The following is a 141,836-nucleotide window of genomic DNA, read 5'->3' as shown; positions in this document are numbered from 1 at the left end:
CTTAGGAGCACACAGAGCCATTAACACCACATCTTATTCAGCTGGCATGGTGAGCACTGCACAATGGGGTAGGTGAGGCAGGAGAAGCTCAGGTTTCTAAGTCAGAGCTCTGCATGGTCAATCCCCAAGCCAAACACCATTTCCCTGTGGAGCTAGAGAACAGGATCCTACATCCCACACTTTCCTCCCACCTACTGCAGAAAACAGTAGACTTCAAATCACTCCCAGTAAGAAACCAGAAGCCTCTCACCTGCTGCCTGGTGGTGGTCTCAGACAAACTCCCACTTGGGTACTCGTATCAGACAGTCAGCAACTGCAATGAGTAAGGACTTCTGGGGCTGTGGGGAAGAGAACACTGCTGATGGATACAGCAATGTGTTCTGTGGCTGCTAGTCACCAGTCTGAGGGGATATGCTTTTCATAATCCAGGGGTGCCTGGAGTCCCTGGGGAGGGGCTTTCCAAGCTGCATGACAAGTTAACTGCCTGCCAAAGCACAGTCAAGCCTGCTCCAACAAAGTTTAGGGCAGCCTCCACCACTTAACACCTGGCTGAACTCAGGTGTCTGCTAAAGGAACGAGTCTCTGCACCACACTTGACATTCTGTCTCCACCCCCACCATCCTTCACCACCTTCTGAAGTCTTCATCTAGGGAGGAGACTATCTCCCAGGCAGGTTAGATTTAGGACTCTTCAATCCTTCAAGTGGAGCCCAAATAGCTGCAGGAGCAGGATGCAGCTTGTGCATGCCCAGGCTTACTCCTGAAAGACCCCTGGCCAAAGTTCTCTGGGAAGAGCTGTACCCAACCCCTTCTCCCTGCTGTCATCTTATTGCAGGGGTTCCATACTGTTGTGTCCTGTTGCAAAAGCATCATTCTTTCTTGGTGTTTGCTCACAGGCTGCTCCTCCAAGCACTGACTCTTTCTTCTTCACAAAACAGCCAACTGACTCCAGTTCCCTTCTCAACCAGCCACCCCACTCTTTTATAGCCCTCTTCTTCTCATTGGTTACAGCTGTGGCCTGTTAAAGTCAGGCCTGTTCCTAATCTTTGATAATTGGCCCAGCTGCAACTCCTTAGGGGTGAGATTACTTTCCACACCATCTTTATTTTCTTATATTCTATCCCCCAACATCTCCCATTGTCAGTGCAGAGCAGAAGCGAACACCAGCATGGACAGGTCCTGGCCTCAACCCCACAGGGCAGTCACTGGAGATGGCGTTGTTTTCCCTTTAGGACACCCCAAGGCTGCCAAACACCTCCCCTGGCCAGGAGGAGGGATGGGGCAAGCTTTACCAGCACCCAGTTTCTCTGTCCCCACCCCTCCCTTCAGTGGCCACGCTGTGTGACACAGAGCTGCAGTCCAGGCTGCAGAGCTCCTGCTGCCCCAGCCTGAACAAAGGCGGCCATTCAGGCCTTAATGCTACACATGAACATCGACCATTGTTGCCAGCACTGCAGCCCAGAGAAATTAAATGCAAATTCTCTTTGTTCCCGAGCACAGATTGCCATTTCTTCAGCCCTGGGAGCCAAACAAACACCTTCTGTACTCCCCATTTTTTCCCTGCACATCACCTGCTTGTCAGCTAATATGGGATTTAGCCTTGGGCACAGCCTGTCCACATGCAATAGCATACAGATAATCTTCCAGGGCTGTAGCTGCACTGGGATGTGTCTCAAAATAAAAACATCAAAGATCAGTCAGGAGGTCAACAAAAAATACATCTAAAAGGCAGTAGATTTCCTGTTTGTAAGGGCAAGCATCACTGCTTCAAAGACTGTCCATCCACAACTCCTCCACAGCAGGGGCAACAGTGGTACCATGCCTCCAAACCTCGATGCAAGAAATACTACTTCTCCTGCCATTGTTCCTTTTGTCCAGAAGTAAGAGGATAAAATTGAACCGATGGACTCAGGCTTGAGATCAAACAAAATTTCCCATGACAATAATCTTTAAAGGTAGGAAACAACTTCCTGAGGATACTGAGAAAGCCCTGGTTTTGGAATACTTAATCCTGTGACAGAAAACAAACAGCATGCAAAAACTCCCAACTTTTGACAGAATAGGTGACACACCATGTAATTTAAAGAGCTTGGTCTGCCAAGACACTTCTGATGTAACAGAGACATCCATATGTGAGACCCCTAGATACACAAATGCCTGGATTCCATTCAACTGGACTTCTGTCAAATATTCTGAACCTCTGCCTACTGCAGCTCTGTCTCCTTGTGACTGGATGTCAATTACCACCGAGACTGTTCAGTGGCACAGTAACAATGATGTGCCCTCCACTCACAGTTCTGATATTTGATTAGCTGCTGCAGCTCAGGAAGACACTGCTTATCACAAAAAGTGAGATATAAATGTATTTGCTTAAATCTTTTTCATTGTGCCTTATGAAAACATGCTTCACCTCAGGTTTGGTCACAGTGCACTCGCCTGCCTGAGCCTCCAGCTCACAGCAGGTTGTGCTTTTAGATCCACAAATCCCAAATTCAAGCCTAGATGATGGTGATGCCTAAGGCCACGATGTACTAACAGAGGGCACAGAGCTGACAGCAGGACTAAGGTTTGGATTTTATATCAGGCTTATCTCCATGGTATCTGATCAGCTCTATCCACTCCCTGCTATCACTTACCTCTGTAAAGCAACAACATTCAGCTTTACAGTTTGCCAGCAATGAGGGAGACAAATCTCTTGTTTAGAATAGACGGATCTCCAAATGGCTGATGCATAAAACAAGAAGCTTAATTTAAAACAGCCAAATATGGGCTTTTCCCCCACACTTAGAAATCTTCATCACCTGCACACTACCTCTCTACCTTCTTCAAAGACACATAGATATTCACTCTCACAATGCAATGAGGAAAAACTCCATTTCCATGAGTCAGTTCCTGGTGGAGAGCACAGAGAGCTGGATAGCCCTCTGCCAAGAGGAAATGATTAAAGCCAGAAATCAGCCAAAACCATATGGTTACAAAATGTTGGGGTTCCCCACCCTCCCAGGGCAGGGCAGAGTTCTTGCAGATGTTGAGAAGCTTTCCTTGGCTCACAAAATGCAGAGGTGCAGAGGCTCACAAAATGCAGAGGAGTGCATCTGATCAGCTCTTAGCTGTGAAAGTACCCAACACAATAGCGGAGGAGCTAAAGGATGAATGCAGTAGCATCTGGCTTGATGGAGATGGCCCATCATCAGACTGGCAAATGGCAGGGCTTATAATTTTCATACCACTGTAGAAGACCCCCAGAAGTTGTTGTCAGCAGAATTGGGGAAGGAGAAGGCATTTTGGAAGGTGCACATTGAAAATGAGTTTAAAAAATTGAAATGTTCAGAGCAGGTGAAGCTGCTCAGAAGTTTGCTATAGAGACTGGCTTCACCTCAAGTTGTCTTACACACCACATTCATTTCTCAGACCAATTTAAGCTCTCAGAAGACTGAGAGTTATGGACATAGTTACCACATCTGGCTAGGGGAGTATTTTACCCTCAGTACTGAGCTGCAGCTTCTCTTTTATTTAACAATCACAACAACAGCCCGCATTTCTGGAACCTAAGGAATGCTGTAGTGCAGGCAAAAATTACTTCTGTAAGCACTGTGCAAACAGAGGAAGTGTACCAAGGGGTGAAACACTGCAGATGCTGGGACGTGGCACTTGGGCAGGAGGACAAGCTGCCTGACAGGGTGACCCTGCCCAGGACTGAAGATTAGCACCTGGGCAGGATGAAGGCTCAGGAGTGGAGCTATCCACAGGAGCTGAGCACAGAGCCACCTCAACCTTTGCTCAGTCAGAGAACAGTGGTTTAATAAAGGCTACAGCACCAGGAGCGCACACCACGTCCCAGCTTGTGCAGCCACAACTGCGTAGGGCTCCCCTCAAGTGCTCAACACCTTGAGAGGGAAAAGTGCCTCTTTGGGAAGTGGGAATCCAAGGCAAGGAGAATGCAACCACCCATACTGTAACATATGCCACACAGTCTTCAAGAGCTGCTCTTCAAAGCTCTGGAAGGCCACCACACCAGCTATCATCTGTCAGCTGCAAGAAATTAGTCTCACTGTGGCCTTGCTCACCTGCAGCCTACATTGGCTCCAAAAGAAAGGGAAGACAGAGCTACTAGGTCAGGGCTTTTTTCTTTTAGCTTTTTAGCCTAAACTTTTCCCATTCCATACTGAAATTCTCATCCCAGCTGTCTTTGAAAAAACAAAATAAACACATTCTTGAAGTACTATGAATAGAAACAGCAGGGCAGACCTTGATCTGAACAGAGTTGCACTGGTGATTTCTTCCAGGGAGCCTTTGACTTTAATATTTCCTACTAGCTTGAAACAAAATCCTGAAACAGACCTGCATCTGAACTTGTGAATGTTTCCTTTTAAAGTTGTCCCAAAAGGATGGACTCCCAAGCTGTCTGGCTCCTAAACAACGGGGGTATTATCACTGAACCTTGAAGTAATGAAGCCTCAGTGGTTTATCTCATTCTCTGAACAAGGCTTAAAGCTCAGTTCTAGCTACAGAGGGAAACTGCATTATAAGCCCTTCACCATAAACTTTATTTTGTTTTGGTCCAGTTTCACTCCCTATTTCTCTTTTGCTATAGAACAACTCCCATGTTGCTCTGAGAAAGAGAATCCATTCCTGTGTGGAGTCCAAGGCAAGGCTTTAAAGCCAAGGCATGTCTGTTTTGCCACCAAAGGTGTAAATAACTGCAGTACATCTGGCTATCCTTTGGCCAGCTTTAAACAAAGTGTTTGTGAAGGCAACCCCCGAGGTGCCAGGGTAATGAGAGCTAGAGGGAAGACAGCACCCCCATAACCTCCAAGGCAATTAGTGGCCAGGATTGAAGCCTCACTTTTGGCCTTTGGCATCTGTGGGGAAACAGCCAAGGGCTAGTTTGCCTGCTGGTGCTGTGAGTGCCTCCATCTGCAGCACACACATAGTGTGGGGCAGAGTGGGAGGTGTGACAGGGCTGAGCTCCACCCGGAGCATGCAGGACCAGCAGTGCCCTGGGATTCCAGAGGCAACTCCTGTTGGCTCCATTGACCTCGCTGCACCTCCTTCAGGTGCTACCTTGAGTTTCACCAGCTGTGTTTGTCCTGCCTGTGTGCCAAAGACTACTGTCCCACAGCAGGGACAGAGAGAGCAGAAGTGTGTTACCTTCTCTGCAACTCAGCATTTTATTTTTAACCATCCTCTCCAGGGCTTTGGGGTAATAGATACGGCTTGGAGCTGCAGGGTCTGAGACAAGGCCACAGCTTTGCTCCACTGATGCTGCCACGGAGAAAGTAACCTCCAAGTGGGTGCAGAGAGATTGGTACAGCCCTGCACTGCTGTGGTTAAACTAGCTGAAGCTTCTCCATCCCAGGGAAGGGGTGTAGGAATTACTGTAGGAAGTGATTGCAGTGGTGGAGGGGGGCACCATTCCTGTCACAACAAATAAACTCTGGTCACTTCTCAGTGCACATGTTCATCTCACCCAGTCCCTTTGCAGCCTGCCTGCAGTTCATGGCAAATTCTAGACAGCCAAAGGCAGCAAGGGGAAGAAATGAGCTCCTCTGACAGCCAGGCAGGTGGTTAGGAAGGTTCCTTCCATTCCCATCACCCTGTCCTGTCACAAACACTTCTATTTTTAGTCAAGGTTTTATTCCTTCAAGATTTCAGACTAGGTTAGCTCTTCCAGTAAAAGAGGATGCTGACAAACATCTCCCTGGTCTGAGAGAGTCTGAGCAAAGCTGTGGGCGTGTCAAATCCACATTAGCTGAAAGAATTCTTACAAAAAAACTCCAACCTGCTCCACTTGGCCAGCTACTTTTCATCAAAATGGCACAGGCAGACTCCTTGATCCTTAAATTGGGAATTAAGAGATAGAAGAATAGGGCTGATTCTCCATGTTTATTAAAATCTACATTTGAGACTCAGAGCATTTATCCTGCATGCCATGAGCAGTAACATTTTGCTCCCTTACTGCTGTATGGAGGTCAACTTACTCACAATCTGCATTGCTGGAGAGCAGCTCCTGGCTATGCTGGTTTTGGGGTTTTTTTTACAACCTTCTCTACTCCATTAAAGAGCCCTTCCAATAACTGGTCTGCTGCTCTGCAAAAGTATTTGCATACCAGAGTTGAAAAGCCACCTCTTAGTCTCATTTCTGAAAGCTATGGTTCATATACAGTGGCTGGATTCAAAATTAAAAAGAAAATTCAAAACAACACAATCAACCTAACAAGCTTAACCAATAAAATATTAATAGATTTTATTATAATTGACATTATTGATATTAACCTTGGTGTTATTTTTCTTGGTGTTGATCCTGGTTTAATAGCACTGCTGAGAATCTCTAATTAAAGCACGGATAGAACACAACTCCTGCCCTGAAGAGCTTAATGTCAAAAATTTGGCTTCATGGAAGATATGTTGCAACCACCCACAGGTTATTGGGTTCACTACAGCAGTAACTATATCAAGCTCAATCGACTGTGATGTGATACACAAGAGGTCTGGCAAGATGATCTAGTAGTCCCTCCTGGTCTTAAGCTTGTGAATCTAAATAAACAAGACAGGAAGAAGACAGAGGTGAAATCACTTGGCAAATGGCAGAGTACTGCAAAAAAATCACTAAATCTACAGTGCAGCATCCCAGCCACTAAGTCACTGAGTCTCTGAACTTTTGCAGGAGCATGTAGTTTTTCAGAGAAAACCTTTTACATCCTTCCACCAACATTTACTGTAAGAGTATGAGCAAAACTGCATGTGTATGATAGCAACCACACATCATGCATTTGTGTGTGCTTTAAGGGCATGAGCAACAATGCTTGAAGGATAAAGATGGAGAAGGATTTCATTTACTTTAGATGACAGCTTTCAACACTTCAAACTCCCTGACACAGTCTTTTATGACCTTCCTCCACCCTTGCAGCTCACCTGCTGTGAAACACTGCTAGATTATACCAGTTCTCATAAAAACACCTAAGATACAAGCATATGTAAAGGCAAACATTCACATAGGCTTTCTTCACCTTGCAATTGCAAGCTGTTTTCATGTTCTCCTTTTCTGCAGATCTCAGTCATCCATTACCTCCTTTTTTTTTTGACATTTGCGGGTGCTAGCATAAATATTACATAGATGTGCAATTCCATGTAGGTTAGGGAAGACAGAAAGCCTGCACAGCTGTCAGCTGGGAATTGCAGGGGAGGTGGAGTTAAACCTAGAATCAAATTGTTCCTCTCCTTTCACCGCACAGCTTAATTTGCCTTGGTCTCCTGTTCTCATCTCCCTGTTCTTTTTATGTCTTTGCTCTTAAAGTTATTAGGAAAATTATTCATTCAATTGCTGGTAGAAGCTGCCCAAAGATAAATACATTCAGCTTAATAAACCCAGTTAGCAGGATGGAAGGGGAGAATGCCTAATTAATGTATTAATGATTATAATGCCCTTTGAAGATGAAAAGTGCTGGGAGCTCTAAGGGCAAATTTCTGCCCTCTGAAGTCCCTAGGAATCATGTGCAGAAGCTCTCTCTAAACATTACCACTGCTAGAGTGTGGCAGTGAAAAGGATGCATGTACCACAACTCCTCCTCAACATCCCAGACCTGGATGCAGAGGTGAGCCCATTTTCGAGATACTGCCTGCATTCAGACAACACAAACAAAAACAGGGTCAGAGGAGTGCTGCTATTGCAGGGAAAGGGCATGTGGGTCAAAGGAGGTTTCCAGCTGGTGAAGTTTCCATGGCTCAGAAACAAAACTATTTCTACTCCATAGGTTTTTCCTCATCCAGACAATACAGCACAGGCTGAGATCTGAAGAACAGATTTGCCTCTTGCTGCAGTAAGAAATCTTCCTTTACAGCAAGGGAAAATAAGTTGCTTAGAAAGCCCCTTAGATGTCACTGCACAAACAAAATACAAGCTGCTAATAACAGGTTTCTTAGTCACACTTCCTTTGCATGAAGTACCAGGAGGCACATACTCTAGACTCTCAGTATTATGGGCTTAGGTTATGAAAACTTTCATGAGCATATTTTAAATTTCAGTCCGGAGGAATCAGGTACTAGCAGCTGACATTTGCATAGCTGTCTCCTGAAAACAGTGAATAATCTCAACAAAGCCTAGAAAAGAGAGTAAAATGCACACTAAAACAACAGTAAGATTCACTTACATTTTGTAAGAGACAAAAGGGGCAGAAATTATGCAGTCAGTCAACATATTTTCTGGTCATCACTAGGGATACTGTGGATCAGCTAAATAATGCTGTATCACTCATCTCTGTAGCAGTGTGAAAAAGCATCTCAGCTCCTTAGATACCCACAGAGCATTAAAAATTCTGCAAACTTGACAAATCTCTTATGGGGAAGACTCCTGTCTGTGTCAAAGGCCAAAGAAGGCAAGGCTTCAGCAAGCAAAGCACACAGGTGACCTGCAGCAGGTGCCACACCAAAGCCACCACAAAGCTCTGAGCTTTACTCCAGCCATGGGTGCCCAAAATCAGGTGCACTCCTGAGCCTCAGAGCAGGAACAAGCAGCAGCCACTTGTATTTGGGCAGACCAGCTGTGCTCAAGTGGCTCAAGTTTTCTGCCAGGCTAAAATCAGCATCTGTTTGTTCTAGTGTCTCTCCTCAAGTGATAAACACGGATGTGAAGTTTCCCTTCAGGGGATTATGGGCTGACAATTACTGGATGAAGAGTGGTAAATCAGCCTTCCCTCCATGAGTTAATACACTGTCTGATAAAGCTGAGGCTTTGTTTGCAAAGACCACATAATTTACCAATGGCACTATTGATCAAATCGTATTTTATGGATTTGTCTCTTATGCCCCAACATGATTTTTTTTTAGGAAACATGGTCCTTTACTCTTCCTTTCTTTTCCTGGAATATTAACAATCCCCCAAACCAGAAGAATACTCTTCCCTGGGGTTACTGGAGGGAACTCCCACATGCTGCTCTAAAACTGGCATAAAAAACTAAACACAAATCAATCACTTCTTCCTACAATGTTGTTTCATCTCCCACCCACTGTCTCTCACACCTGGCAGTGTGTTGGGACAGTGAGTGCCCGCTCACAGTTCACACTACTGCACACGTGGTGGCCTGTTGCCCAGAAAGGTTTCTAGGTGCTTGGAGCAGACCAAATGAAGCAATGGATGTTTAAGATGTACTGAAAATCAGGAATAGCCTGGTTTTCAAAGCTGCTCTGCTTTCAGCTACCAGAAATCTCTTTCTGCCTTGTAAGCTGCTGATTCCTCATCAAGCCATCTCAGCAGAGTCTTGATAATAGACTGGATGCATCCTAGACCTCCATTCTTGATCTTTCCCTTCTCTCCCTTCCTACAGCAGAAGCAGCCCATGGTTGTCATGCTTAGGACAGCAATGTGTCAGCTTTGTGCACATTCCTGAGCAGCCCCAGCACAGCTCTGTGAAAGCCTGGAGAACCAATCCCTCAAGGAGAGGCTGTAAAAATAAAAGCAGGGACACCTGAACCTAACAGAAAACTTGAATGGATGAATTAACAGGGGACCTGTCCCCAGTTTTCCTCTCCTTTTATTCTTTATTTCCTTTCCAATCCCTCTCTGCCAGCTATCAGCCAAAACACCTTTCTGGTTGTGGGGAAGAATCTGAAAAAGCATTAGAGTGACCTCCCAGCTGGAAAGAGGGCCCAGGCCCTGCAGCAGCCTCCACAAGAAAACATCTAATTCAGAGCAGATCATCTATGGAACTTCTTTCAAGAAGCAATTCTGAATCCAATGTCTACAAAATGTAATTGAAATAATGACAGCTGCTTTGGGGCAGAAATTGGTCTCCACCAATCTTAAAAGAGAAGCCTCAAATGCACATGTCAAAATGAAGCTCTCCTGAAATAAACCAGTCTACACCTAGAAAGGATCAAGCAGTCACCACTTGAAAGCCATGGCAGGCCTGTACCTCTTGCTACTCTACTCTTGCATTAGAAGATTCCTACAAAAGACAAAACTGCTTTGGTCATTTTTGTTTGCTACCATCTTCAGATATAGGTACAAAAATGTGAATATCCTTCTTTGGAAGTAAAGGGATGGCAATACAGCTCAGTCACTTGGAGGGCATTTATTTATTCTTCCCAGATTCTCTTGAAGAACTGCCAACAGGTTTGCTGGAGGGCTCTCCTAGACTGAAACTTCTGAACAGGTCACAGGGACACACTTTCTTTCCCAAATTTTCCAGATTTTAAAGTCAATTAAGAAAACAAAAAAACTTCATATTTTTAAAAAAAGATACATGAATACAAATCAGTACTGCTCCATAGCAAGTCAGGTTTCACTTCCCCTTGTCTGTAACATAAATATTACTGGGTAGGTACAGTAAGAGGAGCCTTCCTTTCTGGAAATTTTGACTGCTTGCAGAATACATCACTGATCATTCAGCAGCAAATGTTAGTACTGCCTACAATGGCACTTTTGCATGTTTCTCATTGAAAAAAAAATCAAGCATTCATTTAGCTGAAAAAAAAATTGTTCCAAGTTGAGGAATCCACCATTTCCCCAGGGAGATTATTCCAATGGCCAATTGTTCTCTCTGAAAAATTTTCCTCTTGCTTCCAATTGGAATGTCCCCAGTTTTACCATTACCCTTTGTGCTCTCCATGTGATTCCTTGCAAAAAGGGAGTCTTCATCTTCTTTGTAGCCACCCTTTAAATACAGGAACACAGTGATAAGGTCTCCCTCTAAACCTTATTTTCTCAAGGCTAAACAAACCTAGTTGTCTCAGCCTTTCCTTGCAGGGAAAGCTTCCCTGTCCTTTGATCATCACTGTAGCCCTTCCTTGGACCTTCTCCAGCCTGTCCACATCTCTTTTGCATAGTAGGGAATAAAACTGATCACGTTATTCCTGGTATGGCCTGACAAGCACTGAATAGAGTGGAATAATGACTTCTTTCCTCTGCTGGTGATGCTCTTGTTGATGGGATTGATGACTTCTTCCCTCTGCTGCTCCCCACATGGGCAGATCCCAGCCTGTGCTGGACTCTTGGACTATGTTTTCCTAAGTGCAAGACCCTATGTTTGTCTTTGTTGAACTTCACAAGGTTTTGTTAGCCCAGCTTTCCTGCCAATCCAGGTCATCTGCAGCTTGGCTCTCCTGTCCCAAGTGTTCACTTCCCCACTCAGTTCAGTATCATCAGCAAACTGTGTCACTGGAGACTTTTAATGGTTCAGTAATAATGGTGTAGAAATCTCTCAAAGTGCTCCTTTATTCATATTATTATGTTTTAACCCACAAAGGTGGCTTTGGAAGGAGCCTTCTGTTATCCAGAAGCTCCAGAACTGCATTAAGTAAATAAATAGGAAGCTACTGATTCATTTCAAGCTTAAAGGAAAATACTCTGTACATTGTCTCTTCCCAAAAGGTATTATCAGGAAAAACAATTTCTGAATAAGTAACACAATTTCTAACATCTTAAACTATCATCTTTTTTGACATTTCTATCCACAATTTCAAGGTAAATCAAGTATTAAGCCCCACTGCCAGGCAGGTAGAAAAATCAGCTGATTTTCACAGCAGCTACACAAAAATAAGGGGTAAATAAACCCAGCATGATTTTTGTTGGTCTTGACTGTTCTTGCCTTTCCTGTTTCTTGCTATTTGAGCCAGTTTTGGCACAGCAGACTTGGGCACTGCCCATGCACCAGGAAAAACACCGCACACAGAGTCACAGGCTGAGCCAGTGGCACAGCCAGCAGGACCCTGAGATCCCAGCCTCCGAGTTCTGCCTACAGGAGGAATTTCTGTCCATGCTGCAGCAAGGAAAGAAGAGATGTGCTGCATCAACAATTGCAAACCTGGCCAGGAAAACGTGTTGCAGAAGCCTGTAAGGCTTGGAGATTCACGTGCACAAAGCAACACTCCAGTGAAACAGAGGCTGTGGCTCCTGGCCTTTACCCAGACGGTGTTTCTTCCACACCCTTTACCTTCCTGATCCTCAGGGCTCGTAAACTAACCCAGCCTGGGAGGAAGGGCTCCAGAACGGATTTCAGACGGTGCTTTGTATCCTTGCAGGATGGCCCCATCGTGTGACAACAGTGGAAACTGCACCCACGTGGGAATGCGCTCGGGAGCACAAAGCCTGCTTTCTCAGCAGGTGGTCCTCTGCCAGTGATTTAATTTATTCCAGCTAAAAAAAAAAATCCGGAGCAGTTCTTGGACAAAGACCTGGGATTAGCAAGTGAAAGACAGCCTTCCTTTTAACCCCTTTGCCACTTCTACACAGAAACGCTGCTTTGTGCTTCAGAACTCCACTGCTTTGCATGGAGAAGGAGGGGGGCTGTGCGAGAAGTGGCAGTTGCACGGAGTGTTTGAAATAAAGGTTTAATTGTGGCAGGATTTCAGATTTTCATTCATTCAAGCACTGTGCCCTTTTGATAGTGGGGGTTTGTTAATTAAATCACCCCTGTCCATCTAAGTCAGTTAGATATTTTTATTTCCAAGCCAAGAGGTTAAAATTGGTAACAATTTAAAAGTTAGTATTAATGAAATAAAACTGATCTCAACTAGTTTACCTCCTCTGGCTAGCGTTATTTACTGTGGTCTGCACTGAGAAGCTTTTGAGCTCTGTGTGTGGTTTGCACCATATGGCTGCATCAGGGGAGCCCTGACACTCACACGCCAGAGATGCTACCTCACTTCCTTCCTCCCTCACTTCCTTCCTCCCCCGCTCCAAACCCAGCTCTCTTTTTTTCTGCTGTTCTTTCCACATCCTCTCCCAGTGCTCAAAACCTTCCTTCGTTTTCCAGTGTATTCCAGTTCTCCACCCTCGAGACCTTTCTCCTCTTTGGTGCCCCTTTGGATGCCCCCTGCTCCTCCATGTTTCCCTTCTGGACCTATGTCACTGTCCCACCTCCTGGTGGGGCAGAAGTAATTCCCCTTCCCATCGCTGGCCCACACAAAATAAAATACAGAAGTGGTGCACAGGGTCCAGCTTGGACAGAGTTAAACTTGCTTCATGGCAGCTTATATGCCACTGTTGTTTGCATTTGGGACTGGAAAAGTGTTAATAACAGCACAATTACTTCTGAACATCGCTTCCACAGTACCAAAGCCCTTCAAGATGCTTTTCCAGGATGAGAGGAGAGTCATCCCCAGACCAGAGGATGAAGTTTAGCAAGCCCTGGTCACCTCCCTCATCTGAGCCACAGAGAGTGTTTTGGCCCAGAAAAACTTCATCCTTTGGACCTTGCTATGGAGGCAGCTGGACCCAGAAAAGTGCTAAGCCACATTCCAGTCTCCCTCTCTCCACCCCCTATTTATAGATTAAAGTAAATAATCATATGAGAGTACTGAGTTCTTTCTACTACCTACATGCACATGTGAAGACTGTTTTACCATTTACATAAAAATTAGATCTTTAGTATGTATCATTAAAAAAAATAAACTGTCATTTAGCCAATGAAAGGGAGTTATTTGATAAAACTTGATAAAGCTTCCTGTCAGAAGCTGAGCTGAGCTGCAAGAAGTTGAGGGCTTACTCTCAACCTAGAGTGAATACAAAGCAACAAGGCTCAGCTTAGACCAAGAAGAGTCTCAGATAGTAACAGTGGTCATTACTATTTGTCACAAGCTAAGCAGAGAGTGACCACAGCTCAGATGACTAAGTGTAACTCCTTAATGACAGTAAATCGAACAGAGCTCCAGGTAGTCAGTCTTTTTGATTATCACAAATCAGAGGATAATACAGTTGGGAAGGAAATTCAATAGGTCAGACCAGGTTGCCCAGGGATGGCTGGACAGCAAAACCAATCAAGCAAAGAGATACAATCTTCCAAATTTTTTACTTTTACTTCTGCAGGTTTGTACAGTAACCTACTGTACGGCTGTATAACATTAACAAAGTTCTTCAGTTACAAAATGTAAAATAACAGGGTACAAAAATAAGCACTTTAACTGCTTTAATTCTGCTTACCATGTAAGCAAAAGCAGGGGTTTTATCCCTCACTGGCTTTTAGACCAGACTATTGCTTCCATAGGAAAGCACCACGATGTGCCAAAGCCTGAAGCGTGACATCTGCTGCCAAATTGCAGTGAGCTCCCCAAGGCTCCCAGAGAGTTCACCAGGGGCCAGCAGAGGCACAGCAGTTCTGCCATTTGTGGCACAACGCAGGACCAGAACCAACAGCACAGCACATCATCCCTCCCTCCCCAGCTCCCTTTTTCCCCATTATGAAGGCTGGCTGTAGAGGGATAAATGCAACCCATGTTTAGGACCCTCCTCAAGTTCGATTTTACTCGCTATCCCAAGCCAAACAGCAACTGAGCACTGAGTTCTGAGCACTGCAAGAATCAATTCATAACTGATCACACAGTGCCAGGCAGGATTCATCATGCAGTGTACTTTTCCTCCCCCTGCTTCTTTGCTTTGTGGTAGTGGTTGTAATCATTATACAGATCCTTGAAGACCTGCCTCACGCCTGCTGGGAGAGATGCATTTAAGAACTTGATGTCCCGTTCAATGCAAAGGTCAAGGATGTGATATATTCCTTCTGTGAGATGTGTCTTCACAGCTGGATGCAAAGTCACCTGCAAGAAGAACAAAACTGCCTTAAACTTGAAGACAGAAAGGCAAGACAACACCAGTTCCACAGTCAGCATACATTAAATGCTGACAACATTATCCTTTGCAAGAGACCATCTGGAACAGCCCATTAGATAAAATCCAAGATTTTGACTTCTGCAGTATTTTCCTGAATTTTGCAAACATGTTTTGCAAAACAAGCACAGCCCTTGCAGTAAAATCCACAGGAGTACTATACACATTGCTGAGGTGGCAAAGACACTAATCATCCTGGAATCACATGGACACTCCTCAGCACAACTCTAATTAAAAAACCCTAAAATACTTGCCTTGGATTACACATTTCAGTAGATCCTCTATGTCTTGTACAGGCTGTATGCTATTATGTCAGTTTCAAATGAGCACTTCATTTACATTGGGTAGAAAACAATTTTAACTTATCATGTAACAATTTCATATTTATTTAACAATTTTTTTCTGAGTACTTCAATGTGCACGCCTTAATAGAAGAAGCCTTCAAAAATCTCAGACATGTACATTTCCTTAATCTGTTTTAACACCAAGAATCAGGTACCTTGCCTGAAGTCATGCAGAAAGTTGGAGGAATACAAGAAATGACTCAGGACTCAGCTGAGACATTACCTCTGCTCAACCCCACAACCAGTAGAACTGCCACTAACAACCAGGAACATCAGCGCTGACTCTGGAGCCCTCTGCTGCTCTAGGCTAATTGAAATTTGTCCTGTGCCCACAAATCACTTGCTAAATACTTCACTGCCCAAGACAGTGCTGGCCTCTGGCATCATTGAGTTATTTTTGCTGCAGAACCATGTCTTATCTTTGCTGAATCCCAAAATTAGCTTTATGCCTCCAGATGTGAGCCTCTGCACTCCAGGCATAATGAAAATCACATAAAAAGCAGTCATTAAAATTCAGGCCTCTTTCTTCCTTAGGCAACTAATAAACTTTCTGCTAATGAAGTGCACTCCTCATCACTGTGACAGGCTCCCGCTCTCTTTCTGCCCTAAATGTGGAACAGATAATATGTTTTGTTAGATCCACTAACATAGCAGAGAAAAACATACAGCAGGCACATAAAACTTCTTTTAGATCTGCGACCCTAAAGAGTTTGCATGTTGAAGAGGTTGGTATTTTTCCCTTCTCTGTCAGTTGATCAATTGGTTTGTTTACAACAGATGCTATTTCTCCCTACACTGTACAATACAGTTGGAGAACAGCTGAGCATCACAGCTCCCAGTGAATGCACTGGGCTGGGTTCTCCCTTCCTAGGGCAGAGGAATGACTGCAGAGAACAAGGACAGGAAAACCCACAGCTATTGGCAATATGGACCAGATGGCCCACTTGGGATAAGCAGCTATCTCAGAGCCGCAGTTAATAGAACTGCATCCCTCACATCACAAATTCATCTGGACCCAAGCCTTACTTGGGCCATTCTTGCTTTGCAGTTTCCTATAAACACCAATAACACCATGGGAAGCAGAGCCAAAGATTTAAACAGCTGCCACTACTGGCTGGCAGTTAATTATACTTGTAAGTGGTTTATGGTCTATACAGTTAGCACAACCAATTTGTCAAGCATCACAGAGCTCTTGATGTGAGACATTAAATGTGTGAAAAGGTATTCCACTATTGCTGAATTAAGCAACAGCTCATAGGCAACAAGCAGAGAGCACTGCCAACAGTATGAAAGAGATGCCACCCACTCCAGTAAGGAATCTTTCTAGATTAATACAAAATAATTCGTGGTATAAGGAGGAAGCACTGAGGGAGCTGTTACACAACCACTTTAGGGGTAAGTGACTGCTTAGGCCAGTAGCTTTCATCAGTTCTAGTTCACAGACCCCTAAAAGGGTTCCAGTAAGTGTGCAGATGCCTACAGAAAGACTTAAATCTACTAACATGCTTTTCTCAGTTATCTTTGATGGACCCACAGGGTCTTCATATCACAGGCAGAAAGCCACTGATCGTGACTCAGAAGAGATGAATGCTTAAAAGAGCTTTTCTCTCCCTCTGCAGAGCAACATGAAAGATGTGTACATGCCCCATTTAAGACAGGCATCTGAGGGCCCTCTTTCCTCTGATATCCATCAATTCTCAGCAGTCTAATGAGCAAATAAATCATCACCTACTTGTCATCTATCCATTCTGTCAGACAGAAAACACTCCTTTGCCACAGTGTCTAGAGGCTCACTACACCAATTTCCCCTTCCACACCCAAAGGTTCCATGCATACATTACTGATCTGTGGTTTCAGCTATCATCCATCACTTTCCATTTCCCAGTGAACATCTTGTACAAAACTTTCCTAGACATCTCATGAGACTGTGTACTCCTGCTAATACTGAGACAAGTGTCCTTTCAACTTAAAAAGGTCGTTTGACAATTCAAGTCAGGCTTTTATTCAGTGATGACCAGATTACAGATTCACAGATGGCTAAAGGGAACAGAAGCTGTCTTAACAGCAATTTTCCCTTTGCTGAACTACTACATTCACTATGTAAACAATGACCAACTAACCAGGAAGAGTAAATAATATGGCTAAAATCTGACATCTCCCATTGTTTTGCTCCCCCATTTCACCCCCCACCAAAAAAAAAAAAAAAAAGAAAAGAAAAAAGACAGGCAACAGAGAAGGCAGAGAAGTTTAACCTCTGTAATAACCTTCATGGTTAGTTACACTGGTTACACCATAATCCTTCAGAAACACAGCACCAATTAGGATTTTAGGATTTTCTTTTTGAAGAGGGCCTTAAAACAAAGACTACACTTCCTTTCTGTATTTCAGCCCATGCCCAGGCCAGAACCACAAATAATCAGTTTGCAGGTATTTGCACCACAAGCAGCATTCAAACCCTGGTGAAATCTACATCTATTGGGCTGAAGAAAATGACAAGCTGAAATTACCTCTGGATGAGAGAAAACACTGATCTGGCTCTGGCATCCATAAGAGTAGAAGTAGCTGCTTTCAGTAAGAATCAGAATGATATCTTTGGTACAGAAGGAGAATTACTGAAAAGCTAACAATTCTTGCCTTGGCAACATTTTTTTAATTCACTTAATCATTTACACCATATTAAAAGATTTTTTTCCAGGAGAATCTTCCACCATTATTTTGCCAGATTTAACTGCTATCAGTCCTGGACAACTGAGACTATTTGGGAGATAAACTTAACTACCAGATGTATAAGGAAGACATTTTTAACAGTGATAGTGGCAAAACTCTGGAACATGTTGTCCAGAGAGGTGGTGGATATCTCAGCCCTGGAAACATTCAAGGCCAGGTTGGATGAGGCTATGATCTATTTCAAGATGTCCCTGCTCATTGTAGAGAAGCTGGACTAGATGACCTTTCAAGGTTATCTTTCAACCTTTTAACCCAAACCATTCTATGATTCTATGAAGAAATGCAACACCCAACATGGCACTGAAGCAAAACAGCTTTGTACCTGGGCACTGTATGGTTTTACCTTAAAAGAAAAAAACCACAGCCCATACCTTTAGAAAATTTTCCAGGAGTTTGGTAAGAAAGATTCTCAAGAACTCTTGCATAATACAAAAGCCTGGATCAAACCTGCATCTCCTTGAGGTATAACAACTGTAACTTCACAAATTTTACAGAATTTAACAGAGTTGCATTTGGAACAGAAACTCCAGAGCTAGCACAATACTATGACACTTTCAAGATGGATGAGAACATACCTTCTGCAATTCAGTCACATAGTGAGCCACAATGAAGGCAGAAAACACAGTGAAGTCCTCCATTTCTGCAGCAATGTAAGTATACATCCGTTCCACCAAGTGTGCACATTTCAGTATCATTTCAAACTCATCCATGTTGCCTAAAACACAAATTGAGAAGCAGCCTGGCATTTGAGGCTTAAATACATTAGGAAAAAAACCCCAAAGAATCATTCAGTTTTCCATGATCCTTGAACAACATGAGGCCAAGGACAGCTTGCCTATTTTATCAACTTTTCTTATCAAACCACAGCTAGAGGCCCCCCACAACACACAAAATACATCTCCTAGAGTGGCTACTTTGTAAGAGCATACTGATTCCAATTTCATGTGCACTGCAAGACAAAAATTACTTGTTATAGATGTTGAAGTGCTTACAACAGCGGTTACAGTCCCTTCCACAATTCAGTCCCAACTAGCACTGTGGAGGAGAGAATGAAGAGACAAGAAAATTGTATTCCCTGCCTAGTGAAAATCAGAAGATGTTTCTTAGAAACAGCATAGTAAGAAAGCTCTTTGATGAGTTCTATTATGTGGAATATAGCAGCAAAAGCTGCATCACTGGAGGTATCTAAAGTGAGACTGGTGAGATCAGCTGAGAATTAACTCAGTAGGCAGAGAATGAAGAGAGCTAGTACAAATAAAGGAGAAGGGAAATCCAGAAATTACTTCAAAGTTATCTGTTACAAAAACAGAACAATCCTGCAAAGATAAACAACATCATTTTCAGCTTGAGGATGCCATGTATCTGTAACTTGTGATGATTACCTTATGCAAACATATTGCAGAAGCAAGAAAATTCAGTTTAACATACCTTTTCCTCTATCACTGAGCCTCAGCTAATATATTCCTCTACAATTAATACATACACCTATATTTGCCCACAGCTGTGGGCAACATGCCAGCTGAGATAAGTCTGAACATGGCACAGGCTGTAGGACATCAGCAGAAAGCTGGGATCCAATCAGTTTCAGGCCACGAAGTCAACTTGTCTCAAAACTCCACTATTAATGACAGAGTATCTGTGTCCTGACCATCTTAATCATTGTGGACATCTCTGACTTGTCTACTTTGACTATGTAAACTTTTAATGACTTCCAGTAATAAGTCTGTTTTTCCCCCTTCCTTTTAGGATATTTAGTTACCCTTATTTCAAATCCTTGGCCATACAGATATATAATCTAATCCCAATTGATGCTTCAGATACACATAGAGTTCTTACACTTAGCATAGAATGGTGACAGCTCAGCTCTGTAGTAAACGTAGTTCCAATCTCAAAAAACTCCATTTAGTAGCATCCATTTGGGATTATAACTGACACATATTAACATGAATCACTGGAGATCACCATGCTTGCAGACACAGGGGTTGATAGGAAGAGCAGAAATTGAGCACAGTAAGCCTTACTGCTTCCTGTCTACTTGCCAGCCAGTCAGTGAAGAATAACTTACTCACCAAAAGCAATGCTGCCTGCATGCAGCACTCCAGGAGCCCCAGTCATCTTCCTAAGCCCACAACCACAAAGCTCAGTTTTTCATAAAGGACAGGTAGGAATGACAGTTTCAATGCCACAGCTAGGTTTTGAGGACTTTGTCCTGCTCAGCATCTCCCCTTCTAAAGTGTGTATATATAAAGCAAAGGTGGAAAAGATAAGGTACCTCTGTCTCCTTTCTGACGCCCTTCATGCATGACAGAAACAACCAGACGATGGAAACTGCTCAGAAAGGATGGTACTGCTTTCAACAGCACCTGAAAAACACATGAAACAAAAACATGTGAGAAAACATAGTAAGGGGAGTGGAGAGGGTAGAAACTATCTTCTCATTCTGCATCCTGAGCCATTTGTGCTTCTAGAATCAATCATAGAAAAAGGAAACGTTTTCTCCTAACGTAGCATCAGATGCTCATAAGCAATCCACTGCCAAAGAACAACAGTGCAGGCACAAGCAAAGCAGGAGAGCAACTGAAATTACGTGATTTTGAGATTCCCAGCCTTTTAAATGACAAGCAGTACAATGCACTTTCATACTATCAAGACAAAATATTTCAAAATAATATTAAAAAAATCTAACACTAATATGTTTTCTCTTTCAAACCTTTTCCTCTTCTCCCACCCCATCACAGGTATACCTTTGGATGACACTGCACAATAGAGAAGAGCACTTCATGAACCCCCAGGAAGACACCATGATAGTCTTCTGTCTTCAGATGATCCAGAGGGACTGTTAGAAGAATGCTGAATGCCAACGAAACATGATGTGGATTCACGAGGATCCCTTCTCCCTGCCTCAGCAGAGCTGCTACAGTCTCTAGAATAGGTATAACTATGATGGAAATCAGTGCCTGGTCCTGACAGGCCTCTTTGGTTTGCAGCTACAAGACAAGAAACAGACTATGAGAAATGCATTAGCCACTTATCATTAGTTGGAACACCAGAAAGCCCTAACACTCTGACTGGAGTCAATGGAACGAGACCTGTGCTAGCTGGACTGGCAGGGAGACTCCTGCACCTGAACCATTTTCATGCACTTGTGCCCTGGGTGAGGATTGATGCATTTCAAACAAACACTGCTGTGAGCGTAACTGGAATGGCAAACATTCCCCAGCCTCCTGAAAACCAGCACCTCTTTGCACCTTTCACACCGATCCAATGATGCAGTTCACTCCTTTACATGCATGCAGACCTATCAGAAGGGGCAGAAACTGCAAGCTTGTGATTCCCAGGCACTGCAGAACCAGCTGCTGATAAATTCTTGCCTAGAGATATCATCCTGAGAGAAGAAAAACCTACATCACTAGCTTTATATGCTGTACAAACGAAGGGCAGGAAACTTGGGTTTGATTAGTTTCAGTTAAGTTTCTCTTTCATAATTCAGTGAATTGATATAATTACTTTTTTCTATAAGCATTTGTTTTGTTTTGCTGCTGTTGGCTTCTGCTGCAACACATGGCTGATGGTTATCTTTTCCTTTGGACAGCAGGAAAGACAGGAGACTCTCTACTCTGCAGTCTAACAAGTTTCTCCCAAGCACCATATTACAGTGTAGTTCCATAAAATTACTGTGCATAAGAAATGGATGCCCTGCACACTTCACTCACAGGAGATTTACTTGAGGAAGGAGGAGAAAGAGGATCTACACAAAAACGTTCAGATGAATCTGGCATGTGTTTAGTTTTTGTTCTTGTGTGCCTCTGTGCACGTTAGCTGTATCCACTAGAAAGTCTGAGATAGGAGGGGTAGGTAATGAAGTTACAATAAAGAGATACTTACAGCTAAAGCTGTGATTATCTGTGGGCTGGCAAACCAGAAAGCTTTCCCTTTGTCTCCACTTAATGGGCAGCTGAGCAACAATTTGGTTAGCGTAACAGCAGACAATACTTCCTGCAGAAAGCAGAAGGATCATCAGTCAGGGGTACAAGGCACACTGGCTCCTTTCAAGTACAGAAAAGCTCTTTCAAGGTCAGTGGCACTTCTGAGCATTACCAGAGCCTTGACACATGAAAGGCCTCCCACCAATACCTCTCTTTGGAAATTGTGAAGAAAGCAGCAGCTCAACAGAATTCAATGCACTGAGCACGCTGACCCAAATGTACTTTACACCACATTTGCTTCACAATCAACTTACTGTACAAAAAAGCTTACATGACTTTTAAGAAAGGAAAGTCTCCTCATAGAACTGCCACTAGGTAAGAGAGGGAAGCAGAGGCAATACAAGGATACTGGTACACCATAAATTAAGAATGCTGCTTTTGGCAGCAGGATTTTTTTAATTGCTAGTTGTTTATACAGACTGATACAAGAAGCATATTGCAAGCTACAATCAGGTGGCAGGAATTATCTGTGCAGTTCAGGAATTCCAGATACACTTTCAAAAAGATGCATCAAGAATTGACACAGCAAATCTGCCTCTCTTCTGACAAATAAGACAGGGCCAGATAATCCCACAAATTTAATCCAAGTGTCATTCTCAAATCACTGGGCTTTCTATGGAGCATACAGCAGACTTTTTTTTTTGCCAAAAGTGTTCCATACATCAGCACTGGTGCTTAAGCTTCTCTGAAGAAGGGCGCATAATTTAAAAAGATACTGAGTGCTACCTGGGTATTGTTGAGTAGCCTTTAGAGCAACAAGTACTGAAAGTGCAGGTGCAGTTTTGGTTTTACTTAAAAATGCCAGCACTTCTAAAAGTGCCTTTAACCTTGTAAAGAAGAGCCACAAACACTTACTGCTGGTATCTGCTGTGCAAGAGCTCTGAGCAGCAAGTAGGAAAGAGCTTTCAGCATGGCCTGTAACACCACAGCTGTGTGATTTCTATTGACAATATATGGACTCGAGACTGCTGAGTCCTTAAGATGGACAGAAAGTTTTTTGAGTAGGTTTCCATGATCTTTCCACCTCTCAATTTATATACAGAACATAGCACAGTCAGAAAGCCCTTATCCATGTAAAGTAATTTGACCTGATTACTGAACATAAAGCAGGAAGAACAAAAAATATTTAACAAATCTCATTCAGCCAACAACCTTTTCTTCAAGATACAGCAGACTGCAGAAGGAAGTTGACAACACATTAAGCTCATGCCTTACTTTAGCCTTCTGCTGCCAAATATTCCTCACTTCCAGTCCCTGCAGCACCAGCCTCATTATGGCATAAAACTCCTCGTCAGAGCAGTTTCCCAGCACCTGGACAAGCACCTCTGTCAGCTCCATCTCCATGCTTTGGATCACCTGGGTTGTAATTGCAGGACCTGCATATTCAAGAGACAAAAACAATCAATTCCCAAGAGAAGGACTTCCACAGGTAAGAATAGGGCAAACTGAAAATAAAACAGTTCTGGGGGTACCTTTTTAATACTCAAATACATAGAGGGCTTGATACTTTACCTTTCTCCCCACTAATGCAATAACTTGATGATCTCAAGTATATCCTACCCTCAGGTTCAGAGCAGTCATCATACCAATAAAAACTCCTCAGTAATACAGAAAGACTACACCAAAGCAGCTGCACAAGCCAAGGGAGCAGGCTAAACAAACCACAGGTCTTTTCTACAAATGGTGGCCAGAGATGCATCACAAATCATAAAAGCATAAAGCTTTTTCTATGACTACTTAATGGCAATACAAACACTGAGATCACAACTGTACTTCACTTGAACAGTACTCTCCAAAGCAGGGTGTGCACATCCCAGGGTGTGCACAAGACAATTTACTGGAGTGTGGGAATTATAAGTAAAATATCTTTAATACAAAAAGATATTTTAAATAGATTTTACTTCATCTTTATCTCACACTTTTTAAACATTTTCTGTATGTGTGCTTTATAATAGACATAGTGGAGTAGCACATGTATAATTTATAAGTAAGTTATATTCAGGCTGTGTGTTCAATTTCTTAGGTTTTTTTAATGATAGGTGTGTGCAATCAAAAATGTTTGGAGACCACTGCACCAGAGCATGCCAGTAATAAGTCTGACAAATTCCAGCATTTTGAAGAAGTCAAAGAGAACAGTTATTCCTGCCCTGTGTTCATCTCTCCTTCTGAATGAGACAATATAAAGGAGCCATTAGGTCCCACAGCTGGCAGCAGAGGGTTTTCATGTAATTTCCAGCCTTGGCTCTTTATTTGGTGAGGATAAAGGAACCAACCTGCCAATATCCCACAGAATGTATCAGAATTACCACACGGTGTTCATCATCCATAACAGTTAGGTAACTTCCACTGTTCTATAAATTCACCTACCAGATACAAAAGCAGATGAGTATTTTACTCCAAGATCTGACCTGGTGCAGATCAGCTGCTTCAGTGGTGCCTACTACACCAATTACACAAGCAGGACACTGCACTTCAGCCCTACCTCCAGTAGTATCACCATGTTCCAGTTACTTTCAAAATGTTCTACCAAGGATGAGTAACTCAGGACCTCAACTTTATTTAAAGATGTTAACATCTATCAGAATTTCATTACCAAACTAGATGGTGGCTGTGGTCCAGTAACCACAATATTGCCTCCTAGAAAATTTTCCTGTTATGCATTTAAAAAAGGATAGCCTGCTGTTTTAACACAAATAAACAAATGCAGACTTTTAAAGAAACTGTATGCTTTGCTAAATGGCTTTTAACACACAAAATTAGCAAAGGATGTGGAGAAAGAGAGTTTTCATACCAGAGAGAAGCTTTTTTATAGTAAAAACAACCATGACTGCAGTTTCCTTTTCAGGATACAGCTCTGGCACAGAGCAGAAGACAGTCAGGAACTGCAATGCAAGCTGAAGGAACTGCAGATTACTCCCTGCACAGGGCAGCTCTTTCAGTATCTGAGAGTAAAACTCTTGGTACAGTTTAACACGGGGCCGCTTCAAAAACCCACTGGGCTCCTTCTGCCAGTCCTTCTTGACAGGATGGCTCAGATCTGCTTTGAGGAGAGTAGTGACAGATGGTATGAATGCCACAGGCAAAGGCTGGTTTGGGGTGCTACTCTGAAGCCCGTGTTCAACAGTTCTGACCATCTGCAGAACCACTGGTTCCAACAGAGCACAAAACACATCCACAGAATGCAGCTTCTTTTCTGGCAGCTGCTGGAGGTGCAGTGTGACAACATGACAGAGTGTGGTGAATGCTGTGAGCAGCAACTGCTCAGCTGCTGGATTCCAGTTTTTCCAGTCTATGCTTTTGGCTGCACCTGTGTCTGGCCTGCAGCTCACCAGGAAAGACATGAACTTTTCCAAGTTGAGCTTCACACTTTGTCTTCTTTCAATAATCATCTGAAGAAAGTTTTCCAAAAACTCTTGGACTTCCTGGACATACTGTGCCCAAACAGGACCAGTCAAGACATCAGTGAAGAATTTGCAAGCTGTAAGCTGGGAGGTCATGACAGCCTCAAGAACATCGCTGGCATGTAACACCTTAAGAACAGAGTTGGAGTTCCTGCCAGCTTGCAGGCACCTCAGGAGGTGAAGGCAAGTACTTAAAACCTTCAGCAATAACAATTTGCTGCAAGAGACACTAGCCCTGGTATTAACTAGCAGGGACAGCAGCACCAGAAAACACCGAGTACAGTCAGAGGGAAGAAAACTGTCTAATTTCAGGAGAGAAACAATTTCTAGCAAATCCAGGCATCTTTGTAGTTGACGTTCTTTCAGGATGACAGGGCAGCCATTTTTTGCTAACAATACTATACACTGGGCAACTTTCTCCAGTGTTTTCCAAGAGGAGCTCAGCTCATCCTTCTGCACCTTGTTTTCTGATGGTACTTCCAATGGGTCAACAGTTTTGAAAGAAGCCAGAATTTCTTCATGCCAAGGAATATTAGTCACTGACAGCTGCTGCAGTGGCAGATCTACTGAATCCCTGGTAGCAGTGGGCAGCACCACAGCAAACTGATGAATAAGATGAGTCAGAAAAGCACAGTGCAGGACCCTCATTTCTGGTAGAAGAGAGCTGTGGATGAAACCAAGAGATATCTTTGCAATGCTGATGGAAGACTCCTGGTCCGTGGCAGCTTTCTGAGCTTCAGCCAACATCAACGTTTCTAGAAGCACCTTTGCAATGTCCTCAACATCTTTTAAGGAAATATACGGCAACAGGATGGTCAGGTTGGATATGACAAGGTGCCAGTGTGCTGTGGGGTAGCTAAGCTCAGTTATTGCACTGATATCTCCATCCCACGGTTCAGATTCTCCTCTACTCATGGTGGATCTCCCAGACTCCAGGATGAAAGCTGCAGCATGCTGCAAGGCCTGTAGGTCAGCTTCAGTCTGCATTAACATCATCTTCATTTTCTGAAGTGTGAGCAGTTCTAAGCAATATTTACTAGTGGAGGCAAAACTACTTGCAAGTTCCATAACTCTCCTCCAACTCTGGTCCTTCACACCAGGCAGAAAAGCTGAAATGCCCCAATGCCTTGCAGCAGGTTTAGTAACAGCAGTTTCAGCTATTGGAGACACATATTTACTGCAGCTAACACCAAACAGAGCATCTACCTCAACCCAAGTGTAAACAAGGAGGAGAGCAGCATCACTGGCCTTTCTTAGCCAAAGCTCTGACTTTTCTTCCTCTCTCCTAGGAGCCTGCAGCAGCTCCATCAGTGGCTGAATTATTCCCTTTTGTATGTTTGCCATCAAATGCTGAGTGCGAAGCACCACAGGGGAAGGAGTGACATCATCCAGGCTCCTCATGTTGAACAGAAAAGCATGCAGCACCGAGCACACTGACATCAGCTTCAAGGCCATGTCAACTGATCCTTCAACAGCTGGAATGATAAGGGTCTGGCATTTCTCCACAAAGAGACACAGAATGTCCAGAATCTGGTTGGGTGGCAGTTCAAGAAGGCACTCACGAAGCTTTGCTGTCAGGCCAGCAGAGAAGACAGACGGCCTCAGTTCATCCACAGCTGGCCGGCAAATGACTGTCAGCACCTCTTCAAAGAGCCGTGGGAACTGCCGCAGCTTGGAGTAGATCTGGAATATGGTGCTGATGAGGGTCTCCTGTGGCTTCTTTGTACGTGGCTCAGAGGTCTCTGCATCAATCCAAGCTGACGACACCAAGTCATCCAGGTCTGGCTCTACTATAAGGTGGTTTAATGACATCAGGAGTTTGAGACACCTGAACCAAGCAGGGATGGAAGCTTGGGAGTGTGTCAGCAGCATCTGTGCTAGCTTCCTGTAAAACCCAAATTGCACCTCCTTGTGCCGGATACGGTCACTGGCGACATTATAGATGTCATTGCTGAGCACCAAGTTCAGAAGCTGCTCCAAAGCAAGCAGTTCCATGCTCCAGTCCACAGGGAAAATGCTATCACTCTTCCCCTCCTCTTGCAGGTCAGAGAGCCTGAGACAGCCAAAAAGCCTGCTGAGCATGTGGAAACACACAAGGTGGTTTTCTGCCTTACAGTACGAGTCCAGAAAGAGCTTATACAGCAGGGACACCGAACCAGCCACAACCGCTCCGTGGAGGGCAGGTTCACACAAGTCACTGCCCAGCTTGGTCTGCACTGTGTTGACCGGTAGCAGAAGAGTTTTCCAAGCTCCTTTCTTCTTCTCCTGGGATTCCTGCTCTGACAGCAGCTCTTCTTTGTAGGATGAGAAAAGCTCAGGCTGAAATAATCCAGCCTGCAGCAAAGTCTCTATTTGGCTTCGTATTTCTCTGCTCAGGTGCTGACACACATGGTTATCATCCGCTTGTGTCCAGCTCCTCACAGTCAGCAAGTGCCTCAACAGCAAACATGGCTGGAGCAAGTGACTTGTCACTCGCCCAAACACACGGTTTGGGTTGGTTTGCTGCCTCTGGATCAGGAGGTACTGAGCAAAGGTAAGATGGAGGACATTGAACAACTGGGAGCCCACAGCATCATCAGAAGCCAGTTGCTGACATGCCAGCTTGGATAGCTTGTTGAGGAGATCAACCAAAAGTTCACACTTTGCTGTGTAAATGATGGACAGTGAAGGAGTAGAAAGGATGCCACTGGAGCAGCTCAGCACAGTGCCAATGTTCTGCTGTGTCTTCTCAGAATAGGCCTCTGATAACCTTTTGTTTATGATCTGAAAAAAGAAACAAAAACAAACCCCAAAACCAGTCAATTTAGCATACAAAGATAAAGCCCATCATAATGAAACAACACCTTCTGTGAGCTGTGGCTGCAAGCAAGGGGGACGTGCCAACAGCTGCTGCTGGGCCTCTCACATCAGAGGTTTCAAACTAGAAGCTCCACTGTCCTTGCATTTGTTTGCAGCACCAGATGAGTAAGGAAGCCCTCATGCACACTACTGGCAACAGCATAAGACAATCCATACTTGATACTAATAGTTCATCCTGCAGAAATGGAGTAGGGGTAAATTTCTTCCCTTCTTGAATGGTCCCCAAAATTACACTCCCAATAACAACAAACCTATACACAAAACACATCCCTGCTCTGATACAGGGGGGTTATTTAGTAAGAATGTCCATGCCTAAATATCATCTTTTTATTTGAAAATGAGACAGTTTCTGGTCCTGGTATCTGGAATGTGGAGCACTATTATCTTTTCTCTGTGAGGGATACACATTTCTAGAGAAATTATGCTGCATTTCTCTTCCTTTTCTCAAACTTTATGTGTATTTCCCTGCTGTTTTCTTCTTCAAACCAGAAGATTGATTTTTACTCACTCCCTTTTCTCACCTTCAGATAATGTCTGCAAACAAACTCAGTAACAATTTTAAAATCTATGTCTATTTTGTTAAAAACCATACCTTACACCTTATCGTGGATGGTTCATCTCCTCAGCTGCAACAGTGATGGACTAAAACAGACCCTTAAATTCTTCCCACTGGACCCCCTACCACCTCTGTCCTTGTTGTTCAGGGTATTATACCTCTGACCTGATCTTCATCCAGATAGGTTTTCACACATAGACCACATTTAAATTTGGCACACTTTCTGCATAACATCTCTGAAGCCCAGATTTCATCCAACCAATTCTCCATACTTCACAGTTCAATTTCTACATGTAAAAACAATCTTTTCTTGCTTCCCTTCAATCTGATCAAAATTAAAAGGATCATTTTCCCAGTCATTTTCACTGCCTTTGCAGGCACTCACTAATTCCGCCATTTTTAACCTTAGCACTGCACAAATATAAAATGTATTGCAGGACAGAAATAGAGAAACTTTCAGTACAGGTCCTGCAAACTATCAGACTAATACATATTTCATGCAACATCTGACACTGTGAGGAAGAGTCAAGTACTGTAAGAGATACATATTGCTATCCAGAATTTTACCAGATATCCACAGTCATAGTTACCTCTGCAATTGAAAAACTGAGACCAACTGTCTTCCCACTCTTTAAGAGATCCTGTAGTCTTTTACTGTGGATAACATTGTCAAGATATGCCCAAAGTTTTTCAACAACTTCATCCTCCAGTTCATGTTTCTTGTTGTAATTGGAAACCAATGCTTGGCTTACCCAATCGAGTAAAACCTGTTAACAGAAGGGAAAACAAGAAATCTTTAACAACCCCCAAGCAAAAACAGGACAAAAGCAGTACCTCCTCACAGTTAACAGCATTTGTATCTTGAGAACTGTGCTACATCCAAGCAGAACAGCCTCTGAGTGAGCAAAGAAGTCTGGTCCCAAAGGTTTCAATTCCTAAGAGCTTACACTCTATACCAAATGTTGGACCTGTGCTTGCATGTACCATCCCAAAACAGCTTTCAGGAGTGAACATCTTTACTCTCACAACATCCTAATTCTAACAGTTCATACTGGTTGCAAATGCAATTTTTTAAATCAGTGCTCAGGGAATCAGCTGGTTTTCACTTTCTGACAGTTGCTATTCCACTCACATCCTTCTCTTCATATGTTTAAATTCACTACCTAGAAATTCAAGCCTAGGAATTTAGATGAGTGCAAACTAGAAAAGATTGAAATCTACTAATTACTGTTTTTAAACTGAAGTTGTGGTGTATGGCTAAGTTTAATATTTTAAGTAACTTGTTATTTCAAAACTTCTTGTTTTGAAATAACAAGAACCTGAAACACAGATCTCAGATGTGCAAACCCTAGGCCTGAAAGTACTACCAGGGCTGGAGGAACAGGACAAGACACCCCTAACCCAGGGAAACACTGCACAGACCTTCAGCAAACAGGGTCAAACAAAAGGCTTAGGAGACAGTGTGGGTTCCATGAAGAGAAAGCCAAATCACCCTCCAAGCAGCAGTCCATGAATGGACTCATGTGTGCTCTTTGCTCATGCACAGCAAGTTCTGAGCACCAGAGAACACACACACAGCCTCAGTCAGTCCTCCCATCCTCAAGTTCTTGTTTTTAACTATGCCCAAAAGCATCTGACTTCAGAGCATCCTGTACTGGACATAAAACCAATGGAAATTACAGCTCTAAAGACGATGATTTCTCGTCTCTCCGGGAGACAGAACACAGGCACTACCCTCTCTAAAAGAAAGTTTCTTCCATCCTGCACGAATGCAGGGCTTTGGGTTGAAGCCACCTGCAACATGTTGTTATAAAAATATTTCCTGTAACGACAAAGAAATCAAGAGCTGATCACAATCCTAAACCAGTGCTATATTTACAGTGCTAACCGCTAGCTGGAAACTAGATCTGGATTTTAAGAACTGATTCATCCATAGCAGCAATCCGCCGTCGGTATTTCCTTCTTTCATCACTGTTCACCATTGAAAAGTACTCACTTGCTCCTTATTAGGCAGGACGCACTGGTGAGAAATCCACGCGAACCGGGCTAGTTTGAGTTTGTCCTCCCAAGAAGTCTTGGCGCTTTTGAGCTTCAGGTAAATCCCGGAGTAGATGGCTGCCATGGGGGCGTCCCGTGGGCACAGCGAGGAGGCAGACACGCGTCTGGAAGAAACGCAGAGCAAGGGAAAGGCGGTCGGACGGGCAGCGGCCCCGCACCCGGCACTCACCCGGCACTCACGCACGTGGCACCGCTCGGGGCCCGAGCGCCCCTCCGCCCGCCAGCCGCCCACGGCCCCGCTCCCCAGCGCCCACCTCTCCCCCACCAGCCCCCGGTCCCACTCACCTTCCCCTCCGCCCGCAGGGCCGTCACTGCCCGCTCCCCGCTCCCGGTACGGCGGGGCCCTGCCCGCCGGCCTCCGTCCCCGCCAAGCCGCGCCAGCCGAGCGCCGAGCCCGGGAGGCGGCGCGCTGGGGCGAGCCCGCGCCCATTGGCGGCCAGAGGGCGCTTGCGCGGCCCCGGCCCCGCTCCCGCCCCGGCGTGTGTCAGCCGGGCCATGGAGCGGCCGCCGCCGCCCGCCGGGCCCCGGGCAGCACCGGCCGCGCCACCGGCACCGGCCCGCAGGGGAGGCGGCAGCGGCGGCGCGCCCGCCAGCAGCGCCCGGCTCCGCTGGGTGCAGTGACAGCGCCCCCCGGCCGCGCCGGCCCCCGCCTGCCTCCCGCCGCCTCCCGCCGCCTGCGATGCTCAGTGAGTGGGGACCGGCCCGGGGCCGCGGCCCGGGGCCCGCACGGGGGGGCGCGGGGGGCGGGGCCGGCGGCGGGAGCAGGGCCCGGGCGTCCCGCGGGCCGCCTCGTGGCGGAGGCCCGCAGGCCCGGCGCGGCCGGCGGCTCCCGGCAGCTCCCGGCAGGCCGGCGGGGGCACCTCGGGCACGGGCGCGGCCCTGGGGCAGCCCCGGCTGCGGACGGGCCAGGCGCGTGCCCTGCGCCCGGAGGTCGCGGGGGGGCCTCTGGTCGTGATATCCTTCTTTCCTTTGGAAAGTGCGTGGGTTTAATAAGCGTCTTCTTATCGCGCCATCTCTCTTCCCTTTTCTTTTTTTTTTCCCTTCTTTTTCTTTTCTTTTTTTTTTTTTTAATATTGACAGGAGAAGGCTTTAACTTTGGCGTCCCTGCAGCGAGCGCCCTTCGGCCCACGGAGCAGCCCCAGGACGGGCGCGGGCCCCGCAGGGCTCCCGGCCCCGGTGACCCCGGCAGGGCCCACAGGCCGGCAGTGCCGGGTCCCGCGGCTCCGCTCGGCCCAGGAAGGGCCCGGCGGTGGCAGAGCCCGAGCCGAGGTGGTGTGAAGGGGGTTGGAGGAAAGCGTGTCCCGCTGGTCCCGCCGAGGACATCGGTGAAGCGCTGCTTGGCACCGACTTGGGGCCGCGGGGGGGTCGGGGGGAAACAATGTGGAATTGGCAAAGCGTCATTCGTGGATGGTGAGCCAGATCTCGGTCCAAATGCAAATGGATTCATGCTCTTTTAAAATCACAGCTGTTCCCTCTCTGCCTCTTCACATGAATGCCACTGCTCAGGCAAAAGCCTTCTCCGTAGTTCCTGCTATGCTGTTTTCCTATTTTGCACCACCACCATGCTCTCCAAGTCAACTTGTCATGTTTACTTGCCTGTTTTTGTGAATTGCAGCTGCTGCATGTGCGACATCCCTTGGCTCTTAGTTCATGGTTATCTACATATCAGTTTATCCTTATCTCGTTTACTCTGAAATTTTGTAAATTTCAGATTATGTCACAAAATTAAAAATTGAGACCTGTTATTGTTGGTAGGCCCCACATTTCACCTGCGGTGATAAAGGATAAAAGATTATTTTTTGCTGTCCACAACTGAGGCCTGAGACAGAATTTTTATTAGAGAATATTCAAAAAATGCTTTTGTTTTATGCTTTTATTAGTTTGGGAGTTGGGTGTTTTTTAACTTAGCTCGCAGATGCTCACAGGTCTTTCCTCAGTCTGTTGGAAGAAAGAGACTGTTTCCCAGTGTCAGGACAGGAATACAGAGTCTTTAAAAGCTGTGTTTCCAGTGCTAGTTTTTAAGTTCTTTTTAGTGTGTCTGTACTGGGATTATTTCAAGGCCGTGGAATCTGCCTAAACCTGTACCTGAAATGTAGCATAGGCGGGAAAATAATTTCCTTGGCCCAATGCTTAGTTCACAGCTAACTTCCAGCTTTTCCAGGAAGGAGGAATTTGCAATGTGTTTTGTTTTATTAGCCTCTGCTCTGGTTTTTTTTTTCAGTAGCTTTGGTTCCTCAAAAAAAATTACCTTAACCTTTTTTCAGTGCTCCAGTTTGGAACACTGCAGAAAATGCTGCATTGTAGCTCTGCATTCTCACAATGTGATCTTTCCTCTCTCTTTCCTTAAATATTTTCTTATCAGTAAAATTAGTTAGGAGCATTAGTATTTATTATTCTCTTTGGCTGTTCGAGGAAAATGAGACAGCTGGGACTTCTGAACAATTGTTTCAAGCTTTATGCATTTTGTGAACAGGGAACTCTATATGCTTTCAGTTTGTTACATATTTTGGAGATTATCCTCAGTTATGAGAGCTAGAATTTTAAAATTGATTGGAAGTTAAAAATGGCAGGCTTGTCCTTTTATGCCTTTAAATTCTGCATCATTGACCTGTTGTAAATTGGTGTGGCTTCAATCTTGGATGAGGCTGACAGCATTTTGGGAGCATATGTTTATTTTATGATACACTCTAATTTTGATAAAAGGCTCAATAAAGAATATATGTAGGAGTGTTGGTTTTGCTCTTGCACTTTTCCTGAATGCTTTTCCTGCCTTGGTGACGTTATTCTTTGTAATGCTGAGTATGAAGTATAAAAGCAAAGTGAAGGAAGAAGCAAAGAGCTGAAATTAGAGTATGGGTGACTGCTGTTTCTGATGCTAATGGTTGTTTCTTGATGAAGACACATTTCCTTAAGGAAGTTCCTGTTGTGTCACCTGGGAGTAGGGAAAAGAAATCTCCTTGAGATGCTGTTAACATTCCCTACTGTGACTGCAGGGGGGAGTACATAGAGGAGCAAGAAACTGTACAGATTGCATAAAAGCCTTGGTGTGGACCTGGGCAAATCACTTGCACGTGAGTCCGTGCAGCTGGCTGAAATGCAGAATGGTAACAGTACCCTGTGAAGCTTAGTTAAAGGGTGTTTTTAGGAGAGTGCTACGTTGCTGGTCCATCCTTGGGTCCGCTCTACTTGGTGGTCTTGATAAGAGTTCTGTCTTTCCTACAGTTTTGTGCAGCAGAAGTGTTACACTTGAGACAGTGTCTCAGATATAACTTCTTTAATTGCAGGAAGATGAAAAGGAAGTTTGCTTTTGGAGTGAAAGAAGGTGTTGAAAATTTTATTTTAATGAGTCTATCTGAAAATGCTTTGATAACTCCCACCTGTTGATGCCCCTTCCTCATGCTCAACAGTTACTTAACCTGTGGGAACAAATGGGAATCTTTTTAAGGTTTTCACCCAAGCATGTAGAATTGCAATTCCACATATCTGTTGAAGGTGAGCTATTGCTGAAACCTTGCATCCTCATCCACTTGTACCTAACTTCACAGAAGGCTTATTTTTCCAGTAAGTGGAATAAGCACTAAAATGTGCATGGGTATTAGAAAAAACTCATTTGTATTTTTAAAGCTGTCCTTTTGGTAGAAATAATGGTTCCTACAAAAGGAGGAAGGGCATCCTTGTCTCTCTCAGAGAAGTTGAGTTTCATCAGATTTAGCTGCTCAAACCAGGAAGCACTAGTACTCATGAAACATTCATGTCATTGGTAGTGGGGCTGTAAGGTGTTGAACTATCTCCAGGCAGGCTTTACCTGATGTTGTGATAGGAAGAAACCCCTGTGGCTTAGCTGTGCTTTATTTCAAGCCTTTCAGGTTATCTAAACTTGTGTGTAAAGTCAATGGCTGTTGTGAAGGATTGGTGCAGTCAGCGATTACCCAAATAGCAAGGGAGCTGTAGCATTCATCTTACTGAGGTTCCTTTATTACAAGCCAGGGGCTAAAAGGTAGCCTTGGGCTCATTTTGATTTTTGAGGTACTTCCAAGTGGTGTTTGTGAGGACGGGTTCCTAAACGTATATTTTAAAAAAACCTTCAAAAGATTATTTCTGTTTCAAATTTTTGTAAGAGGGAAGCCTGGATATGTCAAGGCAGGTGATAAAGAAGGCTCTGCTTTTAATTTCCCTCTTTTTTTTTCCTGGGGATCATCTGAGTGAAGTTCCAGAAGTCTGGCAGTAACCTTTAAGTTCCACCAACAAGCTTTTGCTTCTTGGGCTCTCCAAACAGAGAGAGAAAGCATTATGTTTCCAAAATTTCTATCTAAAGCATTATGTTTCCAAAATTTCCATCTTTGTATGTTAATTTCTCATTCCACTGAATATTCTAGAGTTTTCTTTGTTGGTTGGTCAAGCAGAGGAACCAGAAAATGATTGACAATTACTCAAACTGTTGCTGTCAAAACTCAAGGAGGAGAGATATTTGCTTTTTATGAGCTGTTTTTAACTAAAAGGCTTTAGTTCACCATTGTGGTTTTAGTCCAGAATCCTCAAAACTATTTTTTATTCCTCTGTGAAATCAGTAAAATTAGGCAGCAAAATATTTTCAGGGATCTACAAAATGTCTGGGCCATAGTACTGAGAGGCAAATCCCTGAGGGCTCTGTTTCATACCTCGGCAACAAAACTACAGAGATGTTTGTTTTCTATCAGTATCAATGCAGCTGCAGGCTAAGTTGATCTCAGGCTGCCCTGTAAGAGTCTCATCACCTCTTTCTTTCCTTTTGAGGTCATGAAACGCGTACGCACAGAGCAGATTCAGATGGCAGTGTCCTGCTACCTCAAGCGCCGTCAGTATGTGGACTCGGAAGGTCCCCTAAAACAAGGGCTGAGGCTGTGTCAGACTGCTGAAGAGATGGCAGCTAATCTCACAGGTAATCCTACCGTATTTTCCATGACTACTTCTTGGCAGAGTTGTGAGCACGTGTGCTGGCAGCTGTATGAATTTGTCTGCACATGTGGACATTTCTCCTTCTAAAATTAAGAAATTTCTCACTGTTAAGTTGGTGCGAATTATGAACTTTGGAAGAATGAAAATGTGGGTGGAAGTGTAACAAGGTGACGTTCATAGTCAGTGAAACATCAGGCTTAAATGCCATGTGAGGGTAATGGAAAATACATATGTTTTATCTCAAATAATGTGAAGTCTGGTGAGTAGTGGTGCTTTGGAATGGAAGGGAGAAGAACCTAGATGAGAAAGGAAGTAGAAGCAGGAAATTCTTTTGTACCTTTGTACTCCAGCAGAGTTATATCATGTGAAATTAAAGTGATAAGGCTGGGTCTTTTTCTGGCATGGTCAGCTTTGTAGTTATGAGAGGTCTGCTCTTGTCATTTGGGGAAAAAACCCAAAACCTTCAGTGGATGAGAAAAGGCATGGAGGGAGATAAACTTCCTTCTCTTTCTTAAAGACTTCTGAATCCTGCCACACTGCTTGCTTTCCAAATTGTGTCTGTGACAGTTGTCATTGTAATTATAATTTTTGTTTCAACAAACTCTACTGCTGCTTGAGCACATAGAAGTATTGAAAAGATGAAAGCTATGTGGACATTATAGAGATTAAATTTACTTGTGAAAGTAATAGAAAATACTGGGCTGACATTTTGGGTAAAAAAGCAAGGAGAAATTCTTTTCTCTCAATGAAACTGCCTAGATTATGACAGTATCTCAGACAAAGGAGATCAAGTGGTGGAGTTACTTGTAACGTGACTTAATTTGACAAAATATTAGTAGCTATTTAACTGTGTTTGTGGTTAGATAAGGCTGGATGCAGGAACAGATAAAATACTATGGTAACATACTCTAAAGGTATTCCTTACCTTTACATCTTAGTACTTTTTCTTACCTTTACATCTTGGTACTTTTTTTTACCTTTACATCTTAGTACTTTTCATTTCCTTGCTTTTTTCAGCCTATCAGAAGTTTATTGCAATCTCTGAAAAAGTACTGGGAAAGATGGGGAAAGAATGAAACCAAAGTAAACTGCTGAATTGTTTTTCAGTGGGAGATTTTTTTTGTGAGAACTGGGTAGAAAGGTCAGTGTCAAAACATGCTCAGAATGTGATACCAGCCATATCAGGAGGACACAGAAGTGTCTGAAGTAGTGGAGATGAACTGGATTACAAGCCCTTTGCATGGCCTCATAAAAAAAAATCAATAAAGAGTGTGAATGAGTGTGTGTTTACATTTTGCCTTTTTTACTGAAAAAATAAATATTCCACAAAATATTATTACTAAATTTCATGTTAGTCTGTATCCTCTTGCCAGTGCATGGTTTTTGTAGATGGTCATTGAGAATTTAGTCATCAGTTTTCATTAGAACTGAAAATGGGCTGCTCTCGTGTGTTCAGCTGCTTACTACTTCTTGTCAGATGTGCTTGCAGTGAGCTGTCAGTGAGCATGCTGCAGTTCCAGCAGTGACTGTTAGAAAAATGTCTGTAAAAGTATAAACCCAAGCTTGTTACTTAATCTGACAACAGATGCTGAAAATACTTTCTGCTGCAGTCATCTTAGTTTTGCAAACGGAGTAAAAACTGAGCAGATTGCAAAGCCTGCAGTGCTTTATTTTGGGGAAAGTGATCAAATGTGTTTTTCTGAAGATGTTTTTGCATTTTCCTTAGCAAAGCTCACCTTGTTTTTTACGTTCAGCTCTATTGTTTGACTTTTAAATTAACTAGCCTGTGTAATGGGAGACTTGGAGGGGACCTCGGAAGATGATCTGGTGCAACCTTTTCTGTGGGTGAGGGAGCCCAGATGAGATTATCTAGAATTCTGTCTGATTATATCTGCAGTAAAATATAGCACAGAGCTTCCTTGTGATTATCCCAATATTTCTCTAGAAAACAAGAACAATATCTGAGGACAGAGTGAGTGACCAAGGAACATAATAGTGCCCATAATAGTGCCCATAGCACTGTTAGCACATATGAGTATCTGAAATAATGTACAATTATACATCATCATACTCACCCAAAATAGGAATCAGTTGCTGTTACACAACATTTACAGTAGTCTCACATTTGTTAGCTGGAAGCAATTCTGCTGGTAGCTAACACACAAGACCAGGAGGGTACTGCCCATATCCCTGAGTTAGGAGTGAGCTCCTTTGAATTTCCTGTCCGGTTGCATAGCTGGCCGCACTTACTGGATGTGGAGGAGCAGATATTTCCAATAGATGTTCTTATGACCACTGGGGAAGGTGGAAAAGAAACTGTGGTAGGTTTATTAACGTATGAGAAAGATACAGCCAGTGTTTTATTTCTACCAGTGCATGAAATTTCACTCTTGTTTTGGAATCAGTTGATTTCTTGATCCTTTTTGCAGTTCTCATTGGTTTAAAGTTTTGGGAAGGCAAAGAATTAGAATTTGTTAGAACTTTCTGGTATGTAGGGTTCATTTAGCATTTGCTGGATGGGAATGAGCTCGAGCATTGTTTACTGAAAGAATAGGCCATGATGGTTGCCCAGTCAGACTGTTTCAGGACAGGTAGACAAAGATGATACTCCACCTTCTGAAGCATGAAGTACACCTTAATTTTGGAATTAAGTTGCTTATGCAGAGAAAGTTGTGCCCTGGAGAAAATACCTTATAAAGTCTAGGCCAATGAGTTGTGCTTGCATAGCATGAGCAAGGCCATTGCCATTCCTGCAGAAATGAGGCCATCAGATCTCTATGAAGACTTGACTGTTGCATGTAATCCTGTGATAGACAGCATAAGAGACAGGACCTCATATTTCTGTATTTCTTAGCTTTTACAAAGAGTTGTGTGGGTGACACTGGAAACTGTCACTAAGTATTGTAGAGTTACTATGTGTGCATACGTGCAGTTTACTTTCTTGTGCTGAATATTGATTATATTCAATTTTACATCCAAATAGCAGAGCTTTTTACTTTAGGTATTGAGTAGTACCAGTATGTGAACGTGGAGTTCTTACCATCTTTGAGTTTCTGAAGCACCCAGGCTGTAGAAAGCTCAGTGTAGCTATGCCTTTCAGCAAGTTATATTAGTTTATATCTGAACTGATTTAAGAGATGATATCATATGGGTGCTGGAATCTGGTTTTGTTTTGATTTTTTTTTTTTTCTCAAGAGAGGATGATGAGCTCAGCCCATCTCTCTGTTTAAAGAGCTGAATTCAGCTTGCGAAACATATCTCCTGTATTTACATAAGCTGAAGGAAGGTAAACCTGTGTCTTACCAGAGAGAAAGAGAGAGAGGAGCGGGGCAAGAATAGCGGCAGGCTGCCTGTGTACCATGTGCTGATCTCTTTCTAATAAGAGGCATTGAGATGAGCTGGAGTCTGGCCTATCTCTCTTCAGCGTGTGAACATTTGATAATGTTGTTTATAGACTTCCAAGGCTGTCAGACTTGTGCCTCTGTGCATGAGCCAAATGCTGGAACAAAAAGCCCCCCAGTCAATCAGGAGTAGAAAGGCAGAGGATGGAAAGTGGTGCAGGGCAAGGAGGACCAAAATAAGTTGAAGTGAAAGTAATAAAAATAGGGGGTTTGGAGGGGACAAGAGTTATGATTTGAAGAAAAAAAACTGAAAGGGAAATAGTGAAACTCCTTGCCCTCTTGTGCTCTATTTAGAACAGCAAAACTTGGGTTCCTAATCACCGGCATTTACATGTGCCTGGGGTTTCTTGATGCATGTCTGTAAACTTGCACAAAGTCTCCTGTGGATTCCAGGCCATTAGCAGAACAGCGGAGGTTTGGTGCCAGAGAAGGAGAAGCCAGTTCCCTTCCTAAACAGTTCAGAACTGCTTTTTCCAAAATCTTGTTCTGAAAAGGGTTTAACATGATCTGAGGAGACCGTAACAACTGAGTTTGTGGTCAGTTGTCAGCTACTCCTTAACCTAAAATCCTCAGGGAGGAAGGAAGATTTTGGTTAAAAATTACAAAGTGTTTGCTTAGACGGTCAGTGTTTTCTCCACCACCTCTGTGAGACTTAATAAATGATAATAATTTGTTGTAAATTATAGTGACCGGGACAAGAAATTTGAGAATCTGAAGTAGTGTCACTTTAGACCTGTTCATGATGGTTGGTGGGACTCACTGAAAAGAAACTATACTTCATAGAAAGTTGTATGTTGCTTTCCTCTTCTTTTCTGAGTGTAAAGTTGTAAAACCACAGTTGTAAAACTTCTAAGCGGTCTCTGATGGTTGTTACACTGAACTTCTTGGGAATTTAAGGTTATATTTGAAAACTTGAAAATGTGTTCTGGGTGGAGCAGGTGAGTTGCTGAGATTTTTAGGGTGGGTTTTAGCTTTCAGCGTATTTTCTCCTTCATTAGCTGTCTAGGTGGTTAATGCCATGTTTAGATGCTTTGGACTATGTCATACCTCAATGGTTTTAAAGATGAAATGTCATCTGAGTGGCTGGATACCTTGGATTTTATGAGAAGCTTTGTTTTCAGACACACATATGTAAAAATCCTTAAATCCTTATATATGTTTTGCTTTTTTTATTTCACAGTCCAATCTGAGTCTGGTTGTGCCAACGTCGTGTCTGCAGCTCCCTGCCTGGCAGAGCCCCAGCAATATGAAGTACAGTTTGGACGATTACGCAATTTTCTGACAGGTAAATCAAAAAACACGGACTGACTTTTTTTGTCATTGAAATGAGTAAAGGGCAATATAGTAAAATTTGAAATCATGTCTCTAACAATGTTTTTATTTCTAGTTTTGAGGTTTCTGTTGAAATAGAAATATTTCATTTTTCTTTTTTTTGTTGTTTTCTGTGTGCTGAATAGCTTTTAAGTTTTGTAGATGGCTGGCTCTTTGCCCTTTCTTCATCAAGCATTTGCCCTTTGTAGGTCTTCTAGACAACACCATACTTACATAGGACAGGAAAGAAAATCAGTGTTTTCTGTGAAAGGCAAGTAACTGAGAAAAGACTGTAGTTCTCTGTTGTATTCTCGTTTAAGGTTTTTAATTTTATCCATAATTGGCTTGTTTTTATGATGGTCTGGATTTCTAAGGGAGAATTTCTTCCCGTAAATTTAGCTGTACTTGTTGCAGGGTGATGTACTGACTTTGAGACTGGAGCAATACAGCAAAGTAAAAAAATTCTTACTCCATAATGATGCAGAAGTCAATTATTTAAAGTTTTTATAATTATTCTATAATTTTTTTTTAACAAGTACTCTTAGGAATGTCGTTATTTCTTCTATAAGCCCCCAACATGGGGAGAAGAAAGCAGACAGAATTTTTAAAGAATAGTACCAAGGATGATGTCGCACAGTATTTGTCCAGTGTAGGATTTGATCCCAGTGTGCATAACATTGAGATTATTATTTCTGATAGTTTTGGAAAGGAAGGGAGCAGGAAGGCAAAGGCAGAAAATAATGAATTATTGGAGTCTTGTAATCTACAGCAGTTCAATACCTTAGCACTTTAGTATTTGAAGTAAATCCTTATGATTTGATAGATTTTTAGAAGTATGATAGCTCTGTTCAGTGCTTGGTGAAGTGCTTGCTTAATGCTTGATGAAGTGATAGGTTTTGGTATTCAGGTTGACTGCTTTCATCTTTTTTGTCCCTCTTGCTCTAGTTTGATATCTTACACAGATGAACTACCTCTGTTTGTTCAAGGCAGTAGCTTGCCAACCAGCCACAAGGCACAGCAGGGCACTTCCCATTTCTGTGATGCCTGCCCCACTGAGGAGCGGGCAGGGGATTAGTGACACGGAGTAACTTAACTAAGTAGTCTCTAGTTCAACCACCTGTTCAAAGCAGGGCAAGATGGGTGTTTGATCAGGTTGCTCCGAGATTGCTGTGCATCTCTAGGGCCCTGCTGCAATTCAGTGAGAATTTCCCTTGCAGCAGCTTGCCTGTTTTCCTTCCATTGAGCACCTCTGAGAAGAGCTGGCTCCTTTTCCTCTATAATGTCCTGAAGGCAAGCAGTTGAATGCCCCCTTATTCTTCAGGCTACACAGACCCAGCTCCTGTAACCTCTTCATATGTTCCTAGGGAACATTTTCTTTGTTCCTCTTTCTGCCAACTTCCCATCTCTTCCCTTTTTCCCCTACTGCAAAGTGAGGTCCTTCCTCTTGTTTCATTTTTGGGCTAGTGCACCTGGAGAAAAAAGAAATGCTGACTGCTTAGAGCTTTTACTTACATGCAGACCACTGTTTTCACTGGCTTTGGCCCAGTTTCAGTGGGACAGGAAGAAGAGTGATGCTCAAGTATGCAAATATGTATGCATACACTGCACTCCATGCATACTCTGTAGTTACTCCTGTAGAAATGAGACAGAGACACAGTATGGACTAGAGAAAGTCTTGAAGAGTGCTCAACACAAAGGAAAAATTACCTAATGGAAAGGGAGAAAAGAGATCATGCGTTGGTGAGTGGCAGGAGGAAGAGCATGTTGAAAAGCAGCACTGCTTTTTGCATTTTGAGGATCAGCAAATGTTTGAGGATCAGCAGTGCCTATTTGTTTTCCAGTAATTCGGACCATTTGGTCCTGTGGTAGTAAGTCGTTGTGGCCCTGTTTGTTGCTATGGTGTTCAGCAGGCTCCGCTCGTCACAGCTCCCTGCAGCTGGCAAACAGCCCCAGAGAAGCTGGGGAAGGAGGGGTGGAGCTGTTGCACAGATCAGCCTCTGCAAGGTACAGCACAGCCTAATCGGGGTTTGTTACACTGTGTACTAGGAATTACTGCTGGGATTTGCCTTGGCACAGAGAGAAAAGCATGTAGATGAGCAGGCACAGAAATAAAACAGGAGCACAGCATATTGCAGTACATTTTGGAAACTGTAGCTTCCTTTCCCCTGAAGATAAATCAGTTCCATCCAAAGCACCACACTCACGTTTTACTGAAGCTGAGAGGGGAAAAAAAGCTCAGGCCAGACAAGCTAGGTAAATAATTTTGGCTTAAACACATAAAATACTCTTTTAAATATAATTAATACATTTTAAAGTTCATTTATCACAACCAAAAAAGGGTACAAAGAGCATACTTTTTCTTTTGAAATAAATGGGAAAATTCAACTATCATGTATTTATGAGGTGGTATATTATTAGTTGTCCCACACCTGAAAAGGGTTTTGAAATATCTGCATTTTGTTCTGACAAGGTACCTCACTGATGTGGCAATCTCTATTGTACCTCCTTTAGGTGACAGAAGTTTGCTTAGATGTGCCAACAAATGTCTCTTTCTTGCTTGCTTTCCGATGTCACTGTCAGGGCTTTCCCAGTAGTCGTCCTTGCTCTACTTTATTCCCAGTAGGAAGCGGTTTGAAAAGTCACTCAAAGTTTGTTGTTGTTTTTTTAATATAGATTCAGATTCTCAGCACAGCCATGAAGTGATGCCTCTTCTATATCCCCTCTTCGTCTACCTCCATCTGAACATGGTCCAGAATGGCCTAAAAAGCACAGTGGACAGTTTTTACAGCCGCTTCCATGGCATGTTCTTGCAGAATGCCAGCCAGAAGGATATCGTTGAACAGTTGCAGACTACCATGACTATTCAAGATATCCTGTCCAACTTGAAGCTCCGGGCTTTTCTGGACAACAAATACGTCATCCGCCTTCAAGAGGACAGCTACAACTACCTTCTTCGCTACCTCCAAAGTGACAACAACAACGCCCTGTGCAAAGTCCTGACCTTGCACATTCACCTGGATGTGCAGCCTGCCAAGAGGACTGACTACCAGCTCTATGCCGGTGGGAGCTCCTCACGCAACGAGAGCAACGGCCTGGAACCCAGCGACGTGCCAGCGTCCATTCTGCAGAATGAGGCAGCGCTGGATTTACTGCAGGACAGCATTAAACGTGTCAAGGACGGGCCCCCTTCCTTAACCACCATCTGTTTCTATGCCTTCTATAACACGGAGCAGTTGCTGAACACTGCAGAGATTTCACCAAATAGCAAGCTGCTCGCTGCTGGGTTCGATAATTCATGTGTGAAGCTGTGGAGCCTGCGCTCCAGGAAGTTGAAATCTGAGCCCCACCTTGTTGATGTGTCCCGCATCCGTTTGGCTTGTGACATCCTGGATGAGGAGGTTTGGATACCCTTTTTTCCCCCCCTTCTTCCCCTTCTACTGGCCTGCTTTGAAAATGGATTGTTGAGTATGTAGTCATGTCTTAGGGAACTCTGAGGCTATTGCACAACCTGCCTGCCTTGATGCACAGATTTGATAACCTCCTGTCATCCTTGTACTTCCCTGCAGTGGTTGTTAGTGGTAAACTGAGGTGCAATCAGTCTGTGCTTAGGTCATAGTTTGTTAGTCCTGGGTGCTGGTCCCCCTCCTCCAGCTGTTCTTGAACAGATGACAGTAGACAGGCAACCCAGAAAGGACAGGTAAAAGGAGTAGGCTCTCTTCCCTGAGAAGCATGGAGCCTTCTTTGGGATGAAAAGTAGCTCAGGAAAGCCAGGCAGAATGGTGGAGAGAAGGGGCAGATGCACAGGAAGAGGAAAATATAGACACAGTAAGGAAAAGAGCTAAAGAAGTCTGATCAGATGCCTGTGTGCAAAACTGTATTTCAGGTGTCACCTTAATTTACCAGAGGTCAAGAGTTATGGAAAAATTATGCAAAATGTCTTTGTTAAGGAATCTGAAGTGTAGAAATTTCTGAGGTTTTCTAGTCCAGAATGCTGGAGACAAGGACAGGGATGTGTGTACCGTTACTTCACACGCAGTGCTAGGTGGCATCTCCTACTTGACTTTTTTTTTTTCTTTTTCCCTTTCTAGTCACACCTTTCCTCCCCTCTCCACATGACTGCCCAAGTAGCAACTTATATCTGGTTAGAGATCAAAATTTTGATTCTTCTGTTATTTAATCACCCTTCTCCTTAAAAAAAAACTAACTCATTTGTTCTTACGTTGAGTGTTTAGCAGGAGAGACACCCTTTTTTCCACGGTTTTTTCTTCTAAAAAATACTTAATGGCAGGGTTCTATTTATTTTGGAAGAGTGCTGAGAGCTTGATGTATTTAGGGATCTGTGATTAGGGATTGCTTTGTTAAACAGCTTGAGAAAAGAGTCAAGCATCAAGGTGAGACATCACAGCAGCATGTTCACTGTTTCCCAGGTTAACCCTTTTTGCAGAGTGAACAGGTAAGTGGGTCAGACTAGCCCAAAATAGAATTATGGACTCGTTTTCCTTGTAAACTGCAAGAGTTCATAGGGCATGTGACTGTGTATTGCCCATCATAGAAGCCAAATGTCAGCACCTGCAACAGAGGAAAATTTGGTAAATCAGCAGGTCACCTTCTTTGGCTCTAGACTGTGGAAAAGTGAGATATTGTCAGGTTATCAGGAGTGTGTGTATTAGCTTTTTTTGGCATGTAGTCACAGACTTGCTTATTGTACATGTACTAGGAGAGAGCCATGGTATCCTGGAATTCATGGAATCCTGAATGCAAATAGCTTTGGGTGACTATTTGATGTTTTTTGCACAGGTCTGAAGCAAAAAAACTGGTCAAAAACCAGCACAGATCAAAGTCATCATTGCCCTGAATAATTTTCACCACTGACAAAACAAATAGTCACCTGAGCAGGAATTCAGAGAGGATACCAATACCAGCCTCAACACAAATTTGGTTACCAAATGCAAATGAAAGCCCCTTGACTACAAGGAAATAAATTCAGTTATCTAGGAGCCCTAAGTGGAAATACACAGGCACCCACAGCATTGCAGGTGGGAACAGGCCAGCAATTGCCTTGATGCCATGGGAGAGGAAGCCAAAGATACCAAGACCAACCAGACTACCTTGACTGGGCTGCAGCTCAGTGTGAGCAGGGGCTGTATTTCAGATTGTCACTGCAGTCTGATCAGTAGCAATTCACAGGGATAAAGCTGATTCAGACTTTGACAAAGAACAAAAATTCTGAATGCTCTTTGACATTACTTCTGTGAGTTCTATGGAATAACTTGCGAGGATGTTAAAATTTGGTTTGGTTGATTTCTGTGTTGTATAATTAGCTTTGGATAATGTATTTAAATAGTAATGCATTAAATAAGTAGTCTTCAGCCTAGTTTTTTATTTTCTGCAAGGAAACAGATCCTTCCTTTTATGCAGTCACAAAGGTCTAAAATCATGCTAGGTTCAGTGGATGTTGTTCAGGGTAGCACTAAAGCTACTCTGTTGGGTTTATTAATTCTACTTGTGAAGGAGTGTGTGTGTGTATATATATAAATATATATATGTAAACCAAGGTGAGACTTAGCAAGTCACCAAGGTCAAAATCATCTTCTAGGTGTAGTTTTACTAAATTTTGCTCAGTGTCGTGCTGCGGTGTACTTCACTAGTGTAGTCTTGCTTCTTGCAAATAAGAGAGGCTTATTATTTTGGAATACAGTAATTCTGTTTTCTTTATAGTAGCATTTCAAAAATGCCACTTTATAGTCTCTCTTACTTTGGGTCCTGTTTAAAAATTGAGTTTTGTAGCTGTACAAATGAAAGTATTGTTTGTCTCTTTGCAATTTTACCATGCTCATTGCTGGTACTCCATAAATCAACATTGGAAAATAATGCTCTGTTCCAAGCCACAACAGTGCCAGCCTTTAAATCCTGTGAAGACTAAGGCTTGACCCCATTTAGCTCTGCTTCTAAGGTTCTGCTTTTAAGTGGCAGTGGTCCTTCAAGTGATAATGAGTGGGGATGATGCTTGCTTGATGGCAGATAGGAGGGAATTCTGGAAGTAGCAGTAAAAAATGTCCTGCAAAGTGTGCCATCCTTCTTCATCATTCCCTGCTAGGGCATCTCTGCTATAGGCAGATATGAGGTCTTCCTTTTGGCATCTTTAGAGCACTGCAGGATGAGAGAGATTGACACCCAGGAAAACCTGTTACTGGTTAGAAAAAAAAAGGGGAGGAATGTGAGCTTATGGTTTGTTTCTCTTTGAGGCTATCATTGTTGCTTTTTGAGGCTTGGTGGCTGCACTTGCAGCTGCCTTGCTAATCTGGTCAGCAGACTAACTTGGATAGGGAGGAAGCTGAAAAATGTGGTGACTCAGAAGCATTATAGATGTACTGTTTTCAGTGAGCTGTGACAGGAGTGTGCAGTTGTGCTAAGTGGGTGTCAAACAGAAAGATAAGATTTGCTACCTGTGACCATATAGGAGTATGAGTTTCAATGCTGCAGAAGGTGTTGTCAAGTCTCCTGGTACAGTAATACAAGGAGGGAAGAGGAGGTGCTTGCAGACAGCCCATGTAGCCTTGTATTTGAATGCACAGAATTAAGTACCTGGACTTGCAAAATTTGCAGAAACTGTAGTACAATACAGGCAGCTTGAACGGGCTTCCACTGGTAACTCGTCAGGAATCTCATGGTCATAATTAAATAGTACAAAATGCTGCAGGTATCAGCCATTCTCCTTTAATGTGGCAATACAGCCTAGAGATGCTGTAGATTCCAGTAAGCCATGCTCTATCTGAGGTAGAAAAGCAATTTGAATAAGAATGGTGCTTTGCATGCCAGAGCCTGCAGTTTCTCTCTGCCTCACCTCCATAGCAGAGAGGAAGTTGGCTTCCAGCCCCATCATAACGCTCCCATGGGCACTGACTATGAGGAGAAGCAGCATTGCTAAAGATGGCTTGCTGCCTACTACATACCACTGTTGAGATGGAGAAAGGCAAGGAGATGGCCAAGTCAGAGTTTGCTCACCTACAGCATGAAATTTTCTGGGCTATTGCTAAGTCTGAAGCCAAACTGTCTGTGGGTCCTGAGGTCTGGGGTGGGGGTGTGGGAGATACAGAGCTGCTTACAACACACTGACTTCTGCTGCTCTGACTTCTGCTGGTTGTCAACAGGCCAGCAGCCCTGGGGAATTGGGTTTCCTCTCAGGGCAGGAAGTGCTCCTTCTGCAGGAAATGGGCCAGTTCAAGATGATAAATGATAAACGGGCTGCTCACAAACAAAAGGATGTTGTGTTGAATTTGATGTGCAGAGATTGTCTGTGAATGAGTGTTACTGATTCAGTACTGAGGAAAAGTGTCTTCCTGACAGCCCTGAGGAAGGCTAGTCTCAGGCTACTACGCAGCTGTACCCCAAGCAAGGGTTATCTTGTACTGTCAGTGAGACCCCTGCTTGTCAGGCAAGGACACTTCTGAGATCTGTTGAAACCTGTGTAGTGTCTGTAGTCTTAGAGTGTCAAGAGGTGCTACCTGAGTAGGCTTTTAGAGACTCTTACCATCCATGAGGAGATTCCTTTAGCTCAGCTCGCTGAATAGTCTTTAAACACAAAAGTCTTTACTGGTTGACTGTCTGCCCTGGTACTTGAATTGGAGAATAACAGAATAGAAAGGTTTCCAGTGCCATCATTTTTGTGATTGTTCATCTTCTACACCAAAATAGATACATTGGCCTAAATAAGCTGCATACATTTGCTATTCTCGAAGGTGGTTCTTGGAGGGTGAGGATGTGAAAGCATCCTGATGGAGCTTGGAGGTAGAAATAGATGTTAGAGCCTTGCTGCATTTCTGTTCACTTGCGGGATTGAGAAAGAAGGTTAAGCAGACAGCTTGTCAAATATGCTTTGTCTTTCCATCTCCTGCCTTTTGTTTAAGATGTCTGTGATTGTTTCCCTCTACTGGGAGATTCACTTCCAACAATAACCACACAAAAAGAGTAGATGCCAAGATCTGCTTTCAACATCTTAGCCAAATGTTTCTGTAGTAGAGTGGATAGAGACTATGCATATGTTTTGCTAAAAACATATTTTAGCAAAAGGAAAAATGTTATTAAATATTTTTCCCCTCTGTGCCTGCAGTCTCAGGTTCAGATGCCTTCTGGACTGAGCATAAGGCTACCAAAATTAAAGTCTTATCTCACCATCTCTTTCAGTATTCACTTGTAGCAAATGTACCAGCAATGTTCGTGTCTCAGAGTTGCACAAACTGTGCCACATCTAAAGTAAATAAAGTAAATAATCTAACTCCTTCTGTATTAACACCCTCCTGGTTTCCTCGTGGAGGTTTTTATATTTATTGAACAGATAAACATGCTTTCCTTCCTTGTTTCTTCTTCATGACCAGGAGGAAGAGGATGACAACGCAGGCACAGAAATGAAGATCCTGAGAGGACACTGTGGACCTGTGTATAGTACGAGGTTCCTTTCAGACAGTTCAGGACTCTTATCTTGTTCTGAGGACATGTCCATCAGGTACTGGGACCTCGGAAGCTTTACAAACACTGTGTTGTACCAAGGACATGCCTATCCTGTCTGGGATTTGGATATTAGCCCCTGCAGCCTGTACTTTGCCAGCGGTTCCCACGATCGCACCGCCCGGCTCTGGTCGTTTGATCGGACGTACCCGCTGCGAATATATGCCGGCCATTTGGCGGACGTGGACTGCATCAAGTTCCACCCCAATTCCAACTACTTAGCCACGGGCTCCACGGACAAAACCGTGCGCCTGTGGAGCACCCAGCAGGGCAACTCGGTGCGGCTTTTCACCGGGCACCGGGGCCCCGTGCTGGCACTCGCCTTTTCCCCCAACGGTAAGTACCTGGCATCGGCAGGTGAAGACCAGAGGCTGAAGCTGTGGGACTTGGCATCAGGAACTCTTTACAAAGAACTGAGAGGGCACACAGACAATATAACCAGCCTTACTTTTAGCCCTGACAGTAGTTTAATTGCTTCGGCGTCGATGGACAATTCGGTTCGGGTCTGGGACATTCGGAACACGTACTGCAACGCCCCTGCGGATGGGTCTTCCAGTGAACTGGTTGGTGTATATACCGGACAGATGAATAATGTACTGAGCGTACAGTTTATGGCCTGTAATCTTCTTCTAGTGACTGGAATTGCACAAGAAAATCAGGAACATTAATTTTGCTTTTTGTCTTAGGGAAGTGGGTGGGTGTCTTGTATGCCAGAGTCCATTGCAAACTGAGATTACTGACTGTGAAACACTTCTCTTCCTCTGCCCCCTTGAAAGGCATGTTCAGAGTGATGCAAATGCTTTAAGATGTCACAAAAACGCCTGTGCTGTTGAACAAAATAAGGAAAAAAAGGAGGATTGATGAAAATACATACACATTCTAATTTTGTACTTTTAGGAATGGGAAAAAGGGGAGTGAATCCAGTAACTTGAGGAAACTGAAAGCCTGGCCCAGACAAGTGAAACTGCCAACCAGATAAGCTGGTGACCTGCACTTAAATATCCTTCATTGATTGATGGGCACATCTTATCTACTGTTAATTCGGCTTGAGTGTGTGGAGAACTACTGGCCCAGTGGTTTTTGTTTTGTTTTGCTTTTGCTTTCCTGGTATTGCAGAGGACCAGCATTTTTAAGACCCTTCTATTAAAAGGACATTATGTATTTTCTACAGTGATAGTAGTCCTAAATATTTCAGCTCCCTATAGCACTTCCAGCATATTTTGGACTAAATAAGTAGAAAATACCCTTGTTCTTTTTCAGTAAGGGCAAGGAAATCTGACCTCAGTTGGGGCCCATCTCTGCATTGTTGTTTGGATTTGGTTCCTGGTACTAGCTGTGATTATGTGTATTTATGTTCCATTAATTAGGAAATTTTCTGACTCTGGTTGCACTGTGTTTTGAGGATGGGAGGACAGTGGGGACAGAGTGGTGGCTTTAAGAATAACGAACAACTTGCCTTGTCTGGAGGGAGGGCACCATAGAATGGAAACAGCCAAGTTTGGACTCCTAATGGAAACAGGGCATGGCAACCCACCACTGCACCTCACAGAAAGATTTCCTTAAATGGAAGTTGGCAGTCTAGGGAGAGGGGGATGAGGAGAAACACACAAAGTGACATGGGAAAAAATAGTATTACTAAATTATTGTGTGTACACAGAGGCAGCTCTGCCAGTGTTGGATTTTTCTCAAATGTTGCAATACCGGTTTCATGAACATTTTGTGAGATAAATCATCAGCATTTACAAGGATCTGCAGAAAAAGCACGTTCTAGTTTGTCATTTGGAGAGATTAAATATTTCTGCTTTCTGGAAAGAGTTATTTTGTATTTTGTTTTCTATTAAAAGCATTTAGTTTAAAAAGAAAAATAAAAATTGTTTGGTCCCTTTCTGGGAAGTTCACTCTGACTTGTATGAGAAGAGGAGGGCAGCTTTCCCTACACTGCATGAGACAAACTCACCTGGAGGCTGAATCTGGTGGTCTCGCTCACTTGGTGCTGTTTTGATGTCACCCTGCTTGCTTTCCACAGAGCTGATGGGACACATCATGGAATGGGATATTGATACAGCTTGTAGGCCAGCTGATATGTATGGGGAGGATCTAGGTACCCCCTGAGGTTAACACTGCACCTGAAGGCCTCATTCTGTAGTACTACATGACCTTTACTTTGTGGTTTAATGTGTCAAAATGCCTCTTTCAAGCAGATGTCTTTTAGACAGGCTGTGGGTATTAAATGATAATTCCCATCAGCTTCCCTTAGCCCTGCTGGATTTTCATGAGAAAATTCTCTTGAATGTCTAAACAATCTTAAGAGTTTAGACAACAACTCACAGTTGCCATTTTATTTTATTGTGTATTTACAAAACAGTAAACTACAAAAATTTTTTACCAGAAAAGTGTTTGACCTTTCTGACATTAACACCAGCATGTGCTGCAGCTCAATGCTGGGAGTAGCAGAAACCCCTCTGTACACCTGCATTTGAATGGCACTGCTGATCTGATCGCTGCATATCAGAAGTGTAAAGTAGCTTAATCCCAGACCAGAATTGGGCATGTTGAGGAAAAATGTATGGAAGACAGTTGTGCTTTGTGCTATGCAGGTCTCCAGAGAGACTTCCTTCAGTTCTGTTGAGTCAATACTGCTCACCAGACCAAACACATGGTATTTTTCAACCTGCAGTAATCCCTTTAATTGTTTTGAGTGGTTTTGCTGGATTCTGTAGATTCCAGCCCAAAGATTTTATTGTGAAATGACTGTTTTGGCTGAAGGCCTGTGTGAATACCCAGGAAGGATATGGGCCACCAGTGCTCACTGGAACTCATTTTGCTGTTGGTTGCCATATGTCCTGAGCAGTGTTTAGATTTACAGCAGCTGGAGTTTTGGTCCTGAAGGAGAGCAAACAACCAAAAGGGGAGGGGAGGAAGGGAAGGGGAGGAGGGAGGGGGAAAGAGTAGGGGGTGGAAGTAAGAGTGAGATGGGCTGAGAACAAAGTTTCCCTTTAACATCTTTCTTCTACAGCAGAATTTGACTTATTACTACTTGGGTTGGTCTAAAGTATTACATGTAGAAGTGACAAGGGTAAAGAGACTTCAGAAGCAAATCCTGTTATATGCACATAGGCTAAAAGATGTGAAAGTGATTCCTGAATTGTTGGGAAAATGATCATTAGTTATGTTCTTCAAACATATAAGCAGCAATGTACTGTGTGGAGAGTTTTTGGTGCTCTTTGAAGGAAGCTAGGAAATAATCTAAACTAAAAAATGTCTGCAGTTGATTGACAGGCTGAATTTTAAGGCAGAATTGGGTGGAAAGTATGAGTGGAAGGAAGGAATACCATAAAGTGTAGCAAAATTTGGACTGTAGTCTCTATTGTTATCTAGTTCAGAAATAAGTATACTTGCATGGACCACTTATATTCTAAATATATACCAAAAACCACAAAAGCACTTAAGTTGACCTAGTTAAGCACTCAAATGTAAAGAAACATCATAGCAGTATCCTGCAGTTTGTGTGTCCATGTGTAACATAATTCTCACTTGGGTAACTGGGTTCTCCTTCCCCTGCAAAACGTTTTTCTTCGTGTGCCTCCTGGATGATGCACAGGGCATGAGGCACTGCATGGTCCCAGCCAGTGGCTGTCAGGAGACACTCAGAGGACAAACAGATAGCGGTCCTTTCCTGGTCTACAGAATCCTGTCTTCTCACAGCTAGGTGTGCTGGGGTTTGGGGTTTGTTATAGTAGACCCCTGGCACTGTATGCTATGTAGCTGCTGATGCACTTAGTTTCATCTAAAATGGATTCATCTCTTTTATTAATCATCTATATACTTCCACATAGTTTGCTGCAGCAAGAGGTTCTACACCTTGATTTTATGAGGGGGGAAAATATTTCCTTGGTTTTGACATTTGCTATCTGATAATTTTGTTCTGTTCCATAACCTCTTGAATTGAAAAAGACAGTGAAGAGTAAAATGCCTTTCCAGGGTGTAATGTAGTCCAGGCCACAGCAGGTATAGACAAAGCTAAGGTAAAAGTCCATGCTTAGTCACTGAATACTGAGGAAAGGAAAGGGTATGTGCTCTAATAAATTGCTACACCTATTCACACGTCTATACTGAAGTTTTCCTTCTCACTTTCAACACAGGCATCTCCCAAGCAGTGTGCTGCCACACTGTTTGGTCTAAATGTCTTAATTCCTGAAATGGTAAAGTTCATCCTACTCCTCCCCATTCTTATCACTTTGTGAAAAGATTGTCTCTTAAAAGTGTTTTTAGGTCTAAAAACATTTTACAAAAATGGTATTTCCATTAACAGGTCCTTCGGGTTCGCCAAGAAAAATAAAAAGGACTTCAGGCCATGTTGTCAACATTGTTTCAACAGTTGCTCCTTTTGTTAGACCTCTGGGCTCTGTGGGTTCTTAGAAAAAGTCCTGGAATGGCCTTTCTTCTGAGTGGTGTCTAGTTGCTTATGGTGAGCCAGGCTCTAAAACTGTACCACTACAAGGCACCACTGTGACAGTAAAATTAAGTGCCTGGATGTCCCTTGCCAAAGACTATCCTGGTATGTTGCACATCAGCTATGGGTTTGGTTTTTTTTTTAAAGTACTGGATAGGAGCCCAAACTGACTGGAATAACAACGTTCACCTTGCTCAGTGTACCTCAAGTACAAAATACTAATAAAACTTTTCCTCTGGACTGGTAATTTTTTGCAACAATTTCAAACCTCTGTCGGGCTTTCTATTTCATGGACCCTGCCATACAACAGCACTGAGCAGCAGGTGAACAGAGAAGGTGATACATTCTAAGTGCATGGTTTAAGGCAAAGTGTTACCTACTGTGTGCTATCCTGAAGAAGCAGTCTCGAGACAAGTAGCTGTACAAGTTATTTCTATAACTTGCTATTACAAGCTTTACTCTTGCATTAAGCTGAGGGTTAGGGGAGGAAAGAGACAAATTTCAGAAGCCTACTTTAACAGTAGCCCTGATTTCCTGCCTAGTCCAGGTGTTTGCCTTCTCTTTGCACAGGTTTGTGATCTTCATTGAAGTTGTGGTCTTCTGTTTATGACAAGCCTGGTAACAACAATATTTTAGCATATACAGATGGGAGATCAGCTAACAGCAGGGCTTTATAGTGTTTGGTGCTGTACATTACATGGGCAGTGCTCCTCTGACACTTTGCCTGAGAACAGGAGGAGGTAACTCCATTCTAATCCCTCTACTGGGCTGCCAAAGGGAGGAGGTATGCTGGAATTGCTATCCCAGCTCTGGAGAATGGGACGGGAAGTAGTTCACGAGCCATGAGTGTCAGGGCACAAGACAAGGATCATGATGGTATCCAGTTCTATTTCTTTGCTATCAGTCCTTTCCCCAACGGAGTAGTGATGCTCCTGTTCGCTGCCGCGCATCAAACATCAGCACTTACTCCAGCAGCCCTGGTAGGGCAGCAGTGGGGCTGGTCAGGCAGCTAATTGAAATGATCACCCTGCATTCCTTGTAAATGGCCTGTAAATATCAAGCCTGGGGTTTGGGTTGGGGTGTTTCTTGTTTGTTGTTCTTTTGTTTGTTTTTCCTGTGGCTTAAAATTATTTAATGGAGGTAGGCTGTAGGAGACTGAATTGCCTGTTTCCTGAATTGCCTGTTTTTGAAAGAAATCTTTGATTTTGGGATATTCTTTGGGATATTCAGAAATATCTTGAACCCCCTTCCCCTAATTTGGAAGCTGCCAGATCGGGCTCCATTTTTACACTTAGACAAGCGGGCTACCTAGACAGCAGTGAGTGCCGTAGCTCTATTCGTAGATACAGCAATACCCCACTGAAATATCCAAAGGCTGGATTGCACCTGAATCTTGGGAAGTTCCTGGAAGGAACTGAGGTAGGTGGACACTAAGGGGAGAAAGGCTGCTAGATAACAAACCATTCCTGCCAGAAGGTGTTTCTTGTTCTCTGGACAGCAGTGATATTACCTGTGCTCTCTGATGTCTGCTTAGGCCAGCCCTTCGCCTGGCTTTGCAACAGCCACTGGTGCTTTGTAGTTCACGGAGAGGGACAGGGCAAATAAGGGCAGAAGCTGCTGTGTGCTGCTGCAGTGATAAACTGGGGTCATGCTGTAAGACAACTCGAGACAAACTAGTGCCAACTGCATGTGGAGAATGGCCATTTGTCTGGCATCCAGAAAAGCACAACAAAACTCATGTACTGACAAGCTGCCCTTTAGAACTAGCACAGATCCTTCCGGAGCTGCATGTACTTCAACAGCAGGAATCCGCCAAGCCCTAAACATTCGCTCCCAGGGACTGGAGTCGTGAGTGCACGTGTCGCTTTGGAGTATTTTAGGTTAACACGTCACAACTTCAGCCCATTACTGCAGTTGAAACAAGGCATGTTTGCACAGCTTTTTTTTTTTTTTCTTTTTTTAATTGGTGACCAGCTTAGCTGGAGACATGTGCGGGACTGCTGCTGCTTTTTGCCATTTTTGCTTAAGGCAATAGCAGAGCAATCTGCATGCGGTTAACAGACTGGAAAAGAATAGCCAGAATTTTAGGCACTCTCTTCCCCCCTGGCAACTCCACTAGTGCAAATATTTCATGACCATTTAGGATGACTGTGGAACCATCTGTGAGTTTGGAGGTGGTTGTGTTTTTATATATTATTTTTTAACCCAGAAATAAAGCCTAAACCAAACAGGAGTATAAAGCTGTGCTGCACCTAAACTTTCTGATGCCTTTGCTAGGCAGATCTCCTTGACGTGCAGGAGGTAGGAAGTGCTTGGCTTTCTCTTTTCTTTTTAAAATTATTCATCCATAAGTCTTACTTCCCCAAAGTCTCTCAAGAGAAAACATCCTGGGTTCTCCAACAGCCCTCATCCTGCAACCAGCACAGGATAAACACAAATGCTGAGAACCTGCCTTTCTGTGGCACTGTTTGTTTCTCCGTGGATAGTTTTATTGCACAGAGAGATCACACACCTCAGTGACATCTACATGCAGAGATGCCAGAGCCCCACCCTGCACACCTCACTGCTCGGGTACACTGGGAACTGCATGCTTCATTCAGGTTTAATTTCACAATGGAAATGTTTCATTTTCCTTTAAACGGCACTTTGAAACAACATGTATTATGGGATTTCAATGCTCTGTTGCTTTTGTATTGCTTGCTTCGCTCAATGCAAAAACTTTTGTCCTGAAGTGCCTGTTTTTCTCTCCCTGAAGATGCAGAGGCTACAAAACTGTTTCAGTAACATGCAATAACTAAATAGAAATTTAATGTTTGCAGTTTAATCTACAACATCCAACCCCATCAGCTTTCGTACACCCAGTCAGATAACCGGGGGACAGTACAGGTTTAACAGCACCTGAAGCTTCACTGCAAGACACAAACAAGAAGGGTGTGCCCATCTTGTGGTGCTTTCACCTGTATCCTTCCTGCATTCACTAGGTTTCCCCTATGCACCTTCCAGCACCCCATACAGGCCAGTGCTGCAGCAGGTCTGGAAAGGCCCTGGCCCTTGGCATCACACCCAGGTTTGAAGTTTGCTCTGTCCTGTGTCCCAGACCCATTTAATCCCCAGCCCTCCGAGATGGGGGCAGCCACCCTGGGGAAGGTGTGGGGGACGCAGTGCTGGGGGACACCATGGCACACAGCCTGCAGTGGCGTGAGGCTCCTCAGGCCACAGCAGGGTCAGTTCACCAACTTTCTCACTAAAATGCACTATTTGAGTGTTTCTCCCTTTAACAGCCATGTGTAGTGTTGCCCCAAAACTACACCAGTAGTTTTCCAAAACTAGGTTGTTTAGCCTACGGGAGGCTCAGGGGTGACCTTATCGCTCTCTACAACCACCTGCAAGGAAGGTGTAGCCAGGTGAGAGATTGCCTCTTCTCCCAGGAAGTCAGCGACAGGACAAGAGGACACAGTCTTCAGCTGTGCCACGGGAGGTTCAAAGTTGGACACTAGGAGGAATTTCTTCACTGAAAGGGTGGTTAGACACTGGAATGGGCTGCCCAGGGAGGTGGTGGAGTCACTGTGCCTGGAAGTGTTTAAGGAACGACTGCACGTGGCACTGGGTGCCATGGTCTAATTGACAGAGTGATGTTTGGTCGTAGGTTGGACCTGATGATCGCAGAGGTCAAACCGATTGATTCCGCCCCTCTGTTTGGTAAACGCGGGTTCGATCGGGACGGTCCCGCCAAAAGGCGCCGCCCGGGCCCTCTCCTGGCCCGCGGGAAGCGGCCACGCGCTGCACTGCCTTTTCCAACGGGAGAGAATTACTACAAAAAAAAAAAACAAACCGCCCTAAACCTGGGCATGGGGCGAGCGCAGCCCAGGCTCCACGCACTTCCCCACCTCCCCTCACAAGCAGGACAGCCCGCCCGGCTCGGCCAGCCCCCGGGAGCTCGGCGCGGGGAAGTGGCGCCCACAGCCGCCCACAGCCGGCCCGCGCAGGCCGGGCCCTGCCCCCTGGCGGCCTCCGCGCCCGGCGCGCGGCAGTAACACCGGCCGGGCTGCTGTGAGGGCCCCCGAGCGCCGGGAAATGGCTACGGGATTTAGGCTCAAAGCACCACTGAGAGGGGGCCTCATTAACGTGTGTGAAAATAGCTAAAGGGGGGTGTGAAGAGGATTCAGCCAGGCTCTTCTCGGTGGTGCCAAGCAATAGGGCGTGAGGCAGTGGGCAGATACTGATACACGGGAAATTCCACCTGGAACAGATTGTCCAGAGAGGTTGTGGAGTCTCCCTCTCTGGAGATGTTAAAGAATCATCTGGACACAATCCTGTGCCAGGTGCTCTAGGATGATCCTACTTGAGCAGGGAGATTGGACCAGATGACTGACTGCCCGTGGTCCTTTTCAGCCTGAGCCATTGTGTGATTTAATATACAGTACAGACACCATGCCCTCCTAGCAGTGCCTAAGAGCAGCATTATGGAGGGCAGGAAGGCTGGGTGTGGGAAAGGAGGAAACCCAGGTACAGGGGTGAGGCTGTGGAGCTACTGCCCTTGCACTGCACGCCTCCTGCGAGGAAGGTTTGTGGGAATTCACTCAAGTATTGAGGAAGGTTTATGGGAATTCACTCAAGTATCAAGGGAGGTTTATGCTAATTCACTCAAATATCAAGGGAAACTGCTACAGTGGTTTTCCCAGGATGAGGCTCCATTCTTCAGCATTGTCGCTGGGTGTGCTAACCCCTTGATTTCCCTAAATACTGGGAATTTGGCTATGTCGTGCAGTAGTAAAAGCCTGCTTATGTTTTCTTGTTATCTTTTAATACAATTTTACTCATTTGTAGACTTGAAAGTGTGATTGTTCAAACCACTGTGGCAAACTTAGTCTCACAAACAGATGTTAACTAATTTATACAGAAGTTTGACCCAAAAATTTAAAATTAAAGTACAGGTATCCCTATACTGGGCACTCTGGTGGGTAAAACAGGACAGTCAGTTCCCTGCTCTGACTGCTGGTACTGTGTGGCCACAGGAAAGTTATGACTTGGTTTCTTTTTCCTAAATCAGGTTTGGGGCAGGAGATTGTTTGGTAAATGGTTCGCACCTTGAGCAGTGATATGTGAAAAAAATAGTAACGTTAACAGGTAGGAAGGGACCTTAAAGACCATCTAGTCCCAACTCCCTGCAACAGGCAGAAACACCTCCCACTGGATCAGAGCTCCATCCCAACTGGCCTTAAACATTTCCAGGGATACAGCATCCAGAACTTCTCTGAGTAACCTGTTGCAGTATCTCGCCACCCTCAGAGTAAACAATTTCTTCCTAATATCTATCCTAAATTTCCTCTCTTTCCATTTGAACCCTTTAGTCCTTCTAATCCTGTGGGCTGTAGCCCAAGCATGGGCACATAAGGCCAGTTTATATCGATCCTTTAGACACTAGCCTGAGCATGGGATCAGGCACATGGTGTCCCCAAAAGGCAGCTCTCCTCTGGAAGGACTTTTTCCCTTGTTTGGACCAAGACCAAACCCATGGACACAGGCTAGCAAGGTTCAGTGGCCAGCCTGAGATGGCTGGAGATACTGCTACCCATGCAGGCACGGAAGGGAGAAACAAGGGAGGGGGCCAAGTCCCTGCTTTCTTCTCCTGGGATCGGCTGCCTCAGCTTCCCTTCCCTTTCAGGTGGGTCTCTGCCATCACTGGGCAGGGCAGGGCAGGCTCAAACAATCATAGACTTGTTAGGGTTAGAAGGGACCGCTGGAGATTTTCGAGTCCAACCCCATGGCAAGGCAGGGTCACCTCGAGCAGATGACACAAGAACATGTCTAGGTGGGTTTTTAATGTCTCCAAACAGCAAAAATCCACGACCTCCTCGGGCAGTCTAATCCAGTGCTCTGCTACCCTCAACGTAAAGTTCTTCCTCACATTGAGACAGAACTTCTTATGCTTTCACTTACAGACACTGCTCATCGCTGTCTCACAGGGCACCACTGAAAAAAGTCTGGCACCATCCTCTTGGCACCTGCCTTTGAGATATTTATACGCACTAGCGAGGACCCCCCTGTCTTCTCGGGCGCCATTTCGGCAGGCCCGGGCCCGCTCCCGTCGCTTCCCGGGCCGGGCGGCGGCAGAGGGCGCTGGCCGGGACGGCCGGGAGGAGGCCGCCAGCCGCAGCCTTATCAGCGCGCCGCAGGCCGGGCCGGGCCCGCGCGGCCGCGGGTTCCCGGCCGCCGGCCCATGGGCGGCGGCGGCGGCTCGGAGGCGCCTCCTCCTCCTCCTCCCGCCGCAGACCCGCGCGGCGGGGACCTGCGACCGCAGCAGCAGCTCGGGTGCCGCGCCGGCCGCATGGCGGGCTACGCGCCGCGCCTGCCCTGGCTGCTGCCGCTGCTGCGCCGGGCGGCGCCGCCCCCCTGGGCTCGGGCGGCCGCCGCGGCCGCCGGGCTCCGCGCCCCGCCGCGCCCGCCCGGCAGGTGCGGGGCGCACCCCGCGCCGCCGTCGCTGCTGCTGCTGCCGCCGAGATCCCCGTCCTACCACCGCCGCCGCCTCCTCCCAGCGGCGGCGGCGGCGAGCGGCGCCCCGCGCTTCCTGAGCAGCGCGGCGGGCGCGGAGCCGCCGCGGGGGGCTGCGGACGCTCCGCCGCGCTTCGAGGTTCGCAGGCTGCTGGCCCTGGCGCACCCCGAGCGCCGGAGACTGACAGGTACCGGGGCCGCCCCGGGGCTTTGCCCGAGCGGGAGGGGGCGGCGGGCGCCCCGCCCGGAGGGGCTGCCGGGGCCGGGGTGCGCGGCCGGGATGCGCCCCCGGAGCGGACGCCGCCGGGGCGAAGGAGAAGGTCGTGCTTCCCTGGAGAACCGGCCCTGCTGGCAGCATCCCAGCACAGCGCGGGGTCTCGGAGCGAGCCTTCAATACGTGTGAAAAGCTAAAAACATACATTCTCTCCCCTCTTCTCACTTTGCCATCTCTTAATATGTTGGTTTTTGAAGGGAAGGCAAAAGTTTTGGAAGTTAACAGAACTCGGTTCCGTTTGTTTAATGCCCCTGTGCATGTTCAGCACTGGCTTTACAATCTACGTGCAATAAATTTGGGCCCAAGGCTGCATGAAATTAAGTAAAAAGGGGAACCTGATGAGTTTAATTTTTAAAAATAAATTGGAATTCTCTCTCTCAAGAAATTTTTGCTTAAAACTTTTGTAAGGTGTTTTGATGTTTTCGCAAGATGTCTAGTGCCTGTGCAGTGAAACCAAAACACAGTGGCTGCATAAATTACACCCTTAACACTGATATTTTCAACATAGTATAAACGAACTTTTCTTGACATTTTTTCTCATAGGTTAATATGATAAAAGCTGTTGGTAAGAAAACAACGTCAAATTATTATGTGCTTTGGGTTTTTTAAGGTATCTCTGTTGGCAGACAGCATGTGCACTGTCTCATGAGTGAGAGGCCTGTAGTCCTCTGTAAAAATATAGGTAGTTCCCATGGACTGAGTAAATGGTGTTTGAGAGGAGAGGTCAGGTAGTTAGACATATAAAGAGGTAGTTTGTGGAATAAAAAATACTTTGCACAAAATTTTATTCACACTGGATATTTACAGAGTTTCATTACATGTTGGTGCTATATAGCCAACATAATTTGGATCCAAATGAATGTTTATAGATTTTGGGCTACCTGCTGGTTTTACAATGAAGTTTTAAAAGACTGTGGTTTTCCCATTTAAATTTAATCAAGTAAATAAATCAGTTATTTTAAGGCTGGCTTTTAGGACCCTAGGCTTCTCTATAACTGAAAATTTAATTTAGTTCACTCTACTGGGCACTCACTGCCAGCTTGTTTATCACAAGCAGGGTTATGGTATGCTTGTTTGTAATTATGTTTTGAAATAGAGAAAAGTATCCTTAGTCTGTGCAGTCTGCTGATGGTTTTATCTAAGTAATCAGCTATCACAGTTGCTAAAAACCAGCTACATGCAGTTTTGTCTTTTAAGATAACAAAATGGGCTGAATTAAAGTTTAAAAAAACCCTAACACAACAACTTGATCATATCAAGTCATGACGATGGAAAAAATATGGAAATGTAATAACTGCTTTTCAGTGTTTGGTTGATCTTCATTCTGGGAGAGGAGTGAATTTATGTAGCATTCTTTACTGACACCCTGCTTAAGGGAAAATTTGTAGTTAAGTTGTAATTAGGTGGGGAGATGGAAAAGCTAACAGGGAAAATGCTTTTGGTCATTATAGAGTGCAGGGATAACAAATATGGGTAAAATGCATTGTAGGTGGTTGTAGGGCAATTGCAGGTACCCATTGTATCTAAAATATGTTAAAATAGTTGCATTTTGCTCCTGTTGCAGCTCTGTACAGAGAAACAAGTCCTTAAAAACCTAGTATGTCTGGGTTTGCTCCATTCAAAAAAAGGAAGGTTAACAGTTTCACTATATGAAGCAATGAACCAAGGGTAAAACATTTGATTTCCTCTTCAAGTCCATATAACTGTTAAGCAAATGCTGTGAGATCTCTTCAGAGGTGTTGAGATCTCTACAGGTGCTGTTCAGTTCTGCAGGAAGGCCGAGTTCTTCCAGGTTTTCTGTATTGTATAGAAGGGGTGGCTGGTAACGTAGGGGTGTAGCAGTACCAGTGAGGAGTGCCGTGTGCCTTTCCTGGCACCCCACATGGCAGGAGTCGTGATACTCTGCCTGCTCCTTGCAGCTGTGAGTTGAAATTCACAGTCACAGAAGGTGAGGTGGTTGCCATGAGGACAGTGGAAGAGACTGGGAGCAGAGGATGATTTACGAGGAAGTTGGGCAAGCCTAGCTTCACCCATCTTGGTGCGCTGGGGAACTGGTGTCAGCTGATGAGGTGCAGGCCCAGAGGTGAAGGTGACCTGCTCCCCTTGTGATTGGCAGCAGAGGAGAAGGTCCCATGTTGCTCTGTGCAGGGCCTCTTCCCTGTCCAATGGCTCAGGAAGAAGTGGTGTGCTCTGGCCCAGACTTCCCATGCACTGGCACACAGCACCTCTTGCAGCAGGAGCTTCTGACCCTCTGGAGGCTCCTAGGAATGAAAATAAATGTATCAAATGTCATAATGTCCAAAAAAAAGTATCGTTGTAATATGTTCCATGTCCAGTTACTCCTACAGTGGGGTAGAGCTATGAATGTATTTTAAATGGGACGCGTGTGTTAAATTTTGTTGTTTGCATTTAAAGTGGTAAAAAGAAGCCCATATACTATGGTGGGAATTCACTCTGTTAGTGACCACAGTTTTGTGTAGTGATTAGGAGTTTGTAAATCCCGTAATACCTCCCAAGTTTACCAAAGGAGAGAAGTAGTTGTAGGAATTCCTTGGCCGATCTGGTGTAGTCAGGTAAGGTAAACCTGCATCTTCGGTTAAATTCAGTTCCTGGGGAAGAGGACAGGGCCATTGTTTGAATTATTGAATCCTGCTGTGTGTGTGTGAGACCACAAAAATGCTTTTTCAAAATGATCCCTTTTATATCTTCCCGCCTCCTTGTTTCTCCCCGTGAGAATCTGTCTGTTGCACTTCATCCAAACCACACTCGAAGGAAACAATAGTTGTATTGAATTGTAAAGTAAGCACAAGGAACTCTGAGATTTTTAATCCCATAGCAAAGTGTGCGCTTTCTCTCTATCAAACTTTATGTGCACTGAGTAAGAAGGCTTGTTTTGTACACAGGTCTTCTTTAGAGGCATTCAAGAAATGCCCCTAAAGAAGGCATTATTATCTCAGATATTTTATTTGGTAATTTTTGACAAGTTTGTAATAGCTGCTTTCCTACAGATTGAAATTTCAATTAAGTTAGGAGAGCACTGCTTTATTCATAATCGGATTTTATTTTACTTTAAAATTACACCAGGTGATGCACTTTGATTTTTTTGGAAGGCAATTCTTGTGGTTTTAAAATCGTGATTCCTATATGTATATATATATATGTAGAGGTAACTTGCTGAGTGTTTTCTTATGTGCAGTGCACCAATAAAATATAGGCTAGGTGCTTTTTGTTGCTTCTCCCCCTAGTTTTTCTTCTGATTTTGTCAATGTTTGGTATGAAATTCACAAAAGGTCCAAGCAGCCTTGCAGCTTTATCACATAAAGTTTGTTTTTCTGTGTAATTGGTTGTTTATTTTAAACTGGGGGTGAACTGTTAGCAAAGCTATTTAAGTAAGATATTGCAGAAACAGTAGCTGCTTATCACTGTGATCAGTTTGGTGCTTAGACCTTAATTTCCTTGGGAATGTTGTTGCTGCATTATCTGTGTGAACTGTGGATATAGAAGGAGTAATAGCTAGGTTGGTCTGACATAAAGACTGTCTTCTATACAGGATAAATGTGAACAAGTTAAATGCTTTACTGTTAAATGCACGATAAAAAAAAGAAGCCATACTTTCTCCTCTAAACCTAGAGTTATACTGTTACTTTCTAGCATTTTGCAAACTGTATTTTTCTGAGCACAGTAACACCGTTGTTCTTAACAATGTAAGGAGTATGGTTCTAAAAAGTTAATGCATAATAATAGATGCAGTGCAGATGTCATGTATGAATTTACTTTAACAGAAAGTAAAACACACCACTCATACCTAACCTAGAATACAGAACATCGTTAAATGCTCACAATGTACTCTGGAAGATTTTTATCTTGTAGTAAGCATTTGCAGAGCTGACTCTTTGCAGGTTTGATACCTTTGCAGGGTTGATACCCAAAAATATTGTGGTTCAGGATCCACCAAAAGGAAATTAACTTTATTTGACCAACAAATATAAAATTTACCAGTGCATCTTTCTCCTGTAAAAGAGCAATTGAGGAGCCCGATCGTCCTGAATGCACATTATAATGTGGTAGGTTTTATTCAACACTCCAAATGCCCTTGTGGAAGGCCAGTCAGTGTTCAGCTTAAAAATTCCCCACATATTAAGTAAAACTGCACAGATAACTGATAAAGGATAGACATTCATTGTTACTGGTAGAAAGATATTCCTCACAAATCCAAAGCTTTTTTCTGACCCACCAGCCCTCCATATTTAAATGAAACCAGTACAGTAGCTAAAAGATTTCAGGAAGTAATACTCATAGCTTATGGAATAGTAAAATCTAACTCCTGTGACCTGTTGCCTGGTTACTATGCCCTGCCAGATCTCATCAATACCTCATTTTTCTGTCTTTCATCCCTGAATGGCTTGGATGATCTTAATTCATCTGTGGTAAAATCCTTATGTATTTGTCTTCAAAACAGCCCCTCAGCAAACAGGCTTGCAAGTATTTTCTCTTCATACACTTCCAGATACTATAGTGGGTGAGAAGGGTGCTCTGGTAAAAACTAGCAAAATTAGAAACATTCACTGTCTTGGTGTTGTTTTTGTGTGTAGAAAATTACTTTATGATTCTTTGGAGTCAGTCTAGGTTCTGAAGAGAGGTTTCTGATAGCTCTGCCTAGTTATTGCTTATAAATATTGTGGCTTATCAGTTGGCAACCTCATTCTCTTAGGAAGTTGCAGGTTTGCTGTCAAGAAGTAAGCCATGTTGGCTTTAACAGAGAGTGTGTTGATCTTAGTAGTGATAAAGGCATCACTTTGTGCAGTAATCTGGATTTCTGTGCAAGTAGACAAGCAAAATGTTTGCCTAATGTTTCCAAGAGAGTTGCTCAGCTGCTGCTGCAGCCAGCTTTCTTTGTCATTGCTCCTGTTGCCACTTTGAAGTCCTGGTTTTATAAGTTCCACTGATCTGCCTCACATTTTCTTTACTGTCATGTCAGAGCCTACCAAAAAATTACTTTAAAAAATAGAAGGGTGTGTTGTGGGTCTTTGTTTGATGTCATTTTCTGCGTAACAGAATAAGTCATGTGAAACTAATACTATAGAGTTTACTCTGACCTTTTTTTCTATCAGCAGCAACCTTCAGTGTCACTTGCTTGTCTTCATATCTGGTTGCTGAACACATTGAACTCCTCCCTTTAGTCAGTTATCACCATGACAGCTCCTTTGAAGGAGGCTATGCAATGAGTGTTCGCTGGTTCCTATTTTTTCAACTAGTCAACATTTCAAAAGAAACAAAAAGAGCAGCCACTTGGCAACTGTGCTATTTTCTACTTGGTCTGCTGGCATAATCAATGTGAGAGTTTCAGTTAGGGAACCTTATTGTACATGTGATTTGTGATTAAATTAATGAAGACATGTATGTTGCTTAGTTCAATAGTTTTCAGTTTGCTTTAGATAGTAGTATTTGCTTTTCATTCAACAGTTAAGGCTGTTGGAAGTAATTACAGTGAAACCTGTGCTAGTTTGAATGAAGAAGAACTGAAGATAAATTCAAGCCACCAGACAGAAACATATTAGGAGTTTAGCTGTACAGTCCTCTTCCTTCTGTGAATGTTTATATCTGCAGTTCATATGTACTGTTCCATCCATAACTGAGAAATTGTCTGGACTCATGGAGACTGAGCTGGCATGCAGTACTGTGCTTATAATCAATGCTTTTGTCCATCTCCAGCTGCCTTGGAGACCAACCAGCTTTTCCTGACAGGAAATAACCTGGGTTTTATTGGATTTTTCCCTGCTGCTTCACAGCTTGAATCACCAGTGCTGCCAGGCTGTTAATAATGTCATTCATTTTTAGCTAATAAGTAATATCCTTATGAGATGTGCCTATGGCATAGATCAATAATTTTGCACCAGAAAGTTTTTCACTTTCTCCTCTGGTTTCTTATAGTTTCTGTAGCTTCAAATTAAAGATCCAAATCCTGTATCTTTCACACACTTGCTGGCTGGACTGTAACACAAGGGAAAGATTACAAATAAATCTTGGCTAAGAGGGACAGGCTTCAGCTATGCATTTTTTGTACACTGAATTCTTCCTTATAAGTACACAATTGTATTTACACCTCAAGAACAAACTGAAACAAAGCTTTCCATGTGTGTGAAGGTGGTAAGAGGCATCAAACCACCTGTCAGGTGTTAGAAATACTGCTTACAGCAGTGTGCAATAGGGAGGCTGGCTGCTGTCTTCATCACAGAAGTGATACAAGAAGCTCAGTAGAATGGATCTAAACTTCAGGACTTTTTCAGCACAGTATGCTTTTTTGTCTTCAGAGACATTATTTGCTAGTAGTTTTGCAGCAATCCTATGAATGGTTGCTGTAAGTGTGTGGTTGGTTCTTGGAAAATGATGCTATATAAATGTCATTGTTTGTTGTGGTTTTCATATCAAGTTTGTTCAGTTTTCAATTAAGATGTGGTTTTTTCTAGCTCTCAGTCTTCCAAGCTTGGCTTGACTTTTTAAAATTAAACTTTGTTCTTGGCTCAAGAAATTTCTTTGCAGATTTAAGTTCAACAGGCTAAGTTGTGGTCCAGTGTAATTTTCATACTTTGTGATACACCTTCAAAAAGCTATACAGGCTGTTCCATGGCTGATCCTGCACCTGGGATTCAAGAGCTCTGCTCATCAGCAAATATACTTCTAATTAAGACTTACACTATTTTTCTTTTAGACCAACAATAGTAAAGAGTAAAACTAAGTGAATGTTTATAAAATTTAATTTAATTTTAATTTAAAATTAAAATAAATTCTAAAATTTCTCAGTTAAGAAGAAATCAAATTTGGGGGTTATTTTGGTTTCTGCTTTGTTTGGGTTTTTTTTCCCCAATAAAATTGCATAGTTCTCAGATCAGATCTTTACTTCAGTCCATTGCTACCTCAAAAACAGACAACTGGAAGCTTCCATACAGTGACAAGCATGAATAATAAAACCCAAACCAAACAGGAGTTGAAGGACTGTGTGTAAGAATTAGGTAACTGTCAATGTTCTCTAAGGGTGACACCTGTGGAAAGTTAACCTTTTTGTATGGTTCTGTTGAAGATTAGACAAGAAAAGCAATTCCAGGACTGTGATTGTATACAGAGGCTTTTCAGAGTCTTAAAATATGCCTTGCCTAAGTTAATTTATACAGTGGCTTAAAATACCCCTTTCACTGGGTGTCAAAGACTGCTGATTATTTCAATTGGCACTTGCAAGCTTAATAGAAATTTCAAGTGAAAAATCATTTCATTTGTACTATTAACGATCTTGTAAGTTCAGAATAACTTTCCTTTTTCTTGTTGATTTGCAGCTGCTGTTGGCTTTCTGGCAGTTTCCAGTGTCATTACCATGTCAGCTCCTTTCTTTATGGGGAAAGTTATCGACATTATTTATACAAATCCCAGTGAGAATTTCACTGACAGCCTGACCAGCCTGTGTGCCTTGCTGAGTGGAATCTTTTTATGTGGTGCTGCTGCTAATGCTACACGTGTCTACCTCATGCAGACTGCAGGTAAAAACAGAAGCAGAAGTGGTACTGAGAGTCATCTTGTTTCTTGCAGTCAGGGTATCTAATGATCTTAAACAAATTTTTGGCCATGGCCAAGAGATGATTTTGGAATCAGTACCTTTTTTTAACCAGAGCAAAGGTAAACTAATAGTGCAAAGATAAGTATGCTGGAATGATTGCTCATTTTTATTTGCTGTTAGGTGAGATCTTAAAGATCTCATCTAACACATCTTACCAGACTCTACTCTCTGTAACGTGCCTTGTTCGGTGCTGTGCAGTCCTGTGATTTTTATATTGTTGGTGTCTATGTAAAGTCTCTTGTGTCATGCTTGACTGACTTATGCTTTTGACAGGACAAAGAATTGTGAAACGTTTGAGAGCAAACATGTTCTCCTCTATTGTGAAGCAAGAAACGGCTTTCTTTGACAAGACCAGAACAGGAGAGCTGATAAACCGCTTATCTTCAGATACAGCCCTTTTGGGCCGCTCAGTGACTGAAAACCTTTCTGATGGGCTCAGGGCAGGAGCACAAGCATCTGTGGGGGTTGGAATGATGGTATGGTGGTCTCTTACTTCCTTGACACTACATGTAGTTTCACATTTGTTTCAGTTCTATTAGGTGAGTGTGAGTCAGACCAGTAACAATTGTGTGCTCTTGGGTATGAGTGTATTTCACTGGTTATCTACAACAGATGCAGAGATTATTGCAGTAGGTGATGTGCCTGTAGCCAGCCACTTGATGTTTACTCAGAAGCAAAATTTGGATGATGATGGATTGATATTAGCTACTGTTTCTACCCAAAGTTACCAAGCGAAATGTAGTAGGCAAATTGCTGAATTCCATTCTTACTGAAGATACTAAAATCAGTGATAACATTCCCATGGTTGCAGGTAAAATATGGTGTAATGGGCCTGATAGGAAATCATTTAAGTTGGTTGATTCTGGTTAAGCAAAAGCAGCACTGCATATCTAATTAATGCCAAGGATTTTTACAAGTATTAGTCTTTCTGCTTGAGTCTGTCAGTAAAGAATATGTTTATGTAGGAGCCTTGTTAATGGAGGCTTCCATTAACAGGGCAGGGCATCAGTCAATATTCCTTGGTGGTCAGTTGGATTACATGAACATCTGACTTCTCTTGAGGGGTTTTTTTTTTTGTGGCCTTAGTTTTTTTTAAGCTTATGCATTGGTGTGGTAATTTCTGCTGTCTGTGTGGAGTTAAAAACAGACAGCAAATAGTCTCCTCATAAAAATAAGCATCCAATATTGTCATTATTAGAAACTGTTAAGAGTTTCCACTATGAAACTTCAAAGCTTTAATATTTAGTCACTGATAAGAATGGCTTTCTGTGCTGTCTTACAAAGGGACTCTAAGGCTTTATCTTACCATAGATAAAATGAGATAACTTTATATAACGCATCCTGCTCCAAAATACTGCCATTACATGGTTGTAAGAGGAGTACTATATAAGTTTGCCAAGGAAAGGAAGAAGATATTATTATTAAATAATTATAAAGCCTATTAATTATGTTGATTTTGAATCTTTCTGGAGATTTTTGTTTTCAATAGAGAAAGCAAGCTGAAATTAAAACACATTAGATCTAAAGTCAGTAAATCTTATGAAGAGAACCTCTTTAGGTTCATTAGAAGCAATGATCATTACAAGTGATAAGTTTTGCAGCAATAAATTAAATACCCTGTTCCACCCATTTGTGGGTGCTAGGGAGTAATGGTGACTCTATCTGTTTGTTCCTCAGTTACCCAGAAGTGCTGTATGATATTTCTCTACTCAGAGCTTCTGTATTACACCATCTATTTAATAGTTGTGAAAGCACTTTAGAAACTGTGTAATAGCTTATGTCTTTCAGCATCCCCAAGAGATTTCCTGTAGGCCTGTTTAGTGGCAGGTTAAGGTGCTTGACTAAGACCACACAGAGAACCAGTGAGAAAGCTAGAAATTAAATCCAGATGGCTTTGTCTATAGTCCTTTGTTCTAACTTCCCAAATGCTGTGAAAGAATGGATATTTTGCCTGGAAAAAAATTAAAACATGATAAATGAAAGCATGGCAGCACTAAATCCCTACTAGTTTTAGAAATGTAGCAAGCAAAATTGCACTTCAGTACTCCAGGGATTATTTTTAATCTGAATGCTAAACTCTCACAATACCTTTTTCTTCTAGTTTTTTATTTCCCCTAGCCTTGCTGCATTTGTTCTGAGCATTGTGCCACCCTTGGCTGTCCTGGCTGTGATTTATGGCAGATACTTGCGAAAGCTTACTAAAGTTACTCAAGATTCTCTTGCAGAAGCAACACAGGTAACCTTTCCAGTTAACTTTAAAGTTGCTCTAATGTATTTAAGTTAATATCTCAAAAGTTACAGATCTTCTGAAGACAGTTGTACTGTTAGTTCTGACACTGTAGTTTAGCACCTGAGTAGTAAGACAGGTAAATGTCAGTAACACTTATTCAGAGACCTCAAAAACAATCATGCTTCCTTTGTAGCAATATAACACTGAGATACTAGGCCTTGAGAATTTGGAAATGTAAGAAATTACAAGAAGCTTAGGCTTTAGCTTTGTGAGAGAAAAAAAAAAAATCAGCCTATGAAGTCCTGTGGAAGTTGGTACCTGGATTTGGAAACCACTTGGATTATGGTTTTGAGTTTGAAGCTATCTGGAGCATACTAGATGAATGCTTCCTTTGCTAGCAAGTCCATCTCTGAAGTGCATCCCTGATGCTTGATCTTACTGTCAGCTCTTAAATGTTTATGGGGCCTATTTCTTAAACATTTTCCTCAAAGGCTTAGCATGGGGAAACATTATTATAAAGCATGGAAATATAATTAGGAAAGCTGTAGTTAAAATAGTCACAGTTGCCAGGTGTCATAAACTTGGGATGTCCTTTGTAGAACTGCGTGAAAGGAAGATTAGCCCTCTTCTGTTTGTCTTCTTCAGACTATGTTGGTGGGAAGCTCGTGCCTTTGTAAACCAGGTCTGGGACTTCAAATGAACAAGCAATTGTTGTGTTCCATTCAAATTTTCAGGTTGAATGGAGATGAAAGAAGGAGAATTATTTGTTTGTATCATACTTTTACTTACAAAAGGGGAACTTGTTTTTTCTAAGACCATCACAATGTCCATTAACAACTTAGTGTAATTGGTTACAATTGAGGTATTTTAGAATTAATACTTTGCTGTTTAGAAGTTAAAATACTAAGTTGAAACGAGACATTCACAGTTGGGCTAAATTAATTCCCAGCATTGCTTTGATCAAATGAGTGGAATTGTTTTAGGAAATAACTGCAGGCTTTTTTCATGACTTGGTATGGAACAGATAATCTTTATTTTTTCCCTTCCCACATTTTTATTACATATTGTGAATAGTAACTTCCCTATGGGTGTTGTTCACACCAAATTTTTTAACCCTACTGCTATATTTTTCTGTCTCTGCTAGCACTTAAGACAGTCTTGAGGTTTTTTTTTTTAACTGCCTGGGCATGCAGTTTGCTTTTAACTTAATAGAATTTAAAAAATGGGGTTTGGGGTGGGGAGAGGAAGGCATGAGAAATTTTCCAGTGCTATCCAAAGATATGTAGATTAGTGAAGTGATATTGGTTTAACTTTCAGGTGATCTGTAATGTGAGCATTTCAAATTGTGTGTCCCTGTGGATCTGTTTTGTGCTTTGCTTCAATGCAGTTAGCTGAAGAGCGTATTGGAAACATCAGAACAGTTAGAGCTTTTGGGCAAGAAATGGCTGAAATGGAGAAGTATACAAATAAAGTTGATTATGTGCTACAGCTGGCTAGAAAAGAGGCACTAGCTCGGGCAGGCTTCTTTGGAGCAGTAAGTATATTTAATGAAAGTAAGCCAACCATGTTATGCAAAGTGTCAATTATTTTAAAACTCCCTATGATACTTAAAAATCTGCAAGTAAATGATTGAGAATAAATTGAACGTGTAAAACTGTGGGAAGACTGGACTTAAATAAGCCTAAATTGCTGTGAAACTGCATCTCAAGATAAAACAGTATGATAAAGTCACTATAAGCCTCAATTTCTGCACCACACCCCATAGCAGGGGACTACTTATCTGAGGCCACACCTTCTATTCAAGGAATGAAACCAGTGGAGACCTTCCCCTACCCTTAGCATTTAGAGGTTTGGCTCCCCAGTGAGAGGAGCATCAATCATAGGAAGGTGGGGAGTGCACAGGTAGGGGAGGAAGGCTTGGATTTTTCCATAACTGTTTGTCTAATTGAACTCTAAAACTGGAACATAACTGCAGACTATCAATTCTTCCTTGGTAATGATGGTTGAGAATAATGTTTAGTGTTCCTTTCCACCATGGGAAAAAAAAAAGCCAAAAAAGAGCTGCTTGCTTTTTGAACACTTGTTGGATAGCACAGTGCCATGGATGTCTGGCTGGCTGTTGGCTGGCTTTACATTAGAATTGTTGAATTTACCTCAGTCCTCCAAAAGTCTAGATACCTATAGTGTGAGAGTTCTTTTCATTACAAGGAAAGTTCTGAAACAACATTTTAGAAGATGAAATTTAAGATGTATGTGACAAAATCTGCCTTTTCCTTTTTCCTTAGACTGGCCTTTCTGGAAACTTAATTGTCCTCTCAGTGTTATACAAAGGAGGATTACTAATGGGCAGTGCCTACATGACAGTTGGTGAACTCTCCTCTTTCCTAATGTATGCTTTCTGGGTTGGCATAAGCATTGGAGGTATGGAATGGGAAAATACATTTTCTTCACTTCAAAGCATTACAGTCATTATAGGAGTGGGAAGGAAGAAGCTCTTTAAAAATCTGACTTTCTTAAAAAGTCTTCCAAATGAACTTCTCAAGAAATTACTCTTTTTCTGAAGAGTTAATGAAAATAATAATCTGTAACTTAATATAAGCCTTCTTTTTCCCCAGAAGAAAGGTCATTTTTTTCAATGTGTGCATGTGACAGTATATATTACTTTAATTTTATTAAGGTCTAAATTAAGATACCTGCTGTATTGTGTAAAGCAATAAAATATTTGGGTCTATGTTAAGCATACTCAATTTAGAAAGGCATGTAACATTTAGCTGTAATTCAGTATAGAGTGTCCTCAACTGGAAGAGTAAACAAAGTGCCAGCAGAATACTGCACTGAGTGCTAACTTTCTGGTTTTCCTTACTCACTGACTCCCCCCGGAAGCCCACACACTAATCTACTGGCCCAGCAACAAGCTGTTCATCTTTTTGTCAGAGCTGTCTTCATGGCTGCATACAGGCAAAAATGAAGATAAGTTGCTCAGAAGCTCTACAATTTACTGGAAGCATTCTTCTTTAAAATGAGCCTGTTCATTCTGATAGACTAGGAGGGCAATGCAGCTTTTTCTTTTTTAAGACTAGGCCTGATATCACAGGGAGCACAGAGATGTGCTTGAAGGCAAAATTTAACAAACCTGCTTCTTTGTATATCAAAATTCCAATGGCACCCATTCCAACTATCAGCCTCATTTCTTCTCTGCTTAAATCATTGAAGTTTGGTCAATGAAAAGATACCTGACACTTTGAAAACATAGGGCAAGCTAATATTAAATAAATGAAGATTAGAAGCACTGCTAAAAATATCATTGAATTAACTTTCATTTGCTATAAAAACATATTTTTAAATTCTAGGTTAGATTATTGTAGAATGTAGTTCTGCACAGAGCTCATTCTCATGGGGGCTCTAAAGCAGAGGTGTCTTGCCACAAGAGGCCTGCCTTCCCAGATGCCTACAAGGCATAAAAATCTTCCAAGGGCTAAGTCTGCTCTGTATATGTCATCAATATATATAGGAGTCGATGCAACAGCTGTGAAGTTCACTGCATAATCTGTGACTTTGCCCCTCTTTGTTGTAAGTTTGCTGTGTTTTCTTCCAAACACAGGACATGGGTTATGAAAAACAGAAATGTTTTCTAATTTGTGTTTGCTGTCCATATTATATAATGATTTATTTATGAGTGGTTGTGGATTTGCAAACCTCAGTGTTTGAGTTCAAAGTTGCTCTGTGAGGCTTATGCTCTAGGATGTGATTCTTTGGCTCTTTTTTCCAAGCAGACAGCTTCTCACCATGGCTCTAGAGTTGCAAACTTTCAGATAGTCCTCAGCAGGACCATGATGAAGCACCCTGCTTTCACTTACAGACTTGAGCTGAGCTTCTTGCTCTGCAAAAGTAAACCAGTAAATCCATTATATATATATTTAAATATACATATTTCTATATGCACCTTTGTTTTTCTGCCCTCCTGAAATAACTCTTAAGCACTTTCCAGGAATTCAAAGATCATGAAATTGGTGTCTTTCTTTTTAAAGGCACACAAAAATTTAAGAAACTGGACATCTTATATCTATGTACTACTCAATTTTTGGTTCTGTGTTAGTTTCTGTGTTTATGTCAGCTGGAAAGCCCTTCAACCAAGCTACTTTCAAGATGATCACACATCTGCTAAGAGCTGGGACCCAGAACTATGTGCAGGCCTCATCCTTAGCTTTTGCTTTCTTCAGTACTGTTTGAAGTATTCTGGCATGGGAGACACATTTCTTTCCATTGTCCACTCTCCACACACCTTCTCAAGCATCACTTCAGCCCTGGGGTTTGTGCCCCCTCTCTGCTGTGGCTGACTCAGCCAGGCTCCCCTGTATTAGTGTAAACCTATCTGACAAAGAAGAGCATTCAGAATGCTCTGTCCTACTGAATGATCTGGGAATATAGCTGGTTGAATGCAAAGCCATTTTCCTAAAGTTGGATGCTGTTCTTCCTGACAGGTGAATGGAAAAGGCTGTAGTGTATACACATAAGCTGGAGTGTATTAACATTTTCTTTTCTTCAGAGTGATTTGTTTTACAGATATAAAGAAGAATGGTGAATAAGGGTTATTGGCAGCTCTCAAATGAGACTAGATAGGATTTAACACTTTTAACAGTTTGTTGGAATAAAAGATTCTCTACACATCTGATCCTTCAATGCTGCTGCTGAAAAGTATAATGCTAATTTTATCTCTTCTATGTCTTCCATTGCATATGGATGCATAATACTGTTCTGCTTTTTGTTTAGGTCTAAGTTCCTTTTATTCTGAGCTTATGAAAGGACTAGGTGCTGGTGGACGTCTTTGGGAACTTATTGAAAGGAAGCCCCAACTTCCATTTAATGGTAGGTTCTTGGTTTGTTACTGTTTAAATGTTGATTTTGTCTTATAGGTCAGCAATACTTTAGAATGGTGTGTGTAACACTTAAAGGTAGTACTGACTTAGATAATTTTCAAAGAAACTAAATATAGTAAAAAAAAATCATAATCCTTCTGATTTTACCTAAGTATGAAACAGATGATGAAAATTTTCTTTAATAAAAAATTTTAGAGCCAAAAGCTTATTTAATTAATTACTTTTGATTTAATTATTTTTTATTTATTTAATTCAGAATATGATTTTGAATCATATTACTTTCTAATTTATGTGACTGAGGACATGGTCATTTCTAGCTTTTTGGAATTTCTTGTTGATGTCATCACTACTTCCTCTTGATTCAGCTTTAGAGTGAAAAGAGTGGAAAGAAGAAAAAGGAGAGGAGGGAGGAGCTCTTTGAGATGGCTGTATCTCATATTTCCACTGAACAGTTTACCATGCTCATCTCTAATGGCTCAGAAATGATCAGAGAAGCTTTCAAAACCAGGTGGTTTTCATTAAGAGTATTGCAAGCTTAAACATTTCATACTGATCCAGTGAAAATCAGCCCATAGTAAGACATGTTGGTATGAATCCTAACTTGCAAACACGCAATTTGAGGCCTTTCAACAACACATACTAAACTGAGTTTTTGGGTTGTTCTGCCATAGGAATCAGGGACTGAAGCATGACTAGGGAATAAAAGGAAGTAAAGGGTACAGCTGATAGAGGGAGTTCTGCTTCTTGGAATAGTATGGATGTGCAACTACAGCAGGTGTTGCTTTTGGAGTGATTTGCACATTTCTCCTTGCAGTAATGCTACCCACATTTCTTCTTTATTTGAGGGGGCAAGATTTTATTTTTGCAGAACTCTGGTTGTTGCTGGTGACAGCAGATATCTTGGGAAACAATAATAGTGTCTTTTTTCTTGTGTCTACAATCCAAACAAGAGACAGGTACATAGCTTTCAGATATTTTTACAATGATATATAGAGGAAGGAGTTGTGGTAGCAGACTACCTGTATTGCAGTAGATTCAGTGTTTCAGGCCATGGACAGACTGTGCAATAACTGCAGCTGAGACTTAAGTGATTACTTGCTGCTGTGGTAATAATAAGGATTATGCTGCTAACACGGGATTTAGCAAACACATTTCTTTTCTGAAAAGGAGGTTTACAGGCTATTGTGGAAACATTACAGTGTGTATGTCCATTGGTTAAAGTCAAAGAAGTAATCTGGAATTGTATGCTCTTGCCTTTTCCATTCCAAGGCTACTATGATTAAACTGAAAGCCTGGAGAAGAAATAGAAACCTGGAAAAAAAGAGCAGAACTAGTGAAATCTTGATTGCTACTGATGGGTGTCTTTGTTTCCTATCCACAGTCACTGTTTAACCAAACATTGGCATGTGCTACCCTATGCTATGGCTGGTTGGGAGTTACTTGTGTGCTGCATCTGAAAAGAATTAAGGGTTTGAGCTGTGCTTCTCCAGCACAAACAAGCATGACTCGGGTATTGCTCTAGTACTGCCAGTTTTTACAAAGTTGGTGGGAACTTCATCTTTTGAGAATGCAGCCCCACTGTCCAGTTAATTTGCTTTGTATGGATATGTGCCGCTGGGTTTTAACAGGGCTTGAAAAAATGTCTTTGTCTTAACTGTTTATCAGCTTTTTCTAGTAATGATATTAAGATACTTGTTTAAGTCAAATGCTGTGTTCCAGAAAGAAGCTGGTTTTATTTAACTTTGGTAGTTGTTAATTCATGGTGGTTTCATTGATGGAAAATTTCACAAAGTGAAATTTTCATTTCAGTGAACTGTTGCCCAAGAGTTAGGCCTCTGATTGGTATTTGAATTTATTAAATATGCTTTCCACTGAAAGGAGAAAATAAAACTAAAAACTGTCTGTTAGTGCAACAAACCTAGCAGCAGCTTTATTCCAGTGACAGGAACTCTTCTTGTTCAGAGGAGGGTGCTTCAGGTGACTTTGGCTCGGTGAAAGGGCAGTAAATGATTTGCAATGTTTATCTTTTTGTGTTCTGTGGCAACGGGACTTTGGCCTTCACCAATTGCCTTTTTATTTCATTGCTCCTAATTGACAAAGCTTTAATTGTTTACAGTATGTTCACTAATTCAGATAATTCTATGAGAAGTGATTGTTGTTAGTGGTTAGGTATTAGCAAGATGCAAAATCTCCCTCTTGCTGTAGGTAGCCTGCAGGTTCCGTGCTGGTGACCAACCTGAAATTGCATTTAGGAATGATTGGTATACCACACTGATTCACTCATGGCTGAAATATAACCACTGTGGTCCTGAATTGTGGCTTGCAGTTATCCATAGATTGAATGTGGAGATAGATACTTCTATTGAGTGTCTGTAAAGCAAGTTCTAGGAGGGGTGAGCTAATTTTTGTTTCTATTCACATTTTTGTATTTTATTCTTTGTTTTATAGAGGGAATCACATTAGGCAAAGATGTATTCAGAGGTGCTTTGGAATTCAAGAATGTTGAATTTGCATATCCAACACGTCCAGAAGTATCAATTTTCAAAGATTTCAGCCTTTCCATTCCAGCTGGCTCTGTTATGGCTCTCGTTGGCCCAAGTGGTACAGGGAAATCAACGATTGTATCCCTTCTGCTGCGGCTGTATGATCCTATCTCAGGTATGGTTTGTGTGTTGCTCTCATTTTCAATAATTAATGCTTTGCATCTCAGATAAGCCTTATAAACAGTTGGGGTTCTTGTGCTTGAGGTCCATGTCTCCTTCTGGGGTGTATTGTTACCTTGTGGTGGTGCCTGCATAGCTTTGCATTTCTGATTCACCATAGAGTGTGTGATTCCCCAGGGGTTGTCATTCTCAGCTGTTCCTTCAGACTCTTTCAGTACGTGTCAAACACACTTGACTTCACTGTTTCCTAACTTAAGGTACTATCACCGTTGATGGCTTTGATATCCGTCAGTTAAATCCACTGTGGTTCAGGACAAAGATTGGAACAGTAAGTCAGGTAAGCAAGAAAAAAAAATCCAAGTGGATGAAATGTTGTGATCAACTAGCTTTTCCTCACTTTCTTTCTTTTTAAAAAAGCCAATATCTTGTTTCTCAGTGAAATCCCTCCATCTCACCATAACTGCTGTTGCACATGCTTTGTCCTAAAAATAAGTATTTAGAGCTAGTTCCAGTATTCTATAGTCTGGTTTTACATAATCACAGAGATCCAAAATGTTAGTTTAGATGAAAAGTGTGCAGGTGGAGACTGGAAGGTAAATTACTGTAAATTGTGTAGGTATGACCAACCTAATGCTTGCTGCAATTTGTTGAAGAAAGTAACAAAAATCTTAACACTTAATTACCTTTTGTATTCATAAAAGTCATACAACCATATTTTACACAGCCATTTAAAAAACTGACCTTCTGTGCTCTGAGTAGTTTCCAGGAAACCATAATCTCCATTAGGAAAGCATGAAAATACAGCACAGGTAGCACACACTTATTTTATAGTGCCACCTTCTTAGCAACCTCCAGACTCTGGAAGTCAATGGCATCTTAAAAATAAGCTATTTCATCAATTAAAATGTTCATTCTCTCGTCTCCCCAGATACTTCACAATGCAATTAACTGTTAGGCTGATGTTCTGGTTAAAAGTATAAGAGTAACTGGGTATTTGTTGCATTTCAAAACAACTTCTTTATGTAATAATGCCACCAAAAGCTTTTCTGCAAAAATTATTTTCTTATTGGCATATTAGCATTTTTCTTTTTGAAAGAATCTATTCCATTTAAATTACCAGTAGGAGGTCAATACTAGTATTGAAATAACATGACTCTACTTTTTAAACAGAGCTCACTTACCTTGTTTCAGACATTTTCCCATTGTACATCACTTGTCCTATCTCACAGTTCTCTGTTGCAAGCTTGAATACAAATTAAATGCACATAATGCCATAAAATCTGTGTAGAGATTAAGAAAAGAATCATCATTGTTGCAAATCACAGAATAATTTGGGTTGGAAGGTACCTTTAAATCTCATCTAATCCAATCCCCCTGCATTGAGGAGGGACAACTAGATGTGGTTGGTCAGAGCCCCATGCTTGAATGAACCTGACTTAGAATGTTTCTGAGGATGGGGCATCCACCACCTCTCTGGGAAACCTCTTCCATTGTTTCACCACCTGCATTGTAAAAAAGTCTTCCTTGTATCTAATCTAAACCAACTCTCCTTTAGTTGAAAACCATCACCCCTTGTCCCATGACAACAGGCCTTGCTAAAAAGTGTTTCCATCTTAGAGCCCCCACTTTAAGTCCTGTAACACAACCATCAGGTCCCTCTGGAGCCTTTTCTTCTCCAGCCTGAACAGCCCCATCTCTCTCAGCCTTCCCTCACAGGATAGGTGCTCCATCCCTTCCATTGTGATTGTATGAGGCAAAATACAAAGGAAGGGCTTTTGATGTTTGAATGTATAGCTCTTCTTAAACTCTTCCTAAAATATTAGGAATTGAGAGTTATGTTTTGTCAGTTAAAAAAGCAACTTAATTTTTAATTGGTTTTCACTGTCCACGGTGGTGTTAGGGGAGGAGGTTTTTTATTAGTCTTTTATTCAATTAACTCTAGCTTATGTATTATTTTTATGGATATTGTAGGTGGGGTCATGTAAGTGGGATTTATGTTATCTGACATACTAGATAACACATGCACGCAATTACAGATCTACCATATCAGTTATGTGTTTGCATTTGTCAGGAACCAATTCTCTTCTCCTGTTCTATTGCTGAAAATATTGCCTATGGTGCAGAGGATCCTTCTACTGTGACTGCAGAGGAGATTCAGAAAGTTGCTGAAATAGCTAATGCTGCTAGTTTTATCAGAGATTTTCCAAAAGGGTATGACACTGTAGTTGGAGAAAAAGGAATTTTGCTTTCAGGTACGTCTTTATCTTGCTTATTTTAAAAATCTTTATGCTATTGAGTGATGTAAAAATGCCATCATTTTTTGTTACCACTTTTTTCTCCAAGCTGTAGCCTGCCATAAGTATTAAGAGAATCCACCCCTTACCTCCATTCTCCACTAAGTTACATGGACCTAATTTTGCTCAGCCCAGACATTCAGTTAAAATTACCTGACATCTGTTTTCCTGTTTCAGTTTACTGATTATTTTTCCCCAGGTGGACAGAAGCAACGAATTGCAATTGCTCGAGCTCTGCTCAAAGTAAGCCAGCACCCAACTATTTAATTACTTCTTGGGGGGAAGCAGGAGGTTAAAAAGGAGGAGGTATTTCAATGAGAGAGGTAGGAAGATATTTTGAAAAGGGAAAACTGTATCTTTTATGTTAATGAAGGGCTGAGTGACTTAATGACAACTTTTTTAATGTCAGTGCTTCTCCCTATATTTTAGCCATGTTTTTTGATAGTTCTTGCCAAGACTGATGTTAAATCATTGTAAAATGGCCCATTTCCATAAGATGAGGTCAAGGATGAAGGAAGACTTTAAGAATGTGATGCTATTAAACACATATATGACATGTCTTGTTCAGATCTCTATCATTCATGGGTTAATTTTTCTGGGTTGCAGTTTACTAGGACTTCAGATGCCTTGTCTTAGCTTTGAGGGGAGGTGGCCTGGATTTGGACCAAGGTGATATTTCAGGCACAATGTAGTGTCATATTTTTCTTTGAAGATTGGTGTGGGTCTAGCTTCAGGGCAAGCTCTGTGCTGCACAAATTTGAGGGGGCTTCTGAGGATCAGAACAACAGACAGTTTGGTTCAGGGACAGCCACGGGGCCTTGCAAGGAGGCAGTTTGGTGCTGATGCTCAGCTGGAAGTTTTGATCCTTGCTGAACACAGTTTACATTCATGTTGAGCCACACAGGTGTCTGTAGCATCCTGGCATGCCCAGTTCTGCTAGATTAATAGGAATTTCATTACACCTGTTCTCTTTTACCACTAATGCTGAAAAGCGGATTGTATTTCAAGCCATGCATTTTATATGGTTCATGGGATTAAAGACTTAATGTTGTGGAAGTAAAAAGGTTATAAAAAATAAATGAGTAGTTGATATACTGGGATATTTGAGGGTGCAGTGAAGTCCTGTCTGTCCCAGATAAAGAGTAAAGCTTTTACTCTCAACTTTATCAAGGAAGTTTGGTTATTTTCTGTAATTTAGTAGTGAATTCTTCTAAGGGATTTGAGTGCTGGCAATTTTTTTTTTTTTTATAATCTAACTGAGAGAAGTTCTTAAATGCTAGTTCTTAAGTACTGTGTGTTTTACCTGTGAGTGAAATACTGCTTGTTGGTAGGGCTTTGTTACTTTCAGTTACTAAGACAGTTTTATATAGCAGACTGACTGCAAGCAGAGGGTAGCTGAGCCTCTGTGAAAGAGCCACATAAGAATGTAGAACTTTTGACCACAGTGCTGCCAAGAATGCCTTAAAAATCATCTCCCCTCTTTAGTTTGTATCTTTCAAATGGTTGTCCAGGAATAGTATTCTGCTGTTTTAGTTTGGAAAATGTGGAAAATGGAGGAGTGTTGATTCTGTTTTGTCCTCTTAGCATTTAGATTTCTTAGAAGTAATGCTTTGAATGATACTTTTGATGAAGTAGGTACTCTTACTTGGAGTTTTAAGCTATATGAATCCTCTTCTCTATTGACATAAATATTCAGATCTTGTTTAATTGTTATTATAACCAATTTTACTTTCTTTTTCAGAATCCTAAAATTCTTCTGTTAGATGAAGCAACAAGGTAAGAAGAAAAAGAAACTTAGAAATTATGTACCTGTAAAACTCAGATTTGGGAATTGTTCCTTCTCTTCTCTTCTCTTCTCTTCTCTTCTCTTCTCTTCTCTTCTCTTCTCTTCTCTTCTCTTCTCTTCTCTTCTCTTCTCTTCTCTTCTCTTCTCGTTATACATTATCTAGCCCCTTATTGCTCTCTAGTCACAAAAAAGAATGTGCCTTCTAGAATGTGTGACTTATTTAGGAAACTATAATAAAAGGTGTTTATGCAAAGCAGAAAGGATAGCTGGTACATTGTGATTTTTCATGGAGTTACATTCATAATATGTAACATGATTTTGAAACATCTGCTTAAGGCTTCTTTGGATCTTTAGTTTAAATTAGATCCTCGTGTAAAATAAATAGGATTATTGTGCAGTGTAAATGATTTTTTTTCCACCTACCGACTTTGGTGTTATTTCTCAATGCTTATTTTTGCATATGAGAATATGTCATGCCTATAACTTGGAAGTGAGCACTGAGCATGTTCATTAAACTTTCCTGCAGTTCCAGTGGTTCATCTTCACCACAAATAGAGAGGGATTGCAGTTTTGGCAAAATAAGCTTCATGCATACAAAATCAACCTGCCTTACAATAACAAATCTCCTCCTCTCTCCCATCCCCACCCCATTTGTTACTAGTGCTTTGGATGCTGAAAATGAGTATCTAGTGCAAGAAGCTCTGGACCGGCTGATGGAAGGGAGGACAGTCCTCATCATTGCTCATCGTCTGTCTACTATTCAAAATGCTGATTCCGTTGCAGTCCTTGGCCAGGGTAAAATTCTTGAATGTGGGAAACATGAGGAACTACTTGCAAATCCAAATGGACTTTTCAGGAAACTAATGCAGAAACAAGCTGTTCTTCAGAATAATGATACTTTTGCATTGGATTTACAATCCAGAGAAAAGGATATATTAAAAGAAAATGTATGAGACAATGTATGAATAATTACAAACTTCAAAGACTATAACTTATGTTTCAGTTATGTAAATGTTATATTTTTCCAAAATGTACAAAATATTCTTTTGAAACTTAAATGTGTTTAAACTTTTTATTGAAAGCTTTTTAATAACTATTGTAACTTTTAAAAATATCTGTCACACTGAGATAATTTCAGGGCATAGACTTTTCTGCTTGTGTTACTTTGAGGCTCTCTAGAATCCTGTTTCCTGTAATGCACTGTATGAAGATGTGCTCCATTCTTGAGTAAGTTTAGTATTTTAAAGGTAATTAAATGACAATCTTATCATTTTCATATCATTGTCTCTCTCTTTCCAAGGAACTTTCATGTTTTGTGCTTGTCAGTAGTCTTAAAATGCTGGAATTCAAAAATGTATGACACTAACACACTTTGAAAGTTCTGTCTGACTTCCACTGCACTGTGCTTCCAGCTGCTCTTTGTTCTGAAATGTGATTATGTGTTCTGAACTTGACTATGATCCCCATCTACAGTTCCTGTGGAGAATTACATATTAAAACACATTTTAGAGAGTATGAAAGCACAAGTTGGAGGAAAGTTCTTTAATAAAACAAACAACCCAATGGAAAAAAAGGCAACCAAACAAAAAAACTGACTTTACAAAAGGACAAAGGAAGTGTATTACTATATGGAGTCCCACAGGAAAATCTAAAATTTGCATGTGTTTTCTTCCCTTTTCTATTTTCCCATTTCTTTAGTTTCACTTCCTTTCTAAGATGACATCTGAAAGAACATGCCCTCCCACATATGTTTTTGTCCTTTTAAAAGGCATATGTAAGTTTTGTATTGTTAATTAAAATTTCAGTGATACAAATAATGAGTTTTGCCTAACTATTTTATTAGAAACAACCAGTAAACAACCTTCTCAAGGACAACTAGTAAAATAGCAGCATTACATGAATTTGAATAACTGCAGGGGAATATGTTTGGCAGTGAATAGTTTGCCTCATATTTCTGATTTAAGAGCCTCTTTCAGCAGAATCTCTGAAGATGCAAAACCCCACAAGGAGATTTTACAAAGCTAGAAACTTCCCAGGTCACATTAAAACTCATCCATGCTCGGAGAACTTGTTGCTGGAAGACCTTATTGGCAATAGCTGAAATAACTAGTGCTGGGCAAGCTTAAGATGTTAGTGCCATTAATGGCACCTTGTGGAATATTGTGAAAATATTAGAGAATAAAAATAAAATTACATCCAGATGTGATTGTATCTTCAGATAAAATTTTCCTAGAAGCATACGTTGTACTAAAGATAGGCAAAAAATAGTCCTGACCCAATATTTAATTTCAGTGTTGACTATTAGTTAATGTATGGCGAAGGGTTTGCATCTGTAATCCTCACTCATGTAATTTCCCCTTATGTGAGATCCAATGAGCCCCTTTATCCCTGTATTTACACGGGTTACAGGAATTACTTGCAGCTGAACTGAATGAGTGTTTCATGTCTTTTGTTCATTAGTTCTCCTGGCAGCTATTGCAGCCGACAGAGAGTGGAAAAGCTACACAAAAGTTCTAGTCCACTGAAATGCAAATGTTTGTCATAGCAGGTACATTGCTTAGCAGACTTTATTCAAGTTAGAACCACTCAAAAAACTCCTTGGGATATTTATGGGACAGTCAAGAACTGGTTAAGTCTCTAATTGGTATCAGTACAAACTATTTCTGTGTAGAAAATGAGATTTGAATGTTGAATTGTATCTCTCTCCTGAAGATGGAGCTCTTACAGGGCTGGGAGAGCCAAAGGAAGCCGACTGATTCCCTGAGGAAGTGTAGCTGCATATAGATAGGGTTCAATCAGCAAAACACAACTGCTCATGCCTGCATCGTTTTAAATATTTTAGGAACAAGCTGTGAAGAAGAGCTTTCAGTTTTTCAAATAATTTGAATGTCAGCAATCATGAATGTTGGGAAATGTGGATGTCATCCTGAATTTTATTCCAGATTTTTCTGTATTTGCGTGTTTGTGTGTGCATTTCCTGGTTTGGTTTAGTTTGTTTTTCTTGATGAAGTGACAGTAACCTGATGATTTAGCATCATATGTATACTGAAGGCTATATAGAAGGATACTATATTAATGTAGCAATATAGTGATGCTCCACTAAATTTTAGTATTTCACTTTTTGCATAAAATCAGAGTCAAAGGAGCTTATTTGAATGAAAAAAACAAAGCACTGACAGGTGCTTCATACGTCAGTCCTGCCAGATGAACCATCTGAAGTTTCTCATCTGCATTTGGGTTCAGTCATAGGAGACCACAATCCACATAGAAAGCCTAACAGCCCTGAATCTGTTATCAAAGAACACAGTTGGAAAAGTGATGAGATTTTTTTTAATATTCTCTTTTTAGTTAATTTTATCTTAACTGATTTGCTCTGTTGATAATATACATTCAACTCAACTTCTTCCCCAAGAGGGTGGTACGTAATTTCTGAGCTTTTTCATGCCAAATGATTCCATTGAGCATTTAGTTCCCCTTGAAGGCTAAAATCTATTTTTATACCATAGAATAGCTGTAGTGCATGGTTGTTATTTACCATAGATGTGAAACATACCAAGGTCTGCACGAAATATGGATTTGTATATTTATTTATTTAATTGGAAACTTGGAAACAAACACAGCTATACACAGGCTATTTTAAAGATAAGGCAACTCCTACTGAAAAATGCGTCCTTCCAAATGGTCTTTGAACAGCTGCTTTTTGATCACATCCAGCTGCTTAGTGCCAGCTAATGGCAGGAACTCAGCAAGGCATGGTACCCAAAGGGAAGGGAAGGCCCCGAAGGAGGGAGCATAGTTTCACGAAGGTCTGAGCGAGAGGACCGTGTTTCAGTTTGGCGCTGAGTGCCAGCAGCACTGAAGAGCAGCGCGAGTCGCCATTCGCCCCCTCAGGGCCAGGCCGGTTGTCCTGCACCAGCGGCCGCCGCGGGCTTTCCGCCGCTCCCCGGCAGGGGCCGCGCCGCACTCGGATTCTGTTCGGCTCCTCCCGGTCGCGCTCGGCTTCGCTCGGCTCCGCTCGGCTCCCGCGTGGTTCCCGCGCGGCCCCGCCCCGCGGTGACGCGCTCAGCTTCTGTTCGGCTCCTCTCGGTTCCTCCCGGTCGCGCTCGGCTCCGCTCGGCTCCCGGCGGTTCCCGCGCGGCCCCGCCCCGCGGTGACGCGCTCAGCGGGCGCCCGGCGGGAGCGCGGTGCCGGTGCCGCTCCTGCATCCACAGCCATGTTCCCGTCGACTCCCGCCTCCCCGCGGACCCCGGGCGGGTCGGCCCGTAGGCCCCTGGGCAGCGCCGCGCCCAGCCCTCTCTCCCGGCCGGCCGGCAAGAAGGGCCTGCCCGTCGTTTCGGCAGCCGCCTCCCCGGTGCTGTTCTCGCCGGCGGCGCGGAGGAGCTCCCTCTCGGCGCGGTGAGTCCCGCCCCGGCCCGCTGTTAGGTGCCCGAGCCAGTGTGGGGTACATTATAGTTCTGTACGTTAAAGCCGTACACATACGGCACCACGTGTTCGGCGTTATGGGTACCCCTTATTAGTCTTTGAATTCGCAGGTTCCTCAGAAATGTCCCTGTGTGATACAAGTATGATATATGAAAATTATAAGAACTTCCGTATTTATAAGGAAGATAAAATAGTCTAAGTTCAGGCATTTCACACCCACCCCTCTCCCCAGCTTCTTCCCCTGTCTTCTCCCTTCCATAGGGATCAAAACTGAGATACTGCAGGAGCCAGTTTGATCCCCCTTCCATAGGGATCAACACTGAGATACTGCATGAGTCAGTACTGATCAGTTTCAGGCTTCATAATCTCTTTTCTTGGGACCAGCTATTTGTTGTGTAGTTGAGATAAAGAGGATTGCCCATGTTCAGTTTTGGAGAACTTTTACTTCAAGCCTGCTTAATAATTTTTGCTAACTGGGTGCAAGGATTGTCCACTAGCTATGAATCAACTTTTGCCATTTTACGCAGGGAGGTCTGAGACATCATTGTGAGGAGAAATAAAAAGACGACATTAACTTGTAAAAGCAGAGAAATTTGCTCACCTCATTGTGTTCAGAAGACAACATAGACATTGTTAATGTCTTTATTCTGTAGATAACCAGTGTAGAGAAGTTGAACAGTGAGTTTGTTGCTGGTGGAGTAATGCATATTCAAAGTCAGTTCTAGCTCTTTAAAAATAAAGAATTTGATGACAGCTAGCGACTTGTAAGAAAGCCACCAAGTTATTGCTCTAGGTGGTGTTCCCAGAGAAAGCATGTTTATTTTATATAACTCTGTTTCTGAAGAGATACTCATGAAGTAAATGTCAGCTGAAACTGATGAATAAGCAATAAAAAGTTAGCTGTAACTTTCTGTTTTGTTTAAGAGCGACTCCTACCAGAGTTATCCAGCTTCCTACAGCAACTGAGACTATTAACTATGATGTTAAGGCTTTTGGATCCTCTCTGCCTGTTAAGGTTATGGAAGCCCTGAAGAAGGCTGATGGTAAGAACTGATGTTATTTTTCTCCATGAAAATTGACAGGTGAGAGAATTTTTAATGTGTCATTGATGCCATTGAAATGCTGACTTTACAGGGGAAGATAAAGGTCTGTGCTTTGCTTTGAATCCAACCTGGTTATCTATGTAACAATAATTATAATAATGCCCATGTGGATGTGAATGCATCAGGTGCTGTTCATGCAATTTATTGTGAAAAAACAAGGGTATAAGGGAAGCTAATAGTAAGTTTTTAGTAGCTTTTACTTATTGGTTCTTCCTTACCTTTTTTACTTGTTTTGATTTTGCTGTGTCCTAGAGTGGATGTTTAATATTTTTCTTTATTTCAATTCCCATTTGTTATCTCTTCCAAAGGTTTGTATCTCTAGTGATACAGACCTTTCCCTGAGTTCAAGAAATTGGTCTCCTGAACAATTTTTTCTCTGTGGATAAGTTTTTCCTTTATAGTAGATACAAGAGGAACCAAATATGTATCATAAAAATTGTGTTAAAATTGTTGAGTGATTTACAAAGCTATTATAATCTACTCTAAATACATGGAAATGGGTTTTGGCGTTTTTTCATTCTCTAAGGTTGAGGGTTTATCAAATGGATTTTTAAACTAGATGTAGGAATTAGATATGTTAATCAGATAGATGGAAATTCTAACATGAAAACTAGTTTAATAGAAAATATTTCTTATTTTCATATAAGAATGAAAGTTTATTGGTTTAAACGTTACTCTGCAGTATTTTAAAAATCTGAATGCTTTAAAGAAGTTACTTTTTTATGTAGCTGATGACCAGCTGAGCGTTCAAGTGGATGAAAGTGGATGGGCCTGGCTAGTTCATAAGGAGAGGCTGATTATTTGGAAGATCGGTCAGTCTGCAGTAGCTAAGGTAACTAAAAGGTCAAGATGGAAAGTCTGTACTTTAAAACTATTTCAACTATAGTTATGCAGTTATGGGGTTGGGGTTTTTTTCAGATGGAGTTTGTCTGTTTTCCCCCAAAAGCAGCAGGATTGATATGAAGTTATGCTAACAGCAGTAACTGAAACTCAAGCTTTTGAGAGAGCTTATAATTTTTATATTCCTCTCTTCAGTTTTAATTGTCACCTTGGCACTAAGGTTAATTCTTTATATTTTAATAGGTGTGGCTCTGAGGTTATATAGACTTGGTAAAGCTTATTTTGATAATTAAAATCTAGTTGATATGTTATGGATTGGTTTAGATTATTCTGGGACCAATTTTCAATTTGCAACAAGCCCCAAAAACACGGCTCATTTCAGAGGTACTGAACATATGTTTCACCTAGATTTCTTAGGTTGAGAATTTTTGTATCCACTCTGGACAGTATTTCAGCATCGTTTCAGTGATGGTCAGAGAAAAACAAAATCAAACTTAGAAAATCAATTTCTTTCAATCAGGACAGTGTATGTTCATTATGCAGGTCCTGCACTTACAGGGGAGTGTCAGGTGTACACATTCTGGCACCTGAAGAGATTTTTCAAGGGATTAAAATTTTTCTGGTTGTTTAACTTCAAGGGCATAGGGGAGTGAATGTTTCCTCTCTCTCCCCTGTTAGTACCTAATAAATTCTCTCAAGCATTTCTAGTTTAATATTTTTTTAATGTCATGTTAAGGAATAGTCAAATAATCCATTATTGCGGTGAGAAACACTCATTATTGTGAGAAACACTCAGAAATTACTAAAGAAAACCAGTGATATTTGAAAATTTGAAGATGTTTTTTAGCTGTTTGCTGGTTGTGACAATCTTGTTGAAATTGTTTCATGACTTTTTTTTGGTTCTCACACAGTATCTGGGTTAGTTGAAATGTAGTTTTTAGCAGGCTCAAAAAGTCCAAAGACTTTGAGGAATAAGTTCTTCCAGTCTCATATTTATTATGACATCTCTTTCTTTCTTCCAGTTATCTCTGTGCAAGGAATTGCAGCTGCCACCCAGTGACTTCCAATGGAGTTCTAGTTTAGCAGCTATATCTTGTCTCAGTTCTTCAGGTGAAGCACCTTCTCTTCAGGTGACCAAATTTTACATTTTGGTGTGTTTAAAAGTGGCTTAGGAATAACTTTGAATATATTCTTTTTTGTGAAAAGGATATATTCAAAGTATTTGAAAACATTTAATGGTATGCTGTCTATTCAAAAGGTCAGGATTGATAGTTGGCAGTAAATATCTTTGAAGTAAACAAACTTCTGCAAGTCCCTTTAAATTGCACCTTGTGCATCCTATAGGATCAGATTAAATAATAGTTTTTCTAAGGATTACTTAAAAATGCAGTAAACTCAGAGGTGTTGGTCAACAAACACCAGGGCAATCAAAAATGGGGTCTGACCAAATGCAGTTTAAGTGCTGGCTGCAAACATTGTTCAGTGAATCAATTCCCAGTATCCATAGATGAGAGGCAAACCCCAGCACCCTCCTTTGGCTGGTCTCTGTAAGGAATTTGACACAGGAAGGACAGACTTAATCTGTCTTGACTGATTGGTTTCCCAAGTGGTGTTTTTCCTGATTAACTGTATTAGAGGGTGAGGTTTGGAGATCAGTTGTGTTCTGAAAGTGTGTTAATGCATCTATTACTATCATTCATGAAAAGAACCTCTCATTTTCAGCTTAGATTTCAGTTAATATATGTCATGCTCTGATAAAAGTGGCTAAGAAGCTGTGCTTGGAAGTAAGCAGCAGCACAGAATATGTAATACGATCTTTTCTCTTGATTTGTTGTTGTGTTACTCTTCCAGATGATAAAATGCAATCTTAGAATTTTGGGATTATTTTATAAAACCTGAAATGTTCTGACTTAGTTTAAGAGGAAGTAATACACCTAACCCTAAAGCTTTATTATAGTTTTTGGTTTCATCATTCTTTAACTTGTGAACTGAAAGTCAATGTCTAGTAAAAAAATGGTTAGAAAACTCCAAGGAGCTCTATAACAATTCCCCTACAGTTCTTCTACTGTTCTGTGATTTTTACTTTTTTTTAACAACCAGTTGATTAAGTACAATGCTTTCTCTAAATCTCTACCTGAACAGTCTCTTGCTTCACACTTTTAATTTGGTATCTGTGATTTCCTGCGTTATATTGTAGGCCTATGCCTTTGAAAAGAAGAGCTGCCATGTGGTTTGATATTTCTCTTAAAGACACTAGAGCAGTTTCTTTGCTAAATTATAATCTGCATTTGAAGCCTTCCATAGTAGCTTTTAACTCTTGGCATCTGAAATTCTCCATAGGCCCTTTCCTGTTTTACAACTGTAAGTTTTGTTTGCATTTCAGCAGCAGACCCTGAATTATCAGGAATAAGAACCAGCAGAAAGCGTTCAGTAGGAAAATAAATGTGTATAACATTCCTTGCACGAATTAAGTTGTGCTGCAGAATATTTTTGTGATTCAGTTCCAGGTCTATCAGTGTGCATCCATGTGTATTTGCTACTTTGTCATGTCTTTGTCACCCACAGCCTTGATGTGTAAAATAAGTTAGAGCTGCAGTCTGATTTAATATTATTATTATTATTATCATCATCATCTTGCCTGTTCTCTTAATTGCTTTTTCACTTCAAGTCTCTGGCAATAATGGTTGCTACCAGTGAAGGTTCTGTGCGCTACTGGCCCAATCTTGCACATGAAGGATCCTATACAGACACTTTCACAGACTTCGGAGGCTCTCTGTGCAGTTTCCTCACAGCAGTAAAGGTAAAACAGCATGATTTATATTAAAATACCAGTTTTATTCCTAATCTAAATGTGGAAAAGTATGCTCTACTTTATTAGTCTTAAATCTGCAATAAATGTGGGGGAGATAACACTATTTTTTGTCGTTAGATTCCAATGATTATGTGAGAGTTTAGTTCTGTTGTTTACCTGTAATTGAGTTCCATAGATAAAAATGTTACATAAAACTAAGAAAACGAGTCTCTGCCAGTGCCAAGTACCCGTGAGATGTTTGTCTTTTTCTAAGGATGCCTTGTGTCTTGTTCAGCATTTACCCATATGAGCTGTCATAAGGCATTTTAGCTGACAGTAGAGTTTTCTAGAACGTGACTTTAATTTTTTTAAATGTAATTGCTTTCTCTTTTTGTTAGGGGGGAAGCTTTATTTTATCATCTTCCAGAGGACAACTAGTCCGGTTGATACCTGATAGTTCTGGCAAGATTCATCAACATGCCCTGCCACAGGGGCAAGGCATGTTTTCTGGAATTGGTAGAAAGGTTTCTTCTTTCCTGGGCATATTATCTCCTGGAAGTGATGCAGTGGTAAGCTTGAGAAACATTAATCTTCTTCAATTTCTCTTTGTAATTTCTAGCCTGTCTTTAAGAAAGGAAAAAGAAAAGATTATATAAACATGTATGATGACAAAAAACACATGACTCACTGAGCTTATTTATGTTACTTATATTTCTTTGAAATTTGAAATAAAAACAGAAACCAAATAAATATGTATGTTTTGTGAAGGCAAAGGCTGGCTTACTCTTTAGCTCTGAATAAAAGGTGACTTTGGAACAGTAGTCCTTTCTGGGGATTATGTAGTGGTTGCATGTCCTGCCCCTTTCTAGTGATAGCCTCATTACTAATTGAAGAAACCACCCTGTAATTCTTCTTTTCTGATTTAGCACTGCCGAGGGTTGGTAATTGGCTTGAGTTTTGTCAGTGAACTCCACAGAAGTTGGCAGGAAGTACAAGAAATGTATTTAGTGTGGATGTTCTTTTATCTATAAAATAAGACTTTTCTTGGAAGTTACCAAAATGCTCATCTTGAGTGCAACTTTTGTAGATTGCCCAAGAAGTGACTCCTTGTGGACTGAGGGTGGTTTAGATTATTCTGTCCAAATAGTCAGGCTTTTCTTTAACCTTTTTAGCTTTTTCATTTTCTTAAATGCAGATTTCTAGTGTTCTTTGGAATAGAGAGAGATCAAGCTTTTACATGCTGACAAGTTCAAATCTAAACAAATGGGAGATTGATGATTCATCAGAACGTTACATTCTCAGCTGGGACATCAACAGGATCCTGAAAGAACATATTACAGATGCAATTTGGGTAAGAGCCAGCCCAGCTGGAAAGAGTTATTGTGTTTGTTTTAATTGATAGCCTGTTTATATTCAGTTACACAGCAGATGTATTTCTTTTTTTAGGGATCTGAAAGTAACTATGAAGATATTAAAGGAGGAGTAAATATACAATACATGGATTTGCAAGAGAATCGGTAAGGAAGTACACTTGCATCTGGTAAGACCTTCATTAATGAGATAAATCTGTTCTGTTTTCCTGCAAAAACTTCATGTAAGGAATTGCAATTTAATTTTACTGGAGTGGAACTGTTGATAAAATAAGCACCTTATATCAGGTAATTAGGTTATCCTATATTTCATGCTATCATCTTTTTAGCTTTACAAATCCTTTACCTGATAATAATTCCCTTTACGTTTTTAGTGTCGTTTTATCAGGATTGTGTATTTGTTTTGTCTTGATTTTACAAAGACAAAAAATAAGCAACTATAACTTGTTCCAGCAGATGCAGAGAATTTAGTATCTCTTGCATTTGATTTAATTGCATGAAATTGCAACTGTCTTGGTTCAGTTTTGTACTGCAATATAAATACTGTCAACAAAGTAACTTGGAAGAACAGAAAGTATAGTCTTTCTTTCCAGAAGAATAAAAGATTGAACAATATCTAGTTGAGATTGTAGTTAGAAAACCCTTTTTTTTTGAGTGATAATTTTTGAGGAAGTAAAATATGTAATAATCATCTCTCAATGGTGTGGTATCTGTTGTTGAATAGTGATGGGCTGGTCATACTTGCTGCAGCATGGCATCCTGGAGATCGTCCATGTCTTGTCTACTACACTCTGATAACAGTAGAAGATAAAGGCTGTCAGATGTCTGATGATGTTGTTGTGGAGGTCACACAGTATAATCCAACTTTTCAGGTATGCTAATACAGGTTGTGATACCAATTTAAGGTTAAGTTCAGAGTCAGGCTTTTGTCTAAAGGAAAATCGGTTTCCATTGGAAGTATGTATTTGTAATACTCAGAGAAAAGTATGTACCATCATCTCTTAATGTTTAATACTAACTGTATGTGAAGTTTATGTTTTGCATTTTAAGTTATAAGATAAAACCCTCAAAAATAAGTGTAATCTGATTTATTTAAATTTTTGTGCTGTCTTTGAAAGTTTCTACAGTGTGATTTTATCCTATACTCTTGTAATTAATTTAGAACAGATCTCAAACTCTGAGACTTTTGTTGTTGGACACAGAATTATGAGATCTCTTTTTTGGTCCTTGCTGGGCAGCTGGCTTGCTCAGAGGGGAGGACATTGGTTGTCTGTGGAGTACATTGTCTGTGCTGTGTCTTCTGGAAGCATAAATCTGAGGATTAGATTGCTTTGGTAAATTTTTTCCACTCTTCCCTTTCTCCCCACTGCCTGTAATGGCATCTTAAAGCTCAAAGGTGGAAGAAGAGTGTGAAAACTGTTGAATAATTGATCTGTTTACTTATCTCTCCTTGTGAAATTAGCAAGAATATAATGCATACGAAAGGTGGAAAACCCCGGGGATCTAAAATTTTAGGGCAAATTGAAAGTGATTTTGTTTGGTTTTTTAGATTGTAAGTTATGTCCATACCTCATTGTTAAAAACTAAAACAAGTTCAGGAGCATGGATTAGCATTTAAAATTTTTAACATTTAAGGGATTGATTACATATGTGATACTGTCTGTATTCATCACTTTCAGTCAGAAGATGAAGTGTTGTGCTGCCTGGTAGTCCCAGATTACTTCAGCCATGCTGCTTACCTTTACAAGGAAGATGAAGTGTTTGCTTGTTCCACTGGAACTGGCAGAATTTCCTTACCACAGGAAAAAATCATATTTGGCATACAAGGTAACTTGCTGTGGAGGGAAACCACATTTTGTTGGTACCTCTCAATTCAATATTTTTACAGCATTTAGATATCTCAGAGAGCAGTGTCATACTTTTATTAAACATTTATTAAATGTTTCAAGGTGAGAATGTCTCTTGAGTGTATGGAGAAGTACTGATGTGACAGCCAGTCACGTTGTTACTCTACAGTGTTGCAAATGAAAATGAAGCAGATCCCATTCTTGGTATATGAAGGGATGGAAGGTTTTGCTTGTGGGGCTTTTTCCTTGGTTTTTCTCTTTCCTAACATTCACTGTGGGTTGATATTTTTCCTTGAAATTAACTCAGTGCCAGATGTCTCTAGGTATGTCATTCATGACCTTCAAAGGTGTTTTCAAGTACAGCAGGAGCATCAGTCCTTAGGTGGAATTTGAATTAACTGAATCTTGAAGTTTTTCTTTTCTTTCTTCTTTTTTTAACAGTTGCAGTATCTGGAAGTCTACATCTAGAGTAGCAAATAGTTCCATAATTTTTCTAAGTCAGGTGCAGTTATCAATTACTGTTGGTTTATTAATGACAAAAGTCAATAATTGTTTATGAAACTCTTGGTGTTGGCCTTTAAATAAAGTGGTAATTATGTACTTGCTTTTTTTTTCCTTCTCCTTAATTTAGGAGATAGTATTTTAGGAGCAGGTTCCTGTAATAGCCTTCCCATCTTCTTTGCCAAAAAAAGTGGACTTGTCACTATCTTGTCCAGGGAAAATATTTCTGTGCTTCCTGAAGACCTTGAAGATGCCCTGTCCTCTTCTATTGCTGGACCAAGAAGTGAGGTAATGGTTATTTGGTTGCCTGCTGAAAACAGGGTACAAATAAAGTGGTTTTTTATTTTTGAATTTTCACTGTGGAAATCTTTGCTTGTTTGTGTTTAAAACTTTTTTTTAAATAGAAATTCAAACACTAGTAATGAAGGCAGTAAAAAACAAAATTTTTTACATCTGCCAGTTTGAGTAGCTTTTTTTGTTTTCATTTGTTTCACAGTTGAGGTTTCCATGAAATTTGCATTTTTTCCTTATAGGTGTGTTGCTGTCAATCACTAAGCCTAATATAACACTATAATCAGTTGTTATTATTAACTGGTATTTTAGTGGAAGTCCTTTGTGATTGGGCTGACGAAACTGGGTTTTTTTTAACAAACTATTTCTAGTGTAGTACATCTGCAGTTAAACTGTTTTTGTGGGTGATAGTACTCAGGAATACCTTTTGAATCCTGTCAAAAATGGTGTGTTTGAATCTTCAAATAATTATCATTAAAAATCAGATGGGCAGAGTAAGTTGGTGTAAGTTGCTTTGCAGATGGTGTGAATTTTGGTCCAACCTCTGTGTCACTTTCATTATAACGTAACTTAGAGGTTTATGTTTGGCATACTAAACACAACTACTTCCAGGTGGTAATTTTATTTTAAATCTGTGGCATTACTACTTTAAAAAATTGTTTTCATTTCATAATAAAGATTATTATTTGTCTTGCAGCTGAAGTTTTTATTTTGTATTTTCAGAGTCCTGCATTTGATGCGACTGGTAGGCTAGAAGTTATAGCTCAAGAAGATAAAACCAAATTATTGAAAGCTGCTTTTCTACAGTACTGCAGGTAGAAATTGCACTTCATTTTTGAGACTTTGTTTGCTGTTTTTGAAGGCACTCTGGTATTTGAGTAAGAGATTGTCTTGGTTAGGATATTTCTGTGCTATTTTAGTTGTAGCTTTTTTAATGACACACATCTTTATTAGGAAAGCATTAAATGCACCTTGGGCTAGTGTAGAAGAGATATGTGCTAGAAAGGAGCAGACTTTTGTGATTTCCATCACTTGTCACTTACTCTGTGTAAATTCTGTTTGTGCCAGAAACAACTTTCAGCTTTGCATTTTGACATACTTATTCTTTAGTAAGTAGTGTTTTGTTGTTGAAAAAACTTTTTTGTCCTCATTTTTATTTGCCTAGCTGTTTTCAGTAATACTTTTGAGGGTACTTATGGCTATGAAGGTTAAGTGGTATGGCAGACTTTGGGCAGGATGATGGGTTTTTTTCAGATTGGCTGATATGGAAGAATTAGTGGAACAAAATTCACTGTTTGTCAAACTATCCTGATTAAATCAGTTGGAGTGTGGGGAGGCATGTGATGCTCCTGAAAGGTTTGATGTTGAGATGAGTGATGTAAACAAAGAAGGAAAAGGAGAAAGCCTAATCTGTAGGCTTAGATTAATTATATTTAGAGGGGATTGTTGTCACTATTTATGTATTTAAAAAGCAAAGTGAACAACCCACACACCCTCTTAGGACTAATCTCCTTAAAGAGTCTTAAAACTTGGAAAGAAGAGGTTCAAGATAACAAGTGGGTAGGAGTGCTTTTGCTATAGAACTTCATGTGAGGTAAAAGATAAGGAAGGGGATTAGGCACAGAGAATAAAATATACCAATACAAGAGGTGTAAACAGGCACAAAATTTAGACAAATTCTGCATGTGTTCAGAAGTGTCATTAAACAGAAGCTGCTGAACATGGCTGGTATAGCTGTGGTCTGAGAGCACAGTTAACAAACAGTGTTATTGAGGTTGTGTACAAGGGAGTTAGAAACAGAAGGAAGTGGGAGGTAGTAAGGAAAACAGTGAAACAGTGTGAAACAGTATGAAAGTTGGAAGATATTTCAATAAAAATCTGGATTATATTTATGGAACTAGACAAAAATAATAACTTTATGTATATAGTAGTTATTCTGATTTTTTTTCCAGAAAAAATTGTTCTGGTAAAATGAATGGAGCAGTATTCCACAGAACAGATATAGCAATTGGCTTGTCCAGATGGCCAGTGAGTTGATGCAGACCAAATAATGGAAGGTTGTGCAGCCACTGGAAGTGTAAAGTGTACCAGCTGTACAGTGAGCTCTGGCAGCTTTGTAGACCTAGTGATCTTTAGAGGAGATAGGAAGTTCTGTGGAAAGATCAAGTTGACCCTTTTTGAGGGCACTTCATGATTGGAAGGAGCTAATAAAGTCCCATGTAATTTCCTTAGAAACACATCCTGCTGGGTAGTAAAGATGGGACTTTCTTTTTTAATAGAAGATTCAGTTTATTCCAGTTTTTCAAAAGTATCCTTTGTTTTAGTTTCCCTTTGTGCAGTTTCTGGGTTGTTTTTTGTTGTTTTTTTTTTTTTTTTAATTCATAGACGTCGAGGTCATTTAAATGTTCAAACTGAAAGTTTGATGAAAAATACAAATACTTCCAGTGTTGGACTGACAGTATCCCCTCTCAGTCAGAAGACTATAATTTTTTAGTATATACACAAAATCAAATATACAAAAATCAAATCCCTGGGTTTTGTGTATATTGTATAATTCCTACACAGAGGTACAACTTCATACTTTGAAGATCTGTGTTTGGTTGCTTCTTGCTCTTTTACTTACTGATATGAATAAGAGGGGATTCTTTGAAATGATAGGCAATAAAAATAATGCATTATATTTGCTGAAGCATTTTCCTGAGAGCCTTTATGAGCTTCCCCTCCATTGCCATTAGGGAGTGATTGAGAAAATGAGAAAATTTTAAAGCAAGCAATAGAAATTTAGTGACTTTAAGTACTAGATACATCCAGGCTTAGCTCTGTATGATAAGTCTTTTTTCTAAAAAAAATAATAATAGAGGTAATAAAAAAAAGTGTGCCTTTACTCTTGGCTTGTGCCTTTTTGATTTATAAGTTGTGCAGCCTTCCTGCTTTTAAAGAATTGGAGTACCTTTTATCCACAGTTAGTTTAGAGAGTTCAAAAAATGCTTGATGTATATAATCTAAAGAACTTCATAAAAAGTGTATCAGAAAATCCTGTTAACTGAGGGTTTTTTTTTTTTTATGATCCTGTTGGTTGATTTTATTTAGCATACTTTATTTCATTTATTTCAGGAAAGATATAGTCAATGCACAAAGCATGGTAATGGAGCTCTTTCCAAGTAATGCAGACCTGGAGCCTGATGCTGAACTGGATAGAGCAGTGACTCAGATCAGTGGGGACTTAATGGATGATTACCCTGCCTCTGATCCAAGATGGGCTGAATCTGTACCTGAAGGTAAATATAACATGTTTAGTTTTTGAGCTTTTTGGTTTGTGGTTTTGTTTGGTTGGTTTTGGGTTTTTTGGATTTTTTTTATTGTTGTTTGTTTTGGTTTTGTTTGTTGTTGTTTTTTCTGAAGTAGTCTCTATAACATTCTAGATAACACGAGGTACTTTAAGCTTTGCAAAGAAGGCATAAGTGTCCCTTGCCCTCTATCACCACTAGACACATTGCCACAAAGACTTAAAGATGCATCTTTTGATATTACCAGATAAGCTTGCAGTCTGCTGTGATTAGTTCTTGACTTCATGCAGTAAACACAAACAGCAAGGAAAAAATATTTCTGAGAAGGGTACTTTGTGCAAGGATCAGGTGGTGTTACTGTAGTATTTCCATGATTCCTTGTGTAGTTTTGAATTATTTTCCAAAAAATGGATGTGTTAAGAGAAAGAGCTTATTTGTTCATTGTTAGCCTCTTTGTCAGTGTGACTGCACAGCTTCTGTTCACCTTGGATCCTGGGTAGAGTGAACTGGTATTTCTCTGGGGCTTTGGTATTTATATCTGCCTGAAAGAGGACTAGAGAAGTTGGTTTATGGGTATTTGTTGTACATAAAGCATTAAAGCAGACATGTTTTCAGCAAGAAACTTCTTTGTTCATGTTTTGGTGTCTCTTACAAGTTTTAATTTGAAAGTGGCCTCGAACCTCTAGGCAGTAGCTGCCAGTTACAGAGTAGAGGCTTAATTTGAAAGTTCATGTAAATAGTTACAGTTGGATGATGTTTTGTTGTTTGTGTGGGGCAGCCAGTTGGAAATTGTTAGGCATCACATCCTCACTATTTTCTGAATCAACTTTATTTTTAATTTGGCAGCCTGTCTGTGCTTATTCCTGACTAAAGCCAGAAATGAAAATTGATAGCTTCTTGGAAATCGTCTTGCTAAGTTTGCTCAGTGATAGCTCTTCCAAGATTTTTGTCTTGATATTATAAGCACACTTAGTTTATACAAAAAATCTGGATGCAGAGTCAATTAGATCTATCAAATATATTAGAACCTGCTAACACTGTAGTTTCTAGTAGCTGTGGTCTAATGCATAATAAATTTAGCAACAGCTAGTCCACCACAAGGATAAAAATATGAGTCTGGATCCTACTAAAACTAGAATATGCTTGTGAGCTGCTATTTTAGCAGCATAATGAATTGAATATTTCAGAATAGTTACTGATCTAAAGATACTTTATTTCTTCTAAAAGCTTTTCTTCAGCCATGATAGAGTTGAAAAAGACAGACTAAAAATAGCATGGTAAGCAGTATATAAATGTGTGTGCATATACTGTAAAAAGTACCAGTGTGGTACTACTATAAAAATTGACAGATTAGTTTGACTCAGAGGCACAAAACATCCAGAAATTAAATATCAAGTCCTCTGACCTAAGATTTTACTTTTTTTAGAAGCAGCTGGTTTCAGCAACACATCTCTCATTCTTCTTCATCAGCTAGAGGATAAGACAAAAGCACACTCATTCTTCATTGAGTTTCTTCATCAGGTAAGTCCTACTGTTCTTTTGCTATCAGCAGACACAGTTTATTACTTTGTCTTGATTCCTCTAGAACACTGTTTAAAGTGCATGGGGTGTTTTGTTTTGATTTTTATAATAAAAGGTTGGTGTGTTTGAGCGTCTGGGCAGTTTTCCAGTGCGAGGGATGCCGATGGCCACCCGACTGCTGCTCTGTGAGCACGCAGAGAAACTGGCAGCAGCAATTGTTCTCAAGAATCACCACTCCAGGCTGCCTGAGCTGGTGAATGCTGCTATACTGATTGCATTGAACAAAAGGGAATGTGATGTTCCACCAAGCCTTACCCCTGCTGATGTGTTCTTCAGGGAGGTAAGAAACCTGTCCTTCCTGAATTACTGTATGGCCTTGCACGTAGTAAATGGTACAGTGCTTTGAAATGCACTTTGAAACTTTTCCCTGTAAAACTGTAAAGATCAATTCAACTTTGCACAACTACCCTTTAAATAGGGATAATGTGGTAGTATTTTCCTCACTTTGGTGTATGTACTTTTTTGTGTCTGCAGCTGAAACATAATTTCTGACAAATTTTATGTAGCAAAAGTTACAATTTCCAACATGGATAAGCAATGAAAAGGACAACTGAAATTCTCTGACACATAAGAAGATGCATGCTAAATTATAATTTTTAAGGGATGAGCTGAAGATTATAAAGCTTTCCAGACAGGAGAGCTGCTTTGATAAGCTGTCCTGGATGAAATTATATTAGTTCAGTCACTTAAAACTTTTGTCCTCTCTAACATTAGTCAAGCTAAGTTAGGTCTCCGTTTATGCTGCGTTCCGGTCAAGTGCTCTGTCTTTATTTCTTTCTTCCTTCTTAAGAAGAACTATGCACAAAACATTTATTTTTAGGAAGTTTTTTACTGCGGAGAACAATAGTTGCTAAGGGAGAAAAATAAATATAAAAGAAAACAGAAATAATAGTCTGCTATTTTAAAGCAGATATGTTATCCAGTATACTTTATGTAACAAAGATTCTGCTGCCAAATATTCCAGAAGATGATGGAGGAAAATGCTTAATGGAAGTGTATGGAGTTGTCTTTAGAAATGAGGATTTTTTTTTCCTTTTCCTTTCAGATTTAAGTCCAGAAAGAAGGTATTTTTTGTAGTTTTAAGTATTGGATGAACCATAAGCTGGTTATCATTATGCATTAGGTTAGTTGATACCTTTTAATATTTTTGGCTATTTATGTGGTTTATACTAATATACTTATTTTTCTATATAGCTCTTGGCTTTCAGGTGTCAGCTGATAGTGGACATGTTACTGTTTAATGTAACTTTTCTTTCTGTCTTCAAGGTATCCCAGATTGATTCCATCTTTGAATGCTTATTAGAAGAGGAGGAGCAAATCCTGAAAGACATGCCTATTGAATCAATTGAGTGGGCCCAGATAGTTGTCAATGTGAACAACATCATTAAGGTACAGAACTGCCTTAACCAAGATGTTTGTGGGAGGGGAAGATAAGCATCAAAGGGCACAGAACAAGTTGAGTGTAGCACATCCGAGTTACTGACACGGGAAGGAAAATGAATATGCTTTTCACGTGTCCAAATACAGCAGGAAGGAAATTACAACCTTGGGCGGAATTAGGGACATTCCTTTTCATTCTGAGCCACTGTTAAGGATAATTTGAGAAGTTGCAGCAGCTTTGTTGGAAGTTGTGAAGTCATGAATATGTAGCAAAGAGTGAAGCGCTTGTGTTTGAGCTCTGAGGTTTCTTGCTCAGTCAATATGTCCCCTTCTGTCCAGCTGAGAAAGTGGTGTAGAAAGAATGTGGGTATTGAAGGAACATTTCGGAATTACAAAAGACAGCATCTTTTGTGGTCTGTGTCTACTGAGGTAGACTTTAAAATACTGATATCCTTACCTTTCAATAGGATATGCTACAAGCTGCCTGTCAGTATCGTCAGTCTAGAGCCTCTTTATATAAAACAGGAGAACTTCCAGAAAGAGAACCTGAATATATTCCATGGACAGGTGAGAAAATACTATTACAAATTCATAAGTTTCAGAACACATTAATTTCAGTCTGAATTTTAAACTTTCTGTTAAAAGCTGCTACAGGGTTGTCAGTGAGAGTAAATGAAAATGAAGTTTTCATTTGGGGAATTAAATGGGATGAATCAACGAACTCTTAGTTTGTCTCATACTGATGATGCTTTTTTAAAAATTGCATTTCAAATTTGGCTATAAAACCACAAATTTGGGAAAGAAAACTAGTTTTAGAATTTTTATAGATTTTTTTAATGCATTGGTTCTGGTTGGCAGATCTGTGGGATACATAACATTAAAATAAATAATAAAATGTGATCCACAGCTGTTTTAAAAGGACTGATGATTCTCTACTTGCAAAAATGTTGTTTTGTTTTGATGGTTTAATAGTGTAAAAAACTATCAGAACAAATGTTCTCAGAAGCAGGCCCTTTGCAATTGATGCTTAAGCTTCCTTGTAGCCTCTGCATGTAAAACACTTTCATTTAGTGCTTCTAAGACAGAAGTTTTGCAATCCATATTCCTCCTCACAAAAGCAGGACCTATGCAAACTCATTTGATCTTGTGTTTTGATGACTATATCAAAGTATTTAAATCAGGTTAACAGAAGTTGCCTTTTTCTTGTGTGTATTCTCTTACTTTGTAATTCTCTCTGTGTATTTTCTTACTTTTTAATGTACCTTAGAAATAGTGCAAGTAATTCTTTTCTTCTGAAAAAAGAGCTGATGTGGGTAGTTGGCAACATAGATCTGCATAGTTCAGGCTTTTAGTTGGGCTCAGTTTAATATGTAAAACTAGATGGGAGCAGTTGTTTATTGCTGGGGGTGGAATGATGACAGCATTACTTTGATTTTCAAAACAAAAACATTTATTGGCTTTTTTCCCTTGTATTTTTTTTATTATACATAGTAATGTTTTTCTTTGCTTTGCCACAGATTGCTGTGGCGATTGGATTATTGCTTTAACGTTCCCTGCATTGTTTTCCCCAGCCTGCAGCAGCGTCCGTGCGGCGATAGCGCGGCAGCACGGCACCATCCTGAAGGTGGTGTACCCCCAGGTGGACAGCAACCTGCGCAGTGTGCTGGCCGAGCAGCTGGTGGCACTGCTGGATTGCCTCCTGGATGGCTACGTCGCTCAGCTCAAGTCTGTGGATCGCCTGGCTGACCAGGAGCGCTACAGCAGCGTGGAAATGGAATATGTCCAGAGAAGATCCGAGCTCTTGTCCCCTCTCCGTGAGTGCTCTCCGTGATCTTTAATGCAAAGATGAAGTGGTCCGTTCGATGAGGAAATGACACCAATTTGGAGTAAATGGCATCTGTGTATGAATTCTGTTTGCTTTACACAGTTGCTTCCAGAGTACAAATGGCTAGTCTATGATTTAATGAGATCATTACAAAATAAAAGCAGATTATAAGTTAGCATCCAGGACCGCACTCCATGTGTGCACCTCTTGTTAGACACCTGGGTGATTGAATTTTTGTCTTCTACTAACTTGTTGCATTTTTCTGGCAGTTTTTTATCTTGTGCTGCGGGGCTGAAAGTAGCCTGTAAATGGATTCTAAATGTTTATATTGTCACAAGCTGAGATAAACCTAAATGCCTGTAAACTTGTTTGGTGTTTATCAATGAATAGTTACTTTTTGAAGCCAAATTATTTAATAATCTCACCCATTGTTGCCGGTGATCAAGTCCTGAATGAGTAAGCCATAGAAAAGTTCCCTTTTAAAATGGAAATAAATTAGTGTAAATGCATTTTAGTAACTTCGAAAAGTTTAATTTTTTTTTGACTTTTATTATACATAGTAGTAAATTATTTACATAGAAATTAAATTAAATAGTAAATTAAATTTACATAGAAGTAAATTATATAAGTAGAACAATCTAATGATAATTTTTGAGCATTCTTAAAAAAATTTCATAAAACTGTCATTGCTCATGTTCATGGGTTCTGTTAGCTTATAATTACATTTTATATTATGTTCAATATAAGGTTCATATTTCCTTGCAAACAGAACTAATTCTTCTGCTGACTTACATATTTAACAGAACAAAAAGGAAGATTCTAAGTAGTTTCTCTTCAATGCAAGCCCAATTATCCTTATTTATTCTGTTCCTTTTCAAAAGTTGACGGCTGCTGCTTTTTTTGCTTTGTGCATTTAAGTGGCTGTTATTGTAGAGGTTAAGTCATGGGTGGAATTGCCTCCTCCAGTGCAAATAGCAGGTGATGCTAACTTTCAGAGGAAGTAGAGGACATGATGCCATTTAGTATTCCCTTTTTCCCTCTTGTGCTGTGGGACAGAGGTGGTAGGTCTGTGAGTGTGCATGTGCATAGGAGATTTATGCAGGAGGGGAATGTTCCTTTGGGAATGTGTGAGTATCTCTTCAATGGCAAAACTTGAAACTTGTTTTCATTTTTCTGGTCTCAAACAAAGGTGAGCTCCTTTGATAAAACTTTTTCTTGGTTACTTAGTTTCGCTGGGACAGTACCAGTTGGCAGCTGCTTTAGCAGAGAAGTACTGCGACTTTGATATCCTGGTGCAAATGTGTGAGCAGACTGACAACCAGGCCAGATTACAACGCTACATGACTCAGTTTGCAGATCAGGCAAGTCTCTTCTGTTTCCTTTAGGTAGTGTTTTATAATAAGTTTGTACCTGAAATGTTGCAAAATTTATTATTTCTTTCTGGGGTTTCTTTTCCTGTTTTGTTTTTTTTTTTATTCTTATGTAATTATGTATACATACAGGGGTAATGTGGAAAATTGAAGTCAATATTTACTGTAAAATATTCAATGGAGTATTTTACATTGGGAAGGCAAAGCTAGCCAGCAGAAATAAAGGTACTGCCTGTATGGGCAGTGCCTTTTCATGAGGCCTTTTTGTGCCCCAGACATGTTTTCTCACTCTTAGCATTTTGTGATTTCTTCACTCAGACGCTCTTGTCATTACACTGTTGTTTTATTAAACTAACATAACAAAAAATGGAGGATAATTTCCAAAAGAGATGAAATTGTTAAATGTATAAATAGAAAAGTAATTAATGTTAATATAAAAGTAGTTAGGAAGAGTAGGAAGGAAGAGCTGTTGCTTTGGGGTTTTTTGCATTGTCCTGCTACATATTTGTTAAATGATTTTTCCACTGTCTGTTAAAACCTAGTGAAAAAATTAAGTGTTCTGAAATATTAGAAAGCTTAAGGAAAAGGTGGTAGAGATTGCTTGAAATGTGTGGGACTGGAACAAAAAGGTGTTAATTTGAGAATTAGTGAGATGAATTTGTTTAGCTTTCCACAACTATTGGGGAAAGAGAAAACCTGCAATATACATGTTTCCTAGTAAAGAGAGTACATAAAGGTTGTTTAAATAACAAAAACCAGAAGTATCAGTAATAGAGAGAAATTACAGCAAACTTTTTAAATAGTGCATCTTAAGATACTCAGCCTGACTGGTAAAGGGGATAAATTACCTTTTTACTCCCCTCTTCATATGCTTTATTTTAAAGGGGAAATGTAAAACTTGCAGAAAAGAAGTTACTGTTGCAAATGTAGAGATGAATAGATAAATCTAATGGATGAACTATCAGACTGATGGCCTCTTCAGACTTGAATTTTAAATTGTTAATGCAATTAAAATTTAGCATTACTCTAATATTGTCCTGAAAAGACTAAATTAAATCTTGAACAGAAACCCTGATTAGTAATTTCATATTCAAGTTTTTGAGGATAAAATGGGATGGTTTTTCCTTAAAAAAAAAGAGAGGTATTTTTAAACAATGCTTGAGAGAAGGAAGGTTGCAGGTTAACTTCTAGGTAGGAGGGAATGTTTCAAAAACACTGACAGCTGAAGTAAACTTGTTTATGAAAGGAAATAGTACCCATGGAGTTTTGAAGGGGACAAAGAAACAGGTCTGAAATGAGACAAGAAGAATTGTGATTGATGTGATTCCTGTTCTTGTGTATTAACATGAAGAATTTACTTTTGGCACTTCCATCACTTTAATTGAAGGATTCTGTGTTTAGCAGCATCTGTTGCAGAGAGCTCATGAATGCTTTAAACACCTTCTATCAGGACTCTTAGGGGGATTCTTATCAACACTGTAATTTCTGTCCTGTGTCTGTGTGTCTGGCTTTATCAAGCAGGTTCTTACTATTTTCTTAGCAATTGTATTTTATAAAGCACTTAGAAGGCAAGCCAGATGCTGAAATGTAACTTCTAAAATCTGTTCGTATTTCTGTTGTGTTCAGAACTTCTCAGATTTCCTGTTCCGCTGGTATCTGGAAAAAGGAAAGCGAGGAAAGCTGTTATCCCAGCCTATTGCTCAGCACGGACAGCTGGCCAGTTTCTTGCAGGCACATGAACATCTGAGCTGGTTACATGACATCAATAGCCAGGATTTGCAAAAGGTGGGGTTTCTTAAATACAGCTGAATGAAAATAGCACATGTTGAACAGGTCAGGTAGGTAATTTACTGAGTTATGACTCTTCCCCATCAGAAGGAAGCTTGTCCAGGTGAGTTAGGGGAAAGATTGCAGATAATTAATTTGGTACTTTTGGAGTACCAAAAGCTTCCCTTCAGGCACCATCTGGTATCTCATGTAAGCCACTGCACCATGTAATGGAAATTAGGGCTGCTTTTCATCCCTGGCTGGTGGCTAGTACTTTTTACTGAGGAAGTTTGGTTTGGCTACACGATCACGACTTTGATGGAATTGAGGATTTATAGTGAAGATCAATAGCATTATAATATTATCCAGCCAGGGAGAAACTGAAACTTCTCTTTCAAGACTAGCGTCTTAAAGCTAAGGAATTTGGAGGTATCATGAAAGTAAAAAAGCTATTGGTAACTTTATTCACTTATATATACTTAAAGTATTTTGAATAGCAAATGTGCATGTGGATAGATTAATGTGACAATGTTTTTAAACATGGTAATTTGTTGCCTTCTGGGCTTTCAATTTACATCACCTCTTCTTGCTGGTCAGTCTTTCCATCATTCTGCTAGGCTTAAAAATGCATTTCATTTAACAGTTAAAAGTATTTCAAATCAAAAATGGCTTCTTTCAATCCACATGCATGTTTGTTAAGCATGAAAACCATTTATCCTACTGCAGATTCTAGGTTCATAATGCTGTATCCCTCTTAAACAAACAAAAAAGTCCCACCCACCAACCCCAACCAAAACAAATAAAAACCACTCTGAGAAATATTGTAATATTCCATTTGTGTCAATTGAAGTTTTCTATGTCATGGCAAAGCACTTTGAAGAGGGGGTAAGGATTCTAAAATACGCATTTAATTCTGTGTAGGTAGTTTATTTCTGAGTAAGTGCTCAGAAACTGTTCCTTTGTCTGATAAATGAATTCTTGCCTCTGTATTTGGTTACTGCAGAAGTTATACACAATTCTGGTTTTCAAATTCTCAAATTAACAGGTAAAACAATCTGCATGAAATAGTGCTCTGTCAAAACATATTTGTTTGGCTTTTATTGCAAAGAATTGAATTAGATCCTAAAGATACAAGGTGTGAAGTTGCAATTGATCCTTTGAGAATGTGGTAGGTTTTTTTTATTTTTGTTGAAAGAGAGAGCATCTTATTGAAGAGTGTAATGCAGAGTTTCACTGTGCAAATTGTACAACTTTTGAAACTAAGGGTTATAGTATTACGAACAATAAATAGCTGTGAAATTTCTGTTCAAATTAATTTCTTTCTTTTATTTTTCTTCTGATCCTAATTTACAAAACTGATTTCTAACATCTTTATTAATTTTAGGCTCACAGAACATTGCAGACTTTAGCAAATATGGAGACACGATATTTTGCAAAGAAGAAAACACTTCTTGGCTTGAGCAAATTAGCCGCACTGGCATCAGACTTCTCGGAAGACATACTACAAGAGAAAATAGAAGGTAAGAAATAAAAGCAGGGCAAAGTGAAGGAAAGACTTACTAAATCACTGAATTAGAATCCCATTAATTTTGGAGATTGTTGACTTTTTTATGTTGAGGGCGCTGACCTAGGTAAGGATAAATGGGCTGATGATTTTGCTCATTTTAGAAAGCACAAGGAAGAGCGTGAGGCACTAACCTCAGTGTTCACTTTCATCTGTGAGTTAGGAGCATGGCAAATCTGTACCTTTACACTTTTTCTACTAAAATGTATAATATTGGCAAAAATAACAAGCTGCACCTGTACTTTGAGAAGTGGCTGAAAGTTGTCAGCCATTTACACTGAATGTGTTTTAATGAATCTGCATTTTATATTTCAGATGCAAGGTAAAAAATAATTAATTTCTTAGAGCCCATTTATAGAATGGCTTTCACTGTTGAATTCTTCTCAAGTCTGAGGCTGTTAGGCTATACAAGGAAACCCCGTAACTGTGCTGTAGTGCACTAATGCAGTTGCAAATATATACAGTTGTGATCAAGTGCTTTCTCGGGGTTTTGCTCTCTATCTAGGAAGGTTACCATGACAGTGTTTTGCTGTACTGTATCTGAAATTATGTGAATGGGAGAAGTACAAATATCTATTCTGCTTCATTACCAAATGCAATGGTTCCACTGCTCTGCCATTCCTACCCCTTTGGAAAATACTGTTTGTGCAGCACATGTGCTGTGAGTTTGAGAAAAAGCAATTTTGCACTACTGGTTGAAGGATTCTGGCCACCAGGGGGAAGCTTTGGAATATGACTCAGGGTTGCTGCTCAAGCTTACTTCTGTTTATCTGCGTATTTATGTAATGAATAGTTCTTAAATCCTGTAAAAAAAGCCTGGTAGTAATTAGGTTAACTAAGTAGGCTTTAAAAATTATTTTTAGCTCATAATAATAATAATGTATTATCTGCCTTTTAAGTTGTATAGCATTGCATGAAATCTTGAAGTTTAAATCTGTTTTTTATCACCGTGAAAATGCCTATGCTGATGTGAAGAATCTCACCTTTAAATAGAAAAGTTTGAAAATGACAAATGACATAATCAAAGCTTTATTTCAGTGGACTGGAGCACTCTCAAAATTTGTTCTGGACTGCATTCTGCTGCACATTTCTGTGTGGCACATGATGTAGTTATTAAAACTTAAACTCTTCATGTATCACTTTCCTGTTGATAAAGAAAGACTAATTATTTCTGCCACATTTTGCTTATTCCTCTAAACAGATGAAATGCTTCACAGAATTATTTTCGCTATTCTAACATGCAGTGAAAGTTAGTGGGAAGGAGAGGGTTCATACAGTGTGGTAGATATTATTCCATTTTGGATGTCTTAGACTAGCAAGTTTTTCATCCTAAAGCAGCACATACTGTCAAATATAAAACAGCCAAAAATTGAACAGTTCATGAGATGGGACTTGTCCATGGCACAGCTCCTTCAAGTTGCAACCAGCTCATTTTCCTGTGCAGTGCAACAGCTTCCATCCAATCTTCTGTATTAATTTTGAAGTTTTGGGGCAAAATTAGAGTTATGCATTTTCATTACACTGGGAACATGAGTGGAAAGTAAGAACTGGTTCCCTGGGAAGGCAGTATTGAAGTGGAAGTATTTCTGTGCTTTGAGAACATGGATGAGAGTCCAAAGGGAATGCTTCAGAACAAACGCTTGTAGGCTTGAATAATATTGTGGCTTGACAGTTGCTGTTGTGCCACAAAATTTATTATTACATTTTAGTAACATGAAACATTCATTTCCTTAAATGACTACAAGAAATATCAGAGCAGGAGCGCTTTTTGTTACATCAGGAGACGCTTCCCGAACAACTCCTGGCAGAGAAGCAGTTGAACCTCAACGATATGCCAGTGCTGTCTGCATCTCAGCTCATTGATGTACGTGTCCCATGTTGTCTTCATTACAACTTCCAGTATGCTTTCTGCCCCTTTGTGATGAAATAAATGGGAAGGTCACAGCTGGCTTTATCCCTTACATAACTTGCTAAGATGTATGAATTAGTTTGACTTCACCTAGTTTCTACCAGCAAACATCAAAATGATGGGTTTGGTCCTAGTTTTTTCTGTTGAATGTGTGCTTTGGAGTGTTGCTGCAAGAAAAAGCAAATGACATCAGTCCCAGAAGTTGATTTACTGGTCTAAACCAGTTTTTGGATGTGAGACAGTTTTTACCTTCCTTTACATTCTTGACAGAGCAGAACTTGGTAGGGCAGAATGAACAAACAATTCTACCTTAGTGGAGAAGGATGCTGCAAGATAGAAAAGGGAAGTACTAGAAGCAGGAAGAGGCTTTTGGTCATCTGTTGCATAGAGGCACCGGAAGTCTTTCTACTTTTGTTTTCTTTTACAAAAATCCAACCCATCATGAAACAAAAATTAGAACTGTTCCAGTACCGGGATGAGTAATAGTGCTGATTCCTTTTTCACACTCCTTTCTGGGATCAGCCAGGAACCGGTAGCCTTACTGATTCTGCCTTGTTTGCCACATTTTTTTACCATCCAGTGATGCACACAGAAAATACTCCATGAATAACAGCAATACATTGTAAAAGAAGCCACTTATATCTGGCTGTCAATATTTCTGTCTTTTTCTGTAATCCTGTGGAAAATCAAAAGCTAGCATGTAAACAAGCTGCTTGTTTACATTCTGGTCATTTTCTTAAAACTGTGCTAATAGCAGATTGTGAAGTCCTTACCTGTGTATTTAAGTGAGGCTATCTGTGGGATTAGGGAAGGGTAGGAAGTGTCAGTCAGGACTTGGCAAGTGCTGGCACCACAATAGTTTTCCTTATGAATTCTCTCTTATTGTCAAACTAGTGTTAATACTTGCTACTTGCAATGCAAAAATGAAACTCAGCAAGTGTAAATTAAAAGAGTGTTAATGTTAATTTTTCTTTGAAGCACTAATTTATAGTTGGGTGATATGAAATACTGAGGGGAGCTTGTTGTTTTTAAGGGGTGAAAGGCAGCACATGTGCTGAAGTTCTGCTTTGAGCTTAATTACCGAAATAATTCGGAGAGCTTATTTGTGGAGCTGAGCTCTGCCTACAGTAGTCCAGGAATGTTACAGCCTTAAATGGCACTTAAATTTGAAACCCAGCAGCCTTGTATCCAGTATCATTTGTCCACAGGCCATTGTCACGTAGGTGGAATGCTGCCCTAAAACCTTAAGTATATTCCTTACTATAAAAATACTAGCGGTTGAATCAAGACATATTTTCATGAGAAGGTCATGTAAGTAGAAAATATGTGGTGGTCTTCCCACAGTGGGTTGTCCCTGATACCAGTTACATTAGTTTGTAGGCTAAAAATAATTCTCCATGTTAATCTCTGATTTCATAGTTGTTCATATGTGATGAGAACAGAAGAGCCAATGAATATGACTTCAAGAAAGCACTTGATCTGCTGGAATATATTGATGAGGTAGGAGAACTTTTCAAAGGATTTCTAACCTAGAGACTTTTTTATTATTATTTAAGCTAGGGTGGTGCATCTGTAGTTAATTAACATATTAGCTTAGTGTATGGTAATTAAAGCAACCCCTGATGTCTTTTTTCAGTTTGTTTTTAAGTCACTGGAGACATAATGCCAAATGTCGTTTAGATAATTTAAGAAAAATTACACTCTTCATCTTCACTTCCCATTTATAGTCTATAGTTTCTTTTTGGAGCCTTGCTTCCCTACAGGCTGTCTCCAAACAGGACAAAGATCAACTTGTTTTCATAGTTTAGTTCTTGTGTCTTCCCTCTTGACTGTTTCACTGATTGTCATGAGGTAATGTGGGATAGTCACCACTTTCTAACATGTAAATAGCTTTGAACCACAGATTTGCCATCTGCTTTTTTCCAACTGTATTTTTTTCCTTCTCAATAAAATAAATGTTACTTTAAACCCACGCAATTTCAATTTTTTTTTTCCCACAGATACTAAAATTCCTAACAACTTGTATAGAACCATTCAGCACAAATCAGAGGTGGTGGTTTCTGTGCAACGAAGAAACTGCCCTTTTCAAATCAAATGTATATATTTGAAAGCATTTACTAATGTTTTTATATAACATATATCCTAATGTGGATACTAGTGCATGTTAGTTAGCTTGGCCATACCAAAAAAAGAGCTTTGACTCCACTCATCTTTTATCATGTGGTAAAATAAAATTTGCCTAGAATACAATGTTTTACAAATTGATATTTTTGTGCCTTTTACAAGCTGTGTTAGTTGGTTGTCAGCAGTCAAGTGATGCTGTAGAAAGTCTGAATCCAAGATTTCAAATGGAAACAAACAGTGTTTGGTGTTTCAAAAGTCCAATCAGATCATCTGTTAAAACATCATATGTTAAAAAGAGCGTTTGGTGATTGAAGAATCTAATTCCTTGGTGCAATCTGCATGATAGTGTGATTATTTCTTTGTAAAAAACCCTAGAATTTTAATATGTCTGTCTTTTCTCCTTATATGAATTGAAGGAAGAAGAAGTGGATGTAAATGATCTTAAACTTAAAATTCTCTGTAAGGCTCTCCAAAGGGATGGGTAAGTATCAATATAAGTTCCTGAGACACAACTTTTCCAGAATTATATTTTAGTGTTCTATTCTCTAATTCACAAAAAAACTTAATTTCACAGGATAAGGTTAGTAAAGTGTAATGTGTCTGATCAGAACATGTATTCTTATTTATAAAGTGAAACCACAGTAAAAAAAATCACCTGATGTAGAAATGAGCCCATGCAGCTTTTGTTCTTGAACCCTTTCCTGAAGTAAAAGAAGCGACCAGTGCTGAATTTTTTTAACCTTTTTCTTTTCCTATGAAGCATCTCAAGTAGAAGCTTTTTAATAAGATAACACAGGCAGAGGTCACTCCTGCAAGCTTATATTTCACTTGGGTTTTGCCATTGAACCACACTGGCAATTTCATGAGCTTTTTGAGTTAAAGCTGCATTTTTGGTTGTAAGAGATCAAAGCCTAACCAGTGCTTAGAAAAGCCACTCTTGTGGGTGTTTAAAACTAAATACAGGCAGAATCCAGTTGGTCACAGGGGTCTTCTCATAAAACAGTGGTACTGTTCTTTCCCAGGTTAAATAACACAAATGGCATTTCCTCCCTTTCCTTTCCAACTCTCAGAAGTCTTCTGACTTTCCTAACTCCCACCTATGTTGCAAGAGGAAGCTAAGGAAGAAAAGATGAGGAGAGAATACATTCCAAATGCACTGTGCCATTTGTGATTAAAATGGAAATAAGCAGCATTTAGATTCACACTTATGGATAGGACAGATTCCAAATGGCAGTGGTGTCTAGGAAATAATTCCTAATTGCATGGCTAAGTTATGTCCATATATAACACAAATCATAAGCAGAGAGAGGTTCACACTATTCCAAGTGTTTTCCATTCCTGTAATTTTAAAGACAGAAAAATTCAGAGCTCCTGCATGGCACCAATCCAGTTATTGGTTTATGATCTATCTACCCTGGACAAGCACAGGGTTTTCAATGAGGTGTTTTAACTGTTCAAGTATGTACAATGGTGACAAGATTTTGGCCACTCTGGCAGCTAAGCAGAGGCAATTTGAGATGCAGACTCTACACTGAATAGTGGGCAGAAAACTTGATGTCTCAGCTGAATTTCCAGTCCAGCAAGTCTCACAAAGGCTTACAGAGAGGTGGTGTTAACTTTCATCTCTGTGCAAAAGTAAACATTAGAGATGTAACAGTTCCTACTTTTCAGGATGGCCTGTGGTTTCTAACTTGAGGGCTACAGATGGTGAGAAGGTTCTTGGGTAGGATGGAGAGCCTTACTGAGTCAGCTCCTGATGCTCTGCTTGTGTCCTCACTGTCCTCCTCTGTGCCCAAGGGGAGAAAATCCCCCTTCCCTCCCTCCTTTCCTCACATTCTTCCCAGTGGAATTAAAGATGTAATCCTAGACATTTAGGAGCTGAAGAGACATCCAGGGTAAAACCAATGAAGTACAGAGGATTTGTCAATAATAGCTGCTGGATCCAGGTTCAGATCTGTTACAAGCACGTCCCACAGGCCTGTGGTAGTTTAGGGAGTGATATGAGAACCAGTTTTGTCTGACAGCTTAGCACATGGAACAGGAAATTGTAACAACTGAAAGGTTAGAATCACAGCAAAACAAGTTAGGTTGGTGTTGAATTTAAACTGGAGCATATAAAGCTCTGCAAGGATGAAAAATTGTCATTTAAAACAATCTTCCTCTTAGAAAAATCTTTTTGGGATTTTTTTTTATCACAAATGAGACTGGTATTCATGAGTCTTTACGTTTAATCACAGAGTAGATAAACTGTTTGTTTTGTGATTGTGTGTGTTGTTCACAGGCCTGCAACTTAGATCTTGCAATTTTTTCCCCATTTCTTTTCTCAGTGTTTGATATTTGTTTTGTTTTGATTTTTTTCATGTTAGAGAATTGCTTCTTTTGTTTTATTCTACCAAAAGAAAAAATCTACACTTTCATCACCTCAGTTGTAAAATATAATTGCTCACAATAGGTAGTTCTTATCTCAATGGATAATACTTTTATATTATCAAAGAAATAATGTCGTTTGGTTGGGATTTTTAATGGTTTAAAAATGGGAAACATCTCTGTTGGCTGGGATTTTTAATGGTTTAAAAATAGGAAATATCTCTGTTGGTTGGGATTTTTAATGGTTTAAAAATAGGAAACATTTCTGTTCTTTTCCTAACTAGACTACATTAAAGTAGAGCAGTTTTGTTCCAGTTTTACTGGAATAATGACTAATTGACACAAGGTAAAAAAAACCCTCTTGCTTTGAGCTATAACCAAGCACATAATGCTTCCAAATGGACATGTATTAATCACCTTTGATAATTTATCTAATTTTCCTGTGGTTTGAGGGTTTTTTTTTCTTGTTAGTGTTCCTATTATTTTGTCTGTGTAATTCTTTCCCAAAATTATTCTTTGACTTGCAGATGGTCTTGTTCGGATGGTAGAGATGATCCAATTGAAGCATCTAAAGATAGTATATTTGTGAAAATACTACAAAAGCTGTTGAAAGAAGGTAAAGTGTACTTAAATATAATTGAATAAAATTGTTGTTTCAAAAGCTGCTTAAGATCAATATGTAAAAAGTAGCATAAATAAATTCTCAGAGTAATAAAAAAAATTCATTCCACTAGGCAGTTAAAATCATTTGGAGCTAATTCTATCTCTGTAAACTGTTCAGGGAGATAAGAGATGAGCACATTTCTTGGTTGTAATCTTAGTATCTTAAAGTTATTTGCTCAGTAGAGCACTGAACACATTTTTAGCAGTTGCTTACTGTACAGTAAAGGAGGTCTTTTGGGGGTAAATATGTCTCTTCTGTAAGATACAGGATAGTAACTAATTGACTGTTATTCAGTAGGACTTAATCTATTTTAGCCATTTTTTTTTGCTTTTGTTTTTTCTCTCCAAAAGCCAAAACAAAAAAAATACACCTCCCATTCTCCACTTAAAACTGACTATAGGAGGTTATGGCCATGGAATTTACAGCTGAAGGAGGGAGGGAGAGAAGGGAAACAACTGGGAGTCAAAGCCTGTTTCAAATTTTACTGCATAGAAACATTTTGCAGAACACATAAGGCTTCATGTGAAAAGCACAAAACTTAAGTACTTCAGAAAAGTTCCAGTTTTGTGTGTTCAATCCTGTCAATTCCCTTACATTTTTAAGACTTGCACACCCTACGCTGGAACTGTTGCAACTGATATATAGTTATTGTATGACTGAGCTTCCTTTTCTCTTGCCTTTCTTTTATTTTTTATTTATTTTTATTTTGATGAAGTGCTATGTAAAGGCTTGGATTTATGGTTTAATCATTGAATTACTGAACTCTAGATAAAAAAAAAAAATTAACTCTGTTTTATAGGCTACTTAAGCTTTATTGTATTTCTTGACGTGTATAATAGAGTCAGAGCTTCCCAATTCCAAAAGAGTAATTTAGCTGTAATGCAGGCAGGCTGTTTACTTAAAAATGATACTAACTGCTAATGCAAAGTACTTTAATCAGAGATGTAATAAATGATTTTGTTTTGTAGGAGTTCAGTTAAGTGAGTATTTACCAGAGGTGAAGGACTTGCTTCAAGCAAATGAACTCGGCAACTTGAAATACAACTCTTACTTCGAATTTGTGTTAAAAGCAAACTATGAACTTTATGTTCAGGGACAAGCATGAGTCACACTGGGACTTTAAAATATTTTTTCTAAAGAACTCTTGAATTGACATTTACTTTTTTATATTCTGTTTGGTTTTTTGCTAAAGCTTTGTGATAAAGTCTGTATGGGTAATAATACCTTAAATGTATAGACATTGATGCTTTAGTCAAGGGACACAGAGTTGTGTTTTCAGGTGACATAAAAATAAAGTTTTCATTTTCTGTGCCTTTCATAAACTTAACTGGTTTGTTTTGTATCTTGATTAGAATGTGTTCTGTCTGAGACCCAAGGATACATACAGGGTGAAAATGGGGGATCTACTGCAGAGGGTGGGAAACTTGTGTTGTCACTGCTGGGGCTGTGATTTCAGTTCAGAAAAAATACTGAACACATTGATGCTGGGTGACTGCATACATTACTTAAGAAGCAACAGGTTATTCTGTCCAATAACTCCACTCTTTACAGCACTTCTTGCCTAGTAGAAACTAGGTAATTTCAGTTTTGCATTTTTGTTATTTGCACAAGAAGGATAAGTGGCTTGTCACTGATGACTCAGCTTGTCTGTGACAGAAAGGAATAAAGTGCAGCTCTCATTCAAAGCATCTGGTCCAGCAAAGACTCCATTCTTTCAGTTCATATCTGTTAAATTAAACTTTTCCAGATATTTTAGTATTGTATCCATTTAACTTCCCTTCAAGCTATTTCTAGCATACATGTAAAATGGGATTAGCAGCTCACCATGCAGTCATTCACAGCAACTGCTTGTGCCTAAGGTCAGAAGAAACCTCGAAAGCATTTATGAAAGTGTGGGAGTACAGCATGATCTTCCTTACTCCCATGCCTTGGTCTCTATTGGTAAGCACTACTGATTTCCTTTTTTCCTTTTTAACCCCAGTGCCCCAGTTAGTTATCTCTGACATGGGAATAATTTTAAAAAGAAACAATTTCTCAATTATTCTCATTAACAGCAAGATTTAGTCTTTCAATAAAAGTTACTGCAGTCTGATGTGTTGCACCTTTCTTTTGCATGTAGCTCGAGAGCCAGAAACTGACTGCAGAGCAACTTGCACGCCCTTATGTTTCACTTGTCTGGCTCCATGCCTGCTGCAACAACTTGATCTAACAGCTGAGAAGGTCAGAAGTTAAATTGGTTGAAGGGAATCCAGTTTCTAGTTTTAAAAGCACAGCTCCCCTTCCGTGGCTTTCCCTCCTCCCTGTACTAATACAGTAAGCTGGGCTGAGAGTCTGAACATGTTTGGAAGAATAGATTTATGTAGAGAGGTTCAAACTAATATGGGAAAGAAATGCACTAGCAGTCATCTTCTAAGATTGTTCTGAGCAGCGAACTTTGCTCTTCGGCAGTGTTGCATGGCTGGGAAGTGTGAGTGTAACTCCCAGCTCTGGCTTCAAAGGCGTCGCTCGTTGAAAGGAGGAATTCCACGTGTTCGCCTGAATGTCACTTTGAGGGCGGTTTCACATCGATAAACTTAGCAGGCTTTTGGGAGAAAGGGACTAATGGAAGAAGCGTTTGCTTGCCCTGCCAAAATATGTTCTGCCTTAACTTTTCCTAGACTCCTGAATTTTGCTTGAAGAGCAATCTCTTTGACTGTCCACCATATATCACTCTGGGGATATCTCATCTTCCTAGACTGTTGGCCAGTTCTCTGTGATCTGTCAGGACTGGCAGGGCAAGCCCTGGAAAGCTTGCTCCAGGTGCAAGCGGTTCTGATCACCTCTTATCCATCGTTTCCAAGTGCCTGGGTTCCCTGCTGGACCATGTTTATCATGGCTGGTGTAAAATTATTATCCAGGTTTTTGGGGAAGGATGAGCTGTGTAGGGTTTGCAACTGTTTTACTCTACTGCTGGGTTGGGAGGCACTTGGCGTTTATACAGCAGCTTTCCATCTGACTATTGCCAAAACAGAAGGCTACTTACAATGAGTTTACTTAAACAAAGCCTCATTAAAATAACTTCCATGTCTAAACAGATGTTTAATGTTCTTGTACTAGTAATGTTGAACTGGTTCTCTATTCTGTTGGAAAGTTTGAAGAGTCTGGGACTCAGGGTTATTCCTCCTCTCTGTCCTCTGCTTCATTATGTAATAAACTGTGCTGGTGCAGAACTCCTGTCTCAGATTACTGCTCCAGGAGGATGCCTTCATTTACCACTGCATATGGAAGGTGGCAAATGCCACAGCTCTAGCTTGTTTCTAAGTGTAACAAAAACAAACTTGTGACAAAAAGATGAGGGTTAAAACTGCCTGAGGGGGATGGATAGATCCTCTTGAATGAGGATATACCTTGTTTCTTAAATAGTTATTTTCTCAGTAACAGAGAGCACGCAAGGTACGGGAGGTACAAATTTGCATCCTTTGTTGTCGCCAGAGCAGCAGGAAAGCTTTTCAGTTGTCATTTGTGATCAGTTTCAGAAGCTATGCATGGTGGATAGTGAGTTCTTTGTGCCCTGTACTGGAAACTAACTCCAACTTGAGACAAAAACCACATTCATTTAGTGAATCCAGATAAACATCAGATCTACCTGCAGAAAATGATATTTTACTTAGAAGTGGGAGAATTTAACATTGCCATTTGGGTACTTTGCTGTACACTAGATTGGGGTAGAGAGAAAATAAAAGGGACCAGAAGGGATAGAGTGGGTTTATGCTTGCATCATGTTTCATTGCAGGATTAAGGATGTTTATCTTTCAGCGGCGTTCGAGTTTCTGTTACTTGATTTCTGATTCAACACAACCAGCCGTATTTTGGAAACCACAATGAAGCACTACAGTTCTGTAAATAGATTTGGTGGTTGTGATGCCTTTAAGTGCTCTCAGGCTTCTGATTTTTGTACTGCCAGTTGTTGATGACAGAACTGAAGAATAATACAAGTTGAGGAACAGGGTGAGAGAAGAGCACGTTTTAATAACAACTTGACAGGAATTCAAAATCTATAGCAGAAGCAATTAAATGGCTGCCAGAGGTAAAGAAGAATGCTGCCAACCTGGAGGATGCACAAGTTAAACAGAGGAGAAGAAAAGTTGTCTGCTTCTCTGTTGAGCTGTCTACTCTGCCTTGCAGTGGAGGAAATCACCTGCAGAAATACCTTCACTCACAGGCGACTCCTCACAGAACAGTGCTTCTGGCCTACTATTCCTCTTCCTTCTTGCCTGACTCCCTAAATTTTCAAAGGATTTACACTTGACTGTGTCTTCTGAGAGGATCATGAAGGTTGATTTGCATCAACATGGTGTCAGGGCTGCAAATCTGCTTGCATTACTGCCTCTTCTCTCCATTGGAAACCAAATATCTGTAAAATCTTCCAAGTGTCCCAGATGGAATCCCTGCCTAAATACCCATAGCTGAAGGAGATGAACTGTTCCTTTTCACTTGCATAGTACCTTCAGCTCGTCAGGGATGACTTGCCTGTGAGACCACACTCCTTTTGGAAAGGGTGAGCCACAGGGATGGCTGAAGGGCTCCCGTGTTGCCTGGCTGAGCGCAGAGGCCAGCAATGGGCACTCGTAATGGCACCAGCATTCACCACTACGTCAGGCTTCTGGGATCAGCCCAGGATTAATCCTTTACCGGGCTTCTCTTCAGGCATTTGTCTGACAGATGTTATCCCGCGCATTTGTTTTCCATTTTTAAATCACAGCAAGGAAACGATGCACAGCTTTAACTTCATGGGTAAAGGTGTGGGTGTTGCATGGGCTGCCACCGTGTGCCCTGCAAACCAGGGATCCACCTCGTCACTTCACTTCTCTCCCAGTTCCCTTTCTGCCCCTGGGCTCACCTACAGCTATGGGAAAGACCCGGGAGGGACGCGTTTCCCTTCGCAGCCCCAAGCCTGGGCACGTGGTGGCCGCGGAGCCGATGCCCGCTCGCTTCCTGCCCCGCTGAGCCCCGCGGCGCTCCCGGCCGCCCCCACCTGCTTTGCCCTTAACGGGGCCGGTGCTGCCGGGGGATTATTTCGGCCCCGGCCGCGGGCGGTGGCGGGGGGGGCTCGGCAGACGCGCCTTATACGGCCGGGCCCGGCTCACCTGGGCCGGGGCCAGGAGCGCCTTCTTTGGGCACCGCCGGGCCGGGGCCGCGCCGGGCCCGACACCAAATATGGGGACGGCCGGGGCCGCATTCCTGGGGGCCGGTCGCTGCCGCCGCCCGCCGTGATAAAAGGCTCGGCGGCGGCCGCGGCGGCCACGAGTGACCCGGCGAGAAGCGGGAGCCTCTCTCTCTGCCCGACGCGCGGAGCCCGCAGCCAGCCCAGGTAAGCCCCGGCCCCGCCGCCACCGCCCGCGGCTGCCGAGCGGCCGTGAGGCTCAGCCCCGCTGCCCTGTGCCCCCGCAGACACAGCCGAGACCATGTGTGACGAGGACGAGACCACCGCGCTCGTGTGCGACAACGGCTCCGGCCTGGTGAAGGCTGGCTTCGCCGGGGACGATGCCCCCAGGGCCGTGTTCCCCTCCATCGTTGGCCGCCCCCGCCACCAGGTACGGCGCACTCCCCCTCCGAGCCTCCTCGCACGCCCTGCCACAGCCGTGGCTGCGGATCCCTGCTGCCTTCCAGCCCTCGGCATCCTCCTGTCCTGCCGGGGAGCCCCGTGCTGCTGCCCGTGGAGAGGTTGCTGAGCTCCCACTTTCCTCCCCTGCAGGGCGTCATGGTGGGTATGGGTCAGAAGGACTCCTACGTAGGAGATGAAGCCCAGAGCAAGAGAGGTATCCTGACCCTGAAGTACCCCATTGAACATGGCATCATCACAAACTGGGACGACATGGAGAAGATCTGGCACCACACCTTCTACAATGAGCTGCGTGTCGCCCCAGAGGAGCACCCCACTCTGCTCACTGAGGCCCCCCTTAACCCCAAAGCCAACCGTGAAAAGATGACCCAAATCATGTTTGAGACCTTCAACGTCCCTGCCATGTATGTGGCCATCCAGGCTGTGCTGTCCCTGTACGCCTCTGGCCGTACCACTGGTGAGTGCAAATTCCTCCTGGCTCCTATTCCCCGAGCAAGGAGGCCCAGGACTGGTCCCCTACCTCTGACAAGCACTCTGCCCCCAGGGCAGGACCCTCTGTGGCCACATCTCTCACAGGGCTGCTTCTTGTCTCCACAGGTATCGTGCTGGACTCTGGTGATGGTGTGACACACAATGTCCCCATCTATGAAGGGTATGCCCTGCCCCACGCCATCATGCGCTTGGATCTGGCCGGCCGGGACCTCACGGATTACCTGATGAAGATCCTGACTGAGCGTGGCTATTCCTTTGTCACCACAGGTAAGCACCATTCCTTCCTCCAAAAAGTTCCCTCTCGCTTCCAGCCCTCACACTTCTAGAGATGCTCTCACCCCGTTGCGAGCCCCAAAAACAGTTCCTGGGGGGAGCTTGTGTGTGCTTGGGGGTCTGGAGTGCCAGCAGAGCTATGGAGGCAGCGCAAGTGCTCCCTGTTCCTCCTCTGCAAACACTGATGCCTTTTCTCCCCCCGCCAGCTGAACGTGAGATTGTCCGTGACATCAAGGAGAAGCTGTGCTATGTGGCTCTGGACTTTGAGAACGAGATGGCCACCGCTGCCTCTTCCTCCTCCCTCGAGAAGAGCTACGAGCTGCCTGATGGGCAGGTCATCACCATCGGCAATGAGCGTTTCCGCTGCCCAGAAACCCTCTTCCAGCCTTCCTTCATTGGTGCGTGCCCCCTCCCTCTCTCTTCCCTTGGCAGCTCTCCCCTCTCTCCAGAGTCACCCCACAGAGCTCTCGCTTCGCACTTAACCTGTGTCTGCCTGTTTCCCCCTGCTGCCCCCAGGTATGGAGTCTGCAGGTATCCATGAGACCACCTACAACAGCATCATGAAGTGCGACATTGACATCAGGAAGGACCTGTATGCCAACAACGTCATGTCTGGGGGTACCACCATGTACCCAGGTATTGCTGACCGCATGCAGAAGGAGATCACAGCCCTGGCCCCCAGCACAATGAAGATCAAGGTAAGGCTGGAGCATGCAGCTCCTGGGAGCAGCTGGAAGGGGCTGTGCCCAGCCCCGTGCCTGCGCCCCGCAGCAGAGTCCTGTGTGCTGATCCCAGCTCTCTTGGTGTTTTCCAGATCATTGCCCCGCCTGAGCGTAAGTACTCTGTCTGGATCGGTGGCTCCATCCTGGCCTCCCTGTCCACCTTCCAGCAGATGTGGATCACAAAGCAGGAATACGATGAAGCTGGCCCATCCATTGTCCACCGTAAATGCTTCTAAACATGTTTACATGATCACTTTGCCAACCACGCTCAGGATGACAACCTTCAAGGTTGCAGGCAGCTGAGGGCCTGCAACAGCCATGTAACTTTCTATTTTGTAACAATTTCTGGTTACTGTTGCTGCAAAGCTCCATGTGACACAGTGTATGTAAAGTGTACATAAATTAATTTATTTTATCTCGTTTTGTTTGTTTTTAAAACCAATGCCCTGTGGAAGGAAACAAAAAACTTCAAGAAGCATTAAATCATCAGTCATTCTGTCACACCCCTAACGCTGTCGTTTGTCGTCATTTGCTCGGGTTCTTCCATCGCTTGTGGACTTGGCGTGGGGGTGGTCGGGCTGAAGTCCCCAGACAGGAGGGGGACTGGGGAGGGGACAGGACCCCAGCCAGAGCAGCCAGCTCTGTGCTCCTTGTGCTGCAGGCTGCTTGGTGGCACTGGGGGCAGTGCAAGGTGGCTGCTGTTGCATCACGCTGCTGCAAGGAGGGTGCCCTGACGCTCTGCAGTGTGCCGGTCCCAGGTGGGAAAGGGTTACCTGGAGCCTTTGCTTGCAAAACATTTCTTTTGGCTCAGCCTGCCAAAAAAGTAGCCCTGGCATGCTCCCGAGGAAGGCAAGGCTGGTGCTGAGGGCAGGTGGCGGGTGCAGGTTAAATAAAGAGCTTTCCACTCCACTTATGGGAAACCCACCTGCCACGGTGCTGTCCCGGGGGGCTGAGGGCAGCCAGGGCCACTTCCTCACCCTGCCTGACACGCCTGCCCTTGCCAGTGGTCACGCACGGGGAGCTGCCTGCTGAGGAACCACCCCCTCGTCTGCCCCCTCGAACCACCCCTTCCCTTCCCTTCCCGGGATCACGTCCTGTGCTCAGGAACTCCCCAGGAGCCCGAAGGAAAATCCCAGGGGCTTCCCTTTGCCACCGCTGTTTGCCTGCCCTGTTTGTCAGTGAGGAGGCAGAGCAGAATGGGAGGAGGGAAAGATGCTCCTGCCTGTCTCATTTCTCTCTTACTGGGCCAAGGGGGCTCCGGGATCCCCCTTTATTTCCAGCATTCACACACACACACACACACACACACACACCCCCAGGTGTTCCCTCTGGGAGCTCCTCTCCCTCTGGGAGCCATCCTAAAGCCCTGCCAGGCTTGGCACATGTTCCCAGGTCAGGACACACGTGCAGGAGCCACCAGCCTTTGAAGGGGGAGGAATCCTGGAGCACAGGACCCTGTCATGAAAGCAGTGCCTGAGTTTTGGGGTGTTCTTTTGCTGTGGGAGACAGCAGCACTTGGGAAAGAAGAGATGATTTTCAGATGAACCTCCATCCCAGGAAGGTTTTTTTGCTCTGCTGTGGCTATGCTAAGGGTGCATTTGTTTTGTATTTTGGCTGGTTTTACTTGCATTTAAGTGGGACCCATACAGGAGTTCACTTTTTTGTTTAGCACTATCCCAAAGCAAAAGCCTGTGGGAGGAGCTGCCCTGGTCCTTCCCTGGCACCTGAGAGCAGGGAAACCTGAGAGCAGGGTCACAGGGCAGCCCTAAGGGCTCTGAGTGACTGGGGAAGGACTGGAAACTAGTTGCTTCTCAAAAAACAGTTGCTTCTCAAAAAGCAAACACGAACTTTTGCTGCCATTAGTGTAGCAGCACGTACTCCATCTGTCAGCTCCTGTTGGGACTTTGGGAGGCACTCAGCCCTAAGTCCTCAGTACTTGACCCCAATCTCAGGTTCAGTTGTGGCTTAGGTGGTGTTATGAGATGGATTTTAGGACCTGCTTCTGCTATTTAACTAAAAGACTGTTTTAAAAGCACAGATAAAAGTTAGCTTAGAATAGTAGCCTCATGAGTTAGACTGCATTCTCAGACTCCACTTTTTCACCTATAATATTAACTTATGGCCCTAAACCCACAATGAAACAGACTGATTTTTGAAAGCAGGAGTGGTGCTCAGCTCTCTCTCATCTCAAGCCTGATCAAAATCAAAGGGATCAGGAGATCCTTACTCCTTCTGAATGAAGACCAATATTTTGCAGTGCCAAACTTCACTTTAGGACCCCTCATGAGCACGGCTGTGGACAGAGGTGAGTCCTTCTGCTTTGCACTGAGACTGCCTTGCACTGAGAGCCTGATGCTGCCACTGCCATGTCATTGTCTGCTAACAGCAGCATTTGGTCTCACTCTAACCTACAGCATCAGGTATTCTCCACAGCCCCTGTGCCAGTTTCATCCAGTTGAAGATAAGTGACCTAAAGTACATTCTTACAGCTGAAAAGAAATGACTGGTTTGTTGTTTTTGTAGCTTAATCAGTGAACAGGGATGCCATGAGTCTTCAGCCTATGAAACCACCCTGCTCAGGTTTTAATTTCAAACTTAAACACTATCCTGAAACCAGCCTTTATTTGGCCTTGGGGTTTTCCTTAATATTTTTAGCAATTGAAGACACAGATTGTTTGGAAACAGATGAGTTGGATTCTCATATGGCTCACAAGCCCCATTGTTGGGAAGGTGGTTTGGAGGATTTTGCTTGTGCCCAGTGGTCTGGGTCGGTCCTTATTGTGCAGTTCTCAGTAATTTCATTGCCCTCCCTGTGTCTCTGACAGTGCTGTTGGCAGCAGGCAAAGGATCCCCAGGACCCAAAGGATCCCCAAGATCAGCATCCTCTGTTTTGAGAAAGGCAAAGGGATAAATGGGGCATCAGAGGAGTAAAAGGGGATAAAGGAAGGATGCAGGACACTCACATACTGTGGGAGGGAGGGTGACAAAAGGGAATGGCTCTTCCCTGCACCAAAAACATCTCTGGGGCTGCAGCTCACTGCTGGCTCCACTGCCATCTGCATCCAGGGCTGGACCAGTGCTGGACAACCCTCCATAACCTCACTCTACATCCAGTGGGCAATGCAAGAAGCTGCCCTTGGTCCAAATATCACCAAGGGATGGAAAATCTCAAGAGAGGAAGAGTCCTTGAAAGGACAGAAATGATGTGGTGCTGTTTAAATGAGCTTGGGAGGCACAGTCATGACTGGGTTTTGATGTAAGCTTCCCCCAGATCTGCAGATGCCTGGGCCATTACTCAATTATATAAGAAGCTGAGGGAAAGCCTGGGTTCTAAGGGAAAGTCTTGAGGGAGCCTGTGAACAAAAGAGAAAAGGAAATCCTGGAGAAGATGAGCACACTGGAGGAATTAGGAGGGGTTTCCTAATTTTATTTTGATACAGATTTTGCTGAACTGGAAATGTGCATTTGCACAGAGAGCAGAATGTGGCCCAGGATGGGCTACCCTCCCACAAAGGTGATGGCTTTGTGCAAAGGGAACTGGCACCCCAACATGTTTTTCTCCTTGGGTACCAAAACTGCAGAAATAAAAAGCACTCTGACCACAGCATTTACTGGGCTTGGCTTTGCTGGGAGGACCTGAACACCCCCTCAGAGCTGGCATCAGTGCAGCCTCACTGTGTACTCTGCTGACTGTGTGCCTCCCATGGAGGTTTGGCCAGAAATATTTATTAAAAGAATTTTACCAAAGGGACAAAATAGAGGCCACTTGAAAATTAGCATCACTTTTCACAGGAAACTTCTAAAGTGAGGCATTAAATGAAGACCTTCAAAAATTCAAACAATTTTATTTTATAGGAAAATTTTGTGCTGTTTCTATTTCATTAATCCACAGGGAAAAATAATTGAATTGAACATTTCTTGTTAGGGTTTACTTATTTAATTATTTTTGAACCAAACAGGCATTTTTTCTTCTTAAAAAAAAAAAAAAAAAAAAAAAAAAAAGAGCTATGCAGTTGTATAGATTTTCATGGCTCATCTCCTGGTGCTGGAAAATGGAGTGCACAAGGGTGACTGTAACCTATTGATCAGCCAGTGGATAACTGCAGGCAGTGCTGGTGTGCAGGGCTCCCACGTGGGACAGATGCCAGTCAGTGTGGGCTGCTTTAACAGGACCATTGGAAATATCCCCCAGCCTTGAGTGCTTTCCTGGGATCTGCTGGTGGCTTTGGGGATCCTCTTCAGGCTCTCATGGCCAGAACATATTTTGGAGGGACCAAAATGTTCTGGCTGCAGGCTTGGGGAAGTAGTTGTATTTGCAGCTTGCTAAGACTCTGTTTTCATTTGTCCTGGATCTGAAATATGAAGCAGCTGCTGATTGCTCTGCGGCAGGGAAAGCTGGAGCGTCGCTGGCTCCCCCTTGGGCTGTGGGGTGTGTGTGATGGGGATGGGCAGATGTTGGAGAAATCTTTCATTTCCCCCTTCCAGGACACCCTGTCAGCCTTAAACTACACTGCCCAGCGCAGAGCTGGGGCCAGCAGTGAGCAGACCCCCTCTCTGTGGTGACTCTGGCAGCTCACCCTGTGTGCTTGCAGGGAGCACGGCCAAACCCCGTCGATGTCTCGGCTGCTCAAGGCCACGCTCTGAAAATAAAGCTGCAGCTTGGAGGCAGCTCTGGCTGTTGATGTTCAGGGAGTGCCACAGGCAGCCCGGGAATGAGCCTCTCTGTAACCCCACCTCAGGGAGCTGCATATATATAGATCCCTGGAAGCAGTTTTCTTCCTTGGCACATCACTCCCACCCATAACTCGCTCCAAACAAACACTCCCCGCTCCCCTGTGCCCTCACTCCTTGGCTTCCAGCAGCTTCTCTCTCTTCCAGGGTAAACAAGGCTTTAAAGTTGAGAAATCTGCTGCTGGAGGGAGGAGGGAAAAGGGGGAAGATGGCCTTGTAAGAAGACTCTGGCAGCCCAGAGTCAGCACCAGCAGCACCAATCAGCCCTTGAGCCTGGCTCACAGGCACGGGAGCTGGGCTGTGCTTGCAGGGGAGCTCACGCCCTGCCACACTCCTGCTGGGCTGTCCCCTCTCCAGAACAGCTGCAAGGCTTCAGGTGTGTGAGGACATCTCTGTATGGGTGTAGCTCTGTTCTTTGCCCAGGGGAAGAGCTGCCCTGGAGCAGGCAGGCAGGGACAAGGGAGCTCCCATGGGCAGAGTGATGGTGGTCACAGGAGTCACCCTTCCCCTCACACCACTGCTTCTCAAACCCCCAGACACAGACACTATCTAATCTATTTGAGTGCAGAATAAAGGGAATTTTCACTGCTGCTTGGGGTGGCCAGTGCTGAGCTGCTGGTGCTGCATTGGGTAGGTCAGAGCTGGGAAGGGAGAAGGGCCAGGGGCTGGAGCAATGCAAGAATCTCTGGGAGCAGACAATGGCAGAACAGTCCTGCTCTTCCCAAACCTCCCTGTGCCTGCCTGCAGAGGGAAGGAAGGAGATCTGAAACAGATCAACACAAAAGAAGCTCACAAGGTTTCCCAGGGCAACTGTACCTGCTTCTGTAAGACTTTTTAATTCCCTTTAGCAAGGATAATCACAAAAAATAGTTACAATAACAGAGGCATAAGAGTCTAAAAGGGTTTGAGTTTGCTAGCATTGAACAATGCTGTCACTATGCCTGCAGAGCACCACCGAAGGGCACCGTGGGGAGCTCTGCCTGCCCTGCACTACATTCTGCACTGAAAATTAGGAGGTCCAGGTGCTAAAGCTGCCTCCTTTCTCACCACAAGTTTTTCAGAGTGGTCTGGGGGACTGAGGCAGGTTTCCAAAGGCAGGGTATTTTCTCTTCAGGGATTTCTTGTCCTGGAAGCCCTTATCCTCAACACTAGAAAAAAAAAAAAAAAAAAAAATCTACAAAGAGCTACCAGAAATTCCTTATCCCAATCATTTTGAAGTAGTGATGGTGTTATTCCCAGCAACACTGCAGCAGGTGGCAGGCCATGTTTCTGTGACTGCAGGAACCAAGCAGTTCACACTGGAAAGTTGATTTTCTCCCTCCTTTCTCCTTTCCCATACCAAGCCTCCATCACAGTTTTCCTCTGTGACCATGAGCAAGTCAACATTCACAGCCCTGTTTATTGCCAGTGAAGTGGCTTTCCTATTTTGCATCTCAAAGGAAGATAAAGAAGAATAGCTAATGCCCATAAAGGATTTTGAGATGTTGTCATAGAAGGTGTTTAGGGAATATGAAATACTTGTGATCCTAAATTTAGCTCTGAAGGTCATACAGACCAATTTCCTGGCACAAATACCAGAGGAAGTCTTGAAATCTGAACGTTTTCCAGTTGCAGCCACAAGCTGGAGGCTGCAGTAGCCACAGGTGGCTCTGGGGATCTCTGGCTGTGCCTCCTGCAGGTCCCTTGCCCTGCTGAGAGCCCAGACCTCCCACTTCCTCCCAAGCTGCTCCCACCAGCAACCCAGAACACCAGCGGTGTCTGTCCTTGTTCTGGGAGTGGTGCTTCTATAGTGGGCCTCCAACAGCCCTTTGTGATAAGATTATTATTCAAATCTAATAGAAGTGACAAATTTAGGAGAATTACAGTGTTCAAACCAGTCTACTCAGGGACTATAGGCAAAATCTTTCTTGGGATAAATCTTTCAGGAGAAACATGGTGATTGATTTTAGATGTTCTACTGTGAGATGTATTCTTTCTTTCCTTAATTTTTGTTGGTCCACTGAAGACAGCCCATCCTGGCCAAGACTGCATGGCCAAGGTGTTATGATTCCTCTGTTTACATTTGATGGGTTAAATGCCAGACAGGTTAATAAAGAAGATTGGTTCTGCTTAGACAGCAAAATGTGGTATTAAGTGGAACTTGGAGCTAAATTCCAGAGTCAATTTAAAAAGGGTGTAATTAAATCCTTGAGCTACTTAGCTTCTGCTGACACATTACTTTATCTTTTTTAGTGCCTGCTGCACAAGTGCCTGAGTGGAGAAGCAATTGTTTGACAGAAAGTTGATGTAACTCCTGTCACAAAACCTTGATCAGAATCCAGAAACCACGTGTGGCTCTGCCCAAACTGGAGGTGCTTGGTTTCTTCAGCAGTTGCAGCCTCCTGTGGCAAAGGCTGCAGCAGGACATGGGCAGCCCAGGGAGTGCACCTGCTGAATGTGCATCACTGTTTAAAAATAAAAAGGGGAGAGAAAAGAATAACATGGAAAATATTGCAAGGTCAGCAGATGGCAGGGGAAGGGCTCATGCCTGGGCAGGGGAGTTTGGGCAAGGACAGGACAAATCCTGGGATGGAGGCATAGCCACGTAAAGGGGAGGTGTCTGGGATGTTCTGCAGCACAGAAGTAATGGAGAAGGCTCTGGGAGCTGCAGTGACATTACACTCAGTATTCATTTCTGTTTGTGTGTGTTAGCTTGGCTCCATTTCAGCACTGCAGCAGAGTTTCAGCCCGTGTACCCAGTCTCAGACACCCTCTGCTGCCATGCAAACGTCCTGGACTTGATTCAGCCCCACTGAAGGTGAGGGGGACCTGCAGATTTGGGTAATTTTTAAGTGCTTGAAAGGTCAGGTCCCAGATCAAGTAAAAAAGCCATAGCAATAAAAGAAATCACAAGAGGAAGCAGAAAGGAAAAAGAAGGAATAATAAATTTTGCAGCTGTTGGTCCAGAACCTGGCATGGCTTGAGGCATGGAATGTATAAGATGCATGCATTGAATCAGTTGCCTGTTCTGTAGAGATTTTATTGCTCATTTCATAATTCACATTAATTTTTCTCCATTTTTTTTGTGGAAGAATCTGTCTGAATTAAGGATCAGTTGAGCAAATGAGAAGAACACTGAAGAGCAGGAAGACCCAAGTCTGGACCACAGGTGTTCTGTAGGAGTTGTAGTTTTGACAAATAAGATACATGGGTGGAAAAAAAAAAAAAGCATTAAGAGAGAAAATGTTTTATGACATAGTTGTTGTGCCATTGACTTTGTGCTGGGAAAGATGCTGAGCTGCAGTGCTGGAAGCAAAGGCAGGCTCAGACTCCAAGGAGGTGTTTTCCTTTCTGACCCTGGTTTATCTCTGACCAGCACAATGGTGAGTGGCTTTGGAATAGTTTTGGAGAGAGCAGCATGAATACACTGACTGCACATGGGAAGGGTGTTTTTATATGGGAGGTGTAACTGTAAGGAGGGTTTGGTATTGCTAAATGAATATTTAAAGCAAGTGTCTGATAAGTTCTTCACAGGCAGTTTGACTTGTGAGTCATGTTGCACAGTCCCCAACCATGCCCCTCTCTATTTATAAAGTCATGCCTTGCTATATCTGACTCTCTAAATAAGCCTTTCAAGTTGTGGGGGAGATTCTAGTGGCACAGTGTGGGAACCAGGGAACAATTTGGAGGGGTAAGGGAAGATAGAAAGGACACCACAAGTCACTGCATGCTGACAGCCCTCTGAAGACCAGATCAAATGGGCTGCTAGGCTTTTTCACCATGAAAAAGTCCAGGAGGCAGGGGTGGGTGGCTTCAGTCTGCTGGGCACAAGGTGGAGGAAGAAGAGCAGAGTGAAGGCTTGTCTGGGCCGAGCCCCCGCAGGTGTTCCAGGATGTGTGGAGGAGCAGGGGGAGGTCACTCCAGGGAAGCATGCCAACCAAGCCATCCCAACAGGCAGTGCTTTTCTCCCTGTGCACCGTGCCTGGAGCTGCTGGAGCTGCTCCCTGCCCAGCTATGGAGTGGAGTGCAGCCTCAGGGGGTCCCTGCTGGCATCTGCCCTGGCCCCTGCACACTCGGGAGCCCTTTCCAGGTCACTGCCCCCAGCTGGCTGTGGCTGTGGGGTGCCTCGGTGCTGACAGGGCTGAGATGTGCAGGACAGGAGGGACACATCTCCAGAGCTGCATCCTCCTCCCCAGCTGGCTGGAGCTGCAATAAAGCATGTTTCCAAATGCTGACCACATACTGGTTATCAAGTAGGTGCAGGACAGGAGAGATGAGGCAAAAGGACATGAGGAATGCATGGAAATTGTACTGGAAATTGTTCTGGAAATGTACCAGGGCATGGGGTGCCAATAAAAGTAGAAGGAAGAGTCCTGGCCTGCTTTGTCTATATCTTCACAGACAACAGGCAAGGAGGGACAAACACACAAAAATTGCTTTTAAAGAGTGGTTTGGATGAATGCATGATTTTATTTTTTCCCTGCCAGTCCTTTTTCCATAGTGATCATCTGCAAAGGACTGGGTAAATGAGAGATGAGGGCTGAATGTGGGACACACAGTACATCCTGAGCCTGCCTTTGCAGAAGTGGGGCCCCATCACATGTAAGGGTTACCTGGGGAGACAAATGCCATCACTCCCAACGTCCCCCCCTTCCTCCTCCCACTTTCTATACTGACATGATGTCATATGGTCTGGAATATCCCTTTGGTCAGCTGGGGTCACCTGTTCCAGCTGTGTCCCCTCCCAGACTCCCACTCTCCCCCAGCTTCCTCGCCATTGTGGCAATAGAAACATCAGAAAAGGCCTTGGCTCTGTGTATGCCCCGCTCAGCAATAACAAAAACATCTCCACATTATCAACCCTGTGTTCTGCACACATCCAAAACACAGCCCCACACCAGCCACTGTGAAGAAAATTACCTCCACCTCAGCCAAAACCAGCACCTTGGGAAGCAGATCAGTGGGGTTACAGCATCCCCTGTTCCTGAGACTTCAGTGACTGAAGGAACTGGTTTTATTCCTGCTCCCACCTTTCTGTGTGCAGGACCTAACTGCTTTCTGCTGGATGTGGTTTGGCTCTGCAGGACTTCACAGGAAGCCAGTTTCTTTCTGTCCAGCTCAGCAAGGCAGCACTGCCATAGTGTTCTTTCTCCTATCCTGAGTGCCCTCCTCCAAAGAGGTTTTGGAGCAGACAATGGGGCTGAGCACCACAGGACAGCATTTGGAAGCAGTCACACAGGGCTCTACAGCTACAAATGAATGAGTGTTTCACCCATTTGAGCCAGAGGAATATGTTTCTCTGGCCTTTCAGGGCATGGGGAGCAGGATTGTGGGGTTGACAAGGGTGCTCACACAGCTGTGGGAGTGCCAGGAGAGCCCCAGACTCCCATTCTCCTCTCTCAGGGGTGAAGCCAGCCACCCCAGCAGCCACTGCTAGCAAAATGCCCTGCTCAGTAAGCTTCTCCTATGGGCTTGGCTCACTGAAGCTTTTTTAGTTCTGTATGCCCCAATCTTCTCACAGTGTCCATCATCTCTGACCCAGGGCAGTGGGGCAGCAGGTGAGTGTTGGTGCTGGGGCAGGATGTGGCTGGCTCCACAACCAGCTCCTTTTCTACACCACCCTTGGCCCCTTCAGTGGCAAAATCAGCACATAACTTTCCAGAAGCAGCCTGGCTGATGCTTACAGTGATGTTCCTGGACATGGATGGCTCACTTTGTGCGGGGTGGCAGGGACAAGGGGGTCAGGGCACCAGGGTGGATTTTTGCAAGGAGAAGTCTTGCCAAGGAGTTCACAGGAGGCTCAGGCTGGATTCCCACCAGCAGGCTGGGCAGATGAAAGCCAGCCTAACACTGCTCTCCAGAGCCAACAGGTTCCCTGTGCTGAGTGGATAATTCATTGTAAACAATACATGCAGATGTCAGCACTCTCTGGAGGAGCAGCTCACAAGTGGTGCACAGGTTCTCCTCAAGAGCATCCATTTGTCAAAACCATTCTCAAGATAATTTCTGGTGCCTCAGAGGGATGCTGGGTTTCAAGCTGGGGCTTTTTCCACTGGGCACAGGTTTTGCTTGCTCCCCATCCTCTGAGAATTGAAATCTGAGAGCCAAGCCATGTGACAGCAGAACTGAGGTACCCTTCTTGTAGGAATGCTGCAGGATCCACAGCTGCTTTTTGATTGCAGCTGGCCTTTCTGGTGACTGTCCTTGTGAGGAGGCTGCTTTGCTGGAGGATGGAGAGCACTAGACGGGACAAACAGGTGCCCGGAGACAAATGTATTAAAATTTTAATCTGGGGAAATGGCTGTAGTTTAATTTTAAACTGTAGCGTTTGCTTTTCTGTATTTTAAATCATTACTGGGTTTGCTGAACAGCTGGATTACCTCCCAGGACGTGATGAGGGAACCCTTAAGACATGATGGGCGATTTTACAGAATGCTGTGTGAAATGAGGGGCTGCAGATGCACACCCTGCTGCCCGCCAAGGGACGCTTGAACTACACGGCTGGAGGAGGCTTGGGCTGGCGGGTGTCGGGGGGTGCGGGACAATGCCAGACAGGCCAGGATGGCTGACACGCAGCTCTGGTGGCTTCGCAGCGGTGCTGACAGGGCCGAGCCCCTGCCGCAGGGCTGTCCCGCCACCAGGGCGTGCGCCTCGCCCTCCCCGGGGTGTCCTGCTGTTCCTGGCCTTGCCGCAGCATTTCCTGCAGCCGAGGTTATTTAGGCAGGCCCAGAAGGTCCTTTTCCAAAAGGAAAACTGCAAAGCTGGTGAGCGGTTGGCAGCGCTTAGCGGGTATGTGTGCGCTCAGGCTGCTGGCCGGGGCTGCTACCGAGGCAAAGGAAGGGGCACGATAAGACTTTAATCTCCCTCCTCACTGGGGGATAAACCAACCCTGGCTGCGCGGCATTTCCCAGCCCGGTAGCCAAAAGGCCGATCCCCACAGCTCTCAGGGGGTTTGCACATCTGCAGGCTCCAAGGGGTTAAAAATAGATCCCACCCTGCCGATGGCACATTTCATGTCCATTTAAAGGTGTGCCATGCATTTCCATCCTCCCTGAGACCTGAGCAAATGCCTTCATGGTGCTGACATTTTGCTCAAGGCTCTTTCTCTTCGCTAAGCCCACGGCTGCCCGGGCTGGCTCCCCGCTCTGAGCGCTATTTCGGGGGGCTGCCTGTGCCCCCGGCTGCCCTGCTCTGAACGAGCAGCTGCAGTGTGACCGCTGGCATGGCTGTGGTGCTCCTGCCCCGACTCACAGCCAGCAGATAATGGGTTTGTGTTTCTGAGCAAGGCAGGGAGCTGCCCTCTAAAGGAGTAAAATGTTTATAATTTTTTTAATAAATCAGAGAATAGCTGTTAGAAAAGCACCATCCTTTCTGCTACTTGTTGGTGCTGGCCGTGTGGAGATGGTTGCGCTGCCTTTCGGGGTGCACATCCCAGCAGCGTTCCTCCGGCACACGTGGTCCTCCAAGCGTCCTCCACCTGTGCTGCAGGAAACATCTGGGGCTGGACCTCTGTGCTCCAGCCCTCGCAGCTCCAGTGAGCCCCAGCCTTGGCCCGGCCCCTTTGGAGCTGCGGGGGTCGGTTCCCGCAGTGCCCCCCTGCCCACGGGTGGCAGGGTCTGTCTGACCCCAGGTGTGTCGGGCGTGCTGCCGCCTCCCACACACGGCTCCTGGGGCCAAGGAGGCTGCTTAGGGTGTGGATGGGGTGATTACAGCACACAGCCGGGCACCTGAGCACCTTTGGAAGAAGCAAAAGCAAAGAGGAGCTGCTGCCGGTTCTGCTGTGGAGAAGAGCAGTGAGTGGGGGCTGGCAGTGATGCGGTGGCACTGGTCTGCACCCTCTGAGGCATGTGCTGCTGCTGCTTTGGCAGGGAGAGGGGAGCAGGGAGCAAGGCAGGGGGGTACCAGCAGGTTTCCTTCCCAGAGTGATGCTGGCAGGAGCCGTGTGCTGCTTGAAAAGGGGATTTCTCTGCTGGCATCCGCCAGCTCACGCACAGACCAGGCCACCACCTCATGCCATATGAAACCCAAGAAAGCTTGGATAATCTCCAAAGGGTGGATGAAATTCCCATATCAAGCAAGCTTCACTGTAGCTCTGCTGAAGTCCAGGGAGGTTTGCCTTTGTGGGAGGACCTGGGTACTTTTATAAGGGGCTCCATTCCTCCCCCAGGAGCCCTCAGCCAGTCAGCGTGGCTGAGACCATATTAGGGAAGCCTCTCCCCGAGCCTGAACTCCTTGTTTCCACCAGGTTCCCCACAGGAAGGCTCCCTGCAAGGTTCCCCTCTTCACTGTCTTAAAGAGGCAATGAAGGCAGCATCTTTGGGGTGAGGCAGGGACAATGGGACCCCACTGCTCATCCTCCAAGCCAGCACTTATCCCAAAAGGGTACAAGTGAGGCCAAGCCAAGGGGGAGCTGTCAGAGCCTGTGCCCAGCCTACTGCTTGTGATTTTCCAGCTCGCCTTTGCCTTCCTCACCACCATTTCCCGTTTATTTCTGCTGCCCCTGTGCAATTTTGGAAGCAGTTTAGAAACTCAGCTCAGCAGCTGAGCCTTACCCCTGCTCAGAGCTGAACCCTTGATGTGACTGGCTTTATTTGGGATGAAATTTTGCACCAAGAGGCTGGAATTCCTGCTCACCTGCAGAGTGCTGCCAAGGGCAGCTAAAACCCCTCTCAGGAGCTCCCTGCAGTTTTCCTCTTGTCCCCATTGTGGCATCCTCCTCCACCCCATGTGCAGATCAGGAGCTGGGGGGTCCTTTGAGACTGCTTTTCTAGGTGCTCTGGGAAAGAACTTCAAAAACATTAGTTTTTCTGAACTGGTGCTGGAGGTGTTTCAGAAAAAAATGAGGTAGCTGTGGCAACCTTCAGTGACCGATCTCAAAGCTCATGGACATGGCACTGAGATCCATAGAAGGAGTTTATGTTTGGATGAGGGTTTTTTGTGTTGAAGACCCACTTGTTTCCAGGGGGAGGAACAATGAGATTAGGTTGCAGAGATTTCACCAACTGACAGTGAAATCAGCCCAGAGCCAGCACTGAGCTGCCCATAATTTCTGGTGTTTAAAAGTAGATTTGGTAATATGAACTTGAGCCAGTCTTGTTCCCAAGCCTTCTCATTGCAAATTCTGTGAAGCTTTTTCAAGCATTTAATTATTCTCTACAGATCATTTGTTATTACCCATCAATTTACTGCTTGGGAAACTGATCCATCACTGTGCAGGCTGCTGGACTGGCACTGGGCCACCATATGGGGAATTGTGAGGCATGGCTTCCTATGCTGGAAGAAACATCCCAAAGCCATAGGAACAGCTTCTGTCCCCATCACCCAGAGACTGCCTTTAGCCCAGCAGTGATGGTCTGAAGGACAGATCTTTCAGAACTCATCATTTCAGCAGCACTCCCTTGCTGCTGTGAGACAGGGAGCAGGTTGCAGCACAGGTGTCTCTGTTTTGCCCCCAAAATTTATGTTCTCTCAGTGACAGATGGGCTCTCAGACACAGCCTTTAAATGGTGGAGATTTTGAATTCCTTGCTGTACCAGCCTCTTGGGTGTTGTCCAGGACCAAAAGAAGGAGAGGAAGATGTGCTGGGATTGAAAAAGGAATATGAGCAGAAACAACAACTAGAGTAATCCTGTCCAGCAGCCAGATGGCTGCCCCAGAGCTCCAGAGGGAGGGGAGTATGAGCCAAGAGCAGCTTTGGGCAGCCACATGAGCTTGAGATGAGACTGAAGGAAAGTGTGTGGGCACAGATACTTCTCCATCACTGTCTCTGCCTGAGTGGGTGCACTTGGGCTGTCTCCTGCCCTGACTCGTGGAGGTGGCATCCTGCAGGTGCTGCTGAGACCACGAACTCTGCAATGCCTTGCGTGCTGCAAGTGACTGTGCTGGACTCTGCCACTTGGAGCATGATGCAGGTCTGCCTTGATGACTTTCTTGGGAGCAAGATCCCACCACAGGGTGAACTGCCTCAATCCCTGTTTACCCTTTCTTTCAGGGGAACTTCATAAATGACATGAGTTATTCCTGACAGACATTCAAAACCCAGGCATTTTCAGACTGGTTTGTTTTGAACCACCCCTTTAAGCACGTTGAAGAAGAGGTGAATGCAGGTGCCCACAGTGGCCCCAAGCCTTTAGCAGAGCCTTTAGGCTGGACGGAATACATATGGATTTTTAGAGAGCGGCCAACTTGGATTTACTCCCCATTCACTAGGGAAAAAAAGATGTGGTGAGCAATCACCTCCACATGTGCCCACACCCCACTGCTTGTAAGGAGCTGTGGGAAACCCACACCCATAATGAAAAACACTCAGGCTGTAGCTGAGAGTGGGGTGTCCTGCACTGCCCTGGGGCTGCACACCTGGGAGCCAGCTCCCTGCCTTGGCCATGGGACAGCAGCTGCTGAGCAGAGACCCAGGGGTCACCAGCGAGCCTGCTGCTCACTGGGGCTGCTCAGGCAGGACATAAAAAGGGACAGGTGGGAAATGTCTCCCAATTCTCCTGCCTCTTACTCAGCTGGCATGTAAACTTGGGTTTTTCTCAGACTGAGTGGGCAGCCTGCAAATGTGTGGCTGGGGGCGGTGCCTTGACAAACACTCTGTGAGTGCAGGCTGTAAGATCTGCTCCCTTGCTAGGAACTGTCCACTTGACCAGCCAACAGTGGTGTGCAACCTTGCAAACTTCAGGGGCCAGGGAAAAAACGGGGAAAAAAAGAGCTGATACCAGTATGGACTTTGTTCTTTGCCAGTGTGACAGTTTAGAACTGGGAGCTGAGGTGCGTGAGCAGCCAGCCTCACTGGGTGCCCAGTCCGAGATTCAGGACTGCAGAAGCCAGAAGGCACTCAGGGGTGGGAAATGCCTCTCCCTGCTCCCGGCCACACTCCTAGCACACAACCCAAGAAGATACATCTCTCTTTTCATCTTTTAGCAAGGTGGATGGAAAGCATGGACCTTTGACAAGGTTCAGAGGGGCTGCTAAGGTTGCTATGAGCTCTACTGCTGTGGGTGCTTGAGGCACAGCCACTAAGGTGTAACAGCAAAAAGATTCAAGCTGCTCCAAGAAAAAATACGAGACTTGCACAAATAACAGGATTTGTGATCAGAGCTGCCAGAGAAAGGTTGCAGGGCTTCCCCAGCAGGTTGCAACTCACAACAACTGTGGTCAAATTTCCCAGATCTCTGGATACCAGGATCAGGCAGTTCTGGGAGACTTGTGCAGCCATGTGCACTACTGCTGACTAACCTGTCCCTAAGAGCATTTGAACCAACTCTTCTGATCCTTCTCCCCTGACAGCATTACCCTGTGGGCAGCTGGTGTAGGCCAAAAAGGGGTAAAAGCCCATGAAACCAAAGCACCTGCAGGATTAACCAGGCTACTATGAGCAGCATGATGGTTTGTTTTGTGAAGTGACTGGGACAGCTACCCCCAGTATTTGGCAAAGATACACTGATCTAGGTGAAAGCAGTGTTTATATGTCTAAAAACATTGTGGTTTTCCCTATCTGGCAAAATTTTCTTGCTGATTTGGAGTTTATGCTGTTAAATACTTTAAAAATGCATTTCTCTTTAAGAAGCAACTTATTTGTTTTCCCTGGTTTCCTTCTCCTCCAGACTTTACCCAAGCAAACTCAGCAGCCTGGTTTCAGACTCTGACAGCTCCTGATTTGGCTGGAAGCCAGTCTGTGGATCTGAAAGATGTGTTGACATGTAATTTTCCCACTCCTACTGCATATGAACTGTCCACTATTCCCCTTATTGCCTGGAGCTAGGAGAGGTGACACAGCAAAAGACTGCAAGTCAAAACCATGTGGAAATGACCTATGTGATTACCCATTGTTTTTCTGGACCATACTCTGCAAAATAACATCCATGCTCATTTTTCATTACCTCTTACATTTGCATAAAACTCAGGCTATCTCTTTGATCTTGACTTCTCTGTGGTTATTTCAGACAGAAATAAAGCTGTTTCCCAGCCCTGGCTGCTGTCCTCCCTGGTGGGAATGGTGCTCCCATTCAAATGGGGGTAGTGGAGGAAACTGGGACTCCTGGGGTTTGGCATCCACCAGTCATGTGTCACAGATCTGGTCAGAAACTCTTGACCTACCTGGCCACCTGGTTTTGCTATGTGTGGAAGAGCAGTAATAGGGATTAAGAGGCATAAATAAGATCCTCAGGGAAAAAGTGCTTTAAAAGGAAAAAAGTGAGTTTAGAATTTCAGTGTTATGAGTCAAATGGTGTCTTTATTTCATTTTTTAATGAAGGCAAAAGTGCAGCAAAGTATGCAAGGGAGGAAACTCTAATGTTAGTATCAGCCTCATAAATGTTGTACTTCCTCATTTAGGAATCATTTAATAACTGGCTTTTCTCAGTACATGGAAGTCTCTGCCATGAGGTATTGAAGCCAAAACTCATTAGGATTAAATTAATAATAATGTTTATACAGCTACACTGAGAATATCCAGAGCTGCAGTGTCGAGGACGGGAAATGATTCTTGTCTGGCACATACAGAGCTGCTTGGCTGTAGCTGGAGGGGTGAGGGAGGAGCTGCTCTTTGCCCAGGATGGTCTCAGCATCCTGCCCTGCAGCTGCAGAATGTCTCTGGAGCTGGTTTGGGATGCTGGGCCCTGGGGTTGTGGTTCTTTATTCCGTATTCCATAAAGGCCCATATCCATATTCCATTCCAGGGCCCAGCCTGGCGGTTGCTGCATTGTATGTGTCGAGATTAGATTGTGGCATGGGGAAGGTGCCTGGCAGCCACATCCAGGCTTTTGCTTGCATCAGCCTCAGGTAATGTGTGAAGTACAATATCAGCTCTGCTGGGGGTCTCTGCACACTTCTGTCACAAGTCTTCTCACACAAGTGGTCCCCAGTCGGTTTCCAAGCCTTGCAGCTGCCCCCTCCCCAGGCACGGGGGGATGTACAGGCAAACTGTTGGATTGGGAGGGGTGCACTGTGAAGGAGAAACCTCAGCAGGAGTGTGAAGGTGCAGCTTACCCCATGCCACACGGAGCTGGGTGCTCATTGTCATGTCAGCAAGAGTGCTAACATTGTACCTGTGCTGTACAATGGAGAGGATGGGTGGAGGCAGCTGCTAACAACACACAACCTCACATGTTAATCAAGAAATATTGACACCTTGCATGCTGTTGTGAGGATTTGGTGCTTCCTCTGAAGAGTGCAGAGTTTAGGGAAAAAAATTGCAGAAAATGGGAACCCACAGACTGTGTGCCAGGATCTGGAAGCTGTCATACCGGTATTTCCTGTGTGATGGATGAGACATGGATTAATGACTGGGCAGTAGGTTTATGAGCAGCCCAGGAGAAGTTTGGTTCTGCAAAAGGCAATCCCTTCCTGACAGAGAAGCCATCAAAGAGCATCCATATATCTCTGATATAAATGTGTCTTTTTAAACTGTGTGTCATGGCTCAACCCCAGCTGGCAACTCAGTACTGTGCAGTCCTTGCTCAATCCTCTCACTCCTTGGGAGGATGGGAGGAGAAACAGGAGAAAAGAACAGGTAAAACGAACAGGTAAAACTCGTGGGTAGAGACAAGAACAGCTCAATGACTGAAATAAAGTGAAATATAATAATACTAATTATAATAATAACAATAATAACATATAATGATAGCAATAAAAATGAGAGGAAGAGAGAGCTAGAACCCAAGAGAAACCAGTGCTGCACAGTACGATTCCTCACCATGCACTGACTGATGCTCAGCCTACCCATGAGCAGTGACCAGTGGCCCTGGGGCAACTCCCCCCAGTTTATACACTAGGCATAATGTTTTATGGTGTGGAATATCCCTTTGGCCAGTTTGGGTCAGTTGTCCTGGCCATGCTGCCTCCCAGCTTCTGGTGCACCTGCTCCCTGGCAGAGCATAGGAAACTGAAAAGAACTTGATTTGGAGTAATCAGTGTATTACCATCATTATTGTCATACTGAATCCAACACACAGCACTGTACCAGTTACTAAGAAGAAAATTATCTCAGCTGAAACCAGGACAACAGGGAACAGAAGTCCTTTGGGAAAGGAAAGATTGATACTATAAAATATGTGGAAAGAACAGCAGCGTTTTCACAACCACAAATGACCAGCTGAAACTGTGCAGGTTGGTTCAAAATGACACTTTGTACAAAATAACATTTTATAAAAGGAAAGCAAATTCTGCAACCCCCAGACCTTGCCTGCTTATGTGAAATCCACTTACGTCATCTGCTTGCATAGATTGAGTGCAGTGTCAGAGTAAGAAACCGGAGTCCAGGTTAACTGGGGAGCAATCTGCTCTCTCTAGACAGCACTGCCACAGCTGCTTTCTCTAGTGCTGTCTCCAGTTACAGGTGTTTATAAACCTGTTGTTCCCTGTTGTTTTCCAAGAAATACCCTCTGTTACAGCAGGTGGTACTGAGGACATGGCTGGATCCCAGTGGGACCACTAAGGGCAAAAGGAGAAGGCACCAGGGACAACCCAGATGCCACTGGAGCCCTCAGTGGGGAAAATAAATGAGCGAGGCAGCTCCCAAATATAATCCTCAGGACAGCAGCACTGGGTGGGGGGAGAAAACTGCTGCATCTGCCTGGTTTTATTCCAGGGAAGTATGCAGACAAGGCTCCTGCATGTCTGCCTTGGGCAGGGCACCGCGAGTGTCACAGCACGGAGAGGAGAGCTCTCTGAAGGAGCTCCTCTCTTGTTTTTGGGGCTGTTGGGCAGGGGTAGGTGCCCTGCTATTTCTGTGCCTCTCTTCCCAGTAAATACAGGGCCCAGACTCTCCTCTCTGGCAGCCCTATCACCACCCACCCCTGAGAGCAGCAGGCAGAGCTGAAGGAAGTTAGGACAGGTTTTAAAATTGAACTTAACAGGTTTATGGATGCAGATCTGCAATGTATGTGCCTGCAACACCAGGCACTGGGTGTCACTGCAATTGGCCTCTCCTGACTGCATTTTCCTGAATTGCAGCTGGACACACTGGATTTCTCCAACATCTTGCTGTCACAGGGCTGTTGACATAACTGCAAGGGCTGGGGGGCTGGAGGAGATATCCAGGACCTTCTGCAAAGGTCAGACAACATCTCTGTCCCACTCAGTCATGCCTGGTCACCAGGGGTTGGAAAGCCTGAGCCAGTACATGCAAAACCAGAGCTAAATACCCCATCGAATAAAGTAAGTCAATTTGGTTATGCTAGCTGTATCGACGATTGCATCAGTGCCGCGCAGGCAGAGGTGCTGTGTGTAACACCCGCCCCCTCACTTAAAGCCACCAACACTTTTGTTTCACTGGAAGAGTCTGGGCCATCGTTTACCATCCCGGGAATCCGGGAATCCGTGCCAGCTTGTGGTTTTTTTTTGTTTGTTTTTTTTTTTTTTTTTTTTTTTGTTTTTTGTTTTTTTTTTTTTTTTTTTTTTGTTATTTGTGTCAGTCAAGGGACGCACAGGGCAAGGCAAGGAAAAATACTGTTTCTGAAAATCCGTCAGTGCCCCCGTGTGTCGGAGCGGGGCTGGCGAGGAGCGGCTCTGTGCAGAGCCTGCGCAAGGCAAGCGCACTCAGGTTTGCAGGTGTCCAAAACAGGACAGCGGGTGGGGCTGGCCGGGGGGATCGCGCTGTCCCCTCCCAGAGGGGGGCTGTGAAGTGAGCGAGCCGTGGCAAAGGCTCTGCGGCAAAACATTTTCAAGGATAAT

General features: G+C 42.6%; 5 protein-coding genes across 7 annotated transcripts; 4 read left to right on the top strand and 1 right to left on the bottom strand.

Moving 5' to 3' along the window:
- Window positions 1-13,774: 13,774 nt before the first annotated feature.
- On the bottom strand, window positions 13,775-30,952 carry URB2 (URB2 ribosome biogenesis homolog). The gene is made up of 10 exons (XM_054629468.2): window positions 30,818-30,952; window positions 30,471-30,636; window positions 29,065-29,241; window positions 24,450-27,822; window positions 22,874-23,034; window positions 21,558-21,668; window positions 20,417-20,659; window positions 19,945-20,035; window positions 18,248-18,387; window positions 13,775-14,531 (listed from the first exon to the last, which is right to left on the bottom strand). The coding sequence occupies exons 2-10, from the start codon at window positions 30,594-30,596 to the stop codon at window positions 14,334-14,336; spliced, it is 4,620 nt and encodes a 1,539-aa protein (XP_054485443.2). The 5' UTR covers window positions 30,597-30,636; window positions 30,818-30,952; the 3' UTR covers window positions 13,775-14,333.
- Window positions 30,953-31,083: 131 nt separating this feature from the next.
- Window positions 31,084-50,569, top strand: TAF5L (TATA-box binding protein associated factor 5 like). 3 transcript variants are annotated; one of them, XM_054629067.2, is made up of 6 exons: window positions 31,084-31,218; window positions 31,613-31,942; window positions 35,306-35,450; window positions 40,049-40,153; window positions 42,853-43,577; window positions 48,555-50,569. In XM_054629067.2, exons 2-6 carry the CDS (start codon window positions 31,940-31,942, stop codon window positions 49,350-49,352), a joined length of 1,776 nt encoding a protein of 591 aa, XP_054485042.2. In that variant the 5' UTR covers window positions 31,084-31,218; window positions 31,613-31,939; the 3' UTR covers window positions 49,353-50,569. The 3 variants fall into 3 exon arrangements, with proteins under 3 accessions (XP_054485042.2, XP_054485044.2, XP_054485045.2); XM_054629069.2 differs by lacking the exon at window positions 31,613-31,942 and having other exon boundaries at window positions 31,086-31,218; XM_054629070.2 differs by lacking the exons at window positions 31,084-31,218; window positions 31,613-31,942 and adding an exon at window positions 31,376-31,508.
- Window positions 50,570-59,263: 8,694 nt separating this feature from the next.
- Window positions 59,264-83,174, top strand: ABCB10 (ATP binding cassette subfamily B member 10). Its single transcript, XM_054628678.2, has 13 exons — window positions 59,264-59,817; window positions 67,232-67,432; window positions 67,783-67,985; window positions 69,611-69,745; window positions 71,127-71,273; window positions 72,025-72,160; window positions 74,510-74,605; window positions 77,065-77,274; window positions 77,537-77,616; window positions 79,351-79,531; window positions 79,773-79,816; window positions 81,315-81,349; window positions 82,021-83,174. The coding sequence occupies exons 1-13, from the start codon at window positions 59,358-59,360 to the stop codon at window positions 82,310-82,312; spliced, it is 2,220 nt and encodes a 739-aa protein (XP_054484653.2). The 5' UTR covers window positions 59,264-59,357; the 3' UTR covers window positions 82,313-83,174.
- A 2,285-nt stretch (window positions 83,175-85,459) lies between these two features.
- NUP133 (nucleoporin 133) lies at window positions 85,460-115,689 on the top strand. The gene is made up of 26 exons (XM_054629964.2): window positions 85,460-85,754; window positions 86,706-86,824; window positions 87,613-87,716; window positions 88,747-88,854; window positions 90,393-90,524; window positions 90,914-91,084; window positions 91,711-91,866; window positions 91,962-92,032; window positions 92,610-92,757; window positions 93,565-93,712; window positions 94,364-94,521; window positions 95,248-95,339; window positions 97,639-97,802; window positions 99,238-99,332; window positions 99,448-99,672; window positions 100,659-100,781; window positions 101,240-101,339; window positions 102,344-102,586; window positions 103,825-103,958; window positions 105,594-105,752; window positions 107,119-107,254; window positions 109,044-109,162; window positions 110,627-110,707; window positions 111,748-111,812; window positions 114,226-114,314; window positions 115,331-115,689. Exons 1-26 carry the CDS (start codon window positions 85,573-85,575, stop codon window positions 115,465-115,467), a joined length of 3,459 nt encoding a protein of 1,152 aa, XP_054485939.2. The 5' UTR covers window positions 85,460-85,572; the 3' UTR covers window positions 115,468-115,689.
- A 3,853-nt stretch (window positions 115,690-119,542) lies between these two features.
- On the top strand, window positions 119,543-121,961 carry ACTA1 (actin alpha 1, skeletal muscle). Its single transcript, XM_054628823.2, has 7 exons — window positions 119,543-119,712; window positions 119,793-119,935; window positions 120,097-120,421; window positions 120,562-120,723; window positions 120,936-121,127; window positions 121,246-121,427; window positions 121,544-121,961. Exons 2-7 carry the CDS (start codon window positions 119,807-119,809, stop codon window positions 121,685-121,687), a joined length of 1,134 nt encoding a protein of 377 aa, XP_054484798.1. The 5' UTR covers window positions 119,543-119,712; window positions 119,793-119,806; the 3' UTR covers window positions 121,688-121,961.
- The last annotated feature ends 19,875 nt before the right edge of the window (window positions 121,962-141,836 follow it).

Source organism: Agelaius phoeniceus, chromosome 3 (assembly GCF_051311805.1).
Source record: "Agelaius phoeniceus isolate bAgePho1 chromosome 3, bAgePho1.hap1, whole genome shotgun sequence".
Classification (NCBI taxonomy): Eukaryota; Metazoa; Chordata; class Aves; order Passeriformes; family Icteridae; genus Agelaius; species Agelaius phoeniceus.
This window is presented reverse-complemented; position numbering and strand designations above follow the sequence as displayed.

What these genes read in the sequence shown, in the direction of transcription:
- TAF5L (XM_054629067.2), top strand. An exon ending in GATGGCAGCTAATCTCACAG is followed by an intron (nt 35,451 to 40,048) that starts GTAATCCTACCG and finishes TTTATTTCACAG; the next exon opens with TCCAATCTGAGTCTGGTTGT. An exon ending in GTGACATCCTGGATGAGGAG is followed by an intron (nt 43,578 to 48,554) that starts GTTTGGATACCC and finishes CTTCATGACCAG; the next exon opens with GAGGAAGAGGATGACAACGC.
- NUP133 (XM_054629964.2), top strand. Translation starts at nt 85,573, where the DNA reads ATGTTCCCGTCGACTCCCGCCTCCCCGCGGACCCCGGGCGGGTCGGCC. An exon ending in AGCCCTGAAGAAGGCTGATG is followed by an intron (nt 86,825 to 87,612) that starts GTAAGAACTGAT and finishes TTTTTTATGTAG; the next exon opens with CTGATGACCAGCTGAGCGTT. An exon ending in TTGCTGGACCAAGAAGTGAG is followed by an intron (nt 94,522 to 95,247) that starts GTAATGGTTATT and finishes TTGTATTTTCAG; the next exon opens with AGTCCTGCATTTGATGCGAC.
- ABCB10 (XM_054628678.2), top strand. Translation starts at nt 59,358, where the DNA reads ATGGGCGGCGGCGGCGGCTCGGAGGCGCCTCCTCCTCCTCCTCCCGCC. An exon ending in CTACCTCATGCAGACTGCAG is followed by an intron (nt 67,433 to 67,782) that starts GTAAAAACAGAA and finishes TGCTTTTGACAG; the next exon opens with GACAAAGAATTGTGAAACGT. An exon ending in CTGTTAGATGAAGCAACAAG is followed by an intron (nt 81,350 to 82,020) that starts GTAAGAAGAAAA and finishes ATTTGTTACTAG; the next exon opens with TGCTTTGGATGCTGAAAATG.
- ACTA1 (XM_054628823.2), top strand. Translation starts at nt 119,807, where the DNA reads ATGTGTGACGAGGACGAGACCACCGCGCTCGTGTGCGACAACGGCTCC. An exon ending in CTATTCCTTTGTCACCACAG is followed by an intron (nt 120,724 to 120,935) that starts GTAAGCACCATT and finishes TCCCCCCGCCAG; the next exon opens with CTGAACGTGAGATTGTCCGT. An exon ending in CTTCCAGCCTTCCTTCATTG is followed by an intron (nt 121,128 to 121,245) that starts GTGCGTGCCCCC and finishes TGCTGCCCCCAG; the next exon opens with GTATGGAGTCTGCAGGTATC.
- URB2 (XM_054629468.2), bottom strand. Translation starts at nt 30,596, where the DNA reads ATGGCAGCCATCTACTCCGGGATTTACCTGAAGCTCAAAAGCGCCAAG. An exon ending in AGATAATCACAGCTTTAGCT is followed by an intron (nt 20,660 to 21,557) that starts GTAAGTATCTCT and finishes CTTGTCTTGTAG; the next exon opens with CTGCAAACCAAAGAGGCCTG. An exon ending in ATGTGACTGAATTGCAGAAG is followed by an intron (nt 14,532 to 18,247) that starts GTATGTTCTCAT and finishes TTCTTCTTGCAG; the next exon opens with GTGACTTTGCATCCAGCTGT.